The sequence below is a fragment of the Engystomops pustulosus genome, chromosome 1 (assembly GCF_040894005.1).
Source record: "Engystomops pustulosus chromosome 1, aEngPut4.maternal, whole genome shotgun sequence".
Taxonomy (NCBI): domain Eukaryota; kingdom Metazoa; phylum Chordata; class Amphibia; order Anura; family Leptodactylidae; genus Engystomops; species Engystomops pustulosus.
The window spans coordinates 303416736-303560914 of NC_092411.1; positions in this window are offsets into that span (position 1 = coordinate 303416736).

Below are 144179 nucleotides of genomic sequence, written 5' to 3' on the forward strand. Positions count from 1 at the left end.
TGTCTATCTACCCCGCTCTGTATACACAGACTCCATAGACGTGCCAGCGGCAGCTCTATTACTCAGGTGAGCGATTCGGGCAGCCGTCCGAATCACCCACATTATGAACGGCAATTATGCCGCTTCCTTCGGTGGCTTGTCATCTGCCTCCTGAAGCAGGATTTTCATCCCGCCTCATGGCAGATGCGGCCCTGGTCACACACACTAGGAGGTTAGTCAGTGACTACAGCACAGATCCTGGGACTATACGGATATCCTCAGGTACTGGCCTTTGTCTCTTAGTACAAGTGTCATGTGATTGGAGTGGGATGTGAGTACTATAAATTATAGTTATGTGATGATGTATATACTTTAAAAGTTCAGCTTAGCTTTCCCCATGGCCTATACTACTGTGCAATGTGGAAATCCCGCTCTTGATGTCAAGCAATTTAAAATTTTATTTCACATTACACAAAACATCTAGTAGTTAAGGACATGTCAGTTAAGGCATTTCTGACATAGACCATGTCCTTAAAGGGGTATTCCAGGAATAAACATAATTCTTAATCAAAAGGGTCATTACAATGTAAAAAACTAGTATGTAATTAGTTTTTGTTTAAAATTTTGCCTCCCTTAATATTTTTCTTCTAACATTCACTATAATGAATAATTAAAATGCTACTGGCCGTTTAATCAGTCCATTAATTTTGTCCTTGTGGTTAAGCCACAGGACTGAAGATGGCCGCTGGTCACATGTCCACATCACATGTCCTGCACCCGCCTGGGCCAGTCATGTGATCATCACTAAGTTTGGCTGTAGCGGGTTGGTTGCAGTGCATCCAGTATGGCCGGGGTGCAGTGAGACATCATCTCAGTGAGGTGATGTGCAGTGATGGCAGTGATTACACATCATTACTATGGTAACAGAGCAGGAGAGTCTGTTATATCATCACTGTTATATCATGGGTTTTGCAGCCAGATCTTGTTGCAGTGAGCTCTGCAGAGTTTTGTGGCACATTACCTTTAAAAAAGCATCAGAAAAGCGAGTGTGTGAGCTTGGTGGCGAGTGTGCATTGATCCGAAGTGTGTGACTTACGTTTAAGGGATTTAAGTTTGAGGGGCTTTAGAAGGTAACTGCTGTATTTTGTATTACTTTGACGGTAAATTCTTCTTTCTGTGCATATTTCTATTGTAATCCCCATTAGAACAATGGACTCCATAAGTGGCATTGCTACACGGTGTACATCCTGTGCCATGTATGCTTTCCTTGAACAGCCGTTAGAGGGGTATATACTGCTGTGTGGGATGTGTGAGGGGTATATACTGCTGTGTGGGATGTGTGAGGGGGGTATGTACTGCTGTGTGGTATGTGTGAAAATTGCTCATCTGGAAGCCCAGATTCTGGATCTAAATGAGCAAGTTTCAAGGCTGCGGGCAATTGATAATATGGAGCGAAGTTTGTTGCTCCTGGAGCACAAACTCTCTAGGGAAGATGGGTGGGGGGAGGGAAGTATGGAGGTGCAGAGTGAGGGGGCAGATGGGTGTGGGGAGGGAAGTATGGAGGTGCAGAGTGAGGGGGCAGATGGGTGTGGGGAGGGAAGTATGGAGGTGCAGAGTGAGGGGGCAGATGGGTGTGGGGAGGGAAGTATGGAGGTGCAGAGTGAGGGGGCAGATGGGTGTGGGGAGGGAAGTATGGAGGTGCAGAGTGAGGGGGCAGATGGGTGTGGGGAGGGAAGTATGGAGGTGCAGAGTGAGGGGGCAGATGGGTGTGGGGAGGGAAGTATGGAGGTGCAGAGTGAGGGGGCAGATGGGTGTGGGGAGGGAAGTATGGAGGTGCAGAGTGAGGGGGCAGATGGGTGTGGGGAGGGAAGTATGGAGGTGCAGAGTGAGGGGGCAGATGGGTGTGGGGAGGGAAGTATGGAGGTGCAGAGTGAGGGGGCAGATGGGTGTGAGGAGGGAAGTATGGAGGTGCAGAGTGAGGGGGCAGATGGGTGTGAGGAGGGAAGTATGGAGGTGCAGAGTGAGGGGGAAGATGGGTGTGGGGAGGGAAGTATGGAGGTGCAGAGTGAGGGGGCAGATGGGTGTGGGGAGGGAAGTATGGAGGTGCAGAGTGAGGGGGCAGATGGGTGTGGGGAGGGAAGTATGGAGGTGCAGAGTGAGGGGGCAGATGGGTGTGGGGAGGGAAGTATGGAGGTGCAGAGTGAGGGGGCAGATGGGTGTGGGGAGGGAAGTATGGAGGTGCAGAGTGAGGGGGCAGATGGGTGTGGGGAGGGAAGTATGGAGGTGCAGAGTGAGGGGGCAGATGGGTGTGGGGAGGGAAGTATGGAGGTGCAGAGTGAGGGGGCAGATGGGTGTGGGGAGGGAAGTATGGAGGTGCAGAGTGAGGGGGCAGATGGGTGTGAGGAGGGAAGTATGGAGGTGCAGAGTGAGGGGGCAGATGGGTGTGGGGAGGGAAGTATGGAGGTGCAGAGTGAGGGGGCAGATGGGTGTGGGGAGGGAAGTATGGAGGTGCAGAGTGAGGGGGCGGTTGGGTGTGGGGAGGGAAGTATGGAGGTGCAGAGTGAGGGGGCAGATGGGTGTGGGGAGGGAAGTATGGAGGTGCAGAGTGAGGGGGCAGATGGGTGTGGGGAGGGAAGTATGGAGGTGCAGAGTGAGGGGGCAGATGGGTGTGGGGAGGGAAGTATGGAGGTGCAGAGTGAGGGGGCAGATGGGTGTGGGGAGGGAAGTATGGAGGTGCAGAGTGAGGGGGCAGATGGGTGTGGGGAGGGAAGTATGGAGGTGCAGAGTGAGGGGGCAGATGGGTGTGAGGAGGGAAGTATGGAGGTGCAGAGTGAGGGGGCAGATGGGTGTGAGGAGGGAAGTATGGAGGTGCAGAGTGAGGGGGAAGATGGGTGTGGGGAGGGAAGTATGGAGGTGCAGAGTGAGGGGGCAGATGGGTGTGGGGAGGGAAGTATGGAGGTGCAGAGTGAGGGGGCAGATGGGTGTGGGGAGGGAAGTATGGAGGTGCAGAGTGAGGGGGCAGATGGGTGTGGGGAGGGAAGTATGGAGGTGCAGAGTGAGGGGGCAGATGGGTGTGGGGAGGGAAGTATGGAGGTGCAGAGTGAGGGGGCAGATGGGTGTGGGGAGGGAAGTATGGAGGTGCAGAGTGAGGGGGCAGATGGGTGTGGGGAGGGAAGTATGGAGGTGCAGAGTGAGGGGGCAGATGGGTGTGGGGAGGGAAGTATGGAGGTGCAGAGTGAGGGGGCAGATGGGTGTGAGGAGGGAAGTATGGAGGTGCAGAGTGAGGGGGCAGATGGGTGTGAGGAGGGAAGTATGGAGGTGCAGAGTGAGGGGGAAGATGGGTGTGGGGAGGGAAGTATGGAGGTGCAGAGTGAGGGGGCAGATGGGTGTGGGGAGGGAAGTATGGAGGTGCAGAGTGAGGGGGAAGATGGGTGTGGGGAGGGAAGTATGGAGGTGCAGAGTGAGGGGGCAGATGGGTGTGGGGAGGGAAGTATGGAGGTGCAGAGTGAGGGGGCAGATGGGTGTGGGGAGGGAAGTATGGAGGTGCAGAGTGAGGGGGCAGATGCGTGTGAGGAGGGAAGTATGGAGGTGCAGAGTGAGGGGGCAGCTAGTTGGGTAACATGTAGAAGGCGGGGTAGAGGGAAGAGTTGTAGGGAGTCTAGTCCTGATCTGGTGCACCCCAATAAGTTTGCCAGGCTGGCGGATGAGGGGGATATCAGCTCTGGGGTAGCAATGCTGCAGCAAGACGTGGCCTCTAGCAACCAGGGGAATGTCTGCTCCAGTAATAAGGGTAATGGGAGCACAGGCAAGGTCAGACAGGTGCTGCTAGTGGGAGATTCGATTATTAGGGGAACAGACAGGGCAATCTGTCACAAAGACCATGCATACCGAACAGTGTGTTGTTTGCCGGGTGCTCGGGTTTGGCATGTTGCGGATCGGGTTGACAGATTACTGGGAGGGGATGGTGAGGAACCAGCGGTCATGGTCCACATTGGCACTAATGACAAAGTAACAGGGAGGTGGAAGGTCCTTAAAAATGATTTCAGGGATTTAGGCCATAAGCTCAGGGCAAGGACCTCAAAGGTAGTTTTCTCCGAAATACTGCCTGTACCACGTGCCACACCAGAAAGGCAGCGGGAGATCAAGGAGGTAAATAAGTGGCTCAAAAGTTGGTGTAGGAAGGAGGGTTTTGGGTTCATGGAGAACTGGGCTGACTTTTCTGTCGGCTACAGGCTCTACAGTAGGGATGGGCTGCACCTCAATGGGGAGGGGGCCGCTGTTTTGGGGGAAAAATGGCTAGAAGGTTGGAGGAGTGTTTAAACTAGAGACCTGGGGGGAGGGCAACTACACTGGTGCAGGGCAAATAGACAGAGAGCTGGGAAGAGTCATAGTCCATGGGGGAGGAAGGGGGGCTGGAATGAGATTGGGGAATAAGGACAAAAGGAATACGGACAGGGAAAACCATATAAAGTGCATGTACACAAATGCCAGAAGCCTCACAAACAAAATGGAGGACCTGGAAGTCTTGATGTTGGAGCGGAAATCTGATATAGTGGGTATCAGCGAGACATGGCTGGACAGTAGCTATGACTGGGCTGTTACTATAGACGGTTATAGTCTTTTTAGAAAGGATCGTATAAATAGACAAGGAGGAGGGGTTTGTTTATATGTGAATTCTTGCCTCAAGCCCGTCCTGCGAGATGACATCAGTAACGCAAATGCAAATGTGGAGTCCCTATGGGTGGAGATAAGGGGAGGGAAAAAGAATAATAAAATATTACTAGGGGTTTGTTATAAGGCTCCAAATATAATGGAGGCAACAGAGGAAATGCTGATAAGTGAAATGGATGTGGCTTAAAAGCCCAAGGAAGTACTTATCATGGGGGACTTCAATTACCCAGATATTGACTGGGGGGCAGAAACATGCAGGTCCTTCAAAGGTAGCAGGTTCTTGTCAACAACAAAAGACAATTACCTGTCGCAAATAGTCCTGGAGCCAACAAGAGGGGGGGCACTGCTGGACCTTATCCTAACCAACAGACCTGATAGGGTATCAAAACTACAGGTTGGGGGGGAACCTGGGGAATAGTGATCATAATATCATTGATTTTGTATTACACTTTACTAAGAGCATCAGGGAAGGGGCAACCAACACTCTAAACTTCAGGAGGGCAAATTTTCAGCAACTAAGGGAAGACCTTAAAGGCATAGACTGGGATAATGTTCTCAAAGACAAAAGCCCCCCCCAAAAATGGGACTTTTTCTGATATATTCTGAAAAAGTCCTGTGAGAAACACATACCTTATGGGAAAAAGCATAAAAGGAACAAGAAAAAGCCAATGTGGCTAACTAGTCTTGTAAGGAAAGCAATAAGCGAGAAAGATAAAGCGTTTAAGGTGCTAAAACGTGAAGGTAGCAATGAGGCATTACAGGATTATAGAGAGAAAAATAAATCCTGTAAAAAGCAGATAAAGGTTGCAAAAATAGAGACTGAGAGAAAAATTGCTTTTCAAGTATATAAATGATAAGAAACTAAAAACAGAGAGTGTGGGCCCCCTTAGAAATAACATGGGGGTCATGGTGGAAGGAGATGAGGAAAGGGCCAATCTACTGAATGTCGCCTTCTCAACTGTCTTTACCCAGGAAAATCCCCTGGTGGAAGACACAATGAGGAATAATGTAAATTCTTTTTGGAATGTCAACAGTTTAACCCAGGAAGAGGTACGGCGCCGCCTCGCAACCACTAAGATAGATAAATCACCGGGGCCAGATGGCATACACCCCCGGGTTCTGCATGAACTATGTACCGTGATAGACAGACCGTTATTTTTAATATTTGAAGATTCACTGAGGACTGGTTATGTTCCACAGGAATGGCGCATAGCAAATGTGGTACCGATATACAAAAAAGGATCAAATAGCGATCCTGGAAACTACAGACCCGTGAGTCTAACTTCTGTGGTGGGGAAAATATTTGAGGGGTTTGTTAGAGATGCTATCCTGGAGTATCTCACTGTGCACAACCTTATAACCCAGCGTCAGCATGGGTTTATGAGAGATCGGTCCTGTCAGACTAATCTGATTGGTTTCTACGAGGAGGTAAGTTCAAGACTGGATCTGGGGGACGCTGTGGATGTTGTATATCTGGACTTTTCAAAAACATTTGACACTGTGCCACATAAAAGGTTGGTATATAAAATGAGACTGCTGGGAATAGGAGAAAATCTGTGTATTTGGGTAAGTAATTGGCTTAGTGATAGAAAACAGAGGGTCGTCATTAAAGGCACATTCTCAGATTGGGTTGATGTTACCAGTGGAGTGCCACAGGGGTCAGTATTGGGGCCACTTCTTTTTAATATTTTTATTAATGACCTTGTAGTGGGTTTACACAGTCAAGTTTCAATCTTTGCAGATGATACTAAGCTGTGTAAAGTAATAAATACTGAGGTTGATAGTTTAGCATTACAGAGGGATTTGGTGGATGAGATTTGGAGAAATGGTTGATGAGATTTAATGTAGATAAATGTAAAGTTATGCACTTGGGCCATGGAAACAAAAAGTATAATTATGTTCTAAACGGTCAATTACTTAGTAAAACTGGAGCTGAAAAGGACTTGGGGGTATTGGTGGATGGTAAACTTAATTTTAGTGACCAGAGCCAGGCAGCTGCTGCTAAAGCAAATAAAATTATGGGATGTTTCGAGAGAGGAATAGATTCTCATGATAAAGACATAGTTTTTCCCTTATACAAATCCCTGGTCAGACCACACATGGAATATTGTGTACAGTTTTGGGCACCAGTGTATAAAAAGGATATAGTAGAGCTGGAACGGGTGCAGAGGAGAGCAACCAGGATTATTAGGGGAATGGGGGGATTAGAATACACTGACAGATTACAAAATTTGGGATTATTCAGTTTAGAAAAAAGACGACTGAGAGGAGACCTCATTACAATGTACAAATACCTGAACAGACAGTACAAGGATCTCTCTTTTTATACCTCGGCCTGTGACCAGGACAAGGGGGCATCCTCTGCGCCTAGAGGAGAGGCGATTTTACCATCAACATAGGCAAAGGTTCTTTACTGTACGAGCAGTGAGACTGTGAAACTCTCTGCCGCAGGAGGTTGTTATGGCGGACTCTATGTACATGTTCAAGAGAGGCCTGGATGCCTTTCTGGAGAGGAAAAATATCACGGGTTATGGGGATAAAACATTTATTTAATTCTTAAAGGTTGGACTTGATGGACTTGCGTCTTTTTCCAACCTTATATACTATGATACTATGATCACTGGGAGCAGAGCTTGTGAAGGGGGAGGAGTTACTGAGAACTGATAGATCATGGGAGTTGTAGTATCCTGTGGTGATAAGTCCACCTACTTTAGAGAGGTCAACAATGTTGCTAATCATGAAATCAAACTTAAACTTCATTTTGTGATAAATGGCTTTGAGTTTTTCTGTATTCATTTATTTATAGCTTTTAGGTTTTTGTATCAGACATTCAGTTTCCGAGCATATCCCTTTAATCATGACTAGAATCAGGAGCAGCTGAATAAACCTATAAGCCTGTGAGTAGTGCAGTGAGTAATCAGTGTATCCAATATACAAATGTCTATAAAAGAATTTTCATAATGTGATCATAAAATAACAACACCCCCGCCCCTCTCCACAGGGATACATGGCGCACGGCGCCGTATGCCCTGAAAAATATACGCCCCCCTTGCGGTCGTGTGAATCCAGCCTTAATCAAATTATTCCAAGAATTCTATGGAACAAGTATCACATCCACATCACATGTAAGGGCTTCTTACTGACCATCAATAGCTCAACAAGAACTTAATCACGTGTGCCGACAGGACTGAAGGCATGACCAATAAAAGAAACGATAATTCATAAATATTTACTTTAGTAGAAAAACAATAGGAAGGAAAAGACATTGGATACCAGCACAGAATCCTTAATTGTCGTAGAAAAAATTGATGTAATGAACCTAATGAAGGGTAATTAATAAAGACATAAAAATGGGGTTTCCCACGTGGGCAATCACATTTAATTTAATTCATCTGCCAACTGCATACATTTCATCAAACGGATTCCTCTGCCATATACGGTATATACTTGTGTATAAGATGAGTTTTTAAGCACAAAAAATTTGCTGAAAAACCTTCCCTCAGCTTATACACAGGTCAATAAAAAATAAACTTACATACTCACCTTCAGCCACCCCTGATGCTTCGTGCGGCTCCTCTTCTGTCTTCTCTATGCTGTAACAGCCGGCAGAGGTGTGGCCAATCCTTGATGACCTCCCTGATTTCCCACAATTCCATTCACAAGGCTCTGCTCACCCCACTGCTACACGAGAGATCTCTGCCTGTTTGTCAGCTCTCCAGAATATTCCAGGAGGGACAATAAGGCCCAGGACATAGTCCTTTCTATTTGAGTATCTCCTGGTGATTTATACCTGTGGTAAGTCATACTTTGACAGGGGACCTAGTGGTGGGTGTCATGACACCACCGTCTAGGTCGATAGGGAGACTATCCCGGACTTCCCCACTTTGTCCAGCCTCCTCCTTGTCCAGTTTCACAAGAGCGTTGTGTATGACCTCAGACTCCAGTATTAGATAAATGACAAAAAACTTGCCCATGTGATATTGCCATTACACAACTTAGTAACCATGGAATAAAGAAATCATGTCACATTGATTTGTAATTTCCTTTATTCCATCATCTTATAATATTATGCATATGGTGACTACGGATGAGAAAGTCAGTCAAGATTCGCTTTGCTTATGATTTGTTGTATGATTCCATTCAGGTCTGAATTTCATCAGAAGAACCAATTTGGCTTTAATTGTTTTAAAAATTGTTACATCCTGTTTGGCCTCTATAACACAGGTTTTTAAAAAAATATATAGTTTTGTTTATTATTTAAAATTTTCACAAAATTTTGCTAAAAAAATATTAATGGAAGTATACGAGAAATGGCACACACTGACACTAATGGAAACCATTAAAACTACATGGAAGGCAAAGCAAAACAGAAAACATAAGGATTAGATTCAGAGCCTGAAAATCTGGTGCAGGGGCCTCCTGCCTTCAAAACAACAAGGATGTTTCAGCCACTTGTTCTAGAGGATAAGCTGGACAGTTGGACCATTGCAGAACATCTATAATAAGTAAGAAACTCGAGTGGTAACTGCTGTGGTTTGCTGAAGTATGATGGGCTTGACGGAAGCTAATCTGAGAGGTGACCACCCATTGTGGTCAGTCAACTTCTTCTGCTGTTCAAACTGAAGTCCCTGGCAATGCTGCTAAAACACCAGTGGAATTATTGTAATTTCTCCTGTGTCTTGTAGATCAGCTATGGAGCCAGCGACCCCTCGTTATCTGATAGACTCCTCTATCCACACGTCTTCCGAACAGTCCAAAGTAGCCACACCCACAATATGGTGATCATTGAGCTGTTGAAGTATTTTGGCTGGACCTGGGTCGGGATTTTAGTATCAGATGATGATAACGGAGAGAGAGAACTGCAGATACTGACAAAGTACATGAGAGAGAACGGGATCTGTGCCGCCTTCACCATAAAAGCTACAGATGAGAATTCCAAATACAATGAGAGGATTTTACATTTTTTAAGGAATCCACAAATCAGTGTCATTATAATGTGTGGGACCTTCTCCAGTTATGGAGCTGATTTTCTTGGTTACTTTAAGTCTGTATTAGAGAACAGAACCCTCATCCTTCCACCATCCTGGGTCTCCAATTCTGTTATTCCAGAGTATAAGTACACAGATGTGAGTGGGAGTCTCGCAGTGGACCTTTCATCACAACATTTTCCAGGAGTAGAAGATTTTCTGAATAACTACAAGAAACTCCCATCCATATTTCATAATGGATTCTTCTTAAAAATATTAGAATTTGTTACAGGAAACAAGAATAAAAATTCCTCCATTGTATTTGTTATTAAACATAAGCGATATAACTCCTCCTCCAAGTATAGAATATCAAATATAAGGAATTACCTCTCCTCCGGGGTGACCCCACGATTGTATGAGGCAGTAGAAATCCTGGCAAAGTCTCTACATGAAATGTTCTTACATATAAAAGACAAATATAAAGAAAACCCAATAACTGGACTTGTACAATACACAGGGAAGTTACAGCGCTACATACAGAGGATGAAGAATTCCCGGGACCCAATGTCTCCTTCATATTACTTTACTGACCAGGGGGAAGCTCTACATCCATATAAGATCATGAATAAGATGTTTGTAGATGAGGCCACAGGGGACGGGGAAGTAGGAAATTTTACCCCATGGGCTGTCAGTGGTCAGAAGCTTTACATAAATCCCCAGTCTATAACCTGGAGACACACACAGGAGGTAAGTTATGTATAATGATTATGTAAAGCTTTCATAATACAGATAACATATGGAATTCCTTACTGAATTCATTGCATTATCCTCCAAATAAATATGTTTTTATATTTCGTTTTGTTTTTAATGAGAACTTTAAATTACAATTTTTTCTTTTCTAACCATAAATGCAGCACAGAGATGCAGAAAAATACAAATGATAAAATGTGTAACAATAAAACCTTTACATCCCCTAACCGGGGCGGGTTATCACATGATTGATCCTGGTTCTCCGCAGAAGCCCCAATATACACAACCCTAAAAGACAAGTCCCTCACTCATCAGAAGGGTAAAGTGACTCAAAAGCCTGATTCACCCTGTCCCCAATAATAGGGCACATTGCCCTTGGCACTGACCCAGCTGCAATGCGCAAGCCCAGAACATCAAACTGCCCTCCCCATGTTTTTTCAAATGTAGCCAGTCCTTTTCTTCATAACAATATGCAGAAAATTATACAGAAAATTACTTATTCTGGCCTTATTTTCTCACATAGTAGGCTGAGAAGGCCTCATCCAATGTAAAGGTAGTTTTTTGTTTCGAGGTACAAAGCCGTTGCATACCAGTCATGACTGGGCCATTAAGAGAGGGATTAGACAGTAAAGCATAATCTGGAATCCAGATCAATATGAAAAGCTTTTTAACAAAAATCAGGACATTTTTCCAGGATTGTTCCAATTCCCTACAGGACTAAAACATGGGCATCAGCTTCTCACCCAAATCCGCTCACCCAGGGCAGCTAAAATCTACCTGAACCGTGTTTCTAATCACCTGGCCCCAAACTAAGAATCGATGTGATTCGAAACGTGTTATTATGGATTAATACTGACTGCAGCTCAGCTTTACTCTGTGGGAAGGCATTCCACATCTGTAAGGAATTAGAGTCAGCTTTTTGTCTCCCTTTTTCTTTTCAACAAAGGTACCACCATCACCCAAGAAAAAAATGCAACAGCATATAACACATGTGGTGCACAAAAATGCTTGTCTCCCGATAAAAACCAAAATACACGAAGCAGGGGAATACCAACAAATATGAATGTAAAATATAAGCTTTATTGATAAATATGGAAGAAATCTAAAATACATATATCCAATGAAGTTAGGGAAGGAAAAAGTGACTACTGCATGTGGTGTAAGCCATGAAAATTCCCCATACACTTGTATGTGAAGGCCTGAAACCAGCGTTGCTGCCCAACGTTCATTTCGGAGGAAACTCCTTTGTCAGGGGGATGGCACTGATCTCTAGGGGAAGGGACAAATGGAGAGCTCTAGCCAATCACAGGTGTTAACTTATCAGACGCGAGACCGAACGACAGCGCCCAAACTGAGAGTCCTCGGAAGTGGACTAGAATCGCGTCACCGAGGTCTCCAGTGTGGGTGGTGCTAAGACGGCCATCGTGAGATCACTATGTGTGGCTGGGATAAGTATCCATAGTGATCAGACGCTGTCAATCAAGAGTTGCAGAAGCTGAAAATCAGACAAGTATCTACAATACAAATGAGATATTATAAACCATGACAAAAAGAAAAAGTTATTTTTTCAGCTCACCAAACATAGCAGATGGAAAAAAAAATTGCAAAAAAACATTGTGAATAAGATATGCAGGCAGTCCCCGGATTACGTACAAGATAGTTTCCCTAGGTTTGTTCTTAATTTATATTTTATAATTGTAGCTCCAGACAAAAAAATGTTTTGCCCTAGTGACAATTGGAGTTTCAACATTTTTTGCTGTGATGGGACCATGGATTATCAATAAAAATTCCGGTGCCAGGTGTTGGCTAATATCATCTTCTGCAGTGGTCCAGTTGGTCCACTACCCCTGGAGCCTGACAGATAGATCCGGTCATGGACCCGCAAAGGTCCTGCTGTCTAAACTGGCTGATCTTACCAACGTTGTGGTCCTTCAGTCCCAGCAGATTGTCGCACAGGTTGAACAGCTTGGTCAAGTCACCGCGATGTTGCAGCAACTAATGGCTACTCAGCAACAGAGTCAAGTTGCGGTGGCTCCTCCTGCTCCTCCAGTTTGCCTGCCTGCCACTGAACCTAGGCTGAGACTCTCCATGCCATCAAAGTACGATGGGGACCCCAAGTTGTGCAGGGGCTTTATCACCTAGTCCTCCTTGAAATGGTCTCAGGTAACATTTATCATCAGCCTCCTCTCCGCACAGGCCCTGGCATGGGCTACTGCTGACATCACCTCCTTTTTTGTCTTTGAGGAATCAGTACAGGCATCTTAAGCTTAGACTGCACTGCTGAACCTGCATCTAGGGGACTCTTCCGTTGGTGACTATGTGGTTCAATTCTGTACCTTGGCCTCTGACCTAACTAAAAATTAAAGATGCGCTGTCTGCATGTGTCCTGCTGTATACTCTGAGTGAACTCATCTCCCTGGCCACTCGGATTTATATCCGGTTCATGGTGTACTCTAAGGAACAGCGTCTTAAGCAAGCGCAAGTCTGGTGCTGACGTTTGCCTCGCTTGGCTCCCTCCTTCCAAAGCCCACTTCAACCTCCTGCTGTCACTTCTGTAGAAGAACCAATACAGGTGGACAGAGCCCGATTTTTGCCTCAGGAATGCTCCAGACAATGTCAGCAGGACCTCTGTATCGTGCAAGTCCGGAACATTTCATTGGGGCTTGTCCTGTTTACTCTCAGTGTCTGGAAAATGCCCCATCTAGGGTTCTTGGGAAAAGCCTACCTAGGTGAGAGGAAAAGTCCACATCTGAACATTCCCATGCTCCTCGGCTCTTCAACCATGTGATCCGCCTCGAAATGCCCCTGGTCATCTCCTCGGTCTGTGGTCAAAATCCTCTCCGATCCGGTACCGCACAGAGCCCTTGTTCAGAGACTGTCTTTCTATGTGCTGCCTAACTCCACCTCGTCCCTCCTGTTAGGTCTTCTGTGGTTGCATCTCCACGCCCAATGCCAGTCTTGATGTATGGAGGTTCCTCATCCAGTACCTGTCATGGTCTCTTCTCTGGTCTCCAAGCCTCTGGAGGGTCTCCCAGCTTGCAATCAGGAATTTTCTGATGTCTTTTCAAAGAAGCAAGCGGAGACTTTGCTCCTCTACCGTCCCTACGACTACCCTGTTAATCTGCTGCTGGGTATGTCTCCTCCTCGAGGTCGGGTGTACCATGTCTCTCTGCCGGAAACCGCATCCATGTCGGACTTTATCAAAGAGAACCTGCAAAGCGGGATCATATGTAAATACTCTTCTCCGGCTGGTGCAGGCTTCTTCTTTGTGACCAAGAAGAATGGGTCACTCCATCCTTGTATCGACTACCGCAGTTTTCTGATGTCTTTTCAAAGAAGCAAGCGGAGACTTTGCTCCTGTACCATCCCTACGACTACCCTGTTAATCTGCTGCTGGGTATGTCTCCTCCTCGAGGTCGGGTGTACCATGTCTCTCTGCCGGAAACCGCATCCATGTCGGACTTTATCAAAGAGAACCTGCAAAGCGGGATCATATGTAAATACTCTTCTCCGGCTGGTGCAGGCTTCTTCTTTGTGACCAAGAAGAATGGGTCACTCCATCCTTGTATCGACTACCGCAGTCTTAACAAGTTCACTGTTAAGAACTGCTATCCTTTGCCATTGATCACTGTGATGTTTGACTGCCTACATGGAGACAAGTTATTTTCCAAACTGGACCTTCATGGGGCCAACAACCTCATCCATATCAATTCCATAACAATTGATAACAATTGTGATGGGCACTTTGAGTACCTGTTTATGCCATTCTTACTTTGTAACGCACCAGCCATCTTTCAGGAATTTGTCAATGACATCTTCAGGGACTTGCTATACACCTGTGTCATGGTTTATCTAGACGATATACTGGTAATTTCTGTAGACCTTCCCATCGAGCCTATGTGCATCAAGTCCTCAGTCGCCTAAGAGCCAATCACCTCTACGCTAAACTCGTTCCATCAAAAGAGCCTACCCTTCCTTGGCTACATTATTTCTAACAGGGGTCTACAAATGGATCCTGCTAAGTTGTCTGCGGTTCTTCAATGACCACACCCAGAAGGACTACATGCAATACAGAGATTCCTGGGCTTTGCAAACTATTACCCGCAGTTTATCCCCCCCATTTCTCCACTCTGGTATCTCCCATCATGGCACTCACTTGTGGCTTTTTCTCTAGGACTTCCTCCTCCGCAGAGAGGAATTAGTCCATAGGAGATAGAGAACTTCTGGCCATCAAACTTTCCCTGGAAGTGTGGCGATATGTTCTGGAGGGAGCTCACCATCCGGTCTGTGTATATACAGATCATAAAAATCTCCTGTATCTCCAGACAGCCCAACATCTTAACCCCTGACAAGCCCGTTAGTCACTCTTCTTTTCACATTTCAACCTGCTGATCCACTTCCGTCCTGCGGAGAAGAATATCAAGGCTGATGCCCTTTCCCGTGCCTCTGATGTCATTGGAGAAGAGCCGGTCCCTCGGCATATTATTTCTCCTGAACAACTGGTTGTTGCTGCTCCAGTGGTACTTTGGCAGGTTTCCCCTGGCAAGACATATGTCCGATCTGCACTGCAAAAGAGGATATTGTCTTGGGGACAATGTTTGTGTTTGGTTGTGCACCTTGGGGTGCAGCTCTCCGTGGCCCTTATCTCCGTTACTACTGGTGCCTGACCTGGTCAAAGATGTTCGGGATTTTGTGGGTTCCTGCACTTCCTGTGCCCATAATAAGACTTCACGCCTTAAACTGGCTAGCCGGCTGCTTCTGTTGCCGATACCCAGTCACCCGTGGTAGCAGGTGGCAATGGACTTTGTCACAGACCTTCCACCTTCCTATGGCAATACTGTCACCTGCGTGGTGACTGACTGGTTTTCCAAGATGTCCCATTTTGTTTCTCTTCCAGGTCTCCCGTCTGCTCCAAGCCTTGTTAGTTTTTTCTTTCATCACATCTTCTGGCTTCATGGACTTCCTCAACACATCGTTTCTGATTGAGGGGTTCAGTTCATGCCCAAGCTGTGGGGATCCTTGTGTAACAATAATCCAGTAGAATAAAAACTCTTTTGTGACCGGAGCTCAAAAACAAAAAAGACGATCCATGCACGTTTCCTCCTTATTTGTGCACCAAACACAAGGGATCACTTTCAGGGATAAGTCACCATTCAGACCAGAAACCGTCAATATTTTCACTCCTGTCCTAGTCTCCTCCACTCACTGCATATAAGAGACATATCCAGACATAGTGTAGACAGTTTCAAACTTTTAAAACTTTTATTTCCAGGATTGGCGGGCAAGGATTGGCGTCCTCGTGGAGTTATTTGTGATATGCGCATTTTTTATCTACATATTTGAGTAGAACTGGAAATAAAAGTTTTGAAAGTTTGAAACTGTCTACAGAATGGTGACTTATCCCTGAAAGTGATCCCTTGTGTTTGGTGCACAAATAAGGAGGAAACGTGCATGGATCGTTATTTTCGTTTTTGAGCTCCGGTCACAAAAGAGTTTTTATTCTACTGGATTATTGAATAGTGGATGTTTGCTGGATCCATCTAGGACCGTTAAGGACAGCTCATAAGAGAGAAGGTGCAGCACCACACAATCCTTGTGTAACAAGCTGCAAGTAAATGTGGAGTTTTCTTCTGCTTATCACCCGCAATTGAATGGTCAAGAGGAGGGGATGAGGCAAACTTTGGGCTGTTATCTCCGCCATTTCATCTCTGCCCAACAGGATAGCTGGTCCAATTTGTTGTCATGGGTTGAGTTCTCATATAACTTCCTTGAGCGTGGGTCTTCTGGGGCAGCTCCTTTCTTTGTTGTCTATGGACGAATTACTCACCCACCTCTTCCTATGTCCATTCCTTAGGATGCAGTAGAAGAGTTGATACAGGACCTCAAATCAATCCTAAAACCGATTTGGGGAACTCGGCAGTTTCTCCTACGGGCCTCTGCCCGCACCAAAATCCAGGCTGATAAAAAACTTAGGTCTCCTCCTGTCTTCTCTATGGGTGACAAGGTGTGGCTATCTTCCAGATAGATCCAGCTTAAAATCCCTAGCTACAAGCTTGGTCCACATTTTCTATGTCCTTTGTAGGTGGTGAAGCGCACATTCTGCGCCATATAAACTCCGCCTTCCTCCAACTATGCGCATCTCAAACTCCTTCCATGTCTCCCTCCTGAAACCTGTCATCTTGAACTGCTTTTCTCAGCAACCTCCTCCTGCTCCAGAGACTGACTCCACTGACATCTACGAGGTCAAAGAGGTACTGGACATGAAAAACTTCCCAACCTTGCTTACCTCCCCACCTTCCTGCTCCCATCCCGGCTTCCCAGTGCACAGGTGCCTGTTCCCTAGGGCACACGCCGGCACTTGCAAATTTAAAGGCCAGCGCACCACTGATTGGCGAAGGCCACTTCCAGGGATTCCTTTAAAAGCCGGCTCCTCCCAGCATCCCCTGCCAGATCTTTACGCTCATATGCCTCAGAAAAAGCATTTGCCTGCGACTAGTTCCCATGTAGTGACCCCAGACCTGTTCCTGATGCCGCTTCTCTACTGCAAGCCCTGACCTCCTGCTCTGACCTTGAACTGTTGCCACCTGTATTGACCTACTGCCTGTCTCCGACACAAGATTATCTGCCAACTTTGTACCTTGACTGGCACCGCTTTGCGGCGGGCTCTGGTGAAAAAGGGGTGCCATATAGACTCCAGTCCAAGGTGTCAGCTTTAGTCATTGTCTGCAGTGGTCCAGGGGGTTCACACAGCCTTACTCACAGCTGCTGCAAAACATCATAATACAAACCTCAGTTTCTACTGAACCTCATTTTACACACCTCAGCTGCTGTAGAATTTCATAGTACACACCGCAGGTGCTACAGAAAATCATTATACACACCTCAGCTATGGCAGCACATAGTTATACACAACTCTTCTGTTGCATAACATTAAAATAAACATCACAACTGCTGCAGAACATCACATTTCACACCTCAACAATTACTGAACCTGCTACAGGACCGCATAATAGACACCTCAGCTACTATAGAACATCGACATGCTCACATCATCTTCAGAAGATCACAAAAGACATCTCTCCCTAATATAGATTTCTGACCTGCAAATCCTAAGTAACTTTGCCCTTCCAAGGAGTATGATCCAGCAGTCCCTACATTATAAACATCCTAGTCCTTTGTTGCCTCTCTCACCTTCACTTGGTCAGTGCACTCCCTCTTTTTCTACAGTCCTGGCAGCCTCAGGAAGACACACCCCTTCACCCAGGAAGCACCACCCCCATAACCGGTATGGTCCCTCTCCCTTCCTGCTGCTAATAGTATGAAGGATCATACAGGGAGACTGCACAACGTTAGACTCAGCAGTATTGGTGTCCTCAGAACACAGAGACTGCTGATTATGTGGCAGGAGGCAGAGACGCCTAGATGGTTGGGGCCCTCTCCTGCTGCTGTTGTGGGCCCTGGGGCTCATGTCATGGGGGCCCTTCCTATAATCTCACCCATGCTGTTTTAAATGGAGGGCTAACAAGACTATGGGGGTCATTTACTAAGGGCCCGATTCGCGTTTTCCCGACGTGTTACCCGAATATTTCCGATTTGCGCCGATTTCCCCTGAATTGCCCCGGGATTTTGGCGCACGCGATCGGATTGTGATGCATCGGCGCTGGCATGCACGCTACGGAAATCGGGGGGCATGGCCGAACTAAAACCCAACGGATTCAGAAAAACCGCCACATTTTTTAAAAAAAATCTGTCGCGGAGCTTGCGCTTACCTTCACTCAGCCCGGCTCGGTGAACTCCAGCGCGTTCCGATGCTTTTCAGCACAGCAGCGCCACCTGGTGGACGACGGAGGAACTACCTTAATAAATCCTGGCCGGACCCGAATCCAGCGCAGAGAACGCGCCGCTGGATCGCGAATGGACCGGGTAAGTAAATCTGCCCCTATATCTACTATTTCTAGTATATAAGGCCTGACATGCACTAAATTGTATTGCATCTCATTAACTTGGAGCACTAAGGTGCAGGGGCTTCTATATGGCTGAAGGAATCCTTTCGCTGCACAGAGATATTCTGATGAATCAATGTAATACAAATGAATAGTCAGCACTGCACCCCGACAAAGACGCCCGTGAGAATATAAATCTTCTGTAGCCCACACTCCCAGGTCATCTCATTACTTAAATATCTGCATTTGTTATTCTGGTAAAGGTTCTGGTCTTTCCCCTGAGATCCCAGTCTCCCGCTGCTCAGATCCGTGTTTACCTGGAAGCAGGAAGAAGCCAAGAGCCACAACTCACATCTGCTGCTATGACTGCGCCCCATGTTCAGAGGGAGAGATCTCCAATATCACAGGTATTTTGGACCATGCATAGAGCCAGTATATACTCAGTAAAGGTTGTTTTCACACTTCATCCCTATTACAATTTGCTTGTTTCTCTATAATCATAATGATATTGTGGCTGAATGATGAAATAATACACTAGGCAAGTTCTATAATCACCATCGTACTCACATATACTGAAATAGCGCTGCACACTCACTTCTATATACTTCCTGTACATGTATGTAACCTTATATAACTGCTGTGCAATCCTTATATACACTATGACCCATATCCCCTGTGCCCAATGCTATATGTTACTCCATCAGTCTGGTGCACCGTAAAAAATAAAAAAATTAAGCTCCTAAGGACTTTCCATCCCTCCAGTGCTTAAAGGGAAATAGGAATCATTACCAACAGCATCAACGTTTTACTTCATTTTAGCTTTATAGAATATTTCAAAAACATTTAGAAGGTATCCTATCCAGTTTATGACCCCTCACATGGATTGTGTCTTTGGATTTCAGACATTTGCAACAAAAAGTCAAAAAAAAAAGCCAAATATTGTACCTGTCAGAACAGTAAAAGCTTGGCTAAAAAAAGACCAACCAAAAGTCTCAGTTATACAATAAAAAAGAAAAAACTAAGATATGTGTCCCCCACTGATTATTTAGGAGCAGAACAGAATGAAATCATTGTACTAACACTGGGTAGTGTATGATAGCCTGGGATTACCACAGGAAAGCTGAGAACATAGATAGAGGGGGTAACGGCTCTATGGCTGACCCAGCCTTAAGCCTTAAGGCTTAAAGGTGGCATGGAAAGGTCCGGCCAGATCTCCTCCTTCCAATTACAGGAAGGGTGCACCATTTTGTAAAAGCCCAATCTGCAGGACATTACAGATACTGTTAACATGTAATATGTTATGTGATATTTCTGCAGATGCCGACAACTGTATACAATGTGAAAGTGATGAATGGCCGAATGAGGAGAGAGACCGATGTCTCCCCAAAGTGATTCATCTCTTACCAGAATGACCCAATGGCTTCTGTATTCTCCTGTCTCTCGCTCTTCGGATGTCTTGTGACCGGCTCCATATTCACAATATTTATTTCCTACCGGGACACTCCTATTGTTAAAGCTAATAACCGGAACCTGAGTTACCTCCTCCTGGTCTCCATCTTCCTCAGCTTCCTCTCTGTCTTCTAGTTTCTTGGTCGTCCCAGTGATGTCACTTGTAGATTACGCGAAACCAGTTTTGGAGTTTTCTTCTCAGTTGCCGTCTCTTCACTTCTCGCCAAGACTGTGATGGTTTGTGTTGCTTTTAAGTCCACCAAGCCTGGAAGCCCCTGGAGAAGATGGCTGAGTGTGAAGCTGCCCTACACCATAGTGTTGTTGTGTTCATCCATACAAGTTGTCATCTGTGTTATCTGGTTGTCTATTTCTCCCCCATTCCAGGACCTGGACACTCAGTCTTCTCCTGGGAAGATCATCATTCAGTGTAATGAGGGGTCAGATATCTGCTTCTACTCCATGTTGGGTTATATGGGGCTCCTGGCAGCGGGCAGCTTTCTTCTGGCTTTCATGGTGAGGACATTACCGGACAGTTTTAATGAGGCCAAGTACATCACCTTCAGCATGCTGCTGTTCTGCAGTGTCTGGATCTCCATGATCCCGGCTTATCTGAGCACCAGAGGGAAATACATGGTGGCTGTGGAGATATTTGCAGTAATGGCTTCCAGTGCTGGACTCTTAGGTTGTGTGTTTTTCCCAAAATGTTTTATCATTTTATTTAGATCTGAAATGAACACAAAAACTGATCTGCTGGGGAGAAGGAAGGAATAGATTTTTTACTGTTATTTCTGGTTTAGGATTTCAAACATTCTCTTGCTCCACCAACCAATATTAATATTTCCCAAGATCTTGATCATATCCTGTTACAAAGAGAATTTTGCAATATTTGAATCCAAGAATAATAAACCGTTCTGGATTTCTGCATTAGTAAAGTATAAAAACTAATTACACAAGAACCAACTTCACTTGTTCTGAGGCTAAAATGTATTAATATTTAATGTTCTTATAAAACCCTTTTTTGCACACACATTGTTGGCATGAAGATCATGTTTTTGTTCCTAAATGAGTAACTGGACATCTCCTACAGCATTATTGATACATTGTATATTCCAGGTCTGAGTAACATCACCAAGAAACCAGAAAGGTACAAAATCCAACCTATAGGTTAGAGAATGTGATAGAGTAATAATATGTTACTTACGTTTCTTTCCCAAGGATTTTTACTAATGGATGAGATCTCTTACTAAACTGACACTTTTACAATTCCCTTCATCATAAAGACTCCCTGATGTAGCAGCTATAACATCCATGATTACAACATGACAGTGTGACAGAAAACGTGAGACTATAAGTGCAACTGGTGGAGGTATTACTGGAGGAATTTCCATCCCACATTGGGGACTCAGTGGCAGCAGGGGCAAAAGCAGCAACTCAGAAGGGAGGGTGAGCATGACCACAGCGTGTAACACCCTGTTCAATTCAAAGCAACATCCACCAGTGCCACCACCAGATATGGTACATATTACCAGGAATCAGACTGTAATCACTTGTTAACGGGCATTCAAGGAAGAACATGATTTACATGGTGGATGAGTCTCAGATTACAAGTCTGTTGGTAATGGGTGTCCCTTCTGTTCAATTTCTGGGTTGGTAAATTTGACATGTGACCAGAGCTACTTTAGAGGTGCTGGCTAGAGATGAGCGAGCACTAAAATGCTCGGGTGCTCGTTATTCGAGACGAACTTTTCCCGATGCTCGAGTGCTCGTCTCGAATAACGAGCCCCATTGAAGTCAATGGGAGACTCGAGCATTTTTCAAGGGGACCAAGGCTCTGCACAGGGAAGCTTGGCCAAACACCTGGGAACCTCAGAAAAGGATGGAAACACCACGGAAATGGACAGGAAACAGCAGGGGCAGCAAGCATGGATGCCTCTGAGGCTGCCTAATCTTGGGATGGAGCTGGCGGTCCGCTGCCAGGCGAGCTTTCGCCTGTCCAAGCCCCTGTCTCTCGGCTCCTCCCCACCCAAAATGAGCCTGGGGGCCAGAAGCGTTTACTTTGAAAAAATCATAATTTTCAAAGCAGGCCGGGTCGTTTGAATATTTCACCTAGGAATAATGGAATAGCATAGTGGTTCTATTTTTAATTGTTTTTTCGGAAATGGTTCCATGATTAAGAGCGACAGTATGGGGCATCCATATTGCGCTGCTATGATTGCAACTTCAGGTCTCCAGCATGGCGGCGACAGATGGCCTGAGTTCCACTATGTATCTGGTGAAACACCTGAAAATTCTGCCTGACACAGCTCGTTTGATAAGGGGACGATGTATGGAGGCAGTGAAGTAGTAGTAGATTAAAGGTGCTGTAGTTAAAACTATGTTAGTTGGATCTTGGGATGGAGCTGGCGGTCCGCTGCCAGGCGAGCTTTCGCCAATCCAAGCCCCTGTCTCTAGGCTACTCCCCAAACAGCACTTCTAAGAACCTTTTGTATAAGATCAAGTGTAGTAGTGTTCTTATAAGTTTGGGATATGGCGGGTGAGGGAAATGTAAACAGATGCGCAAGAAGCGCTGAAGTCATATAGGTAAATGATAAAAGTTTGCCAGTATATTTTGTGGATTACACAGCAGGGTGGCGACAAAGTTAACAAGTTTGATGTGGAAGCCATGAAAACAATCCAAAATTCTGCCAGACACAGCTCGTTTGATAAAGGGACCATGTATGGAGGCAGCTATATGGACGACTTTTGAAGGCAGCTATGGCGATGACGTGTGGAGGTAGCAATGGAGACAACGTGCGGAGGCAGCTAAAAAGACGACGTGTGGAGGCTGCTATGGAGACAATTTAATTTGGATAGTGCCTGTATGTGGCAGTCCAAAAAAGTTTTAAAACCAGAGGAGCAGGTAGGTGGTCCTCCAGAAAAATTAAATAGATTGAGTGCCTGTATGTGGCACTCCCAAAAATTGTTTAAAACAGAGGACCGGGCAGGTGGCCCTCCAGAAAAATTAAATACATAGAGTACTATAGCTAGAGCCAGTTGGCCCTGGCAAAAAAAGCCTGTTTCCTCTGCTTTAGTGTACAAAGAGGAGGAGAAGGAGGACAATGAGGAGGAGGAGTGCATACATTATTCAGGTTGAGCTTCTTTCACCTGGTGCAGAATGGAAATTCTGAGAAATCCAGGCTTTATTCATCTTGATAAGCGTCAGCCTATCAGCGCTGTCAGTCGACAGGCGTGTACGCTTATCTGTGATGATGCCACCAGCTGCACTGAAAACCCGCTCGGACAACACGCTAGCGGCAGGGCAGGAAAGAACCTCCAAGGCGTACCGCGCAAGTTCGTGCCACATGTCCAGCTTTGAAACCCAGTAGTTGTAGGGAGCTGTGTGATCATTTAGGACGATGGTATGGTCAGCTACGTACTCCCTCACCATCTTTCTGTAAAGATCAGCCCTACTCTGCCGAGACTGGGGACAGGTGACAGTGTCTTGCTGGGGTGACATAAAGCTGGCAAAAGCCTTGTAAAGCGTACCCCTGCCAGTGCTGGACAAGCTGCCTGCTCGCCTACTCTCCCTCGCTACTTGTCCCGCAGAACTACGCACTCTGCCGCTAGCGCTGTCAGAAGGGAAATACTGTTTCAGCTTGTGCACCAGGGCCTGCTGGTATTCATGCATTCTCACACTCCTTTCCTCTACAGGGATGAGAGTGGAAAGATTTTGCTTGTACCGTGGGTCCAGGAGAATGAATACCCAGTAATCGGTGCTGGAATAAATTCTTTGAACGCGAGGGTCACGGGATAGGCAACCTAGCATGAAATCTGCCATATGCGTCAGAGTCCCAACGCGCAAGAATTCACTCCCCTCACTGGCCTGACTCTCCATTTCCTCCTCCTCCAACTCCTCTTCTTCTGCCCATACACGCTGAACAATGGTCCCCTCTTCTGTCTCGCCAACATTCTCCTCCTCTTCCTCCTCATCCTCCTCCACCTCCTCCGATATGCGCTGAGAAACAGACCGGAGGGTGCTTTGGCTATCAACAAGGGAATCTTCTTCCCCCATATCTTGTGACGAGCGCAAAGCTTCCAACTTCATGCTGACCAGAGAGTTTTTCAACAGGCCAAGCAGCGGGATGGTGAGGCTGATGATGGTGGCATCGCCACTGACCATCTGTGTTGACTCCTCAAAGTTACTAACGCTATCCCTGCAGCAGCAGCAGCAGCTCTCTCCCTAGCGGCATCCAGAAAGTGAATGATCCGAGCAGCGCGGGCAGGGGCTAGTCTATTCCAGGGTCACCTGATCAGGCAAGCCAACCACTGCTTTCAACGTTTAAGGGTACCACGTCTTGCTGGGTGGAGTGCAGAGTCTCCTGGCTTGTGATTGGCTCTGTTTCTGGCCGCCAAAAATCACAAAGGCGGGAGATGCAATTTTCTCGAGCTGGCGAAATACTCGTCCAAGCAACGAGCAGTTTCGAGTACGCTAATGCTTGAACGAGCATCAAGCATCTGTAGTGCTGGCCTATCCTGTGGCATCTTTGTACAGCACTACTGGGGGTTTCATCACCAACAAAAGGATCCACCTATACAAAAATGTATACATTCCTGCATTCATTAAGATGAGCTACATGGTGAATCCCACAGACTTGGCTATGCCATAAGCTGGTTAAAGTGTAGGTTTCCTCCCCCTATACTTACACCACCACATCAACCTCTAAATCCTCCTTCTCCTCCCTTTAGACCTTTGATGCTTGTATTTAATTATTATTTTATTTATTTTTAATTTTTCTTATGTCTTGATAATATATTATTATTTTATTTCTTTACCCAAACCATATTTTGAGGGCAATTGCACCCTTCAGTAATGAATGGATCTGGATGCCTATTGTTTCTTCTATGACAGTGAGAGGAGGTGCCAGGGTCTTCCCATTGCGTCTTTTATGACAGTGATATGATGGACCTAATTTCCAATAGGCCCCATGTGACATTGATGGCTCAGTGGTGGTTACAGATGACTATGCTCCCCTCCTGGAGAACAGACATTTTGCATGCTATTCACTATTATGTGCGGTTCTATGATCCACATATTAATGCACACTAATCAGTATGATGAGCATTTCTATTATCCATATAATAATGTACCATATTTACAATGATGAACAGTTCTGTGATTCATGTATTAATGCACACTATTCACAATGATCATCACTTGTATTATATGCTATCCACTTTTTTGAGCACTGCTATTATTCCTTTATTAATGCACGCTACTGACTTTGATGATTGCTTCTATTATTCATATATTAATCCACATTAATCGCTAAAATGAGCCTTTTATCATCCATGTATTAACCCCTTAACGCTGAAGCCACTTTTCACCTTCCTGACACGGCCCATTTTTTAAAATCTGACATGTGTCTATTTAAGTGGTTATAACTTTGGAACGCTTTAACATATCCAGTTGATTTTGAGATTGTTTTTTCGTGACACATTGTACTTCATGCTGGTTGAGAAATTTAATCAATATATTTAGTATTTATTTATGAAATAAATGGAAATTTGGCAAAAATTTTGAGAAAAACAATGTTTTCCAAATTCAAAATTTTCTACTTTTTGGAAAGTGGGTCATATCACTAAAATAACTTGATAACTAACATTTTCCATATGTCTGCTTTAACTTGGCATCATTTTTCAAACATCTTTTCCTTTATTTAGGATGTTAGGAGGCTTATAACTTTAGGTGCAATTTTTCAGATTTTCACAAAAATCATCAAAACCTACTTTTGGAGGGTCAATTTAGTTAGAAGTGACTTTATAAGGCCTACATGACAGAAAACCCCCACAAATTACACCATTTTAGAAACTACACCCCTCAAAATATTCAAAACAACCTTTGGGAATTTTGTTAACCCTTTGAGCGTTTCATGAGGGTGAAAGATAAATGAAAGTGAAATTAGAGAAATGTAATTTTATCTCACTATAGATTCATTGAACACTAAAATTTGCACCTTCACAATGGGTTAAAAAGGAAAATGCATTTTACAATGTTGAGGGCAATTCCTCCTGAGTATGCCAATACCCATTTGGTCACTGTACCCTGCTGTACGGGCTCAGGGGGGCACTTGGAATGGAAAGAGCGTTGTTTCGTTTTTGCAGGGCAAATATGGCTGAAAAAGTTTTCATGTGTCAGGATGCATTTGGAGAGCCATAATGGTACCAAAACAGAGAAAAGCCCCAACATGAGACACCGTTTTGGAAAGTACACCCCTTGGAGAGTTTAGCAGCGTGTAATTTGTGTATTTTCCCCAACAGGTGTTTGATTCAATTAGGCCCCAAAAGTGAAAAAAGGTGAACATTTTCTCAAAAAAGTCACTTTTACCCCAAATTTTTGTAAGCCACAAGGGATAAAAGATAAAACAACCCCATAAATGTGTAAAACTATTTCTCCTAAGCACAGAACTGCACCACTTTTGCATATAAAGTGTTGTATGGGTGCACAGTAGGGCTCAGAAGGGAAAGAGGGGCTTTGGCCTTTTAGAAGCCAGATTTGACAATCATCCTTTACATGTGTCAGGATGCATTTGGAGAGCCCTAGTGGTACCAAAACAGAGGGGAACCCCAACAAGTGTCACCATTTTGGAAAGTGCACCCTTTGGAGAATTCAGCAAGGTGTGATATGTGTATTTTCCCCTACAGGTGTTTGCTTCAATAAGGTCCCTAAAAGGAAAAAAGTGAACATTTTCCCAAAAAAGTCACTTTTATGGCTAATTTTTGTATCCCATAAGGCATTAAAGATGAAACAACCCCAAAAAATGTGTACTAGCATTTCTCCCGAGTATAAAATTGCCCCACACATGCAAATAAAATGTTGTATGGGTACGCAGTGAAGCTCAGAAGGGAAAGAGGGGCATTGGCCTTTTAGAAGCCAAATTTGACAGACATCCTTTACATGTGTCAGCATGCATTTAGAGAGCCGTAGTGGTACCAAAACAGAGCGGAACCCCAACAAGTATCACCATTTTGGAAAGCACACCCCTTAGAGAATTTAGCAAGGTGTAATATGTGTATTTGTCCGTAAAGGTGTTTGATTTAATTAGGACTTAAATAGATAAAAGGTGAACATTTTCCTATAAAGGTCATTTTACTCCTAATTTTATATAGCCACAAGGGATAAAAAAATGTAATAACCCCTCAAAATGTCTAAACCTATTTCTCTCAAGTGTAGAAGTACCCCACATGTGTATATAAAATGTTGTATGGGCGCACAGTAAAAGGAAAGGGGAATGTTTGCCTTTTAGAAGCCAGATTTGACAGAAATGTTTGACATGCATTTGGAGAACCCTAGTGGTATAAAACAGATAAGAATCCGAAAAGTGACCCTAATCTTTGAATGCACACCCCTTAGAGAATTTTGCAATGTGTAATATATGTATTTGCCCCTACAGGTGAATGATCCAATTAGGCCCTAATCATTAAAAAGGTGAAAATTTTCCTATAAATGTCACTTTACCTCTAATTTTTGTAAGCCACAAGGGATAATATATTAAATAACCCCAAAAAGGTGTAAAACTATTTCTCCCGAGTGTAGAAGTACCCCACATGTGCATATAAAATGCTTTATGGACGCACAGTAGAGGAAAAGAGGAATGTTTGTCTTTTAGAGGCCAAATTTGCAAGAAATCCTTCACATGTGTCAGGATGCATTTGGAGAGCCGTAGTGGTACCAAAACAGAGGAAAACCCGAAAAGTGACCCTAATTGTTGAATGTACACCCCTTGGGGAATTTAGCAAGGTGTAATATGTGGTGTAGTGTAATACACGTGGTGAAATGAGCATTTTGAACATATAGGTGGTTTCCAAATATGATGTGCAATGGAGTCCAAGATGGAAATTTCAATTATTTCTGGAAAGTTCAGTGCCCGTTATGTGGCGCCCCTTATGAAATAATGGAGGGGTGTAGGGAGCAACAGGAAATAACAGTTGTTACAATTATTCATTTTACCGAAATTAATTCACAATAGGTTGGGCGTGAATTGTGAATGTCTAGTGTATAAGGAGGTAGAATATACCAGGGGACCAACTAAACTTTTGTCACTCTGGAGTTGTCGCAGGTCTCTTAGTAGTATATAGTGTCCATCCTTAGTATATAGTGTCCATCCTTAGTATATAGTGTCCATCCTTAGTATATAGTGTCCATCCTTAGTATATAGTGTCCATCCTAACTCCTCTTTTGGAACAGACTCTTTATTGAGTCCTATCATTAGAAGCAGCAGAATTCACCGGGAAAATGCTGTCCTGGCAAAACACAGAAACATCTAAACCAGAGGTACTGGGGCCCCGTCCTTCTTGTCCCAATATTAGTTTCCTAATATCTTTCTCTTGAAAACGGAGAAATGATACGGCAGGACATGCACATTGGAACAGCTCGTAAGAGTTGTACAGCATCATCTGAACAATGTGCACAGCCAGCGCTTTTCTTCGTTTTAGTAGGGAAATTATCGCCAAGTGTTGCTCTTATTCACCTTAGCGATGCCCATTGTGACGAATATTGCTGCTTTTGGCTGGACCAAATCGACCAGCCAATAGCGGCAAACATGGACAGAGGGGGGCAACAAAACCCCTCTGGACCGCAAGGCACAATTGGTGGCTTTCAGGAACAGCCGCCACCCTGCCCCGATCACCGTGTCTACAGACATAGTGACCGGTATTACTGACGTCATAAGTAAATTCGCTGCTATTGGCTCGTCTGAATTGATGAGCCAATAGCAGCGATAATAAACTGGGGTTGTGTGGGGGGAACGTAACCCTTCTGGTCCATGGGGCAGGATGGATGGCTGTCAGGAACAGCTGCCGTCTTACCCCAATCAGTGAACAGCCGCCGTCTTACCCTGACCGGTGTTGTAAAGTCACTACTCGCCGCACCGTTCTATAACAACGCTCGTTGGGAATAGGCTATACAATCTTTATTTATTTTTTAAGCAATTTAGACAAATAAGGGCTTATTTTTTGTGAGACGAGATGCACTGTAAAAAAAACTTAATTTTAGTGGGTTTTTAGCTTATTGAAGCAATTTTATTAACTTTTTACGTGTGGAGGAAAATAAAATCATCAATTCTTGTTTTGGATTTTTAGCATTTTTTTGGGGGGTTGTTCCCTGTAGCATAACAATAATATATTATCTTTATTCTACGGATCACTACGATTACGGTGATACCTCATTTATATAGTTTTATTTTTATTTTTCCAATTTTATTGAAGGAAAACTAGAATAGAAAAAATTGCATTTGTTTTAGTATTGCCATTTTTATAGCGGCATAATTATAGTATTTTTTGGTTTACGGAGCTGGTTGTAAGCTTTTTTTTTGCGTGACAAGTTGCTCTTTTTATTGGTATCATTTTGGTGCTTGTAACTTTTTCGGATCACTTTTTAGAACATTTTTTGTAAAGCAATTTGATAAAAAGTTTTAATTTTTGGCAAGTTTTTGGGTTTTTTTTTTTACCATGTTCACCGAGCGGGTCCAATTATGATTAGGATTTATTGTACAGATTGTTACGGACGCAGCGATACCAAATAAGTGGGGTTTTTTCGTGATTTAGTGTTTTTTATACTTTATTACTTGTGTAAAGGGAAATGTGGTGTTTGGGGGGACTTTCACTTTCTTTTATTATTTATTTTTACTGTAAAAAACCTTTATTTATTTATTTTTACTTTTTTTACAGGTAATTACATCTAAGCTTGAACAAGTGATCTTCTGATCACTTGTTCAAGCTTTTTTACAGATTACACAGTGCAATACAGATGTATTGCACTGTGTAATGTAAGACACTGAGCATGCTGCGCATGCCCAGTGTCTTACAGCCGGGTCCTGCCAGAAGGCACGGACCCGGCTTCCGGATCAAGATCTTGCAGCCCCGGGCACCGGCAGTCCCGGGGCTGCGATCTGAGCAGCGGACCCCCCCGGTACGCGCCGCGGGGGGGTCCGATTCAGGTAATATAGACATTTAAATGCCTCTAACACGCCGCGGTCAGCGCGACCGCGGCGTGTTAGGGGTTAACACCCGCGATCGGAGAAATCTCCGATCGCGGGTGTTAGAGGCGGATGTCAGCTATAATATATAGCCGACACCCGCAGCTTCTGGCGCCGGCTCCGTTCAGGAGCCGGCGCCAGAAGCTTGACGTAATAGTACTGCATTTTGCGGGAACGCACCTCCCGCGATGCAGTACTATTACGTCAAATGTCGGGAAGGGGTTAATACACATTTATCACTATGATGAGCACAAATATTAATGCACACTAAATCACTATGATGAGCACTTTTAGTATCTACATATTAATGCACGCTTTTCACTATGATGAGCAATTCTTATCAATAAATTCACTATGATGAGCACTTCTATGATCCAAATTTTAAAGGGGTTGTCCAAGATTCAGTAAAAATAGCAAGGTAACCGGGGGACACTTTACTTACCTCCTCTGGTGCTCCTGGTGTCCTGGTGCCCCTTGGTGCTGTGTGCCTGTTTGTTTATATACACACAGCAGCTCAGTGCCAACAACTTCCGTCCTACTGCCTCATTAAGAATGTCTACATTGGCTGTGTATAGGCAAATCTTTTTGTCTGAGATAAAATAACTGAAAAAACTTGTTGATAGGACACTTGCCACACATTTGGCCAGAACCTTTAAGGCATCGAGGGCAATTTTTGGCCATATGTCCACTTTTTGACCATGCTAACCCTCACTTCCAAGATCTGGCTGTTTTCCCAACAGCTTTGGCGATTTCCTCTTCTCCTATAATCTTGACTTGTATCCAAGGATATCTAGAGTGAGTCAGCTGGGATGTGACCTCCTTAGGCTAGATCTAGCAGCATCTCCCTATCCTGTCTCAGCATTCAGCAATAATGTCATGTGCCAGGGTGACATCATCTAAGGTCCCTTAGCTTTCTAATATTAGAAAACTGTACCCCATGCATATTTCTGATCACATGAAATCACAGAATCCATGGAGGATGCAGAGAGTCACACAACATTACTGCTGAATGCTGAAAACTAGCTACTGAATTCAGTCCCAGGAGACCATACCCCATCTGACTTGCTCTATATATTCCTGGATAACACACACAATTATTAAGTTAATTTATGGGGATCTAATGGAAATATGTTTTAGCTAAAACAAGGGTGTCAGTTAGTTAATAGGGTTCTATGGAAACCTATCACTAGCTGCATTTTCCCTTAAAAGAGAAGAATCTCTACTTCATATGATTCTAAGGTTTGTGTTTCTAGGTACCAGGGAAACAGAAGTATTTATGCTTAAAGTGAGAATTTTAGGTGCAATTTTAAAAAAAATATATATAAAAATCACTCCTGATGGCACAGTTAATATATCCAGTTTCCTGGCACATAGAAACACAATGTTAGATTTACTATATACGATACTCCTCTTTTAGAAGAAGAAAGTGAGATTCTAGGTACTACAGATCCGAAGTTAAAGCCCTCCGAAGTGTTCATCCTCTCCAGATTATTAGCCAGCAGATTATAGGGATAATTTGGAGGGATCTGCACAGAGGACACGCTCACACCTCACTGATAATGTAAATATCGACTTCATATATTGCTGAATTTTGATAAGGGATCAAATTAAACTAATGTTCATGTTATTAACCCTTTTCTACACAGAACTCTAAGAACACACTTGTTCTGATATATAGAGATGGTTATTTAGGCAAATTTTAGAGATACAATGGATATTTCATTCACTTCACCTAAAATGGCTACATATTAACACTGCAACTCAAAACATACCCAAAAAGTTATATGTAACATGAAAAACGCACATTCCTGGATAAAGTTTTTATTTCAATTTAAGAGTAGATGTAAATCTTTACGACAAATCTTTTCATTTTCACATATCTTGGTTTTTGTCTTTTCAGCCTCTCCTGCCTCCAGCTGATGTCTAATCTGTTACCAGCCAGTAGCCAAATGATTTCCTTTATCCCATCTCCTGATTGTCCCTCTTAAAGATCTCATGACCCGACTGACCTGGGATGTCACTATATTAAGGTTTTGTAAACTATGAAAACATTACGCTACAGTAAATAATTCATGGGAACCAGACACATTAATATGTGCAGTAATTAGAAGGTCCCGACACTCATCAGCCGCCCTTCCAATCTCACTTGTGATTGGTGATTTCTGCAGTAATGCTACAGAGTGTTATATTCTGATTGGATAATGTATCGCTGATTCAATTAGACTTTTTGCATATAACCTGTCCCTGTGATGGCTGTAGGGGGGGGGGGGTCTGACCTATTGGACAGAATCCTCACATATGCAATAAACACACTGAAAAAAATGGCGTGTCCTGATCTATGGGAGACTGAGAAGTTTATACAATACACGGAGGCGTCTGCCCGGTGCAGTGATAGGATCTTGTCTCCTTCTTCCTCATCGTCTTTATTCTCTTAGCTGAGAACAACTTAAATAAAGTGGGAAAATATTCCAATTCCTTTTTGGGTAAAGGTCATTAGCGTCTCCTCTACATCTATCAGCGTCTACAAACTACTGTACAACATCCACACACAACCCCACAGCCTCATAGATGTATTGCTCATCTGTTCTAATATGTGTGAGGAGTAGAATAATTTGTTCTTCACTTAGTTATTATTGTGTCACAGTAATTCCCAATATCTGAGCACATTGAGGGTAGTAGTTGTATGTTCACCATATCCTGAGAGTATTTTATTCATTATTAAATTCTTCTTTGATTTATGTATTTTCCTTTTTAGGTTGTGTGCCATGTTTAGTGGGTGGATACACTTAGCCCCGCCCTCTCTAGTCACATGTTCTTCAAGTCATGGCTGGAGGATCGGGTCTGGATGTGTTGCTTCATACCACATATTGATCAGCTCAACTCAACTCATAATTCTGAATTGATAGTTCACATTGGGGCTTAATTACTAAGGGTCACAGATCACACTTTCGTCGGACTGTTAATGGTTTTTGGGATTTGGTATTTAACTGGGGATTGTGTCACACACGATTGGATTGTGGCGCTACTGCGCTGGTTTTCATGTGACAGAAATCAGGGGTGGGCCATCGGACTGAGTGTGGGATTTAAGTTTCAAATTGTGTTGCAAGACAATTCACTTACATACACCAGGATCGTGAACTCCGGGTACCTGAGAGGGGAAGTGGCAGAAGCAGGATCTTAGTGAATCGTGGCAGAGTGCAATTCTGGTCGGACAATGCACTTTCGGGGAACTCCATGAATAGGTAAGTCTGAAAAGCTACTCCAGATGTTTCTTTTATAAGATTGTGCATCAAAAATTATACACCACAGCCATTATCCATCACCTAGTTGACTTGGACCACCAGGCCACTTCCAAACAATGGTTGCAACTGGAAATAGACCTCAGACATCCTGCACTCAGTCTCTCCCCTGGTCCCAGCAAACATTTGGCCCCCTGACTTCATAGTTTATATGGTTAAAAAAAGACACATGTCCGTCTAGTTTAACCAAGGAAGGGAAGGGATTGGATGAGGTTTTATGGGAAACCATCAATGTTATTTAGATGTAAAAAGGCATCTAGACCCTTCTTAAAGCTCTCTGCTGTCCCTGCTGTGACCAGCGCCTGAGCTCTCTGCTGTCCCTGCTGTGACCAGCACCTGAGCTCTCTGCTGTCCCTGCTGTGACCAGCGCCTGAGCTCGACTATTCCACAGATTCACAGTTCTCATAGTAAAAAAGCCCTGTCGCATCTGGTGAATAAACCTTGTTTTCTCCAGATGGAGACAGTGCCCCCTCGTCTTTTGATTTGATTTAATCTGAAACAATTTACCACCATATTTTTTTACGGACCATTCATATATTTATATAAATAAATCACGTCCCCTCGTAGTCGTCTCTTTTCCAGACTTAATAGATAGACTTCCAGTTGTTTTAATCTTTTCTCATAAAGGCCCACGATGCCCCTTATCATTTTTTTGACTTCGTTGAACCCTCTCGAGCTCCAGGGCCTCCTTTTTATAGATGGGAGCCCAGGACTGGACAGAATATCCCAGGTGAGGCAGAACCAATGCCTTGTACAGAGTAGTATTACATCCCTATCCCCAGAGTCCAGACCCCTTTTGATACATGACAAGATCCTACTGGCTTTAGAGGCAGCTACTAGTCACCCAGGTCCTTCCCAACTAGAGACTCTCCCAGATTTACTTCCCCAAGGACATATGTTGCCTGTGGATTATTAGCCCCCAGGTGCGTAACCTTACATTTATCCACATTGAACCTCATTTGCCAAGTGGATGACCAAACACTCATTTTCCAAGTCACCCTGCAGCCTATGAACATCCTCCATAGACTGTATTACACTACACAGCTTGTACTACTCCCCCATCCTCCATAGACTGTATTACACTACACAGCTTGTACTACTCCCCCATCCTCCATAGACTGTATTACACTACAAAGATTGTACTACTCCCCCCCCCATCCTCCATAGACTGTATTACTCTACACAGCTTGTACAAGTACTCCTATCCTCCATTGACTGTATTACACTACACAGCTTGTACGAGTACTCCCATCCTCCATAGACTGTATTACACTACACAGCTTGTACGAGTACTCCCATCCTCCATAGACTGTATTACACTACACAGCTTGTACTACTACTCCCATCCTCCATAGACTGTATTACACTACACAGCTTGGAATCCTCTTTTAAGAATAGACACAGTGCTATTAATTCCTACCTCTATATCATTAATAAATATATTAAATAGTAGTGGGCCAAGCACAGAACCCTGGGGTCCACCACTCATAACTGGTGACCAATATGTGTAGGAATAATTGACCACAACTCTCTAGATACGATCCTTTAGCCAGTTTTCAATCCACTTGCAAATGATTCCTACAAACCATTAGACCTTATTTTACACATCAGGCGTCTATGAGGGACACAATATCCACAGCGGCTCCTCCATCCAGGCATCTGCTCACCTCTTCATAGAAGCAGATCAGGTTGGTCTGACAACTTCTATCCTTAGTAACCCCTTGCTGGCTGTCACTTATTATACATACTCCTGTATATAGTCTTTTATTAACCCTTCCAGTATTTTCCCTACAATGGAAGTTAAGCTTACAGGCCTGTAATTGCCTGGTAAAGTTCTGGTGCTATTTTTAAATATTGGCACAACTTTAGTCTTGCACCAGTCACTTGGCACCATACTAGAGATTAGGGAATCCCTGAAGATTTTAGACAGCGGTACACCAATAGCAAAACAGTTCTTTAAGAACTCTGGGGTGTAACCCATCTGGTCCAGGAGCCTTGTACACATTGGGGCACATTTACTTACCCAGTTCTGTCGCAATCCCCGATCTGGACTGTCCGATGAGAATTAAGTCCGGCACGATTCATCAAGATTGTGTGCCCGATTTCCTGCATGTGTCACTTCCCCGCTTAGGTCCGCCGGAGTTCACCATCTTCTTCCGAGTGTATGTGAGCGCATGTCTTGCGACATAATTTGAATTTAAATCCTGCGCTTAGTTCGAATCAGTCAGGTTGTCCGACGGCCACACCCTCCGATTTGTGTCGCATGAAAGTCGGCGCGATTGCGCCAAAATCCTGCGAAAACCCCTGTTAAATGCGGCACAAATTGTAACTAGCTGGGAAATCCGCTGGAAATGTGCCCCATTGATTTTATTGAGCTTAGATTGGATCATGCAGTTAGAACACAACAAAAGATAATACACAACTATAAAGAGATACCAGAGGTTAATTCTAACCTAAACACATATCTAATAAACTAACACCACATTAAACTAAAAAAATAGGGATCAAGTACACATTACACTCTATTTTAGAAATAAATAAATAACCTTTATTAATTACATCATATGATAACATGTATATGTATAAAAGGATGGCTACAGGAGAGACACAAGATTGTACAGACCAGGTAACACAGTACACAGGAAGTCAATATTTCATTGTAAAGGTCAATATAGTAACATCCATAAAGGTATGCAACAACAATATATAAGCGCATCCAACGCACAGCTGTTCCACCCGGACAGTACATATAAAATAACTTTGTAGTGCGTATTGGGCAAACATAATGTACGTCTGTGAGGCGGATCATCTGTGGACCATAATTACCAGCCGTTTGAGCGTTGAGGGGGCTCAAATGCCAGGTACCCTCCCCCTTTTAGGCTTAGAAGATGCTCTTTCCACAAAATGGCTCCTACCCCTTGCATCAATGGGCAATAAAACAGTCTGTTACATCTTACTTGATGGCTCCTTCCCACTCTTTGATGATTTCCAACAACAATTCCCCAGGTCCAACTTTATCTGGTACTCTCAAATCAAAACCAATTATATAAAACTTTTTAAAAAAAGGCCCTTTTGACAAAAATCTAACATGGTTCGAAGAACTTCTGACCACAACTGCTCCGCTTTCCAAACTGACATCCACCATTTACAAAAAATGAATAGACCTGGACAGCACTTCCAATCCACAATACTTTGCAGCATGGGAAAAGGAGCTACAGAAACACCTCAAACCCGAGGAAATCAAACATATTCTTAAAACCAGCTGTGGCCCCTCAAAATGCATCACCATGCAAGAAACAAACTTCAAACTCACATTGAGATGGTACAAAGCACCCTGCACCCTACACAAGTTCAATAGCACCATCCCAGATACCTGCTGGAGATGAGACTCTGATATTGGTTCATACTCTCCTATATGGGGGGAGTATTAAAAAAAATAAAACTTTTCCGGTCCGAAGTGGACTTCATAAACCATAGAATCTGCCCAAAGGCCCCACACATCATTCCTAAACTCCTATTCCTAAAGATCAGTACGAATTCACACACCAAAAATCAACCCAGTAAGTTTTTCTATCTCCTCCTACTAATGGCCAAATCCCTTATCCTACTCCTCTAGAAACAACCTAGCCCCCCCTTCTATAAGACAATGGGGCATATTTTCTGTATGAAAGTCAGAATATATCTATTTTCCATGGCAACCAATCACAGCTCAGCTTTCATTTTAACAGTGCTCATGAATATATTAAAGGGGAGATTGGTTTGAGATTGGTTGCCATGGGCAACTAGAAATATTCTGACTTTCAGACAGCTTGATAAAATCGCTCAACAAAATCGCTCAATTAGCTATATTGGAAGAACTTAGCGCTTATCTGGTTAGGCCCCACTCATCCATCCCCCATACCAATATATAGCACCTAAGATAGGCCGACTAGGCTTCACTTGAGTCCTCTTTCTCCTCCTGATTTCATTATGTATCCCCATGTACATCGACATTTTTACTGTCATTTGTATTTCATTCCTAATGTTATCTAGAGCATAAAAAAGGTAATTTGCTTCATCTGTTTTATCTTATTCATGTTAACCAGCAATGTTATATGTATATTATATTGAAGTTTTGTAACTGCAATTTAAAATGAAAAAATAAATATAAAGATTTTAAAAACAAATAATTCTTCAAGATTACAGTCATCCACATGTTGAGGTGGTTCAACTTCAATATGTGGATGATTTACTCCTGTGTGCCCTGACAAAACCTGCATGTTATGAAGCTACAGTCTCATTGCTTCTCACAGATAAAGGTTGCAAAGCATCTACATATAAACTAAAGTTTTTCAAATAAAAAGTCATATTTCTGGGTCATGGTATTTCAGCTGGAGCCCACCATCTGACTGATGAGAAAAATAATGGTTTTATACTGGGTATGCAGTTGTCACACAACATGAGCTAATAAAAGCACAACCCTCCCCATATATCAGCTCAGGAGGCAGGGTGGAAAGCACTGAAACGCTTAGAGTCTAAAGGTAAAAGGTGCAACATATATACCGATTTGAGATATGCTTTCGGAGTGTGTCATGACTATGGCCCTATATGGAAAGCTAGGGGCCTTTTATATGCACAGGTACCCTAGTTAAACATGGTGACCTCATTACCCAACTAATGGATGCATTTCTGCTCCCAGAGAAAGTTTTTGTTTTAAAAATAAAGGCGCATACAAAGCTTAGCATCCCTGAGGCAATTATAAGGAAAAATTTGTGGTAAATATGAAACCATTGATTTAAGTATCTTGCAGAATCTGACTCTGCAAGCCACCAGGGAAGAGTGAAGAGTCTGGCTCAGATCATCTTTGCATATTAGCTATGTTTAGAGCCTCCAGAATAAGCTTGCATCTGTGCATAACCTCTTAAGGACGCAGCCAATTTGCATATTAAGGTTCAGTCTATTTTTTTTTTATCTGACCAGCGTCTCTTTGTGTTGTAATAACTTTTTAACACTTAACCTGATCTTACCTATCTAACTTATCTGACACCAGATGACTCCATTTTCCCAACTGAGACTCCAATTAATTTGAAAAGGTGTCACCAGAATTTTCTGCCAATTTTGCGATAGTTACATTAAACCTTCTAGCACTTCCGTGACCATCGGGGCTGGCATTGTTTGGAATAAAGGTGCAACAATAAATGCCAATATTTTACAGACCCCTTCTCTTTCTGCTAGCAGCATTTCCAATGCCATCCTATTTTGCCATGTCATCTATGTTGGTGCAATTTTCCTAGCTATTTCCTTAATTGCTTGTGTAATTTATAAATCTTTGTTGATCCAGTCTACATTTTTGTTTACTGTAATTCACCAGAAGAGAGTTGATTTTTAACCCTGGAGCTATTTGATTCCTTACTTATATCTCATTGGGAACCCCTCTTGGAACTCTAGTAATGTCTATATATATCTTTGGGTCAAAGGATACACCTGCTGCTGATAGTCTATGTAGATGATATACATCCATCTGTCCCTTCTGTATTTCTTCTGAGGAGATTATCTGGAAGGGCATAAGCACCTGCGTTAGAGTTCAATTCCCAGCCCAACTAACTGGTAACCTAGGTCTAAGGTTCATGTCTCCACAGATCCACCATACATCTGTTCTTGCCAAAGTTTGATTAAGGAACCATTGTGTTTCATCTCCATGTTTATCCTCATTCAGCAGAGTAGTATGACTACACAAATCTTTGGTTAATTTACCCACTTGTTTCCATTCCCAAGTTCTTTGGAAGCAGGTAAAGTTCCCTGGTTATGCTATTACTCGTGGGGGCACCTGTATTTTCTCTGGAAGGTGGGTGTATATTTGATAAGAGAATGCCTCTGGGGCAATTAAACCCACAAAGTCTGTTGCCAACAGAGTGTTCCAGTAAAAAAAAAGGGAAAAAGGAGGAACAGGTGACATGTAAGATGGTTCATGATTTAAGAGCCATTAATAATTCCACTGAACTGCTTACTCCAATAGTTCTAAATTCACACACCAATCTAGTTCAAATACCAGCTACCTCAGTATATTTTACCGTAATCTACCTTGCAAATGCCTTTTCCTGGTGCCTTTGCACCCAGGTTGCCAATATTTGTTTCCTTTCAATTTTGAGGAATGAAAATATACTTGGATGCTACTACCACAAGGGGCACACAGCTCTTAAGGAAAATTGGAGACGATGTGTGATAACTGCATACTCAGTACAGTATTATACAACATGAGCTAATAAAAGCACAACCCTCCCCAATTATTAGCACAGGAGGTGGAGTTGAAGGCACTGATTAAAGCACTTAGAGAGTAAAAAAAAGGCGCAACATATATACCGATTCAAGATATGCTTTCGGAGTGTGTCATGACTATAGCCCTTTATACAATGCTAGGGGCTTCCTTACATCCACAGTTACCCCAGTTAACATGGTGACCTCTAGAGATGGGCAAATCAATTCTACTGAAATGGAATTTGGTTGGAACTTCAGGAAAACTTCAGTTCTGCACGAATCCGAAGTTTACAGTGATTCATGGGACCAAATTTTTTTCCCCTTTATTAGCAAAATGGCCATGAGCACAATGTGTTACATGGGGCAGAGAACTCTTGGAAGAAGAAAGGAACACCCTGTGTAGACATGTAAGCCAATCAGCGACCGGCAGGCTTATCTGATGTCACAGCCCTATAAAAACAGATGGCTATTTGCAATTCACACTGCATATGCTGTCTCTAGCGTCAAGCTGCTTGTACTATGTAGCTGCTGGAGTGATTTTTTCTCAAAGTCCAGGGTGTCAGTTTTTGGGGTTCTGTATTCCCAAAATGTAAATTCTTTTTTGTTGCTAAAGTAGACATCAAGAAATACGTGTCAAATCCACATAGTGTGACATTGTCCATCATTTGTCAGGTCTGACCAGGGGATTCCTGGCAGTCATCACTCACATACTACTGCCACGGCTGCTGTGGGAGATGGGGGGGGGGTAAGAGCAGTAGCAGCTCCATCTGCAGCAGCGTAATTCTGTAGTCCGTAATGAGCAGCTTTCTTCACCCACCTAGTGAGGAGGGTAACCACCACCAGCAGCAGCAGGACTTGGACAGCACTTTATCACCCCAGTTAGCAGATCCCCTGGAATACTGGGCAGCCAAACTTGATGTGTGTCCACAACTTGCGGTGTTTGCAGTAGAGAAGTGTTAAATATTAGAGATCTACAATATTCATTAGTATTAGACTATGAAGAGTTAAAGTGATAGCACCCTGCTGACATGCACAGTCTGTGTTTGCAAGGTATGAGCTACTGTACATTGCATTAAGCCTAAATATATAGAAACACCATATATAGGGACACAGAAAATCCAACACTACAAGACACACCTCTACTTTTACTATATATGACACAGACAATGTCATGGCGGCTGGTATGACGAGGCTAGAGCAGCTAGGCCAGCAGGACATCTCTCACTACTGAAACTCTTGTGATCTCATGTCTCGGATGTCTCTCACAGAAATATGGACACACACACTCAACAGGTGGATAAAGATATATGAAGAGCTACTAGAGAAGATGGAAGCCTCCCGGCCATCACCAGAACATATTCTCAAGGAAAGACTGACTGACATGGACACGTGGCTGATAACCTATGCAAGTATCTTGTATCCTGGATTCTGCAACCTGGATGATGGCAATAAAGGAAACTTTTTATAAGAATTACCCTGAGTCCTTCTGGTGTCACCCAAGTGACGTATTTTGGGTTTGACATCATAAAGTATAGTTATCTGTATCAAATTACATTTAACAATACAAAGGGAGACATGTCAAAAGAAAAGAGTTCAGCTCACCTCCTCCGATCTTTCCTGGTGTAAAGTAGCCACACCTCGAAACCTCAGGTCCACAAATTGCTATAGAAAGGCATCCAGCACACACGGGGATCAATTCTCACAACACTTTATTCTTTAAAAGCATATCGTAGTGACAGTAGTAACAAAATCTTGACAATGATTAAGCTACTCTAGCGAAACGCGTAGGTCGTTGGACCTGTGCCCACACTTGGTTTTTAAGCCTGCATCACTGTCAAGATTTTGTTGCTACTGTCACTACGATATGCTTTTAAAGAATAAAGTGTTGTGAGAATCGATCCCCACGTGTGCTGGATGCCTTTCTATAGGAAGGGGGGACATGTATCATAGTTTTGTCTCTGTGGTGAATTTTTGAGACATTTGGCGGCTCTATTTTGAGCCTTATGTATGATCCTGTCTTTTTACTTGTGATACATGTTCAGTTTTTCCTATCCTGGCAGGCGCAAATTTTGGCTGCTTTTTAAAACTTTTTGTTGCAAATGTCTCAAATCCACATTGACACAAGCCATGTGAGGGGGTTATATGCAGGAGTGGACACTACTGTTAATTTGGTATTTGAGGCTGTGTCCTGCATTTTTGGACACTGTTATCACTCCCCAGGGAGGTGATGACATATGAGGCTGCGGTTACACATTGCATTTTGATTGCGTTTTGAAACCCATTACAACAGCTTAGGAGGTGATTTGCCTAATTACATTACTGTTAACATTTGCATTTACAAAACACAGAGTAAACACAATGTAAACACATGCGTTAATGTCGTGTTTATATTGCGTTAAAGAATTTTAGAATAACTTTAATTTTTTTATTATATTCCATACTTTAAGTAGTTACCAGTTTTTATTTTTTGTATTTTGCATAGAAATTTTGATCTTGAGCATCACTAATCCTTTCTGCTTTCTTTTTTTAAACCTTTCTGAGTAAGAACAGTTTCTCCTACAGGCACCCCTTTTATAGTGTGTTCTAGATGGCAGGATGTGCCATGCAGGATAGCATTTCCTGCTACGGGTTTCCTATAAGTCTTTACAGCTACACACCCATCTTTCAGTGTCAACGTCAAATCCAAAATAAAATTAAAGGAAACCTACCACCACAGATTTACTTATTAAGGTAGATGCTGTAGTAGGTTCCATCTACTGGGTGTGGAGGAATTGGAGCTGAGGCTATGCTGTGCAGCTACTCCACGTCCCAGTAGCCTCTTTGATCCTCCTAATTAGACATTTTTGAAGCTGCGCTCACTCGTCTGCATAGCCAGAGTTCTGTGCATGCGCAGAACACAGGCCAGCGGCTGGGCGTTCTCGGCTCCAAAGCCGGAGCTACAGCGCATGTGCAGAACTCTGGCTTTGCGTTGCGGATGAGTGTGCGTAGCTCCTTGTAGCTGCATGCTGAAGATGTCTGGGTAGGAGGATCAATGGAGCATGGAGTAGCCGCGCTGTGTAGCCTCAGCTCTGGCTACTCCATACACAAGTAGATTCTTTAGGAAATTTGCATATTACCGTATTTAAAGATTAGAAAAGATAGAGGGGAGTAAATGATTATCCCTAAAAACATTACATGCATCTACCACTGGATCTACTTTAATAGGTAGATCCGTACTGGTAGATTTCCTTTAATATATCTCTATTAAAAAAGTATTATCTGAGCAAATAACATAACTTTCCTCCCACCATGCAACGTAGAGGTTAGCTAGCGACGGGGAAAACGTAGCCCCCATCACAGTTCTCATTGCAGATGAAAAAATTAGAAAGTAAAAGATACTGTAACAAGCAGGTTATTTTTTGTGTCTCTTGAATGACATGTGCGTCTGTCTAAATGATAAGACACAGATATTATTGGTAGTTTATGAGGGATACACATGTACAACAATTTAATATCACCGGAATCCAGATGGAGCTTTGCCCTGGTTTCAATTCATACATAAAACATAATATACACTCACCGGCCACTTTATTAGGTACACCATGCTAGTAACGGGTTGGACCCCCTTTTGCCTTCAGAACTGCCTCAATTCTTCGTGGCATAGATACAACAAGGTGCTGGAAGCTCCTCAGAGATTTTGGTCCATATTGACATGATGGCATCACACAGTTGCCGCAGATTTGTCGGCTGCACATCCATGATGCGAATCTCCCGTTCCACCACATCCCAAAGATGATCTGGTGACTGTGGAGGCCATTTGAGTCCAGTGACCTCATTGTCATGTTCAAGAAACCAGTCTGAGATGATTCCAGCTTTATGACATGGCGCATTATCCTGCTGAAAGTAGCCATCAGATGTTACAGGGTACATTGTGCTCATAAAGGGATGGACATGGTCAGCAACAATACTCAGGTAGGCTGTGGCGTTGCAACGATGCTCAATTGGTACCAAGGGGCCCAAAGAGTGCCAAGAAAATATTCCCCACACCATGACACCACCACCACCAGCCTGAACCGTTGATACAAGGCAGGATGGATCCATGCTTTCATGTTGTTGACGCCAAATTCTGACCCTACCATCCGAATGTCGCAGCAGAAATCGAGACTCATCAGACCAGGCAACGTTTTTCAATCTTCTACTGTCCAATTTCGATGAGCTTGTGCAAATTGTAGCCTCAGTTTCCTGTTCTTAGCTGAAAGGAGTGGCACCCGGTGTAGTCTTCTGCTGCTGTAGCCCATCTGCCTCATAGTCGGACGTACTGTGCATTCAGAGATGCTCTTCTGCCTACCTTGGTTGTAACGGGTGGCGATTTGAGTCACTGTTGCCTTTCTATCAGCTTGAACCAGTCTGCCCATTTTCCTCTCACCTCTGGCATCAACAAGGCATTTCCGCCCACAGAACTGCCGCTCACTGGATGTTTTTTCTTTTTCGGACCATTCTCTGTAAACCCTAGAGATGGTTGTGTGTGAAAATCCCAGTAGATCAGCAGTTTCTGAAATACTCAGACCAGCCCTTCTGGCACCAACATGCCACGTTCAAAGGCATCAAATCACCTTTCTTCCCCATACTGATGCTCGGGAGAACTGCAGGAGATTGTCTTGTCCATGTCTACATGCCTAAATGCACTGAGTTGCCTCCATGTGATTGGCTGATTAGAAATTTAGTGTTAACGAGCAGTTGGACAGGTGTACCCAATAAAGTGACAGGTGAGTGTATGCTTGCTGTCTCTTAGATAACCGAAACATCAAGACATCAAAGGCTGTAGCCAAGCCACAAGCCATTCCCCAAGTCTCTCATGTAAAGAACCTATGCCAGCCAAGCTTCCTCCACCATTCAAGTATTCGTATAGCTTAGTATCCAGTATGTTTAAAAATACACAGTCCGACAATAATCATTCCAATTCTTGTCCAAAGCTATTTGCAAGATTTGATCTTAACAATTCATATGTACAGTCCGAGGCTAGTAAAGCTTCATTCAATTTGATATACTGGTTGGTATAGAGAATAACCACATTAACCCCTCCATTGACCTCTAAACAACCTCAGATTGGACATGTTTCTTCTCATATGTTCTACTGTCCAAGTGCACTACTGAAAAAAATCTCTTCTTTCTGTCTAAAGTGAAAAAATAAGGACAGTAGGAAAAATTATAGGGACAGGTTCCAGGCGGGGTGATGGTCGTATAGGACCACCCCCCTTAAGGTCCAATAGGGATTCCTGCCATCTGTGAGGGTTATCTTAGGATTCTGTTCAGTGCCTACCCTATGCCACCCTAAAGTTCCTCATGGCACTGTCTGATCTTTGTTTTCTTGCATACTTTTCCATACTTTGGTTTTTCACATACCCGGCGATGCCTTTGTTGCTTTTTGTAATTTGCCTATGTACTTAATGACTCACCGCATGGCTTTTATGCTGATTTGCCATTTGCAGTGAATATACTATTTCCTCACGTAATCATTACGGCCATAGCAGTATGGAGTTTTACGTCACTGTGCACCTTTTTAGAATATAGTAGGTAGATCTCACTGCACATGTGCTGAGGAAGCCGGATTCTATGGGGGAGATTTATCATTAGGCAGGATTTTGAGCAGTTGCCTATGTGTTAGACTGGAAGGTTTCCACCAGTCTGATTTATAATCCGGTGTATGTGCAGTGTTAGACGCCTTCTGATGTGACTGTTTCTGATCACCTGTGTGTCCTCTATGCGAATAGACTGCACCAGTCGCACGCATGTTTAACATCGGCTCAATTTCTGCTTTCTTGCAATGTTTTTGCACAGGAAATTCCCAGACACTTCAAACATAAAATTGAGCACAAACTTCCCGGTGTAATAGCAATGGACCCACATACAGCACCTCCTATGTGGTGTAGTTTTGCGCTTAAATTTACGTTCTTTTGAAAATTCTCAGTTGATAAATGTGTGTTGCACACTCTGTGGTGTATTTTTTTCGCCATTGCATGACTTTATAATTTTTTCTCACTAAAAAAACGCAAAAAGAGTGAAAATTTGTGACTCTGCATAGAAGCTGCATAGGACTAATTATCTCCCCTTATGTGCCTGTAAGAATGGTTCAATCATTAACCAATGATAATTTGTGTTTTATGGCTTTAAATCCTGTTCTGCCTGAGATTCGTTATTGGTTGGCAGCCTGGAATACCGCCCAGAGGGAAAGGTAATGTGTAATCCCTCTGGGTGAAGGTCCAGATCTTTCTTAGACATGGCCTGCAGAGAATGTAGCCTGCTGCTGCTGTGTCCACCTGAGGGTAATCTCCCTTCTTCAGTCCTGCATCTCTACAGAGTAGTTAACTTTCTGCCCAAGCATCTTCTATCTTCTCCAGCCTCAAGTTCCTGAAAATGGGCTGTGAACTTCCATACCGGACTGCATCCAACCAGCGTCAGATCTGGCAGATAAGACCACTACCAGAGCCCATTACTGTTGTCTTCATTTAAAGAGACTGTGAGTTTGCTGGCTTCCCTGGATGTGTGATCCCTGGCTGCCATTAAAATCATGGGCCTCCTCTCTGCCATCTACATGGGGATCCAGTCATCACGCATACACAAGGAGTACCATATGGGGAATCCTCATTGTATTGCAACCCCCACCTCTTCATGCATCCCCTCATTGGCCCTGCCCACTAAGGATGAGGCCTGTTCCACCTGAACCAAGTAACGGTCACCAGTATAACGCTAGGCTGTACTTCTGCCAGCCACTCAGGTACTGGGGAGTCCATCTGCTAAGAAAGAAGGAGGTCATGGTCAACAGCAGTAATGGTGCCTGAATCATGATGGGTTTGGAAGTGTATTTCCTTTAATGAGAATCTGTTTACAGAGCTGAGGAATATGAATGTGCAGAAAAGAAAGAAACCTTTACATCAGAAGGAAAGCTGGAAATGGTTAATTCTACTTCTTCATCACGTTCTACATTTATCCAGTGTAAAGACTGATGAGGACACAATCACCGGGGAGCAGATCCAGAATGATGTGAGATGAGATCAGACAATGTAAAATATATCCCATCATCCTGTATAAGAAGAGGGGAGATGATAGCAGTCACCAGGGTGGCCCTGATCCTGGGAGATACTGTCTCGTTTCACCATCACACCGTGCACAGAAGATTCTTCCATCATCATCTTATTCCTACAAGGAGATGTTCAGTCTTATTCCTCTTCTGTTTCTTCTGTGGATCTCTTTAAAATATTTAGTTTGGAATCTTAAAATAAGAGAAGTTTTTGATGCTTTACAGGAGCGATACCAGGATGGAGACCTCATCATCAGTGCCCTGCTCACCATAAATCAGTATACAGCACCAAACCTGAGAGAAAATGGAACAGCTCTACAATGTGCAGAGTAAGTCCTGAATACATGATTGTACCATACATGAGAGAAGTGATGAGAAAAGTGTAAGGTTTACAGACATAGCCCCTCTGGTCACCCCATACACTACAAGCCTCTGTATAACATCACCAGTAATACATGATGAGGCTACAGACATAGCTCCTCCCTCTCTCCATACACTACAAGCCTCTGTATAATATCACCAGTAATACATGATGAGGCTACAGACATAGCTCCTCCCATCTCTCCATACACTACAAGCCTCTGTATAATATCACCAGTAATACATGATGAGGCTACAGACATAGCTCCTCCCATCTCTCCATACACTACAAGCCTCTGTATAATATCACCAGTAATACATGATGAGGCTACAGACATAGCTCCTCCCATCTCTCCATAGACTACAAGCCTCTGTATAATATCACCAGTAATACATGATGGGGCTACAGACATAGCTCCTCCCTCTCTCCATACACTACAAGCCTCTGTATAATATCACCAGTAATACATGATGAGGCTACAGACATAGCTCCTCCCATCTCTCCATACACTACAAGCCTCTGTATAATGTCACCAGTAATACATGATGAGACTACAGACATAGCTCCTCCCATCTCTCCATACACTACAAGCCTCTGTATAATATCACCAGTAATACATGATGGGGCTACAGACATAGCTCCTCCCTCTCTCCATACACTACAAGCCTCTGTATAATATTACCAGTAATACATGATGAGGCTACAGACATAGCTCCTCCCATCTCTCCATACACTACAAGCCTCTGTATAATATCACCAGTAATACATGATGAGGCTACAGACATAGCTCCTCCCATCTCTCCATACACTACAAGCCTCTGTATAATGTCACCAGTAATACATGATGAGACTACAGACATAGCTCCTCCCATCTCTCCATACACTACAAGCCTCTGTATAATATCACCAGTAATACATGATGGGGCTACAGACATAGCTCCTCCCTCTCTCCATACACTACAAGCCTCTGTATAATATCACCAGTAATACATGATGAGGCTACAGACATAGCTCCTCCCTCTCTCTATACACTACAAGCCTCTGTATAATATCACCAGTAATACATGATGGGGCTACAGACATAGCTCCTCCCATCTCTCCATACACCACAAGCCTCTGTATAATATCACCAGTAATACATGATGGGGTTACAGACATAGCTCCTCCCATCTCTCCATACACTACAAGCCTCTGTATAATATCACCAGTAATACATGATGAGGCTACAGACATAGCTCCTCCCATCTCTCCATACACTACAATCCTCTGTATAATATCACCAGTAATACATGATGAGACTACAGACATAGCTCCTCCCATCTCTCCATACACTACAAGCCTCTGTATAATATCACCAGTAATACATGATGAGGCTACAGACATAGCTCCTCCCATCTCTCCATACACTACAAGCCTCTGTATAATATCACCAGTAATACATGATGAGGCTACAGACATAGTTACTCCGCTCTCCATATAAGTCACTATTGGGACAGATGTGGATTTGTAGTGGAGACCAATAAGCCTTTACTCATCGCTTTATATTTCTTCATCTCCAGGACACAAATTAAGGGGATAATAAATAGTCTAATTTTCCTCTTTGCCATTGAAAATATTAACTGAAACCCTGACATCTTACCCAATATTACACTGGGATTCCATGTCTATGACTCGTGTCTAGATGGACGAGTGGCGGTCAGCCGTGTGTTACATCTTCTGTCTGGTCCAGATAAGGTGATACCTAATTACTCCTGTCCGGGGCGTGGCCAGCTGGCTGGTGTCATTGGAGACCACTACTCATCTACCACTATTCCTGCAGCACAGATCTTGGGACTATACGGATATCCTCAGGTACTGGATGCTTTACTCACTGGACTGAATTTATCACATTGTACTTTTTACCTAATATTTACAACATTTGTTTAAAATAAAGAGCGGAGAGATTGTGGTTGGAGAAGGTGCTTTCAGGATCAGGAGTAGTGGAACAACTCAACCACCGCAGTCGATGACGTAAGCTGACAAATTGGGACAAGAGTCTAAGTGGAATCCAATTTTCAGCAGAGCCCGCTGCAAAGCATGTTGGCCTTGTTGTGGCGCAGTACCACCAGGTAGCTCCACAGGCTCAACTTTGTCTGTGGTGGCGGCCATGACGAAACACAGACTCATAAGGCAAACTTGTGACAGGGACAGGCAGGAGGTCGAAACAGGCAGCATGAGATCAGAGTCGGGGACGTAGCGGTAGGTCAGGACAGGCAGCACAGGATCAGAGTCAATAATGGAAATGGGGTCACAATCGGAATTCAGAATACAAACAAAGGGCATTAAACAAGTTTTCTCTTAGGGCTGTGAGGCACAAAGAGCCAGCAGGGGACACAGGAAGGGTCAGACAGCCAGAGCCAATTAGCGGTGTACTGGCCCTTTAAACTCTACAGAGCCAGCATGCACACGCCCTAGGGCGTAGGAGACACCGCTGGAACCCAGCGAGGTAGGATAGGCAGAGGGGCACATGGAGGCACACAGGTGCGCCTGCGACTAGAGACATGGGTGGCAGGGGCACCCTTGACAGGTGCCTTATGTATAGTATCAGCACAATAGGGACTTAAGATGCCTGAGCTTTTAGGACTTCCATAAAGTTAAGGGGATTTGAATGGCAAAGAGGCACAAGGAGGTACGTCTATTAATTGATTACACACCATATGCTGCTATGGCCTGAATTAACAGCTACGCTATGCATGTTTCACTACACATCACCTAAATGAAGTTGGCCACTTCAATAAAAAAACTCATCCATCGCCTGGAGGGAGGCTTACAAACAATTTTTAAACTTACCACAGTCCAGCGGTCCCTGGTGCATCTTCATTCTTCTTTGTCTTCGTGGCCAGTATCCCTCTGTTAGGAGGAATGGCAGATCCTTCTCACATCATTTGAGTCTGCTTCTCTATCTTGCACCTAAGTGGAAGGGGGGCTGCTGTGCTGGGGAAGAAGATCCTAGCAGGGGTGGTATTTAAACTAGGATCGGGGGAGGAGGAAAAGGAAGATACTGAAGGGGTAGACAGGTCAGAGAGGGGGCAGGTTATGTTGGTGGGTGGTGAGGTGGGCGGTGTATGTGGGACCAAGGCGGTGGATAAGGAGATCCACAAGTTGCAGAACAGTGGTGAGGATATATGTACCAGTAAAATTACTTTAAATCAGACAAATAACTGTGGAAAATTAAATTGTATGTTCACAAATGCCAGAAGTATAACAGGCAAAATGGGCGAGCTTGAGGCTCTGATATTAGAGGAACAGTTATATGTTGTTGGTGTAGTAGAGACATGGCTTGATGCATCGCATGATTGGGTTGTTAATATTCAAGGTTTTACACTCTTTCGGAAAGACAGGGCAAATAGGAGGGGAGGTGGTGTATGTCTGTATGTCAGAAGAGACTTAAAAGCGATTGTGAATGAGTCAGTGGTCTCAGAGTGTGAGGAGGCTGAAACATTGTGGGTTGAAATTCAAAGCCAAGAGAGCTTTGAGAAAATTATTTTTGGTGTAATTTATAGACCCCCTAACATCTCTGAGGAAATAGAGGGTCACCTACATAAACAGATGGAGCGGGCTGCACAGGAGGGGACCGTAGTGATAATGGGAGACTTTAACTTTCCAAATATAAATTGGGGTCAGGGCTCGTCTTCATCTGTGAAGGGGAGACATTTTATGAACATTCTTCAGGATAATTTTATGGTGCAGCTTGTAGAAGATCCCACAAGAGGTGACGCATTGTTGGACCTTGTGATTTCTAACAATGAGGAGATTGTCCGAAATGTCAGTATCCGGGAACCCCTTGGGAACAGCGATCATAATATAATTATTTTCTTCTTAAACTTTAAAAAGCAGAAACAGGTGGTAAAATCGAAAACTTTGAATTTTAAGAGGGCTAATTTCCAAAAATTCAGGGCTGCAATACAGGATGTAGACTTGGACCAGATTCTGTCACATGATGATACTAATGTTAAATGGGAGAAATTCAAATCCTGGGTTTTTATACTTCTAAATTTATTCCAATAGGTAACAAGTATAGACAGGCTAGATTACACCCCACGTGGCTTACAGCTACAGTTAAAAGGGCAATTAATGAGAAAAAGAGGGCATTTAAAAAATATAAATCTGACGGGTCACCAGAGGCTTTCAATACTTACAAAAAACTTACCAAAATCTGTAAAAAAGAAATCAAATCAGCCAAAATACAAAATGAAAGACAGGTGGCTAAAGATAGCAAAACAAATCCCAAGAAATTTTTTAGGTATATCAATGCAAAAAAAATGGGTCAGAACAGGTTGGACCCCTTTATTCTGAAAATGGGGCATCGGTGACTGGAGACCAAGAGAAGGCGGAGTTACTTAATAGGTTTTTTAGCTCCGTTTATACAATAGAAGAGAGAACTTCTGACTTGGGTGGTGCCAGTGCGGGTCATGCACCCTGTAATATACTAGACTGGCTAAATGTAGACATTATCCAATCTAAGCTCAATAAAATCAATGTGTACAAAGCTCCTGGACCAGATGGGTTACAACCCAGAGTTCTTAAAGAACTCAGTTCTGTTATTGCTGTACCACTGTCTAAAATCTTCAGGGATTCCGTAATGTCTGGTGTGGTGCCAAGTGACTGGCGCAAGGCAAATGTGGTGCCAATATATAAAAAGGGCTCTAGAACTTCGCCAGGCAATTACAGGCCTGTAAGCTTAACTTCCATTGTGGGGAAAGTATTGGAAGGGTTAGTAAAAGACTACATACTGGAGTATGTGACATCAAATAGAATAATAAGTGATAGCCAGCATGGGTTTACTAAGAATAGAAGTTGTCAAACTAACCTTATCTGCTTTTATGAAGAGGTGAGCAGATGCCTGGATGGAGGAGCAGCTGTGGATATTGTGTTCTTGGACTTTGCAAAGGCATTTGACACTGTCCCTCATAGACGCCTGATAAGTAAAATAAGGGCTATTGGTTTGGCAGAAATCATTTGTAATTGGATTGAAAACTGGCTGAAGGATCGTATCCAGAGAGTTGTGGTCAATGATTCATACTCGGAATGGTCACCAGTTATGAGTGGTGTACCTCAGGGTTCTGTGCTTGTCCCACTACTTTTTAATATATTTATTAATGATATAGAGGTAGGAATTAATAGCACCGTGTCTATTTTTGCAGATTACACCAAACTGTGTAGTGTAATGCAGTCTATGGAGGATGTTCATAGGCTGCAGGGTGACTTGGACAGACAATGTTTGGTCATCCACTTGGCAAATGTGGTTTAATGTGGATAAATGTAAGGTTATGCACCTGGGGGCCAATAATCCAAAGGCAAAATATGTCCTTGGGGGAGTAAATCTGGGAGAGTCCCTTGTTGAGAGGGACCTGGGGGTACTAGTAGATCATAAATTGAATAACAGCGTGCAATGTCAATCAGCTGCCTCTAAAGCTAGTAGGATCTTGTCATGTATCAAAAGTGGTATGGACTCTCGTGATAGGGATGTAATATTACCACTATACAAGGCACTGGTTCGGCCACACCTGGAATATGCTGTTCAGTTCTGGGCACCGGTCCATAAAAAGGATGCCCTGGAGCTGGAGAGGGTTCAACGTAGAGCCACAAAAATGATAAGGGGTATGGAGGGTCTTAGTTATGAGGAAAGATTAAAACAACTAGATTTATTTAGTCTGGAAAAGAGACGACTACGAGGGGACATGATTAGAGATGAGCGAACATGCTCGTCCGAGCTTGATGCTCGGTCGAGCATTAGGGTACTCGAAACTGCTCGTTACTCGGACGAATACTTCGCCCGCTCGAGAAAATGGCAGCTCCCGCCGTTTTGCTTTTTGGCGGCCAGAAACAGAGCCAATCACAAGCCAGGAGACTCTGCACTCCACCCAGCATGACGTGGTACCCTTACACGTCAATAGCAGTGGTTGGCTGGCCAGATCAGGTGACCCTGGGATAGACTAGCCGCTGGCCGCGCTGCTCGGATCATTCTGTCTCTGGATGCCGCTAGGGAGAGAGCTGCTGCTGGTCAGGGAAAGCGTTAGGGTGTTCTATTAGCTTACTGTTAGGCAGGAGTGATTCTCAAAGAACCCAACAGCCCTTCTTAGGGCTACAATAACGTTCTACTTTTTTTATTTTAATTTGCATCTTTTACCATTTTGTGAGGAATTAGCAGTGGGACTTGCTACCGTTGTGTTTAGCTCTTAGTGGCACACATATCCATAGCAAAGACCGAAGTGGGAAAATTCAGTAGGGGTTGGATTTCTATTAGGCAATAACTCAGTGTCATCTCATCTGGCATAGTAGTGTGCTTCCTTTGATACTTGGCTAGAAAATAGCCATAGGAGAATACAAACAGCTTCTTGAAGCCTACAGTAGCGTTCTATATATTTGATTTCTGGTTGATCTGCTGGTGGCTGTAGTTTCTGCAGTGCATGTACTTGCCAATTCTGAGCAATTTGTAGTGAGACTTGCGACCGCTGTGTTCTGCGCTTAGTGGCGCACATATCCATAGCAAAGGCCGAAGTGGGAAAATTCAGTAGGGGTTGGATTTCTATTAGGCAATAACTCAGTGTCATCTCATCTGGCATAGTAGTGTGCTTCCTTTGATACTTGGCTAGAAAATAGCCATAGGAGAATACAAACAGCTTCTTGAAGCCTACAGTAGCGTTCTATATATTTGATTTCTGGTTGATCTGCTGGTGGCTGTAGTTTCTGCAGTGCATGTACTTGCCAATTCTGAGCAATTTGTAGTGAGACTTGCGACCGCTGTGTTCTGCGCTTAGTGGCGCACATATCCATAGCAAAGGCCGAAGTGGCAAAATTCAGTAGGGGTTGGATTTCTATTAGGCAATAACTCAGTGTCATCTCATCTGGCATAGTAGTGTGCTTCCTTTGATACTTGGCTAGAAAATAGCCATAGGAGAATACAAACAGCTTCTTGAAGCCTACAGTAGCGTTCTATATATTTGATTTCTGGTTGATCTGCTGGTGGCTGTAGTTTCTGCAGTGCATGTACTTGCCAATTCTGAGCAATTTGTAGTGAGACTTGCGACCGCTGTGTTCTGCGCTTAGTGGCGCACATATCCATAGCAAAGGCCGAAGTGGCAAAATTCAGTAGGGGTTGGATTTCTATTAGGCAATAACTCAGTGTCATCTCATCTGGCATAGTAGTGTGCTTCCTTTGATACTTGGCTAGAAAATAGCCATAGGAGAATACAAACAGCTTCTTGAAGCCTACAGTAGCGTTCTATATATTTGATTTCTGGTTGATCTGCTGGTGGCTGTAGTTTCTGCAGTGCATGTACTTGCCAATTCTGAGCAATTTGTAGTGAGACTTGCGACCGCTGTGTTCTGCGCTTAGTGGCGCACATATCCATAGCAAAGGCCGAAGTGGCAAAATTCAGTAGGGGTTGGATTTCTATTAGGCAATAACTCAGTGTCATCTCATCTGGCATAGTAGTGTGCTTCCTTTGATACTTGGCTAGAAAATAGCCATAGGAGAATACAAACAGCTTCTTGAAGCCTACAGTAGCGTTCTATATATTTGATTTCTGGTTGATCTGCTGGTGGCTGTAGTTTCTGCAGTGCATGTACTTGCCAATTCTGAGCAATTTGTAGTGAGACTTGCGACCGCTGTGTTCTGCGCTTAGTGGCGCACATATCCATAGCAAAGGCCGAAGTGGCAAAATTCAGTAGGGGTTGGATTTCTATTAGGCAATAACTCAGTGTCATCTCATCTGGCATAGTAGTGTGCTTCCTTTGATACTTGGCTAGAAAATAGCCATAGGAGAATACAAACAGCTTCTTGAAGCCTACAGTAGCGTTCTATATATTTGATTTCTGGTTGATCTGCTGGTGGCTGTAGTTTCTGCAGTGCATGTACTTGCCAATTCTGAGCAATTTGTAGTGAGACTTGCGACCGCTGTGTTCTGCGCTTAGTGGCGCACATATCCATAGCAAAGGCCGAAGTGGCAAAATTCAGTAGGGGTTGGATTTCTATTAGGCAATAACTCAGTGTCATCTCATCTGGCATAGTAGTGTGCTTCCTTTGATACTTGGCTAGAAAATAGCCATAGGAGAATACAAACAGCTTCTTGAAGCCTACAGTAGCGTTCTATATATTTGATTTCTGGTTGATCTGCTGGTGGCTGTAGTTTCTGCAGTGCATGTACTTGCCAATTCTGAGCAATTTGTAGTGAGACTTGCGACCGCTGTGTTCTGCGCTTAGTGGCGCACATATCCATAGCAAAGGCCGAAGTGGCAAAATTCAGTAGGGGTTGGATTTCTATTAGGCAATAACTCAGTGTCATCTCATCTGGCATAGTAGTGTGCTTCCTTTGATACTTGGCTAGAAAATAGCCATAGGAGAATACAAACAGCTTCTTGAAGCCTACAGTAGCGTTCTATATATTTGATTTCTGGTTGATCTGCTGGTGGCTGTAGTTTCTGCAGTGCATGTACTTGCCAATTCTGAGCAATTTGTAGTGAGACTTGCGACCGCTGTGTTCTGCGCTTAGTGGCGCACATATCCATAGCAAAGGCCGAAGTGGCAAAATTCAGTAGGGGTTGGATTTCTATTAGGCAATAACTCAGTGTCATCTCATCTGGCATAGTAGTGTGCTTCCTTTGATACTTGGCTAGAAAATAGCCATAGGAGAATACAAACAGCTTCTTGAAGCCTACAGTAGCGTTCTATATATTTGATTTCTGGTTGATCTGCTGGTGGCTGTAGTTTCTGCAGTGCATGTACTTGCCAATTCTGAGCAATTTGTAGTGAGACTTGCGACCGCTGTGTTCTGCGCTTAGTGGCGCACATATCCATAGCAAAGGCCGAAGTGGCAAAATTCAGTAGGGGTTGGATTTCTATTAGGCAATAACTCAGTGTCATCTCATCTGGCATAGTAGTGTGCTTCCTTTGATACTTGGCTAGAAAATAGCCATAGGAGAATACAAACAGCTTCTTGAAGCCTACAGTAGCGTTCTATATATTTGATTTCTGGTTGATCTGCTGGTGGCTGTAGTTTCTGCAGTGCATGTACTTGCCAATTCTGAGCAATTTGTAGTGAGACTTGCGACCGCTGTGTTCTGCGCTTAGTGGCGCACATATCCATAGCAAAGGCCGAAGTGGCAAAATTCAGTAGGGGTTGGATTTCTATTAGGCAATAACTCAGTGTCATCTCATCTGGCATAGTAGTGTGCTTCCTTTGATACTTGGCTAGAAAATAGCCATAGGAGAATACAAACAGCTTCTTGAAGCCTACAGTAGCGTTCTATATATTTGATTTCTGGTTGATCTGCTGGTGGCTGTAGTTTCTGCAGTGCATGTACTTGCCAATTCTGAGCAATTTGTAGTGAGACTTGCGACCGCTGTGTTCTGCGCTTAGTGGCGCACATATCCATAGCAAAGGCCGAAGTGGCAAAATTCAGTAGGGGTTGGATTTCTATTAGGCAATAACTCAGTGTCATCTCATCTGGCATAGTAGTGTGCTTCCTTTGATACTTGGCTAGAAAATAGCCATAGGAGAATACAAACAGCTTCTTGAAGCCTACAGTAGCGTTCTATATATTTGATTTCTGGTTGATCTGCTGGTGGCTGTAGTTTCTGCAGTGCATGTACTTGCCAATTCTGAGCAATTTGTAGTGAGACTTGCGACCGCTGTGTTCTGCGCTTAGTGGCGCACATATCCATAGCAAAGGCCGAAGTGGCAAAATTCAGTAGGGGTTGGATTTCTATTAGGCAATAACTCAGTGTCATCTCATCTGGCATAGTAGTGTGCTTCCTTTGATACTTGGCTAGAAAATAGCCATAGGAGAATACAAACAGCTTCTTGAAGCCTACAGTAGCGTTCTATATATTTGATTTCTGGTTGATCTGCTGGTGGCTGTAGTTTCTGCAGTGCATGTACTTGCCAATTCTGAGCAATTTGTAGTGAGACTTGCGACCGCTGTGTTCTGCGCTTAGTGGCGCACATATCCATAGCAAAGGCCGAAGTGGCAAAATTCAGTAGGGGTTGGATTTCTATTAGGCAATAACTCAGTGTCATCTCATCTGGCATAGTAGTGTGCTTCCTTTGATACTTGGCTAGAAAATAGCCATAGGAGAATACAAACAGCTTCTTGAAGCCTACAGTAGCGTTCTATATATTTGATTTCTGGTTGATCTGCTGGTGGCTGTAGTTTCTGCAGTGCATGTACTTGCCAATTCTGAGCAATTTGTAGTGAGACTTGCGACCGCTGTGTTCTGCGCTTAGTGGCGCACATATCCATAGCAAAGGCCGAAGTGGCAAAATTCAGTAGGGGTTGGATTTCTATTAGGCAATAACTCAGTGTCATCTCATCTGGCATAGTAGTGTGCTTCCTTTGATACTTGGCTAGAAAATAGCCATAGCAATAGGATAGGATTGTTTGGTTTTAAAAACTCAAAAAAAAACAAAAAACACAAAAAAAAAAACAAAAAAACAAAAAAACACCAAAAAAAACAAAAAGAAGTAAAAAAAACAAAAAAGTTATAACTCTCATTTTAAAATTGTTTAACCCGAGGGCTAGGGGTAGAGGACGAGGGCGGGGACGAGGGCGTCCAACTACTGCAGGGGTCAGAGGCCGTGGTCCTGGGCGGGGTGAGACACCACCTGCTGATGAGGGAGCAGGGGAACGCCGCAGAGCTACACTCCCTAGGTTCATGTCTGAAGTTACTGGGACTCGTGGTAGAGCACTGTTGAGGCCAGAACAGTGCGAACAGGTGATGTCGTGGATTGCTGACAATGCTTCGAGCAATTTGTCCACCACCAGTCAGTCTTCCACGCAGTCCACCCATGTCACCGAAATCCCCACTCCTCCAGCTCCTGCACCTCAGCCTCCTCCCCCCCAGTCTGCCCCCTCCCAGGAAAATTTTGCATTTGAACCGGCATACTCTGAGGAACTGTTTTCTGGACCCTTCCCACAGTCACAAACCACTTGTCCGGTTGCTGCTGAGCAATTTTCCGATGCCCAGGTTTTCCACCAGTCACAGTCTGTGGGTGATGATGACCTTCTTGACGTAGTGGAAGTGTGTAAAGAGGTGTCCGACGATGAGGAGACACGGTTGGGGAAGTTGTTGTCAGGGCAGGAAGTCCGAGGGGGGAGCAGACTGAGGGATCGGAGGATGATGAGGTGACAGACCCAAGCTGGGTTGAGAGGCCGGGTGAACACAGTGCTTCTGAGACGGAGGAGAGTCCTCGACCTGAACAGGTTGGAAGAGGCAGTGGTGGGGCCAGACGGAGAGGCAGGGCCAGAGCTGGTGCATCAGCGCCACTGTCAACTAGTGAAGCTCCCGTGGTGAGGGCTCTTGCGGCGAGGGCTAGATCTTCAGAAGTGTGGAGGTTCTTTAAGGAAACACCGGATGACCGACGGACTGTGGTGTGCAACATTTGCCAAACCAGGCTCAGCAGGGGTTCCACCACTACTAGCTTAACTACCACCAGTATGCGCAGGCATATGAATGCTAAGCACCCCACTCAGTGGCAACAAGCCCGTTCACCTCCGGCCGTGCACACCACTGCTCCTTCCCCTGTGTCAGCTGCTAGTCAGCCCCCTGCCCAGGACCCTGGCACAAAAACCCCATCGTCGCCTCCACGATCCTCCACAGCATCCACCAGCGTTCAGCTCTCCATACCCCAGACGCTGGAGCGGAAACGCAAATATAGTGCAACCCACCCGCACGCCCAAGCCCTTAATGTGCACATCTCCAGATTGCTTAGCCTGGAGATGCTGCCCTATAGGCTAGTAGAGACCGAGGCCTTTCGCAACCTCATGGCGGCGGCCGCCCCTCGGTATTCGGTCCCCAGCCGCCACTACTTTTCCCGATGTGCCGTCCCAGCCCTGCACCAGCACGTGTCAGACAACATAATCCGTGCCCTGACCAACGCCGTTTCTGACAAGGTCCACCTGACCACGGACACGTGGACGAGTGCTGCCGGGCAGGGCCACTATATATCTCTGACGGCACATTGGGTTAACTTGGTGGAGGCTGGGACCGAGTCTGACCCTGGGGCTGCTCATATACTGCCGACGCCGAGGATTGCGGGGCCTACCTCGGTCCAGGTGTTTCAGGCCTACTATGCCTCCTCCTCCTCCCACCCCTCCTCCACCTCCTCCTCCGAACTACCATCCGTGGGCACGGCGCCATCAGTCGGTAGCTCTAGGCACAGCAGCAGTGCCGTCGCTAAGCGACAGCAGGCGGTGCTCAAACTGCTGAGCCTAGGCGACAAAAGGCACACCGCCCAAGAGCTATTACAGGGCATCACGGCGCAGACTGATCTGTGGCTGGCACCGCTGAACCTCAAGCCGGGAATGGTTGTGTGTGACAACGGCCGTAACCTGGTGGCGGCTCTGCAACTCGGCAGACTGACACATGTGCCATGCCTGGCCCATGTGTTAAATCTGATAGTTCAGCGTTTCCTCAAGACATACCCCAATCTGTCTGATTTGCTCACGAAGGTGCGCCGCATCTGTGCGCATTTCAGGAAGTCCAGCCCAGATGCTGCCACTCTCAGGGCAGCGCAGCGCCGCCTCCAACTGCCCGCTCACCGACTGTTGTGCGACGTGCCCACGAGGTGGAATTCAACACTGACCATGTTATCCAGAGTTTACCAGCAGCGCCGAGCGATTGTAGACTGCCAGATGTCAACTTCCACCAGAACTGGTAGTCAGGTCAGTCAGCTTCCTCAAGTCTACAATGAGGAGTGGACGTGGATGTCTGATATCTGTCAGGTGCTGAGTAACTTTGAGGAGTCAACACAGATGGTCAGTGGCGATGCCGCCATCATCAGCCTCACCATCCCGCTGCTTGGCCTGTTGAAAAACTCTCTGGTCAGCATGAAGTCGGAAGCTTTGCGCTCGTCACAAGAGACAGGGGAAGAATATTCCCTTGTTGATAGCCAAAGCACCCTCAGGTCTGTTTCTCAGCGCATATCGGAGGAGGTGGAGGTGGAGGAGGATGAGGAGGAAGAGGAGGAGAATGTTGGCGAGACACAAGAGGGGACCATTGTTGAGTCCTTTACTGTTCAGCGTGTATGGGCAGAAGAAGAGGAGTTGGAGGAGTTGGAGGAGGAGGAAATGGACAGTCAGGCCAGTGAGGGGAGTGAATTCTTACGCGTTGGTACTCTGGCGCATATGGCAGATTTCATGCTAGGCTGCCTATCCCGTGACCCTCGCGTTCAAAGAATTTATTCCAGCACCGATTACTGGGTGTTCACTCTCCTGGACCCACGGTACAAGCAAAATCTTTCCACTCTCATCCCTGCAGAGGAAAGGAGTGTGAGAATGCATGAATACCAGCAGGCCCTGGTGCACAAGCTGAAACAGTATTTCCCTTCTGACAGCGCTAGCGGCAGAGTGCGTAGTTCTGCGGGACAAGTAGCGAGGGAGAGTAGGCGAGCAGGCAGCTTGTCCAGCACTGGCAAGGGTACGCTTTACAAGGCTTTTGCCAGCTTTATGTCACCCCAGCAAGACACTGTCACCTGTCCCCAGTCTCGGCAGAGTAGGGCTGATCTTTACAGAAAGATGGTGAGGGAGTACGTAGCTGACCATACCATCGTCCTAAATGATCACAAAGCTCCCTACAACTACTGGGTTTCAAAGCTGGACATGTGGCACGAACTGGCGCTGTACGCCTTGGAGGTTCTTGCCTGCCCTGCCGCTAGCGTCTTGTCCGAGCGGGTTTTCAGTGCAGCTGGTGGCATCATCACCGATAAGCGTACACGCCTGTCGACTGACAGCGCTGACAGGCTGACGCTTATTAAAATGAATAAAGGCTGGATTTCTCAGAATTTCCAATCTCCACCAGATGAAGGAAGCTCAACCTGAATAATTGATCCACTCCTCCTCCTCCTCATTTTCCTCCTTCTCCTCCTCTTTGTACAGTAAAGCAGAGGAAAATGGCTATTTTTTGACAGGGCCCACTGGCTCTTGCTATAGTACTTCATGCATTTAATTTTTCTGGAGGGCCACCTACCCGGTCCTCTGTTTGAAACAATTTTTGTGAGTGCCACATACAGGCACTCAATCTATTCCATTTTACTGCAGGGCCACCTACCTGCTCCTCTGGTTTGAAACATTTTTGGGACTGCCACATACAGGCACTCAATCTATTCCATTTTACTGGAGGGCCACCTACCTGCTCCTCTGGTTTGAAAAATTTTTGGGACTGCCACATACAGGCACTCAATCTATTCCATTTTACTGCAGGGCCACCTACATGCTCCTCTGGTTTGAAACATTTTTGGGACTGCCACATACAGGCACTCAATCTATTCCATTTTACTGGAGGGCCACCTACCTGCTCCTCTGGTTTGAAAAATGTTTGGGACTGCCACATACAGGCACTATCCAAATTAAATTGTCTCCATAGCAGCCTCCACACGTTGTCTCCATTGCTACCTCCAAAAGTCGTCCATATAGCTGCCTCCATACATCGTCCCTTTATCAAACGAGGTGTGTCAGGCAGAAATTTGGGTTGTTTTCATGGATTCCACATCAAAGTTGTTAACTTTGTCGCCACCCTGCTGTGTTATCCACAAAATATACTGGCAAACTTTTACCATTTAGGGATATTATTTCAGCGCTTCTTGCGCATCTGTTTACATTCCCCTCACCCGGCATATCCTAAACTTATAAGAACGCTACTACACTTGATCTTATACAAAAGGTTCTTAGAAGTGCTGTTTGGGGAGTAGCCTAGAGACAGGGGCTTGAATTGGCGAAAGCTCGCCTGGCAGCGGAGCGCCAGCTCCATGCGCATCATGCGCTTCTTGCGCATCTGTTTACATTCCCCTCACCCGGCATATCCTAAACTTATAAGAACGCTACTACACTTGATCTTATACAAAAGGTTCTTAGAAGTGCTGTTTGGGGAGTAGCCTAGAGACAGGGGCTTGAATTGGCGAAAGCTCGCCTGGCAGCGGAGCGCCAGCTCCATGCGCATCATGCGCTTCTTGCGCATCTGTTTACATTCCCCTCACCCGGCATATCCTAAACTTATAAGAACGCTTCTACACTTGATCTTATACAAAAGGTTCTTAGAAGTGCTGTTTGGGGAGTAGCCTAGAGACAGGGGCTTGAATTGGCGAAAGCTCGCCTGGCAGCGGAGCGCCAGCTCCATGCGCATCATGCGCTTCTTGCGCATCTGTTTACATTCCCCTCACCCGGCATATCCTAAACTTATAAGAACGCTACTACACTTGATCTTATACAAAAGGTTCTTAGAAGTGCTGTTTGGGGAGTAGCCTAGAGACAGGGGCTTGAATTGGCGAAAGCTCGCCTGGCAGCGGAGCGCCAGCTCCATGCGCATCATGCGCTTCTTGCGCATCTGTTTACATTCCCCTCACCCGGCATATCCTAAACTTATAAGAACGCTACTACACTTGATCTTATACAAAAGGTTCTTAGAAGTGCTGTTTGGGGAGTAGCCTAGAGACAGGGGCTTGAATTGGCGAAAGCTCGCCTGGCAGCGGAGCGCCAGCTCCATGCGCATCATGCGCTTCTTGCGCATCTGTTTACATTCCCCTCACCCGCCATATCCCAAACTTATAAGAACGCTACTACACTTAACTTGGTGCAGGCTGGGACCGAGTCTGACCCTGGGGCTGGTCATATACTGCCGACGCAGAGAATTGCGGGGCCTACCTCGGTCCAGGTCTCAAAGGCCTACTATACCTCCTCCCACCCCTCCTCCACCTCCTCCTCCTCCGAATTACCATCCGTGGGCATGGCGCCATCAGTCGGTAGCTCTAGGCACAGCAGCAGTGCCGTCGCTAAGCGACAGCAGGCGGTGCTGAAACTGCTGAGCCTAGGCGATAAAAGGCACACCGCCCAAGAGCTATTACAGGGCATTCCACATCAAAGTTGTTAACTTTGTCGCCACCCTGCTGTGTAATCCCCAAAATATACTTGCAAACTTTTACCATTTAGGGATATTATTTCAGCGCTTCTTGCGCATCTGTTTACATTCCCCTCACCCGCCATATCCTAAACTTATAAGAACGCTACTACACTTGATCTTATACAAAAGGTTCTTAGAAGTGCTGTTTGGGGAGTAGCCTATAGACAGGGGCTTGGATTGGCGAAAGCTCGCCTGGCAGCGGAGCGCCAGCTCCATGCCAAGATCCAACTAACATAGTTTTAACTGCAGCACCTTTAATCTACTACTAGTTCACTGCCTCCATACATGGTCCCCTTATCAAACGAGCTGTGTCAGGCAGAATTTTGGGTTGTTTTCATGGCTTCCATGTTAACTTTGTCGCCACCCTGCTGTGTAATCCACAAAATATACTGGCAAACTTTTATCATGTACCGATATTATTTGAGCGCTTCTTGCTCACCTCCTTTGGTTCCTCTCTGCCACCCATTGGTTTGAAGCCTGAGTCCATTTAGGGTATGTTGCCATGCCACTCTCTAGCCTGCTGCCGCTGCCTCTGTCTCTGCATGCCGTCCCCTATAGTGTCAGGGTCAATTATTGGATGTTTTACATGCTATCTAGCTTCATTCTGTCACTCTGTCATGGCCATGCTGTTGCCCATAATTTTGGCATAATGGTGCGATTAAGCAGCCTCAGAGGCATCCATGCATGCTGCCCCTGCTGTTTCCTGTCCATTTCCGTGGTGTTTCCATCCTTTTCTGAGGTTCCCAGGTGTTTGGCCAAGCTTCCCTGTGCAGAGCCTTGGTCCCCTTGAAAAATGCTCGAGTCTCCCATTGACTTCAATGGGGTTCGTTATTCGAGACGAGCACTCGAGCATCGGGAAAAGTTCGTCTCGAATAACGAGTACCCGAGCATTTTAGTGTTCGCTCATCTCTAGACATGATTAATTTATTTAAATATATGAATGGTCCATACAAAAAATATGGTAGTAAGTTGTTTCAGATTAGATCAAATCAAAAGACGAGGGGGCACTGTCTCCGTTTGGAGAAAACAAGGTTTAATCACCAGAAGCGACAGGGCTTTTTTACTATGAGAACTGTCAATCTGTGGAATAGCCTGCCTCAGGCGCTGGTCACAGCAGGGACAGCAGAGAGCTTTACGAAGTCTAGATGCCTTTTTACACCTAAATAACATTGATGGTTATGTTATATAGGATTGTTTCCCCTAAATCCCTTCCTCATCCAATCCCTTCCCTTCCTTGGTTGAACTTGATGGACAAGTGTCTTTTTTCAACCGTATAAACTATAATCTTCGCTGTTGGGTGCATGCACAATGATTACAGAAAATTGCACCTGCCGATCCCTCCCACTCAGGGATGATGTGGAGAGCCGGGGAAATGAGCGGGAACCAGAGCAAAGTTATGGTTTAGTGGGTATAGCACCCACTATTGGGACTGGAAGAAAATTAGTTAATAGACCAATTAGCTTATCTAATGTATGTGTTTAAGCAAAAGGTGGCCAACCTCTTTAACTGTGACCTAGGTCACTGGCATGGCAGGATCTGTTTACTTGTTACTTTTATGTCATCAATGCTTCAGGATGCCCCTCGGTTATCATTTCTGAAAGCTGTTAAAGGAAATCTACCACATTATTTAACCCCCACCAGCACTTTGTAGAGGTCAAGTAGCTGCTCGTCAACAATATTATTATCAGAAACAATAACTGGATAATTGCTGCTACATCCCTGTCCTCTATATGATGTCAGATGGCAGCAGGGTAGGCCCTGAGGACAGGTAACAGTAGAGAGGCCTGGAGGACATTTATACGTAGAATTTTGTATAGTTGCAGTTCCAGTCCTAGTGAGGAAGCTACGGCACAAGTGTAAGTCCAGAGCAATCACCTAAAAAGTCAGTGTAGTGAAATCAAGCTACTACCTCCAATTGGTGTCCAGATTGATCACATAAAAAACCACAATGTCTTCTTTACGTTGCAAATAGAACACAGAGAAGTTTCCAATCTGCCCACACTTCTCCGGTATAATTTCTTTATGTTGTGGGCAGATTGGAAACTTTTCTTTGTTCCATTTGCAACATAAAGAAGACACTATGTTTTTTTCTGTGATCAATCAGGCCCGGAGGAGGCAGGAGAAAGGCCTGGAGGACAGATGGCAGTAGAGAGGCCAGAGGACAGATGCAGTAGAGAGGCCTGGAGGACAAATAGCAAAATTGAGGCCTGAAAGAGAAATTGCAAAAGGGAGACCCAGAGGACAGATGGAAGGAGGGAGGCCCAGAGGACAGATGGCAGGAGGGAGGCCCAGAGGACAGATGGCAGGAGGGAGGCCCAGAGGACAGATGGCAGGAGGGAGGCCCAGAGGAGAGATGGCAGGAGGGAGGCCCAGAGGACATATGGCAGGAGGGAGGCCCAGAGGACATGTGGCAGGAGGGAGTCCCAAAGGACACATGGCAGGAGGGAGGCCCAGAGGACAGATGGCAGGAGGGAGGCCTGGAGGACAGATGGCAGGACAAAGGCCTGGAGGAAAGATGGCAGGAGTGTGGGCCCAGAGCACACATGGCAGGAGGGATACCCAGAGAAAAGAAGGCATGTAGGAGGCCTGGTGAACAGATGGCAGTAGTGAGGCCCAGAGGACAGATGGCAGGATGGAGGACCTGAGGACAGATGGCAGTAGTGGGGGAAGGAGGGAAGCCCGGATGACAGATGAAGGTGTGAGACCCGGAGGACAGATGACAGGAGTGTAGGCCCAGAGTAAACATGGCAGGAGTGTAGGCCCATATTGCACATGGCTAGGCCCAAATAACAGATGGCAAGAGGGTAGGCTTGGAGGACAGATGGCAGGAGGGAGGCACGGAGAACAGAAGGCATTTGGTAGGTCTGATGGACAGATGGCAAAAGGGAGGCCCTGAGGACAGATGGAAGGTGTAAGGCAAAGAGGACAGATAACAAAAGGGATGCCTAGAGGAGCAATGGCAGTAGGGAGGCCCCAAGGACATATGGCAGTAGAATGGCCGGAGGACAGATGCAAGAGGGAGGCCCGGTAGGTGGAAGGCCTGGGGGGCAGGTGGTAAAAGGCAGGCCTGGAGGAAAGATGGAGGGAGAGAGACCTCAAGGACAGATGGCCAAGAAGATCCTGGCCAAGATCCTTGCGACGAGGCTTAAGAAGGTCATCTCTTTTATTATCCATCCTGATCAAAATGGATTTATTCCGGCCCGGGGTACAACCTACAATCTTCATAGACTGTTCTCCGATATGCAATTAGGGATAGGGGAGGACCGCTCCATCCTGTCTCTGGACGCCACTAAAGCGTTTGACAGGGTGGAGTGGCCCTTCCTATGGAGGGTTTTAGAAAGATTCGGGATCGGAAGGGAGTTTATAGACTGGATAAAAACAATGTACCATTCCCCTAGAGCACGAATGTGTATAAATGGAATTTACTCTGAGCCATTTCGGCTATATAGAGGCACTAGACAGGGTTGCCCTCTCTCCCCCCTTCTATTTGCCCTTTTCGTAGAGCCTTTAGCTATTAAAATCCGCGAAGCAGAATGGATTAAGGGATGGGGGTGTGGAGGGGAAGCAGAAAAAATATCACTTTATGCCGATGATATCCTGCTGACTATTCAGAATACAGGTAGCTCAATACACGACGTGATCCATTTGGTGAACGAATTCGGCTCTTTCTCAGGTCTGAGTATCAATTGGGAAAAATCCATTCTCCTCCCTTTGGATAGCGCTGTTCAGGAGAGAGGAGATCTGGTCAAGGTCCTCAGGAGAGATGAATCGTTTAAATATCTGGGGATTTATGTTTCAGCGGATCTGGGACACTTTGCTGATTTAAATATTATTCCGCTTATCACTAAAATTAGATATAGTATTAATGGCTGGCTCAAGTTGCCTCTTTCTAGAGCAGACAGGGTAGGGATAGTAAAAATGATTCTACTCCCGCAGCTTTTGTATCCCCTCTCAGCCTCCCCGGTCTGGCTACCCAACAGATTGTTTAGACTAATGGAAGGATTAATTAGAGATCTAATATGGGGGAAAAAATGCCCCAGGATTGCGCTGTCGTCTCTTTGTTGCCCAACAGAAAAAGGGGGGTTGGGGGTTCCATATCTCTTCGGGTACTTTATTGCAGCCCAACTTGCGTTTTTGATTACAAGGAGGGAGTGTAGCGCCTTTGGGAAGTTATTACAAATAAGTGAGTTTACTAGGGATTCAATTTTTAGCCTTTTGGATAGTGGGGAACTTGGGCACGATAGATATAGAGGCACTTATATGGGGAAATTGTTGGATAAGAGTTGGATTGCGTATAAGAAAATTAGAGGTATTCGAGGTATTTTTTGTTACACTCTAATATGGGGGAATTATCACTTTGAAGAGTTTAGATCCATTCCGGATGGTAGATATTGGATGATAAGGGGGGTAAAATTTCTCACACAACTGATAATTCACGGAATTTGTTAGATGTTTTCACACTAAATAGAAGAGTTGATATATGTTTTTTAAGACTTTTTCAATTGCAGCACGCATATAACTTGGTAGAGGACAAAAGCAGGTTCAACTTATGCACAGACGCAGGGGTAGAATTTTTATTGGGATCCTCCACTGGGAATAAGGTGGTAGCACATGTTTATAGATATCTGATTCAAGGTCTCGCAAAAGGAGTTATTCATCCTTCTAAAAGAAAGTGGCAGGAACATGTGGGCGCTCTCTCGGAGGCGGATTGGGAAAAATGCTATAGGAGTATTGGGCTGTCCTCCCTCTCTTGGAATCATAGAATGGTACAATTTAATTTCGTGCACCAATTGTATTATTCCCCTTATAGCCTATTAAGAATGAAACTTAGAGACAATGCGAGTTGTCTGCGGTGCAAACTGGAGAATGCGGATTTCGTTCATGTATCCTTTCTATGTAATAAAGTATATGTCTACTGGTCTAGGGTCTTCCTCTATTTGGAAGAAACGTTCAAAGTAAAGATACCCCGCACGGTCCGGGTTGCTTTGCTTAGCCTTCATCAGTTTTGTAATAGGGAAAGGGGGAAAAAGTTGGTGGTCAACAAGGTTCTCCTGCTGGCAAGATTGGTTATTGCACGAAAGTGGGGGAGTCCGACTGCCCCGTCCCCGGAAGAATTCTTAGGAGAAGTGGAGAAGTGTAAAAAATACGAAAGATTGATGGCGGTTAAGGGAGGACATTTGGATAAATGGAAAAAGATCTGGTGTATAGAGACTGAGAACTAGTGAAGGACAGTAAGATAGCAAAAGGCCAGTTTTTGGGACATTAGAGTGTTTTGCTTTTTCTCTCCCTCACGGCAGAAGGGGTGGGTAGGAGGGGGGGGAGGGCAGGTCTCTTGTGGTGCTCACTCAGGCTACACGCTTTCTTTGTTACCTAATGATTGTGAAGACTATTGAAGGATAATAAGAGGGCAAAAGTATGTGCATCAGCAAAAAGGTCCTTTTCAGGGACATTAAATATTAGAGTGTCTTTTCTTTTCTCTTCCTCACGGCAGAAGGGGTGGGCAGGAGGGGAAGGGTGTGGGGGCTCTCGTGGTGTTCAATTGGGTCGCAAGCTCCTTGTGTTATCTTATGACTGTTAAAAAAAAACCTCGATATAATGTTTAGAATGTTTTGTAATCCACGATACCAATGTAAACGTATTATTTTCATAATAAAAAACTTAAAAAAAAAAAAAAACTTAAAAAAAAAAAGGACAGATGGCAAAATGAAGGCCTGGAGGACACATGGCAGGACAAAGGCCTGGAGGAAAGATGGCCAGAGTATAGGCCCAGAGGACACATTGCTGGAGGGAGGCCTGGAGGTCAGATGGCAGGAGGGAGGCCCGGAGGAATGATGCAGTAGGGAGTCCCAGAGGACAGATGGCAGGAGGGAGGCTAGGAGGACAGATGGCAAAATGGAGACCTGGAGGAGAGATAGCAGGAGGGAGGCCCAGAGGACAGATGGCAGGAGGGAGGCCCGGAGGAGAGATGGCAGGAGTATAGGCTCGGAGGACAGATGGCAGAAGGGTAGGCCTGAAGGACACATGGCAGGATAGTAGGTGCAGAGAACATATTGCATGGGGCTAGGCCCAAATAACAGATGGCAAGAGGGTAGGCCTGGAGGACAGATGGCAGGAGGGAGGCATGGAGAACAGAAAGCATGGGCCTGGCCTGGTGGACACATGGGTAAAGGGAGGCTTGGAGGACAGATGGCAGTAGTGAGGGCAGGTTGGAGGCCCGGAGGACAGATGCAGGGACGAGGCCCAGAGGACAGATGCAGGGACGCGGCCCGGAGTACAGATGACAGGGGTGTAGGCCCAGAGAAAACATGGCAGGAAGGAGGCCCAGAGGACAGATGGAAGGTGTGAGACAAAGAGGACGGATAACAAAAGGGATGCCTAGAGGACCGATGGCAGTAGGGAGGCCCCAAGGACAGATGGAAGTAGAATGGCCAGAGGACAGATGCAAGAGGGAGGCCCAGTAGGTGGAACGCCTGGAGGACAGATGGCAAAAGGGAGGCCTGGAGGACACATGGCAGGACAAAGGCCTGGAAGAAAGATGGCAGGAGTGTAGGCCCAGAGGACACATGACTAAAGGGAGGCCAGGAGGACGGATGGAAGGAGAGAGGCCCGGAAGAATGTTGCAGTAGGGAGGCCCAGAGGACAGAGGGCAGGAGGAAGGCTAGGAGGACAGATGGCAAAATGGAGGCCTGGAGGAGAGAGGGCAGGATGGAGGCCGAGAGGACAGATGGCAGGAGCGAGGCCTGTAGGACAGATGGTAAGAGGGAGGCTCACAGGACAGTTGTCAGGAGGGTAGGCCCGGTAAACAGATCGCAGGAGGGTAGGCTCAGAGGGCAAATGGAAGGAGAGTAGGTCCAAAGGACACATGGCAGGAGGGGGGCCCTGAGGACAGACTGCAGGAGGGAAGACCCTAAGGACAGATTTTATTAGAAAGGCCTGAGGACACATGAATGGAGAGAGGCCTAGAGTACTGATGTCAGTAGGGTAGGTGTAGAGGACACATAGCAGGAGGGTAGGCTCAGAGGACTGACGGCAGTAGGGTAGACATACCCCAGTCTGTCTGATTTGCTCACGAAGGTGCGCCACATCTGTGCACATTTCAGAAAGTCGACCAAAGATGTTGCCACTCTCAGGGCAGCGCAGCGCCGCTTCCAACTGCCGGCTCACTGACTGCTGTGCAACGTGCCCACAATATGGAATTCCACAGCTTCCTCAAGTCTACAATGAGGAGTAGACGTGGATGTCTGACATCTGTCAGGTGCTGAGAAACTTTGAGGAGTCAACACAGATGGTCAGTGGCGATGCCGCCATCATCAGCCTCACCATCCCCCTGCTTGGCCTGTTGAAAAACTCTCCATTTAGCATGAAGTCAGAAGCTTTGCGCACATCACAAGAGATGTGGGAAGAAGATTCCCTTGTTGATAGCCAGAGCACCCTCCGGTCCGTTTCTCAGCACGTATCGGAGGAGGTGGAGGAGGATGAGGAGGAAGAGGAGGAGAATGTCGGTGACATAGGAGAGGGGACCGTTGCTCAGTACTTATTAACTGTTCAGTGTGTATGGCCAGAAGAAGAGGAGTTGGAGGAGGAGGAAATAGAGAGTCAGGCCAGTGAGGGGAGTCAATTGATGCGCGTTGGTACGCGTTGGTGCATATGGCAGATTTCATGCTAGGCTGCCTATCCAGTCACGCTCGCGTTCAAAGAATTTTTTCCAGCACCAATTAATGGCTATTCACTCTCCTGGACCCACGGTACAAGCAAAATCTTTCCACTCTCATCCCTGGAGAGGAAATGCATGAATGGAGGTTCTTGCCTGCCTGGCCGCTAGCGTGTTGTCTGAGCGGGTTTTCAGTGCAGCTGGTGGCATCATCACCGATAAGCGTACACGCCTGTCGACTGACAGCACTGACAGGCTGACGCTTATCAAGATGAATCAAGCCTGGATTTCTCATGATTTCCATTCTCCACCAGGTGAAAGCAGCTCAACCTGAATAATTCTCATGTATGCACTCCTCCTCCTCATTCTCCTCCTTCTCCTCCTCTTTGTACACTAAAGCAGAGGAAACTGGCTATTTTTTGCCAGGACCAACTGGCACTAGCTATAGTACTGTATGTATTACATTTTTATGGAGGGCCACATTTGCGGTCCTCATTATTGCAAATGTTTTGGGAGTGCCACATACAGGTTTCTCTATGTATTAAATTTTTCTGGAGGGCCACCTACCCGGTCCTCTGTTTTAAAAGATTTTTGGGAGTGCGACATACAGGTACTCTATCTATTTAATTTTTCTGGAGGGCCACCTCCCCGGTCCTCTGTTTTAAAAACTTTTTTGGACTGCCAAATACAGGCACTATCCAAATACACACGTCGTCTCGATAGCAGCCTCCAAACGCCGTCTCCATAGCTGCCTCCACACGTTGTCTCCATAGCAGCCTCCACATGTTGTCTCCATAGCTGCCACCACACGTTGTCTTCATAGCAGCCTCCACATGTCTTCTCCACAGCTGCCTCCAAAAGTCGTCTCTGTAGCTGCCTCCACATGTCGTCCCCTTAGCAAACGAGCTGTGTCAGGCTAATTTTTCGGGTGTTTCACCAGATATGTTATGGAACTTGGTCACTCTGTTGCCGTCATGCTGTGTTATCGACTAAATATACAGTCAAACTTTTGTTCACCTCCTTTGCTTCCTCATGCCACCATAACCAGGCCAAATACTGATACATACAGTGCTACACGTTATCCTCGCCAAAAGGATTTTTTAAAATCGCCTAACTTGGTCACTCTGTCACCGCCATGCTGTTGCCCATAATTTTGGCATAATGGTGCGATTAGGCAGCCTCAGAGGCATCCATGCATGCTGCCCCTGCTGTTTCCTGTCCATTTCCGTGGTGTTTCCATCCTTTTCTGAGGTTCTCAGGTGTTTGGCCAAGCTTCCCTGTGCAGAGCCTTGGTCACTTTGAAAAATGCTCAAATCTCCCATTGACTTCAAATGGGTTTCGTTATTCGAAACAAGCACTCGAGCATCGGGAAAAGTTTGACTCGAATAACGAGCACTCGAGCATCGGAAAAAGTTTGACTCGAATAACGAGCACTCAAGCATTTTAGTGCTCACTCATCTCTAGTTGCTAAGTATGGTTGAGGGACCTACACTGCAACAATGATGATTAATTTATCATGCAATTACTCCTAGAGTCACATAAACAGCAGTTCCCGGTCTGGGACAGACTGGTGACAAATAGTACAGAACACTAACATCCCCCGAGTAAGAGGAAATGAAGGCCAACTCACAGAGGGCAAGGGATAGGGTATCCATAGTCAAGTGAGATTACTGGGATATAGCGCTTAAAAAATGTCTAGCACCACTCTACGCTGTACTGCAGACTTTACCTTTCTAACAAAGGTAATGGAGGATAATGAAGAGGAAAAACATAATATACAAAGTAAATACTTGGATCAATGCATGACCACAAAATAAAAACAGGACAAAAGCACAATACATAATGTGCAGAAAAAGACAAAATACATAAAAAACAGTTAACTGATATCATGTACACGTTCGATACACAGAACATGCTACCCTAAGACACGGGACGAAGATCCACCATCCTGTAAACATCCACATATAGGAGATAGCCAAGATTCCATAATATTTATGGAATAGAATCATAAACTGTGATCACAGGAAAGGAGAGCAGTTTGTTCCATTCCAATTATCCCTTGGTTATCATTTATGCACATCCAACCAGCAGAAGGTTGAAAAAAAATTTGTCATGCCCAAAGCCCAAGAGGTCATTGTGTAATTTCTGCACTTCATTAGTGTAATAAAGGAAACAGTGTCAGACTGGCCCTCCAGAGTACAAGAGGATCCTCCGATGGGCCAAGGCTCTAATCCCCTGCTCTACCCTTGGACCCCAGAAGTACAGCAGAAGACAACCCAATTTGGAGGCTACTAGAGTTTGTTTGCTTGACCTTGATGAAGGGTGGGCCTCCAGTAAAATGTATTTGGCCTAAGGAACATCACTCCAACACTGCATGGAACAATGATATCTGCTGGACATCTACATACAGGTCCAGATCTCTAGCTTTCTAGATGAGTATGTTCTGTGTTTTACCAGCACACATCTGACTGGGTTACCTGGAGGTGAAGGACTAGTCTGGACTTTATGAGCCTGCTCCTTGAAAATAAAGGGGGAACCTTGCCAAAAGCAGCCAAAACCAAATTGGTTGAGATTACACCACCTTTACAGATGGATTCATGATGTTTTATCGCAGGAAATTTTCTCCTCTTGCTTAGCCACTATGGTAGCAGGAAATGAATGTGGGGTTGTAAATAATTGCATGGGCCGCAGGGCATCATCCCCATTTGTTTTTGACTCAAAGGCCTTGATGGGTTCTGAAAGCTTCTGAAGGTTATTTGCATACAGGACATTTCCTCAGCCAGAAAGTCCACCTTTATATTAGGAGCACACAGGGACCTATTGTCCATCCACACTGCCTTGAACATGTCCTCTGAAGTAGGTTCATTTAAGGTAGAGGATAGCTTTTCAGCCAATGATGGAGACCCATGGGCCTCCTTGCTGACATAAACCAAGTGCTCCTCCATGTCTCCGTGCATCGTCTCCTGGTCGCTGTTTGGGAACATTTCCTATCTGTGTTTCTCATGTATTTTTTTCCTGTCTTTGTTGCATCTTGCAGATCAGCTATGGAGCCACCGACCCCTCGTTATCTGATAGACTCCTCTATCCACATGTTTTTCGAACAGTCCAAAGTAGCCACATCCACAATATGGTGATCATTGAGCTGTTGAAGTATTTTGGCTGGACCTGGGTCGGGATTTTAGTATCAGATGACGATGCTGGAGAGAATGAACTGCAGATACTGACAAAGTACATGAAAGAGAACGGGATCTGTGCCGCCTTCACCATAACAATGACAGAGGAGAATTCTGACTATAATAACAAAACATTACATATTATTAGCAATTCACAAGTCAATGTCATTATAATATGCGGGACCATGTCTATGAACGGAGTGTTATTACTATACGAATATGTCTCTGTATTGTTACACAAAACCCTCATCCTTCCCCCATCCTGGAATTCAAGTTCCACCATTACATCAAGTCGCTATTCAGGATTTAATGGAAGTCTTGGGTTGGATTTCTCTTCGCCTCCATTTCCAGAAACAGAATATTTCATTAAAAATTACAAGAAACTACCCAATATTTACCAATATGAGTTAATGTGGAAATCCTTAGAGGTTATTAAAGGAAATGATGATAATTTATTTTTGTTACTAAATTTATCACCAGTAGGGAGTAATTCCAGTTATGTGGAAGCAGTGCCGAGTATAAGATATTACCTCTCCTCCGGGGTGACACCACGAGTGTATGAGGCAGTAGAAATCCTGGCAAAGTCTCTACATGAAATGTTCTTACATATAAAAGACAAATATAAAGAAAACCCAATAACTGGACTTGTACAATACACAGGGAAGTTACAGCGCTACATACAGAGGATGAGGAATTCCCGGGACCCAATGTCTCCTTCATATTACTTTACTGACCAGGGGGAAGCTCTACATCCATATAAGATCATCAACTGGATATTTATAAAAGAGGCAAGAAGTGAGGACATAAAAATGACTGAAGTAGGACGTTTTACCCCATGGGCTGTCAGTGGTCAGAAGCTTTACATAAATCCCCAGTCTATAACATGGAGACACACACAGGAGGTAAGTAGCTTCCATTACACATGAGATTATGTAACTCTTCTGTCCGCACTTATATATCATTAAGAGTTAACTGAGTTTTGAAGGTAATTGAGGCTGATGAACTTGCCCAGACTTAAAAAAACAGTGTTATGTGCTTTGAACCTGCTGAATGTTGGGACTTTTTAGAATTAACCTAAATGCTTCTTCCTTGGAAATGTTAGCTAAACCACACCTGTCTTAAAAGCATCGTGGTTTATCTATGAAAATACAGGTGTAGGGTGTATGGCGAAAGTTGTAAATTGGTTCAAATCCTTAAAGAACTTGTCAGGCTTATCAGGGCTCTGAGTCTGTGGACCATCTGGACCACCGCGGGAGATGGTACTAGCCGACACCTGGGACCGGAGTCTAAGTGGCACCTGGTCTTCATCAGAGCCCGCTGCAAAGCAGGATGGTCTTGCTACAGCAGGGTACCAGCAGGTCGTTCCACAGGTGCGACTAGCCGGCAGTGGCAGCCAAGGTACTAATGCAAGAGACAGTCCTACCCGGGGAGAAAGCTGCAGAACAGCCCAGTAAGAAACAGAAGGACTCCGTCAGGACCCCGGAGCTGGCACACTGAACAGGAATGTATGAACAGACTGGCAAACATGATGCGCTGGAGACACAAGAAACACTGGAGACACAGAATATGCTGGAGACACAGGATACGCTGGAGACACAGGATAGTTTTCTCTTCACAGGAATGGCTTGAATAACCGGCAGGAAATGATGGGAGCCACTGGATTAAATGCAGACCCGGAAATGGCCAGCGCCAATTACCTGGGAGCTGTCCCTTTAAATCTTGGAGTACCGCCGCTCGCGCCGGAACGCAGAGAGGTAAGTCCGTTGGAGATGGGTGACATGGCGGAGAGGGGCACTGGTGCACCCGCAATCCACGACATGGATCGTGGGGGTGCCTGTGACATGGCTCTTAAAGCAAGCACCAGGAGATTCTAAGGGACCTTGTTCCAAAAAGGGAAATGTGAGTCTCAGAATAAAATTGAAAAAGGTGAAAATCCTCTCCAGGTAGGACCAGAGGAGGACAAAAGGGATCAATATTTCTCTCAAGAAATTACTAAAACTAAATGGACAAGATATGCCCCTCTGGTAATGGAAGAAGCAGGTGAGGAGGTAGTGAATGACAATGAAGGGAATAGTGACCTTTTTAATGAAATTTTACCCTCTGTAAAAATGTGTAATCAGTCGATCGAAGGGTGTAACAAAGCAACTGAGTATCTAGCTAACCAAATTGTCAGAATCTGATGTATTTTTACTATGTACCACTAGTAGCTGCTTTTTTGTCTTCTTGTGCTGCACTTCTACTCCTCACCATTGGAGGCTGCTGCAATTCCCCTTGAACTTGCCCTTACCTAAGATGGTGGATTGAATGCATTATGGAGCCATCTAGTTTCCTGTTTGGGGGCCATCTTGTTTCTTGTTTGGGCCTATAAGAAAACCATGAGGCAATCCTAACATTCCTTGAGTATTGTGAATTGTTCCAGTCTCCTGCTCCCTGAACTCCCTTACCCAGATTGTATGTGCTGTAAGGGTTCAGCTCACTGAGACCCAAGACAGTTCATGGAGATGCAGAGTCAGACTTGTATTTCCAAAATGATTTGACTTCCAGTCTTTATTTTCAGGTATATTTACAGGCCCAACATGTACAGGCTCATAATCAATAAAAACAGAAAAACAGCAAAAGACCTGCCCATCTGGGTGCTGGCTTACACAGTAGCTTTTCCCTCTCTGGCTACTAAATACAAAATAAAGGCAATGGCAGTGTCACGGCCGTACCCGCTATCCTCGGTACAGATCGCTGGTACACCCGTCACCCCCCGGCCCGTACTTCCCTCTCCAGGCTGTTGTCCCGTCCAGGCTGCATGCCTCCTCCGATAAGACAGCGCGCTCCCACTGTAAGGGCACGTGAGTGCCGTCTCGTCCTGATTTAAAGGGCCAGCGTCCTCTTAATTGGCGCTGGGTAATCCGGCACCACCTATCACTCTCTGCCGGATCCTCAAGTCATTCCACTGAAGAGAAAGCCTCCTGTGTTCCTCCTGTGCATTTCTAAACAAATCCGTGTTTCCTGTGCGTTTCGAGACGCCTCCGTGTTTTCCGTGTTCCTGTGTCCCTGTGGTGGTCCTGTGTCCCTGTAGTGGTCCTGTGTTACTGTGGTGTTCCTGTGGCTTTCCTGTGGTGTTCCTGTGGCGGTCCTGTACTCCTGTGGCGGTCCTGTACTCCTCTGATGGTCCAGTATCCCTGTGGCCATCTAGAGGTCCTGCCACCTTGAGGTCCTGCCTACTTGAGGTCCTGCCTACTCGAGGTCCTGCCTTCCATGTTTCCAGTTTCCTGCTTCCCTACCTTGGCTGCCACTGCGGGCCTAGTCACACCTGTGGAACGACCTGATGCCTTCCCGCTGCAGCAAGTCCATCCTGCTTTGCGGCAGGCTCTGGTGAAGATTCCGGTCCCGGGTTGTGGCTAGTACAATCATCTCCTGAGGTGGCCACGGCGTCCACAGACTCAAGCCCCAAGAGACTCACCCACACCCCCGTATGTGACAGTAAGATTCGGCCATGGACTCCGCCAAGGTCATGAATTCTGCTAAAGCCATGGACTCTGCTAAGGATGCACATCAGCTACTGGCGGATTTGCACAACAAATTTGATGGCAACCCCGAATTGTGCGGAAACTTTGTTTTCCAGTGCTCGCTGCACATTGATACATTGATATGATGTCCTTCCAGCTCACCACTGAACGCTCTAAGGTGGTGTTCGTCTTCTGTTTGCTCTATGGAGAGGCCCTGGCCTGGGCTACTCCTCTATGGGATAGGGGTCATCCGGACATGGCTACCTATACCACGTTCCTGGCAAAAATCTGATCCAGGTTCGAGCAATCTCAAATCTGGCTTCCACAACTTCCCTCCCACTCTCTGGCCTTCCCAGAGGCAGCTCCAGAGTATTCGGCCTTTCCAGAGGACACGCCAGAGTCTCTGGCCCTGTCAGAAGCCGCTCCAGAGTCTCTGGCCCCTCAAGAGGCCACTCCAGAGTCTCCGGCCCTCCCAGAGGCCTCTCCAGAGTCTCCAGCCTTCCCAGAGGCTGCTCCAGAGTCTCCGGCCCTCCCAGAGGCTTCTTCAGAGTCTCTGGCCCTCACGGAGGCCACTCCAGAGTCTCCGGCCCTCCCAGAGGCCACTCCAGATTCTCCAGCCTTCCCAGAGGCCGCTCCAGAGTCTACAGCCTTCCCAGTGGCCACTACAGAGTCTCTTGCCCTCACAGAGGCTGCTCCAAAGTCTCCGGCCCTCACAGAGGCTGCTCCAGAGTCTCCGGCCCTCACAGAGGCCGCTCCAGAGTCTCCAGCCTTCCCAGAGGCGCTCCAGAGTCTCCGGCCTTCCCAGTGGCCACTACAGAGTCTCTTGCCCTCACAGAGGCTGCTCCAAAGTCTCCGGCCCTCACAGAGGCTGCTCCAGAGTCTCCGGCCCTCACAGAGGCCACTCCAGAGTCTCCAGCCTTCCCAGAGGCGCTCCAGAGTCTCCGGCCTTCCCAGTGGCCACTACAGAGTCTCTTGCCCTCACAGAGGCTGCTGCAAAGTCTCCAGCCTCACAGAGGCTGCTCCAGAGTCTCCGGCCTTCCCAGAGGCCGCTTCAGAGTCTCCGGCACTCCCAGAGGCCGCTCCAAAGTCTCTGGCACTCCCAGAGGCCGCTCCAGAGTCTCCGCCACTCCCAGAGGCTGATCCAGTGTGCCAAGAGTCGCTCTGGCCTCTGCAGCTGCCTAGCGCTGCTCCGGCCTACCATGGGCCACTCCAGCTTCTGGCTTCCCAAGGGCCACTCCAGCTTCTGGCTTCGCAAGGGCCGCTCCAGCTTCTGGCTGCACAAGGTCCACTCCAGCTTCTGGATTCACAAGGGCCACTCCAGCTTCTGGCTTCACAAGGGCCACTCCAGCCTCCGGCCAAAAGACATTCCAGACATCCTCAAGATGTCCTCAGCTTGTTTCATGCCAGGTCCAAGCATCTCGTTGGTTTGTCCTAGTTCTGCTTTCCTCCTCAGGTGTCCCGTCACCAAGATGAATTGGAGGAGATGGAAGAAAAGGAAGAAGAGACTGAAGAAGAAGAGATCCCTCAGTACGGATCGCGGGTACACCCGTGCCCTCCGTTGTGGCGCGGTCACCCCCTCCGGCCTGCACTTACATACTTACCGACAAGGCCGTGCGCTTCCGCTGTTGGGGTGCACGCGCGCTGACTCGTCCTGATTTAAAGGGTCAGCGTCCTACTTATTGGTGCTGGCTAATCTGCCTTTATAATCCGGCACCTCCCTTCACTCTCTGCCGGATCTTCAAGTCATTCCACTAAAGAGAAAGAATCCTGTTTTCCTCCTGTGCATTTCCAGACACCTCTGTGTTTCCCGTGTTCCTGTGGTATTCCCGTGGTCCTGTGTCCCTGTAGCGGTCCTGTGTCCCTGTAGCAGTCCTGTGCTCCTGTGGCGTTCCTGTGGTGTTCCTGTGTTCCTGTGGCATAGTGTAGAATCCATCATTCCAATACTAGAAGTGAGACTAAAATAAGGCAGTACTAGTGCATTTTGGTGCAAGCAGTACTGGCTGAGTTTTCATTTTACATTGAGATCTCAGTAGCAGCACAACAATAAGGAGAAAGTTGCCAATGCAGAAGGGAGACCACCATGGACACAATCTAGAATTCCATGTTGACTTCTGCTCAACCTCCACTACCATTAGATGTGGAACATAGTATCAGGGGGCAGAATGTGACTCAAATGGTGAAGCATAAGGGTACACATTTACTTACTTGGTGCCTGCGCGATCCCCGAGGTGCAATGTCCGCCAGAATCCACATCTGCCTCGCTTCACAAAGATTGTGCACCAGAGTTCCTGCATGTGTAACTTCCCCGCTAAGGTCCGCCGGAGTTCACCATCTTCTTCCCGGTGCATCTAATTGCTTTGTTAAATCCTGTGCGTAGTCCGAATCCGTTGGATCGTACGAGGCCCCCCCGGTTTGTGTCGCTTGAAAGCTGGCGGAAATTGTCGGGTATTCCGACGATAGTGCGGACCCCAGACCCTTAGTAAATGAGCCCCTATGTGTCCACACGTCTCCTGGTACTGAAGGATGGGTCCCCCCATATTCAATTTCTGGATGGGAAATTAGACACGTGGCCAGATCTTCTCCTATATGCCTTGCAGGTTCTGTGTGCTGTCAGAGCGTGTGTTCAGCACCACCAGTGGTGTCATCAACAACGTCTGCCTTGCTACAACCAACATGGTCCTCCTAACATTCGCTAAGATAAAAAGCATGGATCCCAAGTAACTTGGTTTTGCCAGTGTCTGAATAAGTTTCCACTTTCCTGGAACTTTAAATTCCAAATTTTTTAATTCTACATTTCAGAAACTTCATCTTGAAATTTTTCAATCCCCCATTCTTCAAACTTAAAATTCTAATTTTTCAATTCCGCCTTACCAAAACTTTAAATTTAAATTTTAAATATTTTTTTTTACATTTCTGTTTATTTTTTTTAACCGGTTAAGGACCAGGCCCTTTCCTGTTTTCTCATTTCCATTTTCCCCACCTCAAAAATCTATAACTTTTTAAATTTTACACGTAAAGAGCTGGATGGGAGCTTGTTTTCTGCGTAACACATTGCACTTCATAATGGTGGCATTGAATATTCCATGCCATGTACTGGGAAGCAGAAAAAAAATTCCAAATGCAGTGAAAATGGTGAAAAAATGCATTTGCGTTTTCTTGTGTCTTGGATTTTACGGCTTTCACTTCACACCCCAAATGACATGTCTACTTTATTCCTTGGGTCAATATGATTACGCAGATAACAGTTTTGTATAGGTTTTATAATGTTTTCATACATTTACAAAAATTAAAACCTCCTGTACATTTTTTTTTTAATTTTGCCGTTTTCTTGCGCCAATAACTTTTTCATACTTTTGTGTACGGAGCTGTGGTTGGTGTAATTTTTTGCAAATTTTGATGATGTTTTCAATAATATTATTTTTTAGGTCTTTACGAACTTTTGATCACTTTTTATAGAATTTTTTATTTTTTTTAATATCAGTTCTAGGGAAAGTGGGGTTATTTGAATTTTTAGATTTTTTTTATTATATATTTTTTTTAAACTTTTTTTTATTTTTATTTTTACTATTTTTCAGACTCCCTACGGTACTTTAACCCTAGGTTGTCTGATCGATCCTACCATATACTGCCATGCTACGGTGCTAATAGCACATTGTAATGAATTGGTTAAAACAAAGTAGCCTCTGGTCTTCGGAACACCCGAGGCTACCATGGCGACGGATCGCCACTGACGTCACAGGGAGCGATGATCCTCAGAAAGATGGCGACGCCCATGTGCCGCCATCTTTTTGAAACCGCTGGCAGCTTTGCTGGCGGCGATCAGCAAGAAAACACCCACGATCGGTGCTGTTACACCCATCGTGGGTGTTACCGGTAGGCCTTTGCTGCAATATGCAGGAAATAATTACTGGCTATGGAGAGGGCTCAGCCCGTGAGCCCTCTCCATGCACCTGGACCCGACCGCTGGCGTGAATACACGGCGGGCGGTCGTGAACCTGTTAATGTTGTGTTATTATTTCATAAGCTCATTATGGGCAGGGCAATGGCCCGGTTATTCCCACCATTTATCCTCACTCTAGCCCTTATTACAGCCATTGTTTGATGTTAAAATTTGTTTCCCCACTGACTTCAGTAAGGTTTGGATCCAGGTGCTGAACCATATTTTGTGATCAGGTGATTGCCGCACAGACCAATTTGTTACAGGCCCCACTTCCCTATTTCATGCGAAGCAGCTCAGACCGTAATTTTACATATTGTTCAGCATAGAGTTTCTAGTATAATGGATGGTAAAGGTTCTTGTCTTTCCCCTCAGATCCCAGTCTCCCGCTGCTCAGATCCGTGTTTACCTGGAAGCAGGAAAAAGCCAAGAGAAACCATTCACATCTGCTGCTATGACTGCGTCCCATGTTCAGAGGGAGAGATCTCCAATATCACAGGTACATGGTGGTAGGAGTAGTAGTCTAAAAGACACAAAGATTTAAAAACAATTGGCAATGAAAAATTGTCTGATAAACGGCATAGAAGCGGTACTTTACATCAATGGCAATTAATATCAAAGGTTATTTACCAAATATTTAGAATATCAGCGTATGTACCTAAAGTAGAAAACTCCACCTAACCACAACATTTACAAAGCCTGCAGAGTTTACAAAACGTTTACAAAGTTTACAAAAAGACACCAACATTACAATTTTCATTCATCCCTTTTGGACCAAGGGTCTCCAGGCGGAAAATCCAATATACTTCGCACTGTAGCAATTTTTTTTACTGTGAAACCCTAATTAACCCCTTCAATCTCTTCCAGTGTCTTTGTGTCTTTTAGAGTAATTTGCATATTGACCACTGTATTTATATTGGTGGTGGGATTGTCACTGCGCATGTCTGAAGAAGGGGCCAACGTCACATGATGTGCTGGATGCCGTCCTCCTTAATGGAGTAACTACATGTTGTGCTCCGCCCGTCTCCCTGAAACGGGATTATACTAGACTGGCTGTCTTACTTCCACCACACTTGTCTATCTCCTGTTGACTTTGTTATGGGTTATACACTGTATCCACAGATGCCTTCTCCACCACACACACTTCTTCCCTGTTAGTCATTTGGTTTGGATTTCAGGGGCCGGTCCACTCATGATCTGGACTAGGACTCATAAAAGGATTTTCTGCCCACTGCCCAGTACTAGCTGCAAGTCTTCTTTGGAGCTTGTTAGCATTTTCTGGAGTTCCAAATTTCTGGATTCTCTGACCCTGTTTGTCTTCTGACCATCCGTTTCCCTCCTGATTCTGTACTGCACGCTTGGTTTGACTCCTGTTCGATGACCTTTCTTCTGTGATAATTTTGTCCTTTTTTCCTGTGTTTTCACTTAGACCTCCAAATACATTTGTTAGGCATCTGCACTTTGCGTAGGTTTCCTCAACTAGCCCTGCAGCCGTCACAGCACCGCATCTTCTTACCTTCCGATAACCTTGCAATCCTTGCCTGATGAAGGTCTGACTTACTAAGACAGACTGTGCATGTATTTGGATTGCCATAATCGTATTACCGGAATAAAATAAAACTTACTCAGTTTTCTCTATCAAGGAGAAGTTTTCTTTCACTTGAATTACTGTAGGTTATTCATTACACACAGATAGGGATAACCTTCTATGGGCAAAAGGCACAAGGAATCTCGGCACTCACATGAAGCCGGAACAACATGCAGTTACTGCTTAAAAGATCGAGATGTTTCGACGCTTGTGCGTCGATCTTTTAAGCTGTAACTGCATGTTGTTCCGGAGATGTGAATAAAGAAGGAAGAAATTTATTTAAACTAAACCTAGTGGCTTCATGTGAGTGCCGAGATTCCTTGTACCTTTTGCTGATTTGGGACCCGGCGGTGGTCTTTCCTTTTTCGTGCCCCACCTGTCCCCAGTCTCGGCAGAGTAGGGGTGATCTTTACAGAAAGATGGTGAGGGAGTACGTAGCTGACCATACCATCGTCCTAATTAATCACACAGCTCCCTACAACTACTGGGTTTCAAAGCTGGACATGTGGCATGAACTGGCGCTGTACACCTTGGAGGTTCTTGCCTGCCCTGCCGCTAGCGTGTTCTCAGAGCGTGTTTTCAGTGCAGCTGGTGGCATCATCACCGATAAGCGTACACGCCTGTTGACAGACAGCGCTGACAGGCTGATGCTTATCAAGATGAATCAAGCCTGGATTTCTTATGATTTCCATTCTCCACCAGGTGAAAGCAGCTCAACCTGAATGATTATTATGTATGCACTCCTCCTCCTCATTCTCCACCTTCTCCTCCTTCTCCTCCTCTTTGTACACTAAAGCAGAGGCAACTGGCTATTTTTTGCCAGGGCAACTGGCTCTAGCTATAGTACTCTATCTATTTAATTTTTCTGGAGGGCCACCTACCCGCTCCTCTGTTTTGAAAACTTTTTTGGACTGCCACATACAGGCACTCTATCTATTTAATTTTTCTGGAGGGCCACCTACCCGCTCCTCTGTTTTGAAAACTTTTTTGGACTGCCACATACAGGCACTCTATCTATTTAATTTTTTATGGAGGGCCACCTACCAGCTCCTCTGTTTTGAAAACTTTTTTGCCACATACAGGCAGTATCCAAATGTAATTGTCTCCATAGGAGCCTCCACACGTCGTCTTTATAGCAGCCTCCACACGTTGTCTTTATAGCTGCCTCCACACGTCGTCTTTATAGCTGCCTCCACACGTTGTCTCCATTGCTGCCTCCACACGTTGTCTCCATTGCTACCTCCACATGTTGTCTCCATAGCAGCCTCCAAAAGTCGTCCACATAGCTGCCTCCATACATCGTCCCCTTAGCAAACGAGCTGTGTCAGGCAGAATTTTGGGCTGTTTTAACGGCTTCCACATCAAACTTGTTAACTTTGTTGCCACCCTGCTGTGTTATCCACAAAATATACCGCTAAACTTTTATCATTGACCGATATTATTTCAGCGCTACTTGCGCATCTCTTTACGTTACCCTCCCCCGCTATAACCAGGCCAAATACTTATAAGAACAGTACTACACTTGATCTTACCCAAAAGGGTTTCAGAAATGCTGTTTGTAGCCCCCGCCTGCTTTGAAAATGGTAATTTTTTCAAAGTAAACGCTTCGGGCCCCCAGGTCCATTTTGGGTGGGGAGGAGCCGAGAGACAGGGGCTTGGATTGGCGAAAGCTCGCCTGGCAGCGGACCGCCAGCTCCATCCCAAGATCCAACTAACATCGTTTTAACTGCAGCAACTTTAATCTATACTATAACCTTTTACCTCTAAAATCTATCTTTTCACTCCTCTTTTCTCACCTTCTTATGTTCACCTCGGGTGCCATAACCGTCCCCATTGCCTCCACACGTCATCTACATAGCAGCCTCCACACGTGGTCTTTATAGCTGCCTCCACACGTTGTCTCCATAGCAGCCTCCAAAAGTCTTCCACATAGCTACCTCTATACATCGTTCCCTTAGCAAACGAGCTGTGTCAGGCTAATTTTTTGGGTTTCACCAGATATGTTATGGAACTTGGGTTTCACCAGATACGTTATGGAACTTGGTCACTCTGTCGCCGCCATGCTGTGTTATCGACTAAATATACAGTCAACCTTTTGTTCACATAGGAAATCATTTCAGCGCTTCTTGCTCACCTCCTTTGGTTCCTCTCTGCCGCCATAACGAGGCAAAATACTGATACATACAGTGCTACACGTTATCCTCGCCAAAAGGAATTTTTTTAATTGGTTTGAAGCCTGTGTCCATTTCGGGTATGTCGCCATGCCACTCTCTAGCCTGCCGCTTCTGCTGGCGCTGCCTCCGCATGCCGTCCCATATAGTGTCAGGGTCAACTATTGGATGTTTTAGATGCTATCTCGCCTCACTCGGTCACTCTTTCATCGCCATGCTGCTGCCCATAATTTTGGCATAATGGTGCGATTAGGCAGCCTCAGAGGCATCCATGCATGCTGCCCCTGCTGTTTCCTGTCCATTTCCGTGGTGTTTCCATCCTTTTCTGAGGTTCCCAGGTGTTTGGCCAAGCTTCCCTGTGCAGACCCTTGGTCCCCTTGAAAAATGCTCGAGTCTCCCATTGACTTCAATGGGGTTCGTTATTCGAAACGAGCACTCGAGCATGGGAAAAAGTTTGACTCAAGTAACGAGCACTCGTGCATTTTAGTGCTCGCTCATCTCTACTCATCACTAATCACTAAAGAATTGCAGAAGATACAACAATCTGTCGGAGTCCCCACCTTAATAGTGATACAGCAGTTACCTCCATGTCTGATGCTCAGGGCTGCGATACATCTAGATAGGACAGTGATATATTGACGGACGTCCAATGCTGAAGATCTAATAGTGTCCATGCCAATGTGTAGGGGAATGTTAACCCCTTCACGCCTCGCACCCTACATGTACGGCACAGAACGCTGGTAATTAACGCTCGGTGCTGTACACGTCTCGCAGCTGATGACAGTTCAGCTCATCGTCTTACTGTCTCTGTGTCACCCTATGCAATTGCTGACCGTTATAAAACCCTGCAACACATCAGGACTGTATGAAGTAAACAATGAGACCCTTTTGGAACCCGTCATCACTGAAAAATGCCCTTTGTGATGATAAGTTCCCTTAAACACCTGTGATTGGTGACAGCAATGATAGTGGGTGTTTGCTCCAATATGCATCATATTCCCACCTTCTATGGAGAGGGCTTTACCATACACAGGGCCCGACGCTGCCCGTAGTAGTACAGCACATGTCTGGTACGAGTTAAACAAATATTCCTTTCCTAACTCTTGTTCTTTGTATACATCTAACAACAAGTAACTGCTGTATATAGTAATAGATAAGATATCAATCGCAATCAGATAAAATCTATAAGACTACACAGTCAATGATGTGTTGGGGATCAACTGCTGCCCTGGTCCATACGTCGCCTTCTTACTGCTGATGTGATGTTCCAATGTTACTGGGCGACTTTCTCTGGATATAACTGATTCCTTAGAATGGGTTTCATATGTCTATAATGTATCTTGACTTCACACAGGGGCTACTAATACAGGAAGTACTAGAATGTGTATCATCTTTTAGTTTGTACTTTTTTCTATTTCTAATTTTATGTGTAAGAATAAGGTTTACTACACGGTTTACTTCATCTCTGGTGTTTTGGTGTGTATTTTCTTTTTTAGGGAATGGTAATTGCTGATATTGGCCCTTTTGCCCCTTGGTAAAGGTGCTGTGTATTCTCTACATCTTATTTTTATCACCTACTTATCTTAGTTATTTTTTCTGGGTTGTAAACTGATGCCTAAAACTTCCAAATCCCCTTGTAAGTATCTCAATCTCCAAATCCATATCAGCACTTGTCATTCTCCTCCCCAGATAGATAGAGATTATGACTATACAGCCATGAGGAAGGACGCATAGTGCGTTTGAAACGCGTGGCTGAAGTATTTTTTATAACCTGTCACGCCAGAAAAAAGTTTTGTATCCGCGACCAAGGTCTGCTAATAAAGGCATGGAGTTTTTTTAACTTTTAAGGATTGATGTCTGAATTCCTGTAGCTGGATCCAAGTCTACAAAGTGTTATACATAGAGATTATCACCCTGTAATATGTTATGTGATATTCCTACAGATGCCGACAACTGCATACAATGTGAAAGTGATGAATGGCCGAATGAGGAGAGAGACCGATGTCTCCCCAAAGTAACAGAATTCATCTCTTACCAGAATGACCCGATGGCTTCTGTATTCTCCTGTCTCTCGCTCTTCGGATGTCTTGTGACCGGCTTCATATTCACAATATTTATTTCCTACCAGGACACTCCTATTGTTAGAGCTAATAACCGGAACCTGAGTTACCTCCTCCTGGTCTCCATCTTCCTCAGCTTCCTCTCTGTCTTCTTGTTTCTTGGTCGTCCCAGTGATGTCACTTGTAGGTTACGTGAAACCAGTTTTGGAGTTTTCTTCTTAGTTGCCGTCTCTTCACTTCTCGCCAAGACTGTGATGGTTTGTGTTGCTTTTAAGTCCACCAAGCCTGGAAGCCCCTGGAGAAGATGGCTGAGTGTGAAGCTGCCCTACACCATAGTGTTGTTGTGTTCTTCCATACAAGTTGTCATCTGTGTTATCTGGTTGTCTATTTCTGCCCCATTCCAGGACCTGGACACTCAGTCTTCTCCTGGGAAGATCATCATTCAGTGTAATGAGGGGTCAGATATCTGCTTCTACTCCATGTTGGGTTATATGGGGCTCCTGGCAGCGGGCAGCTTTCTTCTGGCTTTCATGGTGAGGACATTACCGGACAGTTTTAATGAGGCCAAGTACATCACCTTCAGCATGCTGCTGTTCTGCAGTGTCTGGATCTCCATGATCCCGGCTTATCTGAGCACCAGAGGGAAATACATGGTGGCTGTGGAGATATTTGCAGTAATGGCTTCCAGTGCTGGACTCTTAGGTTGTGTGTTTTTCCCAAAATGTTTTATCATTATATTTAGATCTGAAAACAATAGAAAAACTGATCTACTGGTGAGAAGAAGAGAATGACTGCAGAATATGAGCCTCAGTAATATAGGATATAATAGAAATCTCAATCATTTTTGCAATATGGATTATAGGTAGGATATCCAGAGAGTGCGCCCAGTCCCCCACCAGTTAAGAAGATTAGGGGTCCCCACCATCCTGACTGGCTTTACTTTTGCCACAAAAGCAGCAATAATAGTCTACTGAGGATGACACTGATACTACTGAGTACTATATAATATGCACGATCCTTGCTCCAGGTAACCCTAGACACGGCAGAGGGGCAGAGCATCCACCATGCATTCCCAGGACTACAGACATAAGAGCAGTGCCCTTATTAATTTTGATTAAACTGTATATTCAGTGTCAGTTTTCAGGCATTACTGTAACTCAGAATTAACTGGGAATTAACCATCTGCTCAGATCAGAGTAAACAGGAAACTATCCCTGTCCTTTCTCATAAAAATCGGTAGGGGTGCCCACTCTCCCCTATCCTTTTCATACTATGCCTAGAAGTGCTTAACCAGCACATACGACAAGACTCTCAGGTCAGGGGGATGGTGATAGGCAGCACTTATAAACTAGCCGCATTTGCAGACCACCTAATATTTCTAGTTTCTAACCCTAAAGAGGCTTTACCTCTGTGTGAACACTCTGAGCTGTAAGCTAACTTTAAAATAAATATGAACAAGTCAAAGATCCTGAACATCTATCCCCGTCGGTGGTGAAAGACTTTAATCCCCTGTCTCCTTTCCCCTGACAGTCGGAGTCCAACAAGTAGGTCTCGGATGAACCCAAGTCTCTATATAAGTTGAATTTTTCCCCACTACTGGCTACCATTAAGCAGATAATAGAGAAATATGAATTACCAAACATCTCATGGATGGGTAGGAAAAATGTGCTAAAAGTGTAAGATCTTATACCCTCTGCTGATGCTACCCATATTTGTCCCTGGTAGGTTCTTCACAGAAGTTAAGAAAATGTTTTCTGCCTATCTATGGAAGTGCCCTAGACTTGCACACTCACTGTTGACACATTAAAAATGAGAGGGAGGTCTGGGGCTACCGGATGTGAAATCTTTTTCCTGGGCGATTCAGGCAGCAAGGCGACTCTCGTGGTGGGCTAGGGAGGAGACCTCCTCACTGCCTCCAGCTAGGTCACAAATGGAGAATACTTATGGGGGGGTCTATGGATCCAATCCCAGTGGCACAGAAACCTGGATCATATTGATAGAGTGTTGGGACACGTCTTGCAAGCTTGGCATAAGGTTAATAAATGCTGTGCGATATATAAAAAATAGACAGCCAAAAAAACCCAATTTCTTAGAACTAACAATAGAAATAGGAGAATCTAGGACAACTAAGGTCTCATACATCCAGAATTACTTACTGAATTCCAAATTCCCCTCTCCTCCTCTGTACATAGCAGCATGGGAGAAAGAGCTTGGCCTCACCCTAACAGACAAACAAAAAACATGGGTGCTGAAGCACTCCTACAATTTCTCCCGATGTGCAGGCTCCACTACAAGCTGCAGGCAGAAAATGTATTGGTGGCGGCAAAAGCTCTGATACCCCTGCACTAACGTTATGTATGTAATGTTTCTATGCAGACCTACAGACAACATTATAACCCTTTATGATGTCAGTATGTGTTTATATATATTTGGCTCTCATCTTGATGTATAGAGCCAGAATGTAATCTTAATTGAAAAAAAAAGAAAACATTGGGGTCTGTGCAATTTCTTTTTATGCGAATGAGTTTGCCTATTGGGATATTTTTAATAACATGCTTCGGAGGGCACATAACTACACGGAGTATCACATTACAAGCAGTGGGTTTGGAATATGGGGAGATGTTTATGGTTTTATCTTCTGTCAAAGAAATGACTAGAAAGTTGATGCTTTTGCCGTGTACAGAAAAAGGAAATTATAAATTAATGCTATTGGTTTTTATATAGTTCACAAACGCTATGGCTTCTTGTCTGCTGCCTCCCCAAAGGAGGTCATGGATATACCGACCATATCACCTGATATGGAGAAGAAAAGAATTACTTTCTGTAAAAAGAAAAAGCCCTTCCGCGATGTACATGCAGGTAATTGCGATTCCTGTAAAGTAGTTGCTAACAAGAAGGTAAATAAACCTAAAAGAGGTGGAAACCTTAAAAAGTGCTTATGTAAGCGAGAAACTGGATCTTCTACCTCTAAACATGCACTCCGCTAGGTCTGAAGAAGAGACAAGATGTCATCTATTTTTACAGATTTTTGAGGTATTATAAATACTTTTCTTTTTAATTGTGTCTAATACAGTAGTCTGTAGTCATGTGACACCAGTTCAACAGTGGAATATAAGTCAGTCTAGCAGATTGTCCCAGCTGCCACTGACCTTGCTGGTTGGATGAGATGTATCTTCACCAGCTTCCCATGGATGAGGTTGTAGGCACCCCGTAAATCCAGCTTTGTAAAAAAAAGTGGCACCACTTATTTTTGATAGTAATTTCATTCAGCCCGCGATAGTCGATACAGGGTCAGAGACCCCCATCCTTCTTTTCCACAGTGAATCCTTTGCCTGCTGAAGACAAATAAACCCACTTTATAGATTGTCCTTGATGCATTCAGACATGGCCTTTTTCTCCTGTAAAGACAGATGGTAAATCCTTCCTCATGGAGGAGTTTCGCCTGGAAGGAAGTCCATGATTAAGACATTTTATTGAAACGTGAAGGCTTCGCCTGCAGACCTTTGTACTTTTTCCTCTTGATGGATGTTCTATGGACAGTTTTTTAATGAATTGGAAAATAAAATATACAAGTTTTTATCTTCTACATTGAACCTGAAGCTGAATCATTTTTTTCTTTGGAGTATGCATTTATCTTTTAAACCCACTGGGGCTTATTTACTAAGGGTCCGCAGATCACATTTCTTTCGGACTTCCCAACGGTTTTAGGGATTTGCGCCGCTTTGACAGGTATTTAGAAGAGGATTGTGCGGCACGTGATCGGATTTTGGTGCAGCAGCACCGGCTTTCCTGCAGCAGAAATAGGAGGACGGGCCGTCGGACGATCAGACTGATTTGGACTGAGCACGGGATTTAAGATTCAAATTGTGTTGCATCCAATGCACTTACATGCACCAGGAGAAGATGGTGAATAGAGATGAGCGAACACTAAAATGCTCGGGTACTCGTTATTCGAGACGAACTTTTCCCGATGCTCGAGTGCTCGTCTCGAATAACGAACCCCATTGAAGTCAATGGGAGACTCGAGCATTTTTCAAGGGGACCAAGTCTCTGCACAGGGAAGCTTGGCCAAACACCTGGGAACCTCAGAAAAGGATGGAAACACCACGGAAATGGACAGGAAACAGCAGGGGCAGCATGCATGGATGCCTCTGAGGCTGCATAATCGCACCATTATGCCAAAATTATGGGCAACAGCATGGCCATGACAGAGTGACAGAATGAAGCTAGATAGCATCTAAAACATCCAATAATTGACCCTGACACTATAGGGGACGGCATGCAGAGGCAGCGGCAGCAGGCTAGAGAGTGTCATGGCGACATACCCTAAATGGACTCAGGCTTCAAACCAATGGGTGTCAGAGAGGAACCAAAGGAGGTGAGCAAGAAGCGCTCAAATAATATCGGTACATGATAAAAGTTTGCCAGTATATTTTGTGGATTACACAGCAGGGTGGCGACAAAGTTAACATGGAAGCCATGAAAACAACCCAAAATTCTGCCTGACACAGCTCGTTTGATAAGGGGACCATGTATGGAGGCAGTGAACTAGTAGTAGATTAAAGGTGCTGCAGTTAAAACTATGTTAGTTGGATCTTGGCATGGAGCTGGCGCTCCGCTGCCAGGCGAGCTTTCGCCAATCCAAGCCCCTGTCTATAGGCTACTCCCCAAACAGCACTTCTAAGAACCTTTTGTATAAGATCAAGTGTAGTAGCGTTCTTATAAGTTTAGGATATGGCGGGTGAGGGGAATGTAAACAGATGCGCAAGAAGCGCTGAAATAATATCCCTAAATGGTAAAAGTTTGCAAGTATATTTTGGGGATTACACAGCAGGGTGGCGACAAAGTTAACAACTTTGATGTGGAATGCCCTGTAATAGCTCTTGGGCGGTGTGCCTTTTATCGCCTAGGCTCAGCAGTTTCAGCACCGCCTGCTGTCGCTTAGCGACGGCACTGCTGCTGTGCCTAGAGCTACCGACTGATGGCGCCATGCCCACGGATGGTAATTCGGAGGAGGAGGAGGTGGAGGAGGGGTGGGAGGAGGTATAGTAGGCCTTTGAGACCTGGACCGAGGTAGGCCCCGCAATTCTCTGCGTCGGCAGTATATGACCAGCCCCAGGGTCAGACTCGGTCCCAGCCTGCACCAAGTTAAGTGTAGTAGCGTTCTTATAAGTTTGGGATATGGCGGGTGAGGGGAATGTAAACAGATGCGCAAGAAGCGCATGATGCGCATGGAGCTGGCGTTCCGCTGCCAGGCGAGCTTTCGCCAATCCAAGCCCCTGTCTCTAGGCTACTCCCCAAACAGCACTTCTAAGAACCTTTTGTATAAGATCAAGTGTAGTAGCGTTCTTATAAGTTTAGGATATGCCGGGTGAGGGGAATGTAAACAGATGCGCAAGAAGCGCTGAAATAATATCCCTAAATGGTAAAAGTTTGCCAGTATATTTTGTGGATAACACAGCAGGGTGGCGACAAAGTTAACAACTTTGATGTGGAATCCATGAAAACAACCCAAATTTCTGCCTGACACACCTCGTTTGATAAAGGGACGATGTATGGAGGCAGCTATATGGACGACTTTTGGAGGTAGCAATGGAGACAACGTGTGGAGGCTGCTATGGAGACAATTTAATTTGGATAGTGCCTGTATGTGGCAGTCCCAAACATTTTTCAAACCAGAGGAGCAGGTAGGTGGCCCTCCAGTAAAATGGGATAGATTGAGTGCCTGTATGTGGCAGTCCCAAAAATGTTTCAAACCAGAGGAGCAGGTAGGTGGCCCTCCAGTAAAATGGAATAGATTGAGTGCCTGTATGTGGCAGTCCCAAAAATTGTTCAAACCAGAGGAGCAGGTAGGTGGCCCTGCAGTAAAATGGAATAGATTGAGTGCCTGTATGTGGCAGTCCCAAAAATTGTTCAAACCAGAGGAGCAGGTAGGTGGCCCTGCAGTAAAATGGAATAGATTGAGTGCCTGTATGTGGCAGTCCCAAAAATGTTTCAAACCAGAGGAGCAGGTAGGTGGCCCTCCAGTAAAATGGAATAGATTGAGTGCCTGTATGTGGCAGTCCCAAAAATTGTTCAAACCAGAGGAGCAGGTAGGTGGCCCTGCAGTAAAATGGAATAGATTGAGTGCCTGTATGTGGCAGTCCCAAAAATTGTTCAAACCAGAGGAGCAGGTAGGTGGCCCTCCAGTAAAATGGAATAGATTGAGTGCCTGTATGTGGCAGTCCCAAAAATTTTTTAAAACAGAGGACCGGGTAGGTGGCCCTCCAGAAAAATGGAATAGATTGAGTGCCTGTATGTGGCACTCACAAAAATTGTTTCAAACAGAGGACCGGGTAGGTGGCCCTCCAGAAAAATTAAATGCATGAAGTACTATAGCAAGAGCCAGTGGGCCCTGTCAAAAAATAGCCATTTTCCTCTGCTTTACTGTACAAAGAGGAGGAGAAGGAGGAAAATGAGGAGGAGGAGGAGGAGTGGATCAATTATTCAGGTTGAGCTTCCTTCACCTGGTGGAGATTGGAAATTCTGAGAAATCCAGCCTTTATTCATTTTAATAAGCGTCAGCCTGTCAGCGCTGTCAGTCGACAGGCGTGTACGCTTATCGGTGATGATGCCACCAGCTGCACTGAAAACCCGCTCGGACAAGACGCTAGCGGCAGGGCAGGCAAGAACCTCCAAGGCGTACAGCGCCAGTTCGTGCCACATGTCCAGCTTTGAAACCCAGTAGTTGTAGGGAGCTGTGTGATCATTTAGGACGATGGTATGGTCAGCTACGTACTCCCTCACCATCTTTCTGTAAAGATCAGCCCTACTCTGCCGAGACTGGGGACAGGTGACAGTGTCTTGCTGGGGTGACATAAAGCTGGCAAAAGCCTTGTAAAGCGTACCCTTGCCAGTGCTGGACAAGCTGCCTGCTCGCCTACTCTCCCTCGCTACTTGTCCCGCAGAACTACGCACTCTGCCGCTAGCGCTGTCAGAAGGGAAATACTGTTTCAGCTTGTGCACCAGGGCCTGCTGGTATTCATGCATTCTCACACTCCTTTCCTCTCCAGGGATGAGAGTGGGAAGATTTTGCTTGTACCGTGGGTCCAGGAGAGTGAACACCCAGTAATCGGTGCTGGAATAAATTCTTTGAACGCGAGGGTCACGGGATAGGCAGCCTAGCATGAAATCTGCCATATGCGCCAGAGTACCAACGCGTAAGAATTCACTCCCCTCACTGGCCTGACTGTCCATTTCCTCCTCCTCCAACTCCTCCAACTCCTCTTCTTCTGCCCATACACGCTGAACAGTGAAGGACTCAACAATGGTCCCCTCTTGTGTCTCGCCAACATTCTCCTCCTCTTCCTCCTCATCCTCCTCCACCTCCACCTCCTCCGATATGCGCTGAGAAACAGACCTCAGGGTGCTTTGGCTATCAACAAGGGAATATTCTTCCCCTGTCTCTTGTGACGAGCGCAAAGCTTCCGACTTCATGCTGACCAGAGAGTTTTTCAACAGGCCAAGCAGCGGGATGGTGAGGCTGATGATGGCGGCATCGCCACTGACCATCTGTGTTGACTCCTCAAAGTTACTCAGCACCTGACAGATATCAGACATCCACGTCCACTCCTCATTGTAGACTTGAGGAAGCTGACTGACCTGACTACCAGTTCTGGTGGAAGTTGACATCTGGCAGTCTACAATCGCTCTGCGCTGCTGGTAAACTCTGGATAACATGGTCAGTGTTGAATTCCACCTCGTGGGCACGTCGCACAACAGTCGGTGAGCGGGCAGTTGGAGGCGGCGCTGCGCTGCCCTGAGAGTGGCAGCATCTGGGCTGGACTTCCTGAAATGCGCACAGATGCGGCGCACCTTCGTGAGCAAATCAGACAGATTGGGGTATATCTTGAGGAAACGCTGCACTATCAGATTTAACACATGGGCCAGGCATGGCACATGTGTCAGTCTGCCGAGTTGCAGAGCCGCCACCAGGTTACGGCCGTTGTCACACACAACCATTCCCGGCTTGAGGTTCAGCGGTGCCAGCCACAGATCAGTCTGCGCCGTGATGCCCTGTAATAGCTCTTGGGCGGTGTGCCTTTTGTCGCCTAGGCTCAGCAGTTTGAGCACCGCCTGCTGTCGCTTAGCGACGGCACTGCTGCTGTGCCTAGAGCTACCGACTGATGGCGCCGTGCCCACGGATGGTAGTTCGGAGGAGGAGGTGGAGGAGGGGTGGGAGGAGGAGGAGGCATAGTAGGCCTGAAACACCTGGACCGAGGTAGGCCCCGCAATCCTCGGCGTCGGCAGTATATGAGCAGCCCCAGGGTCAGACTCGGTCCCAGCCTCCACCAAGTTAACCCAATGTGCCGTCAGCGATATATAGTGGCCCTGCCCGGCAGCACTCGTCCACGTGTCCGTGGTCAGGTGGACCTTGTCAGAAACGGCGTTGGTCAGGGCACGGATGATGTTGTCTGACACGTGCTGGTGCAGGGCTGGGACGGCACATCGGGAAAAGTAGTGGCGGCTGGGGACCGAATACCGAGGGGCGGCCGCCGCCATGAGGTTGCGAAAGGCCTCGGTCTCTACTAGCCTATAGGGCAGCATCTCCAGGCTAAGCAATCTGGAGATGTGCACATTAAGGGCTTGGGCGTGCGGGTGGGTTGCACTATATTTGCGTTTCCGCTCCAGCGTCTGGGGTATGGAGAGCTGAACGCTGGTGGATGCTGTGGAGGATCGTGGAGGCGACGATGGGGTTTTTGTGCCAGGGTCCTGGGCAGGGGGCTGACTAGCAGCTGACACAGGGGAAGGAGCAGTGGTGTGCACGGCCGGAGGTGAACGGGCTTGTTGCCACTGAGTGGGGTGCTTAGCATTCATATGCCTGCGCATACTGGTGGTAGTTAAGCTAGTAGTGGTGGAACCCCTGCTGAGCCTGGTTTGGCAAATGTTGCACACCACAGTCCGTCGGTCATCCGGTGTTTCCTTAAAGAACCTCCACACTTCTGAAGATCTAGCCCTCGCCGCAAGAGCCCTCACCACGGGAGCTTCACTAGTTGACAGTGGCGCTGATGCACCAGCTCTGGCCCTGCCTCTCCGTCTGGCCCCACCACTGCCTCTTCCAACCTGTTCAGGTCGAGGACTCTCCTCCGTCTCAGAAGCACTGTGTTCACCCGGCCTCTCAACCCAGCTTGGGTCTGTCACCTCATCATCCTCCGATCCCTCAGTCTGCTCCCCCCTCGGACTTCCTGCCCTGACAACAACTTCCCCACTGTCTGACAACCGTGTCTCCTCATCGTCGGACACCTCTTTACACACTTCCACTACGTCAAGAAGGTCATCATCACCCACAGACTGTGACTGGTGGAAAACCTGGGCATCGGAAAATTGCTCAGCAGCAACCGGACAAGTGGTTTGTGACTGTGGGAAGGGTCCAGAAAACAGTTCCTCAGAGTATGCCGGTTCAAATGCCAAATTTTCCTGGGAGGGGGCAGACTGGGGGGGAGGAGGCTGAGGTGCAGGAGCTGGAGGAGTGGGGATTTCGGTGACATGGGTGGACTGCGTGGAAGACTGACTGGTGGTGGACAAATTGCTCGAAGCATTGTCAGCAATCCACGACATCACCTGTTCGCACTGTTCTGGCCTCAACAGTGCTCTACCACGAGTCCCAGTAACTTCAGACATGAACCTAGGGAGTGTAGCTCTGCGGCGTTCCCCTGCTCCCTCATCAGCAGGTGGTGTCTCACCCCGCCCAGGACCACGGCCTCTGACCCCTGCAGTAGTTGGACGCCCACGTCCCCGCCCTCGTCCTCTACCCCTAGCCCTCGGGTTAAACATTTTTAAAATGAGAGTTATAACTTTTTTTTTTTTTTTACTTCTTTTTGTTTTTTTTGGTGTTTTTTTGTGTTTTTTTTTTTTTTTTGTGTTTTTTGTTTTTTTTTGAGTTTTTAAAACCAAACAATCCTATCCTATTGCTATGGCTATTTTCTAGCCAAGTATCAAAGGAAGCACACTACTATGCCAGATGAGATGACATTGAGTTATTGCCTAATAGAAATCCAACCCCTACTGAATTTTGCCACTTCGGCCTTTGCTATGGATATGTGCGCCACTAAGCGCAGAACACAGCGGTCGCAAGTCTCACTACAAATTGCTCAGAATTGGCAAGTACATGCACTGCAGAAACTACAGCCACCAGCAGATCAACCAGAAATCAAATATATAGAACGCTACTGTAGGCTTCAAGAAGCTGTTTGTATTCTCCTATGGCTATTTTCTAGCCAAGTATCAAAGGAAGCACACTACTATGCCAGATGAGATGACACTGAGTTATTGCCTAATAGAAATCCAACCCCTACTGAATTTTGCCACTTCGGCCTTTGCTATGGATATGTGCGCCACTAAGCGCAGAACACAGCGGTCGCAAGTCTCACTACAAATTGCTCAGAATTGGCAAGTACATGCACTGCAGAAACTACAGCCACCAGCAGATCAACCAGAAATCAAATATATAGAACGCTACTGTAGGCTTCAAGAAGCTGTTTGTATTCTCCTATGGCTATTTTCTAGCCAAGTATCAAAGGAAGCACACTACTATGCCAGATGAGATGACACTGAGTTATTGCCTAATAGAAATCCAACCCCTACTGAATTTTGCCACTTCGGCCTTTGCTATGGATATGTGCGCCACTAAGCGCAGAACATAGCGGTCGCAAGTCTCACTACAAATTGCTCAGAATTGGCAAGTACATGCACTGCAGAAACTACAGCCACCAGCAGATCAACCAGAAATCAAATATATAGAACGCTACTGTAGGCTTCAAGAAGCTGTTTGTATTCTCCTATGGCTATTTTCTAGCCAAGTATCAAAGGAAGCACACAACTATGCCAGATGAGATGACACTGAGTTATTGCCTAATAGAAATCCAACCCCTACTGAATTTTCCCACTTCGGCCTTTGCTATGGATATGTGCGCCACTAAGCGCAGAACACAGCGGTCGCAAGTCTCACTACAAATTGCTCAGAATTGGCAAGTACATGCACTGCAGAAACTACAGCCACCAGCAGATCAACCAGAAATCAAATATATAGAACGCTACTGTAGGCTTCAAGAAGCTGTTTGTATTCTCCTATGGCTATTTTCTAGCCAAGTATCAAAGGAAGCACACTACTATGCCAGATGAGATGACACTGAGTTATTGCCTAATAGAAATCCAACCCCTACTGAATTTTCCCACTTCGGCCTTTGCTATGGATATGTGCGCCACTAAGCGCAGAACACAGCGGTCGCAAGTCTCACTACAAATTGCTCAGAATTGGCAAGTACATGCACTGCAGAAACTACAGCCACCAGCAGATCAACCAGAAATCAAATATATAGAACGCTACTGTAGGCTTCAAGAAGCTGTTTGTATTCTCCTATGGCTATTTTCTAGCCAAGTATCAAAGGAAGCACACTACTATGCCAGATGAGATGACACTGAGTTATTGCCTAATAGAAATCCAACCCCTACTGAATTTTCCCACTTCGGTCTTTGCTATGGATATGTGTGCCACTAAGAGCTAAACACAACGGTAGCAAGTCCCCCTGCTAATTCCTCACAAAATGGTAAAAGATGCAAATTAAAATAAAAAAAGTAGAACGTTATTGTAGCCCTAAGAAGGGCTGTTGGGTTCTTTGAGAATCACTCCTGCCTAACAGTAAGCTAATAGAACACCCTAACGCTTTCCCTGACCAGCAGCAGCTCTCTCCCTAGCGGCATCCAGAGACATAATGATCCGAGCAGCGCGGCCAGCGGCTAGTCTATTCCAGGGTCACCTGATCTGGCCAGCCAACCACTGCTATCGACGTGTAAGGGTACCACGTCATGCTGGGTGGAGGGCTCTGTTTCTGGCCGCCAAAAAGCAAAACGGCGGGAGCTGCCATTTTCTCGAGCGGGCGAAGTATTCGTCCGAGTAACGAGCAGTTTCGAGTACCCTAATGCTCGACCGAGCATCAAGCTCGGACGAGCATGTTCGCTCATCTCTAATGGTGAACTCTGTCGAACCTGAGCGGGGAAGCGACACACGGAGGAAATCGGGAACGATCTTAGTGAATCGCGGTGCAGTGCATTCCGGTCAGGCAATGCACATTAGGAAACGTGCCAGGGATGGGTATGTAAATGTGCCCCACTGTGTCCACGTGAGCTGACTTTTCCTTCTTTCTACTGATAGTATAGAGAGCGTCTCTTATGTAGGTAACTTTCTGCACCATTTCCTATGTAGGCCGGAAGTTGCTGCAGATCAGTATAGTATGACCAGCAGTACTTATATATTCATGAGGCGCTGTGTACAGTATCCTACAGCTGTAAGTTGTAGATGCATAATTTATAGTAAGTTATAGTTGTCTGCCCAACAGATTACTAACAGCTCCGGAGGCAGGATGAGATTACTGCTGCTATCTGCCTGACGTCCTGAATATGATGATTAGTAGTGCATGAGCAGACTATGTCTACATCGGCCGACCCACCGGATTCTGCTGCAGTCAAGTGCCAGATTTTGATATGACGGCGCCAGGATCTCTGTTTTTACCGCTCATATGTTACAGATTAATGTAGGGCTTCTTAGGACAAAGATAGAAGCAGGTACAATGCACAGAAGATCCTCCATATAAAATCCACTGCACACGTTTCCATGTATCTATTTCCTAAGTAGCGCATTATATTTACTCAGTAGCGCAGATATTTACTCACTTAGCTTCGTTCATTGGAGTATTTACAGAACCTGCCCTGGATCCCTGGATAAACCATCTTACTTCAAATTAAAAAACTTCTATCCCTGCATTAAGTTTCAGGGGTCTAGGGACTCGAACTCAAAAATTAGTTTTGACTCTGCATTTTGAAAATGAAGTCTCTTCTTACCATGTGAATTGCAAAGAATCAAAATTATGAAGGATACAGATGAGTGGGTTAGTTTAAAATTGGGTTTGTTGGGTTCTTCCACATCAAAATTTGGGTCGGAACCCAGACTTTGGACCAAAGTTTGAGTCGAAGAAGAATCTTGTTGAAGAAAAATAGCTTTCCTGTTATAATGGTATAATAGGGCTTAAGGGCTAAAAAATGGTGGGAATGAAGAACAAAATATGCTTTTAATGTCATGGCCTAGAAGAAGGAATGGGTAGTGATGAGAGGACCCAACCAGCGCTGTTCATGGGAGAATAGGCAACTAGGATAACAGTGAGGGACTTCTAGAAAATTCTAATAATTGAACTATTCTACGTGTTTATTACCAGAATGGAGAGACCTGATGAATTTAAGGCATTGGTCAATAACATTGAAAACAATGCCTCCAGTTTCATCAGAGTGTCTTAAACCAGCTCCACCACTTATGTGCAGAGCCCTCCACATCACCCCTGTTCAAATTAGCAAGGATGGCTCAGGCACAGGTCATGGAGCAGTCACTAATGCTCTATGATAACTCATCTAGCTGGGATTCCATGGGCAATCCACCTGCCCCTGCCCCAGTTGCAGAAATAGCATTGTAAGATTCCCAATAACTTGTGTTGGAGATTAAAGATGTGCACATCGACCCTTCGCAGGACATCTACCGTGATGTTGATGAAAACAAAGTGTGGGCTTTTTGCAATGTGGAGAGTGACAAGGGCGGTAGCAGTCAGAGACTTGGTGGAAGAATTTTCGAGGGATGATGATAAAGTTTCTCTCCAGACACCATCTTGTTTACTGTCATCCATCTCATGTTCAGCCGCCATCTTGTGTAATCTGCCTAGAGATAGTTTGTCCTTGCAGCATATGTTTTTCTGTAGCTTCTGCTTATCTTGTTTTGCCTACTGGGGAACTTTCACAGTACATTTGTGGGTGGGAAAGAGATGAGTTTCTGTTCCCTGGAGAACAGTGCTTTTCGGAGAAAATGATACCTAGAGCTTGTCAGCATTATTTTTTAAAAATACTGTAGGGGAGTTTCTGGGATGTGCTCAAACTATATTCAAGCTAACCTATAGCATTTTAGTATTTTATCACCTGTTACGCCTTATGCAAAGTGTTTCTGTTTTCTATAAACAAGGCTACGTGCCTTGAATGCAGTCTGATTGAGTGCAGCTACAACCTTGAGTTGTTTACTATTATACTCCGTCATCCTAGTACCGGCAGCCATCTTATCCTCCCCTGCAACAATGAATTTGGAGATCACCCTACAACTGAGGAAGGGATGTTGGAGCCCTGGATAAAATCTCTATCATTTCTAACGTCTTCTGGGTGGGCCTCGGAGTGAACAACAACAGCAACACTGAGACAACCTCCGAGAGAGTCCCCACCAGCCAGGCGACCAGAATTGACAAAGAGTGCTCCCATGGTAAGAAAACTTTTATAACCTACCTTGATACTTACTTCTGTTTCATTGACTGGAGGGACTGGGTAAGATTGTCTCTATGCCACAATATCCTTGCCACAATTGTTCACTGTAACCTAGGCTCATAGTTTTGGCAAAGAACCTCTTGAAGGTGATTGGATAGTGACTGATTACAATCTGTGACTCTAGTTAAAGCTGTGAGACGGGAAAGAGGAAGTAACCTTAGATGTTTTGTTTGGTTTTTTTTTTCTCTCTTTTCTTTTTCTCTCTTGTTTTTTTTTTTCTTCTTCCTATCGTCTTGCTCTGTCCAGACTCTTACCCCTAAAGGGGAGGGAGGGGGGGATTGGTTTGGTATTTATAGGTTTAATGGTGTTTCAGACCTAGGGGTAATTATGTGGATATTATTATGTTTTTGTATACCATGTATGTCAATATTATTGTCTTAAGAAAAATTTAATATTAAAAAAAAAAAAAAAAAAAAACCTTAGATGTCCACAGTGCCAGAGTGGGAGATATTATGTTGGTGATTGTCATAGTGTCTATAATACTGGTTGCCATTAGGGTTGCCCATAGAAGTATAGAGTTCAGAGATCTGTGGAGACTAACCCTGGCCAGGTATGCATTCCATTCCTTCAGAATTTTAAAACGGCCTTGTGGGACTGTAAGAACTAGTAGAGTCTGAAGGACAGCGACGTGGTGTAGAGCCCTCTGCTAAAATCTCAGGTGTCTAGTTTGGGGTCAGTAAATCGAGGTGTCGGAATCCTTTGTCTGTGGGGACAGGTTCCTTTGACAGCATTGTAGTAAATTGAAGCACTGCATACCCAGGAAGGCAACTCAGATTTTGTCTCACATGAAGGGAAAGAAATGGACAAAATGAAGTAGTGAAGTCTTGAAGGTTTTGGTTATGTCAGATGATTAGAGATGAGCGAGCACTAAAATGCTCGGGTACTCGTTATTCGAGACAAACTTTTCCCGATGCTCGAGTGCTCGTCTCGAATAACGAACCCCATTGAAGTCAATGGGAGACTCAAGCATTTTTCAAGGGGACCAAGGGTCTGCACAGGGAAGCTTGGCCAAACACCTGGAAACCTCAAAAAATGATGGAAACACCACGGAAATGGACAGGAAACAGCAGGGGCAGCATGCATGGATGCCTCTGAGGCTGCTTAATCGCACCATTATGCCAAAATTATGGGCAACAGCATGGCCATGACAGAGTGACCGAATGAGGCTAGATAGCATCTAAAACATCCAATAATTGACCCTGACACTATAGGGGACGGCATGCAGAGGCAGCGGCAGCAGGCTAGAGAGTGTCATGGCGACATACCCTAAATGGACTCAGGTTTCACCAAAGGAGGTGAAATGATTTCCTATGTGAACAAAAGGTTGACGGTATATTTAGTCGATAACACAGCATGGTGGCGACATAGTGACCAAGTTCCATAACGTATCTGATGAAACACCCGAAAAATGAGCCTGACACAGCTCTTTTGATAAGGGGACGACATGTGGAGGCAGCCATGGAGACGACTTCCATGATTAAGAGCGACAGTATGGGGCATTCATATTGCGCTGCTATGATTGCAACTTTAGGTCTCCAGCATGGCGGCGACAGATGGGCTGAGTTCCACTATGTATCTGGTGAAACACCTGAAAATTCTGCCTGACACAGCTCGTTTGATAAGGGGACCATGTATGGAGGCAGTGAACTAGTAGTAGATTAAAGGTGCTGCAGTTAAAACTATGTTAGTTGGATCTTGGGATGGAGCTGGCGCTCCGCTGCCAGGCGAGCTTTCGCCAATCCAAGCCCCTGTCTCTAGGCTACTCCCCAAACAGCACTTCTAAGAACCTTTGTATAAGATCAAGTGTAGTAGCATTCTTATAAGTTTGGGATATGGCGGGTGAGGGGAATGTAAACAGATGCACAAGAAGCGCTGAAATAATATCGGTAAATGATAAAAGTTTGCCAGTATATTTTGTGGATTACACAGCAGGGTGGCGACAAAGTTAACAAGTTTGATGTGGAATCCATGAAAACAACCCAAAATTCTGCCTGACACAGCTCGTTTGATAAGGGGACCATGTATGGAGGCAGTGAACTAGTAGTAGTTTAAAGGTGCTGCAGTTAAAACTATGTTAGTTGGATCTTGGGATGGAGCTGGCGCTCCGCTGCCAGGCGAGCTTTCGCCAATCCAAGCCCCTGTCTCTAGGCTACTCCCCAAACAGCACTTCTAAGAACCTTTTGTATAAGATCAAGTGTAGTAGCGTTCTTATAAGTTTGGGATATGGCTTGAGGAAACGCTGAACTATGAGATTTAACACATGGGCCAGGCATGGCACATGTGTCAGTCTGTCGAGTTGCAGAGCCGCCACCAGGTTACGGCCGTTGTCACACACAACCATGCCTGGCTTCAGGTTCAGCGGTGCCAGCCACAGATCATTCTGCGCAGTGATGCCCTGTAATAGCTCTTGGGCGGTGTGCCTTTTATCGCCTAGGCTCAGCAGTTTGAGCACCGCCTGCTGTCGCTTAGCGACGGCACTGCTGCTGTGCCTAGAGCTACCGACTGATGGCCCATGCCCACGGATGGTAATTCGGAGGATCTTGGGATGGAGCTGGCACTCCGCTGCCAGGCGAGCTTTCGCCAATCCAAGCCCCTGTCTCTAGGCTACTCCCCAAACAGCACTTCTAAGAACCTTTTGTATAAGATCAAGTGTAGTAGCGTTCTTATAAGTTTGGGATATGGCGGGTGAGGGGAATGTAAACAGATGCACAAGAAGCGCTGAAATAATATCGGTAAATGATAAAAGTTTGCCAGTATATTTTGTGGATTACACAGCAGGGTGGCGACAAAGTTAACAAGTTTGATGTGGAATCCATGAAAACAACCCAAAATTCTGCCTGACACAGCTCGTTTGATAAGAGGACCATGTATGGAGGCAGCTATATGGACGACTTTTGGAGGCAGCTATGGCGATGACGTGGGGAGGTAGCAATGGAGACAACGTGTGGAGCCAGCTAAAAAGACGACATGTGGAGGCTGCTATGGAGACAATTTAATTTGGATAGTGCCTGTATGTGGCAGTCCAAAAAAGTTTTCAAACCAGAGGAGCAGGTAGGTGGTCCTCCAGAAAAATTAAATAGATTGAGTGCCTGTATGTGGCACTCCCAAAAATTGCTTAAAACAGAGGACCGGGTAGGTGGCCCTCCAGAAAAATTAAATACATAGAGTACTATAGCTAGAGCCAGTTGGCCCTGGCAAAAAATAGCCAGTTTCCTATGCTTTAGTGTACAAAGAGTTGAGCTTCTTTCACCTGGTGGAGAATGAAAATGCGGAGAAATCCAGGCTTTATTCATCTTGATAAGCGCCAGCCTGTCAGCGCTGTCAGTCGACAGGCGTGTACGCTTATCGGTGATGATGCCACCAGCTGCACTGAAAACCCGCTCAGACAACACGCCAGCGGCAGGGCAGGCAAGAACCTCCAAGGCGTACAGCGCCTGTTCGTGCCACATGTCCAGCTTTGAAACCCAGTAGTTGTAGGGAGCTGTGTGATCATTTAGGACGATGGTATGGTCAGCTACGTACTCCCTCACCATCTTTCTGTAAAGATCAGCCCTACTCTGCCGAGACTGGGGACAGGTGACAGTGTCTTGCTGGGGTGACATAAAACTGGCAAAGGCCTTGTAAAGCGTACCCCTGCCAGTGCTGGACAAGCTGCCTGCTCGCCTACTCTCCCTCGCTACTTGTCCCGCAGAAGTACGCCCTCTGCCGCTAGCGCTGTCAGAAGGGAAATACTGTTTCAGCTTGTGCACCAGGGCCTGCTGGTATTCATGCATTCTCACACTCCTTTCCTCTCCAGGGATGAGAGTGGAAATATTTTGCTTGTACCGTGGGTCCAGGAGAGTGAATACCCAGTAATCGATGCTGGAATAAATTCTTTGAACGCGAGGGTCACGGGATAGGCAGCTTAGCATGAAATCTGCCATATGCGCCAGAGTCCCAACGCGCAAGAATTCACTCCCCTCACTGGCCTGACTGTCCATTTCCTCCTCCTCCAACTCCTCTTCTTCTGCCCATACACGCTGAACAGTGAAGGACTGAACAATGGTCCCCTCTTCTGTCTCGCCAACATTCTCCTCCTCTTCCTCCTCATCCTCCTCCACCTCCTCCGATATGCGCTGAGAAACAGACCTAAGGGTGTTTTGGCTATCAACAAGGGAATCTTCTTCCCCCTTCTCTTGTGACGAGCGCAAAGCTTCCGACTTCATGCTGACCAGAGAGTTTTTCAACAGGCCAAGCAGCGGGATGGTGAGGCTGATGATGGCGGCATCACCACTGACCATCTGTGTTGACTCCTCAAAGTTACTCAGCACCTGACAGATATCAGACATCCATGTCCACTCCTCATTGTAGACTTGAGGAAGCTGACTGACCTGACTACCAGTTCTGGTGGAAGTTGACATCTGGCAGTCTACAATCGCTCTGCGCTGCTGGTAAACTCTGGATAACATGGTTAATGTTGAATTCCACCTCGTGGGCACGTCGCACAACAGTCGGTGAGCGGGCAGTTGGAGGCGGCGCTGCGCTGCCCTGAGAGTGGCAGCATCTGTGCTGGACTTCCTGAAATGCACACAGATGCGGCGCACCTTCGTGAGCAAATCAGACAGATTGGGATATGTCTTGAGGAAACGCTGAACTATGAGATTTAACACATGGGCCAGGCATGGCACATGTGTCAGTCTGCCGAGTTGCAGAGCTGCCACCAGGTTACGGCCGTTGTCACACACAACCATGCCTGGCTTCAGGTTCAGCGGTGCCAGCCACAGATCAGTCTGCGCGGTGATGCCCTGTAATAACTCTTGGGCGGAGTGCCTTTTATCGCCTAGGCTCAGCAGTTTGAGCACCGGCTGCTGTCGCTTAGCGATGGCACTGCTGCTGTGCCTAGAGCTACCGACTGATGGCGCCATGCCCACGGATGGTAATTCAGAGGAGGAGGTGGAGGAGGGGTGGGAGGAGGAGGAGGCATAGTAGGCCTTTGAGACCTGGACCGAGGTAGGCCCCGCAATCCTCGGCGTCGGCAGTATATGACCAGCCCCAGGGTCAGACTCGGTCCCAGCCTCCACCAAGTTAACCCAATGTGCCGTCAGCGATATATAGTGGCCCTGCCCGGCAGCACTCGTCCACGTGTCCGTGGTCAGGTGGACCTTGTCAGAAACGCCGTTGGTCAGGGCACGGAGGATGTTCTCTGACACGTGCTTGTGCAGGGCTGGGATGGCACATCGGGAAAAGTAGTGGCGGCTGGAGACCGAATACCGAGGGGCGGCCGCCGCCATGAGGTTTCGATAGGCCTCGGTCTCTACCAGCCTATAGGGCAGCATCTCCAGGCTAAGCAACTTGGAGATGTGGACGTTGAGGGCTTGGGCGTGTGGGTGGGTTGCGCTATACCTCCTTTTGCGCTCCAGCGTCTGGGGTATGGAGAGCTGAACGCTGGTGGATGCTGTGGAGGATCGTGGAGGCGAAGATGGGGTTTTCGCACGGGAGGTGTTTGGGCCGGGGTCCTGGGCAGGGGGCTGACTAGCAGATGACACAGGGGAAGGAGCAGTGGTGTGCCCGGCCAGAGGTGAACGGGCTTGGTGCCATTGAGTGGGGTGTTTAGCATTCAGATGCCTGCGCATACTGGTGGTAGTTAAGCTAGTAGTGGTGGAACCCCTGCTGATCCTGGTTTGGCAAAGGTTGCACACCACTGTCCGTCGGTCATCCGGTGTTTCTTTAAAGAACCTCCAGACTTCTGAAAATCTAGCCCTCGCCACGGGAGCTTGACTACGGGCAACATTTGGCGCTGATGCACCAGCTCTGGCCCTGCTTCTCCGTCTGGCCCCACCACTGCCTCTTCCAACCTGTTCTGCTATAGGACTCGCCTCCGTCTCAGAAGCACTGTGTTCACCCGGCCTATCAAGCCAACTTGGGTCTGTCACCTCATCATCCTCCGATCCCTCAGTCTGCTCCCCCCTCGGACTTCCTGCCCTGACAACAACTTCACCACTGTCTGACAACCGTGTCTCCTCATCGTCCGACACCTCTTTACACACTTCTTCCACTACGTGAATAATGTCATCATCACCCACAGACTGCGACTGGTGGAAAACCTGGGCATCGGAAAATAGCTCAGCAGCAGCAGGACAAGTGGTTTGTGACTGTGGGAAGGGTCCAGAAAACAGTTCCTCAGAGTATGCCGGTTCAAATGCCAAATTTTGGTGGGAGGGGGCAGACTGGGGGGAAGGAGGCTGAGGTGGAGGAGCTGGAGGAGTGCCGATTTCGGTGACATGGGTGGACTGCGTGGAAGACTGACTGGTGGACAAATGGCTAGAAGCATTGTCCGCAATCCACGACATCACCTCTTTGCACTGTTCTGGCCTCAACAGTGCTCTACCACGAGTCCCAGTAACTTGAGACATGATGAACCTAGGGAGTGTACCTCTGCGGCGTTTCCCTGCTCCCCCATCAGCAGGTGGTGTCTCACCCCGCCCAGGACCACGGCCTCTGACCCCTGCAGTAGTTGGACGCCCACGTCCACGCCCTCGTCCTCTACCCCTAGCCCTCGGGTTAAACATTTTCCAAATTAAAGTGTAAACTTGGCTAGTTTCTAACCTACACTGACAGCACACAACTGGATTTTGTGCTTTGCAAGATGAGTTTGAGCTATAAAATGAAATACAGCTAAAAAAAAAAAAAAATCAGCAGACTCTGCCTAATTCTACTCAAACCCCTAATAAATTGTCCCACTTCGGTGTTTGAGGTGGTTATGCGTGTCACTAAGAGCTAAACACAACGGTCACAGGTCTCCCAGCAAATTCCTCACAGTATGGTACTAGCTGCACTACTAGTGCCAGCAAGCCCAGCCACAAGCAAACAAAAAAAAGGAAAATATAACGCTATTGTAGGCCTAAGTAAGCCGTTGGGGTTCTCCTATGGCTATTTTGTAGCCTACAATGAGAGCACACTGCTTTGCAAGATGAGTTTGAGCTATAAAATGAAATACAGCTAAAAAAAAAAAAATCAGCAGACTCTGCCTAATTCTACTCAAACCCCTAATAAATTGTCCCACTTCGGTGTTTGAGGTGGATATGCGTGTCACTAAGAGCTAAACACAACAGTCGCAGGTCTCCCAGCAAATTCCTCACAGTATGGTACTAGCTGCACTACTAGTGCCAGCAAGCCCAGCCACAAGCAAATAAAAAAAAAAATGTATAACGTTATTGTAGCCCTAAGAAGGGCTGTTGGGTTCTTGTAGCATCACTCCTGCCTAACACTATTCTAATAGAACAGCCTATCGCTTTCCCTGACCAGCAGCAGCTCTCTCCCTAGCGGCATCCAGACACAGAATGATCCGAGCAGCGCGGGCAGGGGCTAGTCTATTCCAGGGTCACCTGATCTGGCCAGCCAACCACTGCTATCGATGTGTAAGGGTACCACGTCATGCTGGGTGGAGTGCAGAGTCTCCTGGCTTGTGATTGGCTCTGTTTCTGGCCGCCAAAAAGCAAAACGGCAGGAGCTGCCATTTTCTCGAGCGGGCGAAGTATTCGTCCGAGCAACGAGCAGTTTCGAGTACGCTAATGCTCGAACGAGCATCAAGCTCGGACGAGTATGTTCGCTCATCTCTACAGATGATCTCTTTAATGTGCATAAGTGTGAAACAGCCTTAGATGAAAATGGTGGCTGGCTTAAGGACAGTAAATGGCACAACCAGGTGGAGGATTGGCTTGAAGTGAGTGGGGATCTGACGCAAAAGGGTAGGATTAAGGTTAAAGGAAAGTAGGGGTGGTATCAAAAGTCCTCTGAGCAACCACCTCCCTGTCAGACACCCTGTGATGGACAGACCACCCACCCAACCCCAAACCGACCAGTACTTACTGAGGACAGCAAAATAGAACCAAGCAATACGGGAGAGGGTGGTACAACTTCAAAGGGTCCGGACGGAAGGACCTGCTGCAGATATGGCCTGCAAAACCCAGACTAAACTAAGACTTGTATGGAATTGTGGAGCTACTAGACCCTACCACTCCATAAGACCCGTCTGTACTGAAGTGAAACTAGAAAATGCCCCAGTAGCCCCGATAGTGGATGGACAAGGACAAGTACTGTGGGAAGGTTAGCCGGCACAATATGGCCACCTGAGTTTCTTTAGACCCTGATCAGCAACAGAGTTAAACTCTAAGCAAAGACAAGCCCAAACCCTATAAACTTTGTCTCTTTTTTGACCAACACCAACACTTCGTTTAAATGTACTTGGCAAGACTTGGAGACTTTGATTAGCATGTGTTTCCCTTGGGGGAAATGAGATCTAGTCAAAGAAAAGATTAAACCAGAACTAGTAGCATACTTGTGTGACTCCCTGAAGATGGGGCCCCTTATTTTGAGAGGTTGCAGTCTGGCCAGCACTTTATAGATAGCATGGAATGCTGGGCTAGAGCCAGGTTAAAAGAGAAACCCATATGCTTAGATGAGATAAAGCAGAGACATAAACAGTCAGTGCTAGAGTTCTACGTTGAGTTCTATGCTGTTTGCAGCCTTTGGACACATGAAGTATGACCATACCAATGACCAACATGTAGTACAATGCCAGCTGTTTTGTTAACGGGTTGTTACCAAAGGTGCGTAACGGACTAGAGACTTCTCTGCCGGACAGGCGTACAGAGGGACCAACAAAACTATTACAGAAAGCCAGAGGGACAGATATCAGATTTAGCTGTGAACAGACCACCACTGCCAAAGTGAGACTAAAAACAGTTGCGGAAACAGCAGCAGCCAGACTCATGGGACGTGCTTCAACTGTGGGGAGGAGGGACATTAGTAAAGTGACTGCCCACACCCTAGGAAACAGAGACTCCCCCAACAGGGCTGGACTCGAGGGGCTGGTAATGTATGAGGACATAAACAAGCACACCCTCCACAAGACGGCCCACAGTCTCACAAAGACATGCTAGGAAGCAGGATACCTTGTGTCCTCTGTGCAGGCTGTTGTCACTACATCAGGCACAGCCATAGGCAATCAGGTACTTGATATAAAACTGTATAGGAATTAGTTCCTTTTGTTGTAGACATGGGGACAGCCATTACTGGTATCAACAAAAAACATCTGAAACCTGATCATATTTCCAAACAGACACTCGGAGCCTCTGGGTTTCACGGACAGAAGGCCTCATACCACACAAAATTGCCTCTCTTACTTGACTTTGGAAAGACCATTGACTACACAGAAGTGACAAAGTGTTTAGTGTTGGAAGGCAGATGACAGAATCACCAAGGAATGGATGTATCGCAGGCACTGAAGGCCTGTATACAGTATCACCCTGATGGCACTATCACCCTGTCTTTTGGACTTTCAAAAAAGATGGTGTGTAAAGTCATAGCCTTAGCCGTTGACCCGGTCAGACTCAAGTGGATATCCAGGTTGACACCCCTCAAGGGTCCCCATAGCCTTCTGGGCTACCTCCAAGACTGATGTGGGACTTTTATTAGTCAGCCCGGTGATGGTAAACCTTATACCCAGGAAAAAACCTCCTAAATTAAGGCAGTACCCTTTGACCCCCACCCAACAAGATGCTGTCATTGCCCAGATACAAGACCTCCCACAGGCAGTGGTGATTAGGTGCACACAATCCCTGATAACACTCTTTTGTTTCCAGTTAGGAAGAAAACTTAAAAGGGGCAGTCAGACACCTACAGGATGGTCCATGACCTAAGGGCCATCAACAAGTGCACTAAGGCAATCACTCCGGTGGTTCCTAACTCACATACCTTACTGGTCACCAAGGATGCCACATTTTTCACTGTGATTGATCTGGTAAATGCATTCTAATCTGTTCCACTCCTTGAAGATTGCCAGTTTTTGTTTGCTTTCACTAACCAATTTTTCCAGTATACATGATGCAGGCTCCCTCAAGGGGGGCTATACTCTCCCACCCAATACTCCCTCCACAGCACTATAGGTAGTACTGGCAGACCGTTTCCCCCCACCTGATGTTGTTCATTTACAGTATGTGGAAGACCTACAGTTGTGTGCCTCCTCTTTACAGGTTTGCTAGGATGCATCAATTGACCTTATGTGTTTTTTGTTTCAGAAGGGTTGAAACTCATCCAGAGATAAGCCCCAGTACTGCCAGGAGAAGGTGGTCTTCCTAAACCACTACCTTTCAGCCACAGACTTACACCTAACTAACAATTCAGAACATGCCCCTCCCCCGATGCCCTAATCCTCTTTGCATGTTCCTAGGACTTGTCAACTACTGCAGGCCTTGGATAAGGTCTGACTTTAGCCTCATACAACCACTCTATGACAGCATTGCCTACACACCTTACAAAGGCCATGCCACAGGTGTCCTAGTCCAGTAATACGGTGGCCTCCCTTGATCAGTGGCCTACTAGACTCAGTCGTGGGGGAGCCACCTCATGTGTTAGAGCAATAGCTGCAGCCAGCACTCTGCTCAGCAAGGCCAATGAGTTGATCTTAGATCACCCAGTTACATTGCAAATTTTAGATGACTTGCATAGTATCTTCACCCAAGTACAGCTCAAGAATCTGAGCATGGCCTGGCAGCTCAGACTTCACGAACAGTAGATATAGTTTTGGAGTCTGTCATGACTATGGACCCATATGGATGGCCAGAGACTTCCTCACCTCTGTAGGGACCCCCATTAAGCATGGCCAACTGATTAAAGAGCTCATGGATGCTCTCTTACTTCCACAAGAGGTGCAGATAATAAAAGTAAAAGCACACACAAAATTTGCAACCCCAAAAGCCAAGGGCAATTATATGGCTGGCAGGGCGGCGAAGGCAGCTGCACTGATGGAAACCAGAGACTGTCCAGTAGTCTCAACGGTGATTAGTTAGCCTGAAACGTTTAATCCACAGGTTTTCCAGTCCCTTGTGTCATCAGTAGAGAAGGAAGTGTAGAGGAAAGCTGGAGCCCAGATGTAAGCTGATGGGACCTGGATGCTGGGAGAGAGGGTGTGCCTGCCCAGAGCCCTGTACCCAGAAGTAAGTCAAATAGCCTATGGACACACACACACACACATGGCCATGCTGGCATTTATAAACCACCTGGGATTTGCCCAGGGCATTACTACCCCTGTCACTAGACTAGTTGAGGACTGTATAGTCTGTGCACACCATAACTTGGGTAAGGTAGTAAAGACTCCGCAGAAGCCACTGTATCCCTTTCAGAGACTGCAGATGGATTTCATCCAGCTGTCAAAAAGTGGTCTGTATAAGTATGTGCTTGTGTGCATTGATCTCTTTTAAAGGTGACCAGAAGCTTTTCCCATGATAGAGGCTAGAGACACAACCAAGAAGCTGGTGAGTGAGATTTTCGGCCACTTTGGACTCCCAGAAACCAGTCCAATCGTGGAACCCACTTCACTGTCCCTCCTGGGCATCGAAGAAGCCTTTCACACCCCTTACCATCCTCAAGATAGTGGTAGAGATGAGAAAATAAATGGCACTCTCAAGTTAAAGATTTAGAAGGCCATGGAGGAAACAGGGAAACCCTAGCCTGCGTGCCAATACACTGCCCTTTTATCAGCTGGGAACACCCCCAACAGAAAAACGGGACTGTCCCCTTTTGAAGTACTGCTTGGTTGTGCACCAAAAATAGGTGTGTACTTCCCACAGACCTTATAGCTGATGTCAGGAAACCAAGTGGACTATGCTATCCAGCTGATTCAGGCCCAAGAAAAGGTCCACAAAAGTGTTTTTCTCTTCCAGATCCAGGTTGTGACTTCACTACGCACATGCTAAAGCCTGGAGACCACAGGTGCGTGAAAAGATACATCAAAAAGAGTTATGAAAATAGAAAAATCCTCCAGCACTGCACTTCTCGGTAAAATAAATGTTTAAAATTAATCATATATAACAATATACACTCACCGGCCACTTTATTAGGTTCACCATGCTAGTAACGGGTTGGACCCCCTTTTGCCTTCAGAACTGCCTCAATTCTTTGTGGCATAGATTCAACAAGGTGCTGGAAGAAGATTTTGGTCCATAGTGACATGATGGCATCACACAGTTGCCGCAGATTTGTCGGCTGCACATCCATGATGCAAATCTCCCGTTCCACCACATCCCAAAGATGCTCTATTGGATTGAGATCTGGTGACTGTGGAGGCCATTTGAGTCCAGTGACCTCATTGTCATGTTCAAGAAACCAGTCTGAGATGATTCCAGCTTTATGACATGGCGCATTATCCTGCTGAAAGTAGCCATCAGATGTTACAGGGTACATTGTGCTCATAAAGGGATGGACATGGTCAGCAACAATATATTCCCCACACCATGACACCACCACCACCAGCCTGAACCGTTGATACAAGGCAGGATGGATCCATGCTTTCATGTTGTTGACGCCAAATTCTGACCCTACCATCCGAATGTCGCAGCAGAAATCGAGACTCATCAGACCAGGCAACGTTTTTCCAATCTTCTACTGTCCAATTTCAATGAGCTTGTGCAAATTGTAGCCTCAGTTTCCTGTTCTTAGCTGAAAGGAGTGGCACCCGGTGTGGTCTTCTGCTGCTGTAGCCCATCTGCCTCAAAGTTCGACGTACTGTGCGTTCAGAGATGCTCTTCTGCCTACCTTGGTTGTAACGGGTGGCGATTTGAATCACTGTTGCCTTTCTATCAGCTCGAACCAGTCTGCCCATTCTCCTCTGACCTCTGGCATCAACAAGGCATTTCCGCCCATAGAACTGCCGCTCACTGGATGTTTTTCCTTTTTCGGACCATTCTTTGTAAACCCTAGAGATGGTTGTGTGTTAAAATCCCAGTAGATCAGCAGTTTCCGAAATACTCAGACCAGCCCTTCTGGCACCAACAACCATGCCACGTTCAAAGGCATCAAATCACCTTTCTTCCCCTTACTGATGCTTGGTTTGAACTGCAGGAGATTGTCTTGACCATGTCTACATGCCTAAATGCACTGAGTTGCCGCCATGTGATTGGCTGATCAGAAATTAAGTGTTAATGAGCAGTTGGACAGGTGTACCTAATAAAGTGGCCGGTGAGTGTATATACATAGATTCTTATTGTAAACAGAAAACAGGTGGCTATTTTGATATTTCCATTGAGTTAATCGGCATATATTCGTTGTACTACAGCCATATTCAGACCAAAAACACAGATGACCATAGAAAATATATATTACATTCCGTGTTCTAGAACAATTAATTATAGCAATATACATATAGATCTTTATAAAATGCGAAGGAACAGATAAAACTTTAGATGTTTCATTGTTTGCAATGATGCAGTAGATAAATTAATAAATAAATAAAATAAACTTATTGTATGATCACAATGATAGACTGTTAGACTGTTAATACATACATATACTATAACAGATGGTACTAAAAATAATAAATAATCATTAATGAACTTAATTCAAGAAATGTATCATTTAGTTATCTAATATGGCACGAAATAATGATCAAAGGATATAAAAATATAATATATAGCCTGGAACTAATAAATTTGTGAAAAATTAATAGTGATATATGATATCTTGGTGCATATTTAGCCCAGTCGGTTGCCTAGTATTTAACAAAAAAATCCAATAAGCTTCTCTGTTTAATAGTTTATGTCGATGGTCCCCTCCCCCCTCGGATTGGTTTACTCACTCTCTCTATGCCCTCGTATTTGAATCCTTTGGTGTCTCCTTTGTGTATTTCCGAAAAATGCTTAGAAACCGCTGACGGATTACTAGCACAAGGATTGCATATGTCTGATAAGTGCCTGCAAATACGTTTCTTCAAGGGAGTTGTGGTGCACCCAACATATTGAGTACCACACACAGTACAATCAATAAGATAAACAACATGATTAGAGTTACAATTAATGTAACTACCAATATTATAGGTGGTGTTGTTAGATAAGGACACAAAAGAATCGTAAACATCAGCATACAGACAGGCTTTACAAACTTTATGGCCACATCTATAATAGCCCTTATACTTCAGCCATGTGGGAGATTTTTCAGATTCTATAAAAAGACTAGGTGAAAGTATAAATTTGGGTTTATTCTGAAGGATGTTGGTGAGTATGTTATCCTGGTGTAAAATTGGAAGATGTTTGTTAACAATATTTACCACTTGTTTGAACTCCAAGCTGTATGTGGTGCAGAAGGTGGTGGAATCTACAACATTCTCCATTTTATAGTATAGAAAAAGACGTTTGCAGCACTCACTCGTTAAAAATATTCTTTATTGTAGTCTCACATAAGATCAGTCCAACATGGTACAGCCAAAGTGGGGCAGAGGTAGGAGCTGGGGGTCAAACAAGGCGACAGCCGTTTCACGCCGTCTGGCGCTTTCTCTAGCCTGTGGAGTGTGGCGTCCTCACCTGATTCTTAATGCAGCTGGCAAGACGTCACCCCCCCCCCCCGTTGCTCAGCAACCGAGACGCTGTTGTACATAGCGGTAGGAAGTTAGCCGAACTATGTACTAGAGCGCTGTGCGGACAGGACAACATATACAGTATAAAAGACACATAGCAGGACTATTTGGACAGTAAACATGATTCTACTTCTAATAGATAAAATACTGTTATATATAGAGATACAGAGAAAATCGATAAAGCAACAATTTACAGCTGACATGGTACAAGTAGTGAGATGGATGAATGGGTTGACGAGTAGAAGCAAATGAGCAGGGTCGCGGGAGAGCTGGGGAAGAGGGAGAGAAAAAATAGGATTATAAGAAAACCCCCATGTCATTCTTATCGTTCAGTCCCAGGGGGCCCATAGCATTGGTCCTTAGAATTCATCTGGCCTCTTTCCTCAAGAGTTCCCTGTGACGGTCCCCGCCATTAGGTGGTACCGGAATATGTTCGATGCCACCAAAACGGAGGATGCAAGTGTTACCTCCGTGTATCCTATTGACATGCTCTATAATTTTAGGGGCGCCCCTGCCACTTCTTACTGACTGACAGTGCTCACTGAATCTAACATTAAGGGGACGAATAGTTTTGCCGATATAAAAATGGCCACAAGGGCAGAGGATCACGTACACTACATATTGCGATTTACAGGAGATGAACTGTCGTAGAGACACTCTGACTCCTCCTATACACAGCTCGCGTTTCTTAACATTTTGGGGGCAGAACTTACAATGGCCACAGCAGAAATTCCCGGATGGGATCATTCTGTCGAGCCAATTCTTCTGCATAGGAGGTAGGCGACTGCGTACTAGGTGGTCTTTGATACTTTTAGTTTTCCTGAAAGAGATCAAGGGAGGTGCAGTAATTAGATCTTTAAGTACTGGATCCTCTGTCAGCATATACTAATTTTTGTGGATTGTGTTTTTAATTTTTTGGGCCATAGGACTATAGTTGAATGTAAAGGTGAAGCGCTTATGTTCTCTATGTCTATGTTTGGTGTGCTTGGGGTGCAAAAGGTCTTCACGTTTAAGGGCTGCTGCTTTTTGAAAAACTTTGTTAATGATTTGAGGGGGGTAGCCCCTTTTGAGTAGCCTTATTTTTAAGTCATCTGCTTGAGACAGAAAGGAAGTTTCGTCACTATTAACTTGTCTAAGGCGTACAAATTGCCCGTACGGGACAGCTGTTTTGACGTGCTGAGGGTGATAACTGTCATGATGCAGAAGGCTGTTAGTTGCTGTACTTTTTCTAAAAACAGTGGTAGTTAGTGCATAGTCCTGTACCTTGACCAGGACATCGAGAAATTCACATTCTATATTAGAGGTTTTAAATGTAAAAAACATATTCATATTGTTGGTATTGATATAGGTCATAAATTCATGAAATTGCGCCTCTGTCCCTGACCATATGACGAAAATATCGTCCACATATCTCCAAAATGAGTGTATGTGCTTGGCAAAAAGATTCCCCTTTGAAAAAATATATTTATCTTCGAGGACAGCCAGAAATATGTTGGCATAAGTGCAGGCCATGGGCGTACCCATGTCCGTCCCATCTCTCTGCTTGTACCAAGTGTCTTCAAATTGAAAGGTAGTGTTAGTGAGAATAAAATGTATCGCATCACAGATGAAATTTACAAAACTGGTCTCTCTATTGGAATTGGCCAGGACCTTACACACAGCTTCTATCCCTAATTGATGGGGAATTCGCGTGTACAAGCTTTCTACGTCTATGGTAGCTAATGTAAACCCGTACTGCCAAGGGACGTCTTTTAAATTGCGCAAGAAATCATTGGTGTCCTTCAGGTATGTGGGGATCTCTTGCAAGATAGGTTGCAGGATCCAATCTACATACCTAGAAAGAGACTCGGTGACAGAGCCAACTCCTGCCACTATAGGGCGTCCTGGGGGGGACTGCAGGGTTTTGTGAATTTTCGGTAAGAAGTACCATGCTGGTTTCTGGGGGAAGGGGGGTAGTAGTTTGTCAGCCAAAGATCTACTTAAAATATCTTTTTCGACACCTGCTCTAAGAAAAGAGCAGAGCTTATTTTTTATTTTTGTAGTGGGGTCGGAGGTTAATTTCATATAGACGTCCAAGTTTTCCAGTTGCCTATATCAGTGATGGGCAACCTTTTGAGCTTGGTGTGTCAAAATTCGCCAAAAAACCGAGCATAACTTGGGTGGTGTGTCACCTTAACAAAAAAAAACATAATTTTGTGATATTTATAGTTTAAATAACAAATATATATAATTATTTAACTTCTAGGGTACTTTAATCCTAAGTTGTGTGATTGATCCTACCATGTACTGCCATACTACAGTAGGCAGTATATGGGGATTTTCCACATCATCCATTTATTACAATGTGCTGGACAATCTCTCAGCCTCCCGGCTACTGCACCTGGCCGTGTAGGAGCCGAGGATGAAACTTAACTCTCTGGCGGCCGTGTGTCACTGAAAATGGCTATGCGTGTCAGCACTGACACGCGTGTCATAGGTTGGCCATCACTGGCCTATATGCTTCTTTTTTATAGTATTCTCGGGTCATCACCACCACATTGCCCCCTTTATCTGCTCTTTTAACTACTAGGGTCTTATTATCTCTGAGCCACTTCAAGGCTGCTTTTTCCTCCTTAGTGATATTATCGGAGTCTCTCTCATAGACCAGGGCTTTAAGGCTCTGTGAAACTCTTTTTTGGAACTGATAAAGGGCTCCGCCCGGGACTAATGGGGGATTGAATGTGGATCTATTCCCCCCTCTAAAGCTTGTCCCTATTTCGGGTTCAGCCTGGTGAGTCTGTGGGTCATCGAGATCTATTAGAGCTAGTAAGCATTCTAGATCTTGTGGTTCTGGGGGTCATGCACCATAAAGCCTAGAGGGCCTATGTGAATAGGTGTTTTGCCTTCTTTTTTTAGAGGCTGAGCAGTGCTGCTTGCGTTTTTAGATGCGTTTATTGAAAAAAACCTTTTCAAATTAATATTAAGGACCCCTTTAAAGAGATCAATTTCAAAGTCTTCAAAGTCTGAAGTTATCAGATAGGCAAAAACCTAGGCCTTTAGCCAGCATCGATGTACATTCTGGGCTCAGTTCAGTGTCAGTTAAGTTGATTACTAGAAGGTCGTTGTTATCTTCTCCAGCTTCGTCTGCGTTTTCTTTGGTTATTGTCTCCAAGACACTTGTTTCCGCTTTTTGCCTTGTCCTTTTTCTGTGCCCCCTCCTCGTCCTTTTCCTAAAGGGATGTTCTTATCGGTGGTTTAAGAAGTCCCGGGTTGTGGCTGTTGGAGTTGGTTACTTAAATTATCATCGGATACGCTGGAGTCCGAATCGTTTTATAGTCTTTATTCTTTAGAAAATCAGATCTGGGTGAATCTTTTAACTGATTCCTTGCCCTTTTAAGGACCCAGTCTGGATATTTTCTATCCCTAAGACGTTGGTTAACAAATTCCTGTTCTGAATGAAATTTATCATCTTTCGAACAATTCCTACGAGCGCGTATCAGTTCGCCCTTAGGTAGATTTTTTATAATGTGAAATGGACGACATGATTCCGCATGTAAGATAGTATTAGATGCTGTGGGTTTTCTGAAGGTACTACTAACTATTTTGTTACTAACAAAATAAAAATTGAGATCCAAAAAGGAAATAGAAATTGGATGAAACTGGGCTGTAAACTGTAAATTAAAATTAAGATATGAGACAAAGTCTGGTATGTCACAACGACCATACCAGACTATGTCTCCAAAAAAAGGGTTATTATCATTAAAAATAAACCTTTCTTCCCACCAGTTCATGAAGATATTGGCGAGGGATGGGGAAAACTTAGCCCCCATGCTAGCCCCACAAGTTTGCAAGAAGTATTGATTATTAAAAAGAAAGAAATTGTGTTGTAACAGAAACCCAACCGACATCAACAAAAATTCTTTGACACTTTTCTCATACAGACTGTAGTTGTTGAGAAAGTTAGTTAATGCTATTATAGCTAAATCTTGAGGTATTGAGGAATAAAGTGCTGTTACATCAGCTGTCAACCAGACATAGTCATCATTCCACTTTACATGTTCCATAGCCTGTATAACTTGTTTGCTATCTTTAAGATAACCAGGAATATTTTTAATCAGAGGTTGCAAAAGGTTGATAGAGATGAGCGAACACACTCTGAGAATTAGCGTACTCGAAACTGCTCGTTGCTCGGACGAGTATTTCGCCAGCTCGAGAAAATGGCATCTCCCGCCGTTGTGATTTTTGGCGGCCAGAAACAGAGCCAATCACAAGCTAGGAGACTCTGCACTCCACCCAGCATGACGTGGTACCCTTACACGTCGATAGCAGTGGTTGGCTGGCCAGATCAGGTGACCCTGGTATAGACTAGCCCCTGCCCGAGCTGCTCGCATCATTCTCTGTCTGGATGCCGTTAGGGAGAGAGTTGCTGCTGCTGCAGGGATAGCGTTAGACTGTTCTATTAGCTTACTGTTAGGCAGGAGTGATTCTACAAGAACCCAACAGCCCTTCTTAGGGCTACAATAGCGTTATTTATTTTTTTTCTTTGTTCGCTTGTGGCTGGGCTTGCTGGCACTAGTAGTGCAGCTAGTACCATATTGTGACGAATTTGCAGGGAGACTTGCGAACGTTCTATTTAGCCCTTAGTGACAAACATATCCATCTCAAGTGGGACAATTTATTAGGGGTTTGATTGAATGAGGCACAGTCTGCTGATTTTTTTTTTTTACTTTTATTTTTTATTCAAAACTAAAAGTCATCATCAAGCCATACAATAGCCATACAAGAACCCAACCGGCTTTCTTAGGGCTACAATAGCGTTATGTATTTTATTTTTTGTTGATTTGCTTGTGGCTGGCCTTGCTGGCACTAGTAATGAGGTTAGTACCATATTGTGACGAATTTGCAGGGAGTCTTGTGAACGTTCTGTTTAGCTCTTAGTGACATACATATCTCAAACACTGAAGTGGGACAATTTATTAGGGGTTTGATTGAATTAGGCAGAGTCTGCTGATTTAATTTTTTACTTAAATTTTTTTTTCAAAACTAAAAGTCATCATCATAGGCACAGCACAAAATCCAGTCGTGTGCTGTCAGTGTAGGTTAGAAACTAGCCAGAGCAATAGGATAGCATTGTTTTGTTAAAAGAACAAAAACACAAAAAAACACAAAAAATTTTAAAAAAAAATTTAAAAAAATGTAAAAAAATGTACAGTTTACACTTTAATTTTGAAATTGTTGAACCCGAGGGTTAGGGGTAGAGGACGAGGGCGTGGACGTGGGCGTCCAACTACTGCAGGGGTCAGAGGCCCTGGTCCTGGGCGGAGTGAGACACCACCTGCTGATGAGGGAGCAGGGGAACGCCGCAGAGCTACACTCCCTAGGTTCATGTCTCAAGTTACTGGGACTCGTGGTAGAGCACTATTGAGGCCAGAACAGTGCGAACAGGTGATGTCGTGGATTGCGGACAATGCTTCTAGCCATTTGTCCACCAGTCAGTCTTCCACGCAGTCCACCCATGTCACCGAAATCAGCACTCCTCCAGCTCCTCTACCTCAGCCTCCTTCCCCCCAGTCTGCCCCCTCCCAGCAAAATTTGGCATTTGAACCGGCATACTCTGAGGAACTGTTTTCTGGACCCTTCCCACAGTCACAAACCACTTGTCCGGTTGCTGCTGAGCTATTTTCCGATGCCCAGGTTTTCCACCGGTCGCAGTCTGTGGGTGATGATGACATTATTGACGTAGTGGAAGAAGTGTGTAAAGAGGTGTCGGACGATGAGGAGACACGGTTGTCAGACAGTGGTGAAGTTGTTGTCAGGGCAGGAAGTCCGAGGGGGGGGCAGACTGAGGGATCGGAGGATGATGAGGTGACAGACCCAAGCTGGGTTGAGAGGCCGGGTGAACACAGTGCTTCTGAGACGGAGGCGAGTCCTATAGCAGAACAGGTTGGAAGAGGCAGTGGTGGGGCCAGACGGAGAGGCAGGGCCAGAGCTGGTGCATCAGCGCCAAATGTTTCCCGTAGTCAAGCTCCCGTGGCGAGGGCTAGATTTTCAGAAGTCTGGAGGTTCTTTAAAGAAACACCGGATGACCAACGGACTGTGTGCAACCTGTGCCAAACCAGGATCAGCAGGGGTTCCACCACTACTAGCTTAACTACCACCAGTATGCGCAGGCATATGAATGCTAAACACCCCACTCAATGGCACCAAGCCCGTTCACCTCCGGCCGGGTACACCACTGCTCCTTCCCCTGTGTCATCTGCTAGTCAGCTCCCTGCCCAGGACCTCGGCCCAAACACCTCCCGTGCGAAAACCCCATCTTCGCCTCCACGATCCTCCACAGCATCCACCAGCGTTCAGCTCTCCATACCCCAGATGCTGGAGCACAAAAGGAAGTATAGTGCAACTCACCCACACGCCCAAGCCCTCAACGTCCACATCTCCAAACTGCTTAGCCTGGAGATGCTGCCCTATAGGCTGGTAGAGACCGAGGCCTTTCGAAACCTCATGGCGGCGGCCGCCCCTCGATATTCGGTCCCCAGCCACCACTACCTTTCCCGATGTGCCGTCCCAGCCCTGCACAAGCACGTGTCAGACAACATCATCCGTGCCCTGACCAACGCCGTTTCTGACAAGGTCCACCTGACCACGGACACGTGGACGAGTGCTGCCGGGCAGGGCCACTATATATCGCTGACGGCACATTGGGTTATCTTGGTAGAGGCTGGGACCGAGTCTGACCCTGGGGCTGGTCATATACTGCCGACGCCGAGGATTGCGGGGCCTACCTCGGTCCAGGTCTCAAAGGCCTACTATGCCTCCTCCTCCTCCCACCCCTCCTCCACCTCCTCCTCCGAATTACCATCCGTGGGCATGGCGCCATCAGTCGGTAGCTCTTGGCACAGCAGCAGTGCCGTCGCTAAGCGACAGCAGGCGGTGCTCAAACTGCTGAGCCTAGGCGATAAAAGGCACACCGCCCAAGAGCTATTACAGGGCATCACGGCACAGACTGATCTGTGGCTGGCACCGCTGAACCTGAAGCCAGGCATGGTTGTGTGTGACAACGGCCGTAACCTGGTGGCGGCTCTGCAACTCGGCAGACTGACACATGCGCCATGCCTGGCCCATGTGTTAAATCTCATAGTTCAGCGTTTCCTCAAGACATACCCCAATCTTTCTGATTTGCTAACTAAGGTGCGCCGCATCTGTGCGCATTTCAGGAAGTCCAGCACAGATGCTGCCACTCTCAGGGCAGCGCAGCGCCGCCTCCAACTGCCCGCTCACCGACTGTTGTGCGATGTGCCCACGAGGTGGAATTCAACATTAACCATGTTATCCAGAGTTTATCAGCAGCGCAGAGCAATTGTAGACTGCCAGATGTCAACTTCCACCAGAACTGGTAGTCAGGTCAGTCAGCTTCCTCAAGTCTACAATGAGGAGTTGACGTGGATGTCTGATATCTGTCAGGTGCTGAGTAACTTTGAGGAGTCAACACAGGTGGTCAGTGGCGATCCGCCACTGTGACCGCCATCATCAGCCTCCCCATCCCGCTGCTTGGCCTGTTGAAAAACTCTCTGGTCAGCATGAAGTCGGAAGCTTTGCGCTCGTCACAAGAGACGGGGGAAGAAGATTCCCTTGTTGATAGCCAAAGCACCCTCAGGTCTGTTTCTCAGCGCATATCAGAGGAGGTGGAGGAGGATGAGGAGGAAGAGGAGGAGAATGTTGGCGAGACAGAAGAGGGGACCATTGTTCAGTCCTTCACTGTTCAGCGTGTATGGGCAGAAGAAGAGGAGTTGGAGGAGTTGGAGGAGGAGGAAATGGACAGTCAGGCCAGTGAGGGGAGTGAATTCTTGCGCGTTGGGACTCTGGCGCATATGGCAGATTTCATGCTAGGCTGCCTATCCCGTGACCCTCGCGTTCAAAGAATTTATTCCAGCACTGATTACTGGGTATTCACTCTCCTGGACCCACGGTACAAGCAAAATCTTTCCACTCTCATCCCTGGAGAGGAAAGGAGTGTGAGAATGCATGAATACCAGCAGGCCCTGGTGCACAAGCTGAAACAGTATTTCCCTTCTGACAGCGCTAGCGGCAGAGGGCGTACTTCTGCGGGACAAGTAACGAGGGAGAGTAGGCGAGCAGGCAGCTTGTCCAGCACTGGAAGGGGTACGCTTTACAAGGCCTTTGCCAGTTTTATGTCACCCCAGCAAGACACTGTCACCTGTCCCCAGTCTCGGCAGGGTAGGGCTGATCTTTACAGAAAGATGGTGAGGGAGTACATAGCTGACCATACCAACGTCCTAAATGATCACACAGCTCCCTACAACTACTGGGTTTCAAAGCTGGACATGTGGCACGAACTGGCGCTGTACGCCTTGGAGGTTCTTGCCTGCCCTGCCGCTAGCGTATTGTCCGAGCGGGTTTTCAGTGCAGCTGGTGGCATCATCACCGATAAGCGTACACGCCTGTCGACTGACAGCGCTGACAGGCTGACGCTTATCAAGATGAATAAAGCCTGGATTTCTCAAAATTTCCATTCTTCACCAGGTGAAAGAAGCACAACCTGAATAATGTATGCACTCCTCCTCCTCATTGTCCTCCTTCTCCTCCTCTTTGTACACTAAAGCGGAGGAAACTGGCTATTTTTTGCCAGGGCCAACTGGCTCTAGCTATAGTACTCTATGTATTTAATTTTTCTGGAGGGCCACCTACCCGGTCCTCTGTTTTAAACAATTTTTTGGACTGCCACATACAGGCACTCAATTTATTTAATTTTTCTAGAGGACCACCTACCTGCTCCTCTGGTTTGAAAACTTTTTTGGACTGCCACATACAGGCACTATCCAAATTAAATTGTCTCCATAGCAGCCTCCACATGTCGTCTTTTTAGCTGCCTCAACACGTTGTCTCCATTGCTACCTCCACACGTCATCGCCATAGCTGCCTCCAAAAGTCGTCCATATAGTTGCCTCCATACATGGTCTCCTTATCAAACGAACTGTGTCAGGCAGAATTTTGGGTTGTTTTCATGGCTTCCACATCAAACTTGTTAACTTTGTCGCCACCCTGCTGTGTAATCCACAAAATATACTGGCAAACTTTTATCATTTACCGATATTATTTCAGCACTTCTTGCGCATCTGTTTACATTCCCCTCACCCGCCATATCCCAAACTTATAAGAACGCTACTACACTTGATCTTATACAAAAGGTTCTTAGAAGTGCTGTTTGGGGAGTAGCCGAGAGACAGGGGCTTGGATAGGCGAAAGCTCGCCTGGCAGCGGAGCGCCAGCTCCATCCCAAGATCCAACTATTATAGTTTTAACTGCAGCACCTTTAATCTACTACTAGTTCACTGCCTCCATACATCGTCCCCTTATCAAACGAGCTGTGTCAGGCAAAATTTTCAGGTGTTTCACCAGATACATAGTGGAACTCGGCCCATCTGTCGCCGCCATGCTGGAGACCTGAAGTTGCAATCATAGCAGCGCAATATGGATGCCCCATACTGTCGCTCTTAATCATGCAACCATTTCCTTAAAAACAGTTAAAAATAGAACCACTATGCTATTCCATTATTCCTAGGTGAAATATTCAAACGACCCGGCCTGCTTTGAAAATTATAATTTTTTCAAAGTAAACGCTTCTGACCCCCAGGCCCATTTTGGGTGGGGAGGAGCCGAGAGACAGGGGCTTGGACAGGCGAAAGCTCGCCTGGTAGTGGACCGTTAGCTCCATCCCAAGATTAGGCAGCCTCAGAGGCATCCATGCATACTGCCCCTGCTGTTTCCTGTCCATTTTGCCTCCACGAACCTCCACAGCATCCACCAATGTCTCCATGCGCATCTTTCAACTCTCTATACCCCAGACGCTGGAGCACGAGAGGATATGCAGCACATCATCCCCTTATCAAACGAGCTGTGTCAGGCAGAATTTTCAGGTGTTTCACCAGATACATAGTGGAACTCGGCCCATCTATCGCCGCCATGCTGGAGACCTGAAGTTTCAAACATAGCAGCGCAATATGAATGCCCCATACTGTCGCTCTTAATCATGGAAGTCGTCTCCATGGCTGCCTCCACATGTCGTCCCCTTATCAAAAGAGCTGTGTCAGGCTCATTTTTTGGGTGTTTCACCAGATACATTATGGAACTTGGTCACTATGTCGCCACCATGCTGTGTTATCGACTAAATATACCGTCAACCTTTTGTTCACATAGGAAATCATTTCACCTCCTTTGGTGAAACCTGAGTCCATTTAGGGTATGTCGCCATGCCACTCTCTAGCCTGCCACTGCTGCCGCTGCCTCTGCATGCCGTCCCCTATAGTGTCAGGGTCAATTATTGCATGTTTTAGATGCTATCTAGCCTCATTCGGTCACTCTGTCATGGCCATGCTGTTGCCCATAATTTTGGCATAATGGTGCGATTAAGCAGCCTCAGAGGCATCCATGCATGCTGCCCCTGCTGTTTCCTGTCCATTTCCGTGGTGTTTCCATCCTTTTCTGAGGTTCCCAGGTGTTTGGCCAAGCTTCCCTGTGCAGAGCCTTGATCCCCTTGAAAAATGCTCGAGTCTCCCATTGACTTCAATGGGGTTCGTTATTCGAGACGAGCATCGGGAAAAGTTTGTCTCGAATAACGAGTACCCGATCATTTTAGTGCTCACTCTAGTACTGACAAGAACGTCTGTGTGTATGAGAAATAAGGAAGAAATAATAGACACATCAAGCTCCGGTCACATTACACTTCTTTCTGAATGCTTTTGGGTGACATTCTGTATCCACCCAGGACCGTATGTGCAGCTCTTTTGTCTGGAAGGTGCTACATTCTTTTATTGTTTTATATTTACTATGTGAATCTCCCTGGTTAAGCTGCACTCCCCTACCACAAAGTGGATGGAATAGGTCATGACCCGGCGATGACTGAGATCAAGGGTTGGGAAAAAACCATACACTTCTAGCCTAACCACCCATCTACCTAATAAAAACACAGAGACAGTTATCTGTTGGAAAGATGAATGGTCACAGCTTTATTAATAATTGTTGAATACAATCTGAAAAATAGAAAAATACAATTATTCAATGAAAATAACATGTATAACATCAAAAATAATGATGGCTGAGCTCTTGGCAACACCACTAAAATCGCCTGCCTTCCTGGCTAAACGAAAAAACCTTCAATATAAATTCTAGTCTCCTAAAACCAAAAATGCACGCTCAGCGCACGAGAACCACACCCCCAGCTCCACTTGCCGCCAACCTCCTAGCTCAGTGGCGAACGAAGGTGTGGCCCTAGACCAACCATTGGAGACTAGAACACCACCTTCCTCCCGGTAAAGCCCTCCCGGGGGAAATTAGTTATTGTTCTCAAACCACCAACCTTACTATAGTGGTTAAATTGCATAACCACAGAAATTTAAATGCACTAACTGGGTATTGCCAAGAACCAGCCATGCATGGCCACCTGACCCCTTAGGCGGCCATGCTCCCCCACAACCGCACACTAAACTCAGCCACTTCAGACAAGCCAAAGTTAAAAATATCCAGGCCCACATCCGTTAGGTGCACACCATCCGGGCCTGTGTAACTTACATCCGCATCCAACAAAGAATGCCGAACCACCAAACCCCCATTCAGACGAACAAACTTAGCCACACACATATTAATTTTTACTCTACAATGATTCAGCGCTGCCACTGACATCGCCTTGCGCCAACTTTCCCGCCTGATGATGTCCGACCATACTATCAGCATGTTCGGATGACTGTCCCATAGGCATAGCAAATCCCTTTTTATAGATTTTATCATAGGGCGCATAGGGAAGCTGCCCAAATCATTTCCACCTGCATGCAACAACAACACATCAGGCGGACCCCATCTCCTAAAATTCTCTTGCAACTTAGGCCTCACCCTCCCCCATGTGAGGCCTCTGTAGCCTAACCAATGCACACTTACCTGGTCGGGGTTAAGCCCTAAGGACCTACCACACAACCGCAACCTTGCCCTCCTCTCGGCCCAATAAACGAAAGAATGGCCGAACACCCAAATGACACATTTCTTCCCACCTGGTAAATAAACAACATATATAATATAGGAGTTGGGCCGCAACCCACGGCCCCCCCCCCCCCAAAATAGCAAAACCAGTGAACCAAGCTAACGCTCCAAAAGCCGCAACCTCACATAAGATTTAAAGCGCTGCGACTCCCACCTACCTATCTTCTTTATTTCCTCTTCCCGGAGACCCCAGCGAGCTGCCTCCGTAGCTGTGCCAATCCTGAATGAGTGCGAACTATACTCGCTCGGGCATAACCCAATTCTTGAAATGCATTTTTTAAAAATTGACACAAACTGATAACGCGACAACGACGAACCATCCGCATGCACCAACAGAGAATCACCGCCTCGCCGTCTTACTTCCATGAATGATTCTAAAACTTCTACCGGACACGCAACCTGACATACGGCCCAACTTCACCATGAAACCCTTACCCCTTTTGTCCGTTTTTGACCCAAACAACCAAATACGAATCCCCTGCGTATCCCAAGACACGTGTCTCAACTGAATGCCACCAGCTGCCTTCTTGCTATCACTTACCAACTCTCCAATCCGAAACGCGCCAAAAAATGCCCATGAATAAGCCAAACGGAACAAACAAACCTCATAAGCTGAATGACATAACGCCGGCAACTGACCCAAGACTTCCCCCAAAATCTGCAAGGAGACTGGACGTCTACCGTCCGCCTTCCCTCCCCCTGCCGCAAAGCCTTTAACAGCTCGACGTATCATAAATGATTGCGTGACGTCCTCCCCCCCAACCAATCTGAAGAGGAACGACAACGCCGATAACTGCTTCTTAACAGCCGCCCCTGACGCACCTCTATCAAACAGGTTCAACATAAAACAAAACAACACCTCCGACCTACTGTCCCTCATGCCCTCCGTCTCACACACATCTGAAAATTCAAACCAGGCCCTCCATACCTTCTGATAAGCCGCCCACGTCGACGGCGCCAAAGACTTCCTTACCCACTGCAAGAATCTCACCACACTAGGTCCCACAAGTGCCCTGGACATGGCAAAGGGTCCTTCGATGCCCCCAGAACCAACTCCCGAAACTTGTCCAACTGCAAACGAGATAAAGCATCAGCAACGTTGTTTTCAACCCCCGGGATATGCACCGCCTTAAACATCACGTTCCACCCCAAACACTGTAGCACCAAGCACTGGAGCAAAACCACCACGGGCGGTGAGGACGCAGTTTGCCTGTTTAAGACCTCCACCACCGCCATATTGTCACAATGAAAGACCACGCATTTGCTAGCGAGCCGCCGACCCCAAAGCTCCACCGCCACCACTATCGGGAACAGTTCCAGCAGACCCAAGTTGGCCGTGAGCCCCTTTTCCACCCACTTAGCTGGCCAAGAGCCCACGCTCCAATCACCCTGACAATAAGCCCCATAACCAATAGCACCCGCTGCGTCCGTAAACAAATGTAAGGCTTCGTTTGACACCGACTCGCTCATCCATAAGGTTCTCCCATTATAGTTCAACAAAAAACTGTCCCACACTCGCAGGTCGTCTCTAAGCTCCTTTTTCAAACCAATCAAAAACTCCGGGTGGCGCACTCCCGCTGTAGCTTGCGCAAGTCTCCTACAGAAAACCCGCCCCATGGGCATGATTCGGCAAGCAAAATTGAGCTTCCCCAACAACGATTGCAACTGCTTTAACGAAATTTTAGTTTTAACAAGCGCCTCTTGAACCGCCATCCTCAAGCCATTTAATTTGTCCTCAGGCAGTCTGCATTCCATCGCCACCGAGTCAATCTCAATCCCTAGAAAGCATAATTCAGTAGTCGGACCCTCCGTCTTGTCCCTAGCTAGCGGTACCCCAAACTTTGAAAACACGTCCATCAATGTCTGCAGTAAAATCGCGCAGCCCCAACCGTCCCGTGGCCCCACACACAAAAAGTCATCCAAATAGTGGATAACACCTTTTTGCCCTGACTCCGTTCTAATGATCCACTCCAGAAACGTACTAAACGCCTCAAAGTAGGCGCAAGAAATGGAGCAGCCCATTGGAAGGCACCCGTCAACATAGAAATGATTATCAAAGAAACATCCTAGCAGGTGCATTGATTCAGGATGCACTGGCAGAAGACGGAATGCGGCTTCTATGTCCGCTTTTGCCATCAATGCCCCTTTTCCCGCATCCCGAACCAGTGCCACCGCCGCATCAAAGGAGGTGTATGAAACCGCTGTTAACGCCGGGTCAATGTCATCATTTACCGACAACCCAGCTGGGTATGATAAATGATGAATGAGGCGAAACTTCCCCGCCTCTTTCTTAGGCACCACCCCCAGCGGAGACACCCGTAACCCTTCCACCGGCGCCTCCATAAATGGGCCTAACATTCTCCCCAAGCTCACTTCTTTGTTAATCTTTTCCCGCACCACCTCAGGGTATTGGGCCACGGACTTTAAATTTTTAACCAACCCAAACTGCCCCCCTTCTTTAAAAGGTATCCTAAAACCTTCCTTAAAACCATCCTCAAGCAACCCCGCTTTCTCCTTATTTGGGTACATCCTTAGCCACGGAATCATTTCGCTGACCCGCACCGGAGTTGCCCCCTTTCTGAACCCCGGTACTCGCACGCAGCTGCCCTCCTTTTCCCCGCTTAAAACACTTAACCAAGGGGTGGTTCGTTCCCCCACACCCTGAGCATTCGTGTGGAAACGAGCAGGATGCGCCCCACGAGCATGCACCCTCATTAAACTTCCAGCAAACCCCTTTTTTAAAGGTACCCGACGAGCCTCCCCCTTTTGCCCCGTCGGGACCCGCCTGAAAGGACGTCCCACTGGACCCCCCACCTCCCCCAAACAGGTTTCTAACTGGTGTCCTAGGGGCATTCATGATACTCATCCACAGGGCTATATCCCGTTGGTCCCACTCCAGTGACGGCTGTACCGCCATCCTCTGCCTAAATTGTTCATCATATTGCAGCCATGCCGTACCCCCATAAGTCTTGTACGCATCCCAAATTGTGTCTAAATACCCAAATAGCCCCGAGCAGCACTCCGGGTGCTTCTTCCCAATCACACTCCCCATAATCACAAAGGCATGCAGCCAATTCCCAAAGTTGCGTGGAATTAGCCGATACCTTCTACGTTCCTCGTCCTCCTCCTTCCTATGCTCCTTGCCTTTTTCCCACTTTTCAATGCTAAACCGGTTCAGCGGTAGCAACGTGAAAATATCTAAGTTCTCCCGCTTCCAGATTTTTTCTTTCACCTCCTGTTTTAGATGTCCCCCCAACGGCCCATTAAAACAAATGTACAAACGACCCTTAGCCCCTCCTTCTCAGTTTGCACACTAACCTCAGCAACCAAACCCTGCCCCGCCGGCCTCGCAGTTACCGGCACCACCTGTGCCCCGGCCACCGCCCCCCCCCCCCCCCCGGACACCGGCAGGTCCTGACACTCCCTCCACGCCCCCGCCGGGCTACCCAACTGTGACCCCAGTGACGACTCCACTGATGTCAGTAATCTTCTAAAACCTTGGAATAAATCCCCAACCGCCCCCAAATATATATTGCCTGCGTTGGCTGGACCCGTAGGCACCAATGCCCTGTCCCCAGTGCCTCCTATTTCTGTGTGTGTAATATGTGTTGCTTGCGCTGTTGAACCCCCACCTGATTGTAGCAAGCTGCCGCCAAGCGGCGCCGGCGCAGATCCAGACTCCCACGCTGACTGTCCCGCCACTGCAGCTCCAGCCGCCGCACTTCTTCCCGCTCCATCTCCTGGCGTTGCCAAGCCCACGGCTCGCCGCAGGATTCCCATCACTGCTCCATCCGAACCACCTCTCTCCTGTAAAGGAAAAAACACAGACGAAACACCCTGATACATATCAATATTCCCCTCAGGTGGTGTTGCATATACCACCTGTAACCCCCTGTCACTGTTGGGCCGCCCAGAAATCTGCTGAAGCCCCACAGTGGCCCTAATCCCGCCCTCACTAATCCCCTGTGGCTGCACCACCACACTTGTACTCCCAGGGGTGACCGCAGCGCCCAAAGTCACCCCCGTTGTTTCATCCAAACTCGAAGCCGCTGGCCTGGCCTCTCTCTGCCCCACCGCCGACATCCAGGATGCCCCCGCATCCCCTAGGGGCACCTGCTGTTGCACCACATGCCCCACATAATGATTCGGAGTAGCCGCCCACACTGGCTGCCCCGCACTCGCCGGCTGACCATCGGTCTCCCCCCTGGGGAGGCCGGCTTCGACCGCAGGCCCCACCGCTGATGCGCCTGCAGCCGCCTCCTGCCGCCTGGCTGCCCCCCACTGCAAGTCACTACTCACCGTATAGTCACTGCTCCGACTCTCCTGGTCCAGACTTTCCTCCTCCGCGTCACTTCCTGTCGCCGCGCTGAGGCCACACCTCCTCTTCCGGTCACCATCGCGCCGTTTTCCGGAACTTCCCGATGCCATCTTCGCGGCCCCTCGAGCCGCCGCCATCTTGGACACGCTTCCCGTCTCGTCTGCCGCCTCCGGACACCGCCGACACCGACCTGGCTCTTTTCTTCTGCCCTGCGACTCTGGAACCATTCGCAGGAACCCCGGTAAGGCTCCTCCTCGGCATGGCCCTAGGCGGTGATGGCGATGGGCTCAAACGTGCTGGCAGCCTCCTGGCCCTCGCCGGCCTATCCGCTGGGCTCTGTGCACGTTCACCCGATCCCCAGGCCGCCATCTGGTCTTCTACCCATTCAGGGCCCCGCGCCTCAGCTTCCTCTCGCATCCTTTCCAAAAACGCCTCCAACGCCGCCCTTCCGTACTTCCACTCTTACAGCCCTCAAAAAACCGACTCCAAACACTCCCGTCTCAGATTCTGCGCCCCACCGCCGACAAAAATTTTTCTGGCCAGAATGAGGCTTGCCCTTCCTGCCGGCCCTTATAAGCCCTACTAACTCCACCCCCCCATTTTAATCCCCCTATCACCTCACACTGCATTTCCACCCCCCAATAAGCTCAACCCAAGTTTATAGCCCCTTCCCAGTCCAGCTAGTCATGCCCGCTCTCCGCCCACCTGCATCAGGCTCCGCGCTCACATTACTTGTGCAATGTTATTAATTGTTGGCGACCAAAAATGGTTAATATTGTATTTATGTTCAAGATATGCATCTTACTCCAAGCTCCCGGGCTAGTGATTGGCTGCACCCTTGTAGTTTCCAGAACAGAGTCTGTAAAAGTTCTCTCTGTCTGGACTTCTGGGTCTCCATCTTAAGATTAGGTCAGAGACCTAGAGACACGTCTCTGCCAAAACTGCTGCACTGTTGTAGTGCTGCTAATGCTGCAGAGCCAATCCAGCCAAGCTAAACCAAGGTCCGGGCCTCCGTTCCTGCAAGCTACTGGGGCCCATTATCTCTGCAGCCAGACAATCTATAGGGCTGGTAGCCTCAAAGGAAGGAGTTATTAGCAGCTTTCTGTACGGCTGTTGTTCCAAGACTGGCAATAAAAAGGACTGCGAGTTGTTAAGAATCTCTGCTCGTCTCTGTGTCTCCCTGGTCATCAGCTACCATCAAAGTCCTACCCTATAACATCTGCCGAGGAGATAGACATCTACACGGGGCTTCTTGCTTCACCTGGCGAGATGACCTAAAATCGCTTGATATCAGAGGCTGAAACTTTTTGAAATAATCTGTTAACTCCATATTTTTCATACACATTGATCACATTCTACCAGTTTCCATACAGATTTTTTGTTTCCTATGCCGGGTTGGGACAATAAGAAGAGTCTGTGAACAGGACTGTGCAGAGGAATAAATCTGTATAACACAAGGATGGATGGAAATGGTTAATTCTTCTTCTTTCTTCTTCTTCTACATTTATCCAGTGTAAAGATGGATGAGGACACAATCACCGGGGAGCAGATCCAGAATGATGTGAGATGAGATCAGACAATGTAAAATATCTCCCATCATCCTGTATAAGAAGAGGGGAGATGATAGCAGTCACCAGGGTGGCCCTGATCCTCCGAGCCGCTGTCTCGTGTCACCATCACATCGTGCACAGGAGATTGTTCCATCATCATCTTATTCCTACAAGGAGATGTTCAGTCTCTTTCCTCTGCTGCTTCTTCGCTGGTTTCCTTTCACAGAATTAGCATGTGATCTCAGGATAAGAGGAGTTATAGATCATCTACATAAATCTCACCAGGATGGAGACCTCATCATCGGGGGGTTGATAACAATACATAAATATTCAAGTAATCTACATCTTCCATCAGAAAACTTCCCAGATATACATTGTACAGTGTAAGTCCTTGTCATTCTGTATATTCTGATCTGTTGTGTGAAGGAGCTCGTGTTTCTGGGGTCTCCTTTTGGACCCTCTGCAGACAGTCTCCTGGTACCTACCTGCAGTGTTCTATTATATCATCACTGATATCAGATGGATAGGTGGCTACATTCACTCCCTGATCCCTCACATCCCTCGTCAGATCAGTTCTCTGTCACCAGACACTTCATGTACAATACAGCTGCTGATCTGTGGGGTCTGGATTGTTAGACCCCCAGTCTGATATGGGGGCCTAGTCCATGGACAGCTCATTATCTATATAGAAAAGCTAGAAAAGCTCTTTATGGTGTAAATGCACATATACAGGGGGTGCACAGTACAGGGGACATCATGTACATTGTGAGCTGTAGGGTGTAGGATCCTATGAATATGGAGCCTCTCATCATGTGTTTTATCATCAGTTCATGTCACTTCCATCCTGATGTCACATCTCTGTATAATACGAGGCTGTTATATGGAAATGTAAGGGGAAGCTATTAGGAGGTCAGGAAGGGGGCACATACTTATTACTGTATTGTATAAGGTAAATCTGCAGTAATCTCTCATCTTCCTGAGGTGTGTAGTACAGACATGTCCTCTAGTCACTTACTCATCTGGATGTGTCTTTATCTTTATTTACAGGCATGAGTTTGATGGATTTCTACATCCTCTGATTTTTTTCTTTGCCATTGATAATATTAATCATAATCCTGACATCTTACCCAATATTACACTGGGATATCATGTCTATGACTCGTGTCTAGCTGGACAAGTGGCGGTCAGCCGTGTGTTACATCTTCTGTCTGGTCCAGATAAGGTGATACCTAATTACTCCTGTCCGGGGCGTGGCCAGCTGGCTGGTGTCATTGGAGATCAGTGCTCATCTACCACTATTCCTGCAGCACAGATCCTGGGACTATACGGATATCCTCAGGTACTGGATACTGCAGTCATTATCTATTGGTACCAGCAGGTGCCCCATACAGGAAGCTTTTGTGCCCCCGTCCACCCCAATCCCAGCGCGCACATTACTGATCACCACTGTGACCCATATGACAATGTCACACACACTAGGAGGTTAGTCAGTGACTACAGCACAGATCCTGGGACTATACGGATATCCTCAGGTACTGGATACTGCAGTCATTACCTATTGGTACCAGCAGGTGCCCCATACAGGAAGCCTTTGTGCCCCCGTCCACCCCAATCCCAGCGCACACATTACTGATACCACTGTGACCCATATGACAATGTCATACACACTAGGAGGTTAGTCAGTGACTACAGCACAGATCCTGGGACTATACGGATATCCTCAGGTACTGGATACTGCAGTCATTATCTATTGGTACCAGCAGGTGCCCCATACAGGAAGCTTTTGTGCCCCCGTCCACCCCAATCCCAGTGCACACATTACTGATTACCACTGTGACCCATATGACAATGTCACACACACTAGGAGGTTAGTCAGTGACTACAGTACAGATCCTGGGACTATACGGATATCCTCAGGTACTGGATACTGCAGTCATTATCTATTGGTACCAGCAGGTGCCCCATACAGAAAGCTTTGTGCCCCTGTCCACCCCAATCTCAGCGCACACATTACTGATACCACTGTGACCCATATGACAGTGTCACACACACTAGGAGGTTAGTCAGTGACTACAGCACAGATCCTGGGACTATACGGATATCCTCAGGTACTGGATACTGCAGTCATTGTCTATTGGTACCAGCAGGTGCCCTATACATGAAGCTTTTGTGCCCCCGTCCACCCCAATCCCAGCGCACACATTACTGATCACCACTGTGACCCATATGACAATGTCACACACACTAGGAGGTTAGTCAGTGACTACTGCACAGATCCTGGGTCTATACGGATATCCTCAGGTACTGGATCCTGCAGTCATTACCTATTGGTACCAGCAGGTGCCCCATACAGGAAGCTTTTGTGCCCCCGTCCACCCCAATCCCAGCACACACATTACTGATACCACTGTAACCCATATGACAATGTCACACACACTAGGAGGTTAGTCAGTGACTACATTACAGATCCTGGGACTATACGGATATCCTCAGGTACTGGATACTGCAGTCATTATCTATTGGTACCAGCAGGTGCCCCATACATGAAGCTTTTGTGCCCCTGTCCACCCCAATCTCAGCGCACACATTACTGATACCACTGTGACCCATATGACAGTGTCACACACACTAGGAGGTTAGTCAGTGACTACAGCACAGATCCTGGGACTATACGGATATCCTCAGGTACTGGATACTGCAGTCATTGTCTATTGGTACCAGCAGGTGCCCCATACATGAAGCTTTTGTGCCCCCGTCCACCCCAATCCCAGCGCACACATTACTGATCACCACTGTGACCCATATGACAATGTCACACACACTAGGAGGTTAGTCAGTGACTACTGCACAGATCCTGGGTCTATACGGATATCCTCAGGTACTGGATCCTGCAGTCATTACCTATTGGTACCAGCAGGTGCCCCATACAGGAAGCTTTTGTGCCCCCGTCCACCCCAATCCCAGCACACACATTACTGATACCACTGTAACCCATATGACAATGTCACACACACTAGGAGGTTAGTCAGTGACTACATTACAGATCCTGGGACTATACGGATATCCTCAGGTACTGGATACTGCAGTCATTATCTATTGGTACCAGCAGGTGCCCCATACATGAAGCTTTTGTGCCCCTGTCCACCCCAATCTCAGCGCACACATTACTGATACCACTGTGACCCATATGACAGTGTCACACACACTAGGAGGTTAGTCAGTGACTACAGCACAGATCCTGGGACTATACGGATATCCTCAGGTACTGGATACTGCAGTCATTGTCTATTGGTACCAGCAGGTGCCCCATACATGAAGCTTTTGTGCCCCCGTCCACCCCAATCCCAGCGCACACATTACTGATCACCACTGTGACCCATATGACAATGTCACACACACTAGGAGGTTAGTCAGTGACTACTGCACAGATCCTGGGTCTATACGGATATCCTCAGGTACTGGATCCTGCAGTCATTACCTATTGGTACCAGCAGGTGCCCCATACAGGAAGCTTTTGTGCCCCCGTCCACCCCAATCCCAGCACACACATTACTGATACCACTGTGACCCATATGACAATGTCACACACACTAGGAGGTTAGTCAGTGACTACATTACAGATCCTGGGACTATACGGATATCCTCAGGTACTGGATACTGCAGTCATTATCTATTGGTACCAGCAGGTGCCCCATACATGAAGCTTTTGTGCCCCCGTCCACCCCAATCCCAGCGCACACATTACTGATTACCACTGTGACCCATATGACAATGTCACACACACTAGGAGGTTAGTCAGTGACTACAGTACAGATCCTGGGACTATACGGATATCCTCAGGTACTGGATACTGCAGTCATTATCTATTGGTACCAGCAGGTGCCCCATACATGAAGCTTTTGTGCCCCTGTCCACCCCAATCCCAGCGCACACATTACTGATACCACTGTGACCCATATGACAATGTCACACACACTAGGAGGTTAGTCAGTGACTACAGTACAGATCCTGGGACTATACGGATATCCTCAGGTACTGGATACTGCAGTCATTGTCTATTGGTACCAGCAGGTGCCCCATACATGAAGCTTTTGTGCCCCCGTCCACCCCAATCCCAGCGCACACATTACTGATCACCACTGTGACCCATATGACAATGTCACACACACTAGGAGGTTAGTCAGTGACTACTGCACAGATCCTGGGTCTATACGGATATCCTCAGGTACTGGATCCTGCAGTCATTACCTATTGGTACCAGCAGGTGCCCCATACAGGAAGCTTTTGTGCCCCCGTCCACCCCAATCCCAGCACACACATTACTGATACCACTGTGACCCATATGACAATGTCACACACACTAGGAGGTTAGTCAGTGACTACATTACAGATCCTGGGACTATACGGATATCCTCAGGTACTGGATACTGCAGTCATTATCTATTGGTAAGAGCAGGTGCCCCATACAGGAAGCTTTTGTGCCCCCGTCCACCCCAATCCCAGTGCACACATTACTGATTACCACTGTGACCCATATGACAATGTCACACACACTAGGAGGTTAGTCAGTGACTACAGTACAGATCCTGGGACTATACGGATATCCTCAGGTACTGGATACAGCAGTCATTATCTATTGGTACCAGCAGGTGCCCCATACAGGAAGCTTTTGTGCCCCCGTCCACCCCAATACCAGGGCACACATTACTGATCACCACTGTGACCCATATGACAATGTCACACACACTAGGAGGTTAGTCAGTGACTACAGCACAGATCCTGGGACTATACGGATATCCTCAGGTACTGGATACTGCAGTCATTATCTATTGGTACCAGCAGGTGCCCCATACATGAAGCTTTTGTGCCCCCGTCCACCCCAATCCCAGCGCACACATTACTGATACCACTGTCACCCATATGACAGAACAATGTAACACACGAGGAAGTTAGGAATTGCCAAGAAGATGATTGCGGCACATCCATAAAAGTACAAAGCCTTCATTCAAATTTCTTTTAAAACATAATGGGTTAGTAGACGAGCTGCCTACGCGTTTCGAGCATCTTGTGCTCTTAGTTATAATGCCAATACATTGGTTTAAAAATTTAAAAGGAACATCAACCAATCCCACCACGTGGTGTGATACATCACAAAGGGAGGAAACCTTCCGGGACACATCACCCCTCGCCCACACATCTTCCAATATACAGGCCGTCCCCTACTTAAGAACACTCAACTTACAGACGACCCCTAGTTACAAACGGACCACTGGATATTAGCAATTTACTGTACTTTAGTTCTAGGCTACAATAAACAGCTATTACAGGTATTAAAGGAGTCTGCAATGAAGCTTTATTGTTAATCCTGGTTCATATGAGAACCCAACATTTTTAAAATGTAATTGTCACAGAGACCACAAAAATTCTGGTTGGGGCTACAATTATAAAATATACAGTTTCGACTTACATACAAACTCAACTTAAGAACAAAGCTACAGACCCTATCTTGTATGTAACCCGGGGACTGCCTGTAATGAAAATGCTTTACTTGCATTAAGAACAGGTGACTTTGTATATAACAGATGGCAGAACATAAACGGGATCGTAAATTCAGTTTAGAAAGAAATGATGTCTAATAAATACAAATATAACAAGCAAATTTATAGGACAAAAAAAAATGATGAAATGGGCATGTAAATATGTGGATACGAGAACCATGAATATTCATAGCTAACAGCCAGGACAAATTCATACGTATGCGCCAAATAACCCAAAATTAAAAATCGTGCTTTACATATGAAATCCAAAACATCCAAAATTGATCAGTGACAAGGTCAATAAAATATAATATTTTGGTTCTTAAATTTAGACCTGATGGTGACCTGGTGCCTAACCAAAAATACAAAAGTCTTCTCTACATTTTTTTAATGCCGTAAAAACAAAATGTTTCTCCTGCATTTTTACTGGCAAAGTGTCTAGAAGCTCCTTACCTGCTATTCTGTATGTTTTTGGTTCTATCTCTCAGATGTTCCACAATTCTAGTTTTGAGTTTACGGATTGTGGAACCGACATAGTGGACGTTGCAGGTAATTCATTCTATAATGTAAACTGTGACTTTAGAATCACAATTAATGAAAAATATAATTGGAAATCTTTCTGAATTGTCCACAGTGCAGAAAAAATTCATGCGTTTTGTGTTGCAAACATTACATCGTGCGGTGCCGCAACGTTGAAAACCTTTTGTATCCAAGCAGGTGCCTGTATTTGATTGATCATTGGTGAATAAACTGGGGGATAGTGAGGAACATAACGTTGACCCCCTTCTTGAAACAAAATTGCAGCCATCTTTTAAGAAGGCATTCAATTCATCGTCTTGGTATAGTATTGGCAATTTTTTTTAAGGATGTTAATAATTTGATGATAATTAGAGATGAGCGAGTATACTCGTCCGAGCTTGATGCTCGGTCGAGTATTAGCATATTCGGACCGGCTCGTTGCTCGGACGAGTATTTGCCCTGCTCGATAACGAACATTTAATTTAAAAAAAAAAGAGAAGAACAGTAAAAAAATACAATTAAAACATTTAATTTAATCATTTAATTGAAGAATACAGTGAAAGAACACTATGTTTGGAAACATCTGCAAGTTGTTCTCTACTAGAGATGAGTGAGCACTAAAATGCTCGGGTGATCGTTATTCGAGAAGAACTTTTCCCGATGCTCGAGTGCTCGTCTCAAATAACGAGCCCCATTGAAGTCAATGGGAGACTCGATCATTTCTCAAGGGGACCAAGGCTCTTCACAGGGAAGCTTGGCCAAACACCTGGGAACCTCAGAAAATGATGGAAACACCACGGAAATGGACAGGAAACAGCAGGGGCAGCATGCATGGATGCCTCTGAGGCTGCTTAATCGCACCATTATGCCAAAATAATGGGCAACAGCATGGCCATGACAGAGTGACAGAATGAGGCTAGATAGCATCTAAAACATCCAAAAATTGACCCTGACACTATAGGGGACGGCATGCAGAGGCAGCGGCAGCAGCGGCAGGCTAGAGAGTGGCATGGCGACATACCCTAAATGGACTCAGGCTGCAAACCAATTTAAAAAATTCCTTTTGGCGAGGATAACATGTAGCACTGTATGTATCAGTATTTTGCCTGGTTAAGGCGGCAGAGAGGAACCAAAGGAGGTGAGCAAGAAGCGCTGAAATGATTTCCTATGTGAACAAAAGGTTGACGGTATATTTAGTCGATAACACAGCATGGTGGCGACATAGAGACCAAGTTCCATAACGTATCTGGTGAAACAACCGAAAAATTAGCCTGACACAGCTCGTTTGATAAGGGGACGACATGTGGAGGCTGCCATGGAGACGACTTCCATGATTAAGAGTGACAGTATGGGGCATCCATATTGTGCTGCTATGATTGCAACTTCAGGTCTCCAGCATAGCGGCGACAGATGGGCCGAGTTCCATTATGTGTCTGGTGAAACACCCGAAAATTCTGCCTGACACAGCTCGTTTGATAAGGGGACGAGGCAGTAAAGTAGTAATAGATTAAAGGTGCTGCAGTTAAAATTATGTTAGTTGGATCTTGGGATGGAGCTGGCAGTCCGCTGCCAGGCGAGCTTTCGCCTGTCCAAGCCCCTGTCTCTCGGCTCCTCCCCAAACAGCACTTCTAAGAACCTTTTTATAAGATCAAGTGTAGTAGTGTTCTTATAAGTTTGGGTTATGGCGGGTGAGGGGAATGTAAACAGATGCGCAAGAAGCGCTGAAATAATATCGGTAAATGATAAAAGTTTGTGGATAACACAGCAGGGTGGCGACAAAGTTAACAAGTTTGATGTGGAAGCCATGAAAACAACTAAAAATTCTGCCTGACACAGCTCGTTTGCTAAGGGGACGATATATGGAGGCAGCTATATGGACGACCTTTGGAGGCAGCTATGGAGATGACGTGTGGAGGTAGCAATGGAGACAACGTGTGGAGGCTGCTATGGAGACAATTTAATTTGGATAGTGCCTGTATGTGGCAGTCCAAAAAAGTTTTCAAACCAGAGGAGCAGGTAGGTGGCCCTCCAGAAAAATTAAATAGATTGAGTGCCTGTATGTGGCACTCCCAAAAAATGTTTAAAACAGAGAACCGGGTAGGTGGCCCTCCAGAAAAATTAAATACATAGAGTACTATAGCTAGAGCCAGTTGGCCCTGGCAAAAGCCAGTTTCCTCTGCTTTAGTGTACAAACAGGAGGAGAAGGAGGAAAATGAGGAGGAGGAGTGCATAAATTATTCAGGCAAGAACTTCCAAGGCGTGCAGCGCCAGTTCGTGCCACATGTCCAGCTTTAAAACCCAGTAGTTGTAGGGAGCTGTGTGATCATTTAGGACGATGGTATGGTCAACTACGTACTCCCTCACCATCTTTCTGTAAAGATCAGCCCTACTCTGCCGAGACTGGAGACAGGTGACAGTGTCTTGCTGGGGTGACCTAAAACTGGCAAAGGCCAAAGGAGGCATAGCAGGCCTGAGAGACCTGGACCGAGGTAGGCCCGCAATCCTCTGCGTCGGCAGTATATGACCAGCCCCAGGGTCAGACTCGGTCCCAGCCTCCACCAAGTTAACCCAATGTGCCATCAGCGATATATAGTGGCCCTGCCCGGCAGAACTCTTCCACGTGTCCGTGGTCAGGTGGACCTTCTCAGAAACGGCGTTGGTCAGGGCACGGATGATGTTGTCTGACACGTGCTGGTGCAGGGCTGGGACGGCACATCGGGAAAATTAGTGGCGGCTGGGGACCGAATACCAAGGGGCGGCCGCCGCCATGAGATTGCGAAAGGCCTCGGTCTCTTACATCCTTTAGGGCAGCATCTCAAGGCTGAGTAATTTGGAGATGTGGACGTTGAGGGCTTGGGTGTGTGGGTGGTTTGCACTGTATTTCCTCTTGCGCTCCAGCGTCTGGGATATAGAGAGCTGGACGCTGCGCATGGAGACATTGGTGGATGCTGTGGAGGATCGTGGAGGCGAAGGTGTGGTTTTCGCACGAAAGGTGTTTGGGCCGGGGTCCTGGGAAGAGGGCTGACTAGCAGAGGCAGCAGATGACACAGCGGAAGGATTAGTGGTGTGCCCGGCCGGAGGTGAATGGCCTTGGTTCTATTGAGGGGGGTGTTTAGCATTCATATGCCTGCGCATACTGGTGGTGGTTAAGCTGGTAGTGGTGGAACCCCTGCTGATCCTGGTGTGGCACAGGTTGCACATCACAGTACGTCAACAATGTCATTATCACCCACAGACTGCACTACTAGTGCCAGCAAGCCCAGCCACAAGCAAAGAAAAAAAAAAATATATATAATGCTATTGTAGCCCTAAGAAAGCCGGTTGGGTTCTTGTATGCCTAGTTTCTAACCTACACTGACAGTACACAACTGGATTTTGTGGTTTGCCTGTGACTTTAAGTTTTGAAAAAAAAAAATCGGCAGACTGTGCCTAATTCAATCAAAACCCCTAATACATTGTCCCACTTAGGTGTTTGAGATGGATATGTTTGTCACTAAGAGCTAAATAGAACGTTTGCAAGTCTCCCTGCAAATTTGTCACAATATGGTACTAGCTGCACTACTAGTGCCAGCAAGCCCAGTCACAAGCAAAGTAAAAAAAAAAATATTCTAGCCCTAAGAAGGGCTGTTGCGTTCTTGTAGAATCACTCCTGCCTAACAGTAAGCTAATATAGTACCCTAACGCTATCCCTGCAGCAGCAGCAGCTCTCTCCCGAACGGCATCCAGACAGAGAATGATCCGAGCAGCGTGGGCAGGGACTAGTCTATTCCAGGGTCACCTGATCAGGCCAGCCAACCACTGCTATCGAAGTGTAAGGCTACCATGTCATGCTGGGTGGAGTGCAGAGTCTCCTGGCTTGTGATTGGCTCTGTTTCTGGCCACCAAAAATCAAAACGGCGGGAGATGCCATTTTCTCGAGCTGGCGAAATACTCGTCCGAGCAGCGAGCAGTTTCGAGTACGTTAATGCTCGAACGAGCATCAAGCTCGGACAAGTGTGTTCGCCCATCTCTAGTCAACACAGATGGTCAGTGGCGATTCCGCCATCATCAGCCTCACCATCCCACCGCTTGGCCTATTGAAAAACTCTCTATTCAGCATGAAGTCGGAAGCTTTGCGCTCGTCACAAGAGACGGGGGAAGAAGATTCCCTTGTTGATAGCCAAAGCACCCTTAGGTCTGTTTCTCAGCGCATATCGGAGGAGGTGGAGGAGGATGCGGAGGAAGAGGAGGAGAATGTTGGCGAGACAGAAGAGGGGAGCATTGCTCAGACCTTCACTGTTCAGCGTGTATGGGCAGAAGAAGAGGAGTTGGAGGAGGAGGAGGAAATGGAGAGTCAGGCCAGTGAGGGGAGTGAATTCTTGCGCGTTGGGACTCTGGCGCATATGGCAGATTTCATGCTAGGCTGCCTATCCCGTGACCCTCGTGTTCAAAGAATTTATTCCAGCACCTATTACTGGGTATTCACTCTCCTGGACCCACGGTACAAGCAAAATCTTTCCACTCTCATCCCTGGAGAGGAAAGGAGTGCGAGAATGCATGAATACCAGCAGGCCCTGGTGCACAAGCTGAAACAGTATTTCCCTTCTGACAGCGCTAGCGGCAGAGGGCGTACTTCTGCGGGACAAGTAGCGAGGGAGAGTAGGCGACCAGACAGCTTGTCCAGCACTCGCAGGGGTACGCTTTACAAGGCCTTTGCCAGTTTTATGTCACCCCAGCA